Source organism: Panthera leo, chromosome A3, assembly GCF_018350215.1.
Source record: "Panthera leo isolate Ple1 chromosome A3, P.leo_Ple1_pat1.1, whole genome shotgun sequence".
NCBI lineage: Eukaryota > Metazoa > Chordata > Mammalia > Carnivora > Felidae > Panthera > Panthera leo.
The window spans coordinates 28,245,148-28,376,846 of record NC_056681.1 but is presented as its reverse complement, the minus strand read 5'-3'; the positions used below and the strand labels follow the sequence as shown (position 1 = coordinate 28,376,846).

At 51.6% G+C, this 131,699-nt stretch overlaps 3 protein-coding genes, 1 long non-coding RNA gene and 1 other non-coding gene across 15 annotated transcripts; 3 read left to right on the top strand and 2 right to left on the bottom strand.

Moving 5' to 3' along the window:
* The first annotated feature begins 15,979 nt into the window (after positions 1 to 15,979).
* FKBP1A (FKBP prolyl isomerase 1A) lies at positions 15,980 to 41,591 on the top strand. The gene is made up of 5 exons (XM_042931397.1): positions 15,980 to 16,148; positions 16,236 to 16,283; positions 35,499 to 35,611; positions 38,816 to 38,985; positions 40,894 to 41,591. The coding sequence occupies exons 1-4, from the start codon at positions 16,112 to 16,114 to the stop codon at positions 38,942 to 38,944; spliced, it is 327 nt and encodes a 108-aa protein (XP_042787331.1). The 5' UTR covers positions 15,980 to 16,111; the 3' UTR covers positions 38,945 to 38,985; positions 40,894 to 41,591.
* Positions 41,592 to 45,775: 4,184 nt separating this feature from the next.
* Positions 45,776 to 59,782, bottom strand: LOC122215716. Its single transcript, XR_006200507.1, has 3 exons — positions 59,544 to 59,782; positions 59,193 to 59,343; positions 45,776 to 47,100 (listed from the first exon to the last, which is right to left on the bottom strand). It is a non-coding gene; the product is annotated as an uncharacterized LOC122215716 (long non-coding RNA).
* Positions 51,636 to 51,708, top strand: TRNAK-CUU. The gene has a single exon. It is a non-coding gene; the product is annotated as a tRNA-Lys (tRNA).
* An 8,791-nt stretch (positions 59,783 to 68,573) lies between the features above and the next one.
* Positions 68,574 to 87,518, top strand: SDCBP2 (syndecan binding protein 2). Of its 10 annotated transcripts, XM_042931393.1 has the most exons (10): positions 73,852 to 75,343; positions 76,224 to 76,411; positions 76,624 to 76,696; positions 77,354 to 77,408; positions 78,098 to 78,198; positions 82,793 to 82,951; positions 83,539 to 83,714; positions 83,792 to 83,963; positions 86,463 to 86,554; positions 86,794 to 87,518. In XM_042931393.1, the coding sequence occupies exons 3-10, from the start codon at positions 76,643 to 76,645 to the stop codon at positions 86,846 to 86,848; spliced, it is 864 nt and encodes a 287-aa protein (XP_042787327.1). In that variant the 5' UTR covers positions 73,852 to 75,343; positions 76,224 to 76,411; positions 76,624 to 76,642; the 3' UTR covers positions 86,849 to 87,518. The 10 variants fall into 10 exon arrangements, with proteins under 10 accessions (XP_042787323.1, XP_042787322.1, XP_042787321.1 ...); XM_042931389.1 differs by lacking the exons at positions 73,852 to 75,343; positions 76,224 to 76,411 and adding an exon at positions 68,574 to 69,019; XM_042931388.1 differs by lacking the exons at positions 73,852 to 75,343; positions 76,224 to 76,411 and adding an exon at positions 72,982 to 73,299 and having other exon boundaries at positions 83,792 to 83,933.
* An 889-nt stretch (positions 87,519 to 88,407) lies between these two features.
* On the bottom strand, positions 88,408 to 124,219 carry SNPH (syntaphilin). Of its 2 annotated transcripts, XM_042931385.1 has the most exons (6): positions 124,144 to 124,219; positions 123,791 to 123,898; positions 99,602 to 99,698; positions 98,800 to 98,907; positions 95,237 to 95,386; positions 88,408 to 92,232 (listed from the first exon to the last, which is right to left on the bottom strand). In XM_042931385.1, the coding sequence occupies exons 3-6, from the start codon at positions 99,649 to 99,651 to the stop codon at positions 91,062 to 91,064; spliced, it is 1,479 nt and encodes a 492-aa protein (XP_042787319.1). In that variant the 5' UTR covers positions 99,652 to 99,698; positions 123,791 to 123,898; positions 124,144 to 124,219; the 3' UTR covers positions 88,408 to 91,061. The 2 variants fall into 2 exon arrangements, with proteins under 2 accessions (XP_042787319.1, XP_042787318.1); XM_042931384.1 differs by lacking the exons at positions 123,791 to 123,898; positions 124,144 to 124,219 and having other exon boundaries at positions 99,602 to 99,889.
* Positions 124,220 to 131,699: the final 7,480 nt, after the last annotated feature.

Genomic DNA, 131,699 nt, shown 5'->3' with positions numbered 1-131,699 from the left:
TAAGGGCGGGTCTGGAAAAACTGTAAATTGTCGTCCCCCTGCCCATTAAAGACCAGAATGAGGATAGTGGAGTTTGGTAGCTTCTAATGGGTCGCTCTGAAAAAGTGTAGTCCCAGTAGTGTAATAACTACTGCAGAATCTCAAGCCCAAGTCACATAGCTGGCAAGTGGTAAGGTGCCGTCTGCTTCTAAGGCTCGTGCTCTTAACCACCCTGCCCTCAACATACACTCCCTCCCCCCGTCCCAGACCCTGCACGCATACACTCTGCTTACGTTAATTCTGCTTGCATGAGTGAGCACACACCCAAAGAGATCATCAAAACACCACTTAGAACCTGCATCATCTAGAAGAGTTTACAAAGGACTCTTGGGATTCCCAACCAGCCCTGGGAAGTGGGTGAGGAAGCTGACGTAGTTGTAATTGTCGCAGCCACCCCAGTTCAGACAGACTGGGCCACCGTCTGGCTCAAGGTCAGACCTCTGGCCCAAGGTCAGAGGGACTATGGCCACTGAGCCAGGGATCACCCTGGTCCAGATCCAGGCTGGGCAAAGATGTTTTTAGCTCTAGTTCTCTGTTTTGGGTGGCTCAGGTGGAAAGGTCCAGTCACCCAGATAGGCTTTCACAGGTTTAAAGACAAATAACCACTGGTTCTGGGGGGTCTGAATGCAGGGCAGTCGTTCTCAACTAGACATTCCGTTCATCTATGGGAGTATTTTGAGTCCTCGCCAAAATTGGTTGGTTGGTAAGGGAACCTCCTGTCATTACACGGGCCAAGGACCTATCGCAAAGCATGGGACGTGTCCTGATGGAACGATGTTTAAAACTCAGCACCGAGTGATGGGGCACCTGGGTGGCTCATTCGGTTAAGCGTCTGACTTTGGTTTTGGCTCAGGTCATGAGCTCACGGTTCGTGAGTTCAAGCCCACATCGGGCTCCATGCTGACCATACGGAGCCTGAAGGGGATTCTCTCTCTCCCTCTCTCTCTCTCTCTGCCCCTCCCCCCTCAAAAATAAATAAAACTTAAAAACTACCTAAAATAAATAAAATTCAACACCAAATGAAAAACATGAGTTAACTGGGCTGATGATGCATCCTCACCGAGTTCAGCTTAAAAGCAAGCACGTGGGCCGGAGGCCGGGCGCAGCTCTACGCCTTTGGGTGGCATTGACAAAGTGCCCTCCAGGGACTCCTTAAGGTTGACCTGGAGCTCACCGAGGGAAGCAGCTGGTGCAGAAAGGTGGGTTCGCTGCTCCTCGCCCTCTGCCCTAGCCAGCAGCATGTTCAGAGGGGACTGTTCCAGGACTGCCTCCCAGGGCCAAAGACAAGGTCTTCCTTCTTTAAATGGGTTCTGCTCCTGTTCACGGGTGGTGGCTGTGCCCTGCCCCCCCTTTCCGGGTCCAGTCTTCTCAGGCTAGGACAGGGAAGCAGAGCAGAAACCTTACGCTGTGGACTTCAAGTGTCCCACCTGGTCTCCGTCTGAGCAGCTCGTGCGCCTGTGACTTCTCTCTCTGAGGCCCCGAGCCTCACCCCACGTCCCGTTCATCAGCAAGTCCTCTGGACTCAGCCGCACACGCGTCCCAGATCAGGCCGCTTGTCCTCCCCTTGCGGTGTCCCAGCCCGGGCGCTGTCATCTCTGCCGGTGACAACTGCCCTTACCCCACTGATCCCCTGCTGCTGCCGTTGCCCGGCAGTCTGCTCACATACAGGCACCACACCTGTCACTTCTTTCCTTTAAAACCCTCAGGTGCTCTCCACCCTCCCCCCCACCCCGCTCCCCCCCTCCCCCCCGCTGCCGCCCCAATCTCTGGAAACTGCTCACTGAGGCCTGAAGAGTTCTGCAGGGCTGGCACCTCGCGATCCCCTTGTCCTGCCTTATTTTCCTTCTTATCCTGCCTGTGGTGCGTTGTATGTTCTATGTGTCTGTTCACTCTTGTCCCCTGAGCACCTGCCATGGTGCCTGATGCATAGCAGGTCCCCCACAAATAACTGGTTGGATGAACCTGCGAAACAAAGATAAGACCTCCCGGTCTAAAGGATGACAGGATGACGACCAACTGTGCTGCTCGTCAAGGCCCCATGGGGTAGGTGCTCCAGTAACTGCGGTCCCTCCCTTCCCCCCAAAGCAGGTGCTCGTTCAGCCACAGGGGGGCATCGTTGCAAAGGGCACCTGTTGCTTCCAGCAAAGCCACTTAAAAAGGTGGAGCTGAAGACAGCCGAGTGTGTAGGTGGGGGGTGGGGGGTGGGGGCGGGGGCAGGGTGTGAAGGGAATGCCCTCTAGCACTTTCTCTGCCCTGCCTGAGCTGGACTAGGGAGTTTGGTAAGGGCCAGTTACCCTCTATATTGAGCGCCTCAGGCCTTCAACGTCAAGGCCAGGTCTTTAGTTACGACTGATGATAATAGCTGCGTCCATCATTTGAGCAATATCTTTGTGCCAGGCCCTGTATGTACCTTACCTCATGTAGTCTGACAGCGACCCAAAGGTACTATGGTTAGCTCATTTTATGCGAGTCTCAGCATGGTAAAAGAACTAACCTCAAGTCCCACTGCCCACACTGATGAAAAGGCAGAACCAAGATTTGAATCCCCAACTGTCTGACCACCAAACTACTGTGGAGAAGGCAGGCCCAAGGGCACAGCCAGGGGGGAATGACTAGGGCAGAGGGGAAATCAGGGAGGGCTTCTTAGAAGAGGGCACCCTTGGGGCACCTGGGTGGCTCAGTCAGTTAAGCGGCCGACTTCGGCTCAGGTCACGATCTCACGGTCCATGGGTTCGAGCCCTGCGTCGGGCTCTGTGCTGACAGCTCAGAGCCTGGAGCCTGTTTCAGATTCTGTGTCTCCTTCTCCCTGACCCTCCCCCGTTCATACTTTGTCTCTCTGTGTCTCAAAAATAAATGTTAACAAAAAAAAAAAAAAATTAAAAAAAAAAAAAAGAAGAGGGCACCCTTGAGCTGGGTTGTGAAAGGTGATCAAGGGTTGGTTCTTTGACAAAGAAGAACGAAGGCTTTCCTTCCTTAAGAGACAACCCCGGGCAGGCAGATGGGGCTGACTCTGAGAGGGAGCCAGTACCAGGGACAGCATCTGGTCCCCTACTGAGGAGTGAGAGTAAGTCCCTCCCCCCCCCCCCAGCAGACTTGTGAGATGGGAACAAACTGATGAAACCAAGAACGGACCGCAGTGGCGAGGGTCCAAGCCCTTCCTCCTCGACTGGTCTCTCTCTCTGCTCCATGAGTAAAGTGTGTTCTCCGCAGAGTTCAAGGAATCAACACACCTAATGCTCTCAGCCCAGTGACCTGAATTGTCAGGACCAGTCTCCCAAACCTCTGAGTTCCTGTGTCCCCAGATCAGCCAGTACCGTTGGTTTTGACCACCAAGCTTGCACTTCCAGGGCAGATGGGGACATCCAAACTCCCCACCAGTGATAGGGTTTGTCAGATTTCAGACTGACAAAGTGGTGAGTCAGCTCCAGTGACCCTTGTACCGTCTCTCTCTGGGCCCAGGGTATGTCCTTTTCAGCCAAGAACCTGAAAGTCGAGGTCCCAATCGGCTGAGCCCCAGAAGGCTCTTACCAGGTGAGCGATCACTGATCCCTCCATCCCAAGATGAGACAGCTTTCCCTCCAGACAGGCCAGACAGGTCCCCAAATCCCAAGTGCTGGCCAGAATTTGAGAGAGACTTTGAAGTCTGAACACTCTCAGCTCACCAGCCAGATGACAGAGATCTGAAGTGGAGGGGGGAGGGGGGGAGCCCCTGGGGACAAGAGTTATCACAAAGGCCCAACAATTATCTAAACCAAGTTCTTGAAGCCCCAAGGGCTCAGGTAGAAGTAAGCAAGAGACAATTTTCCCACGGCCCTGAGCTAGACCTGGATTTGAATTTCACCCCACCCTTTCCTGGCTGTGTGTCCTTGGACCAGCTTCTCCCCTCTCTGACCCTTAATGCCCTCATTTCTTTTTTTTAATCTTTATTTATTTTTGAGAGAGAGACAGAGTGCGAGCAGGGGAGGAACAGAGAGAAAGGGAGACACAGAATCTGAAACACGCTCCAGGCTCTGAGCTGTCAGCACAGAGCCCGACGCGAGGCTCGAACTCACGAACTTCGAGATCATGACCTGAGCCAAAGTTGGCCGCTTAACCCACTGAGCCACCCAGGCACCCTTAATGCCCTCGTTTCTAAAGGAAGAGAGTCATTATAACTTCTTCAGATGGTTACTGTGAGAATTAAGTGAAACAGTCCACAGAGGTGTGAGCACCCAGTGTTACTTGGTCAGGGGCAGGAAGTAGAGACTGTGAACTGAGACCAGAGAGCTTGCTAACAGCCCTCTGTTTTCACCAGGGGCAGCTGGGATCTTGAGCACAAGAAAATGCGTTTTCTAAAATCCAGATCTCTTGAAGATTTAAAATATTAAAACAGGTGAGAGATGTGTAGACCACGGTGTCCATTGGCCAGCAAGGGTTGGTGAGCACCTGCTTGGTGCCGGGGCCAAGGGTTCACGGTCGGCCACCAGGTTCCTCCAGGGTCCCATCCCATGTACAGTCTGCAGAGAAGGACAGCAAGGATGGTGGGGGGTGGGGGGGGAGAGAGACCCAGGGAGCCTTCTCCAAGGAGGAGACTTTGGGGCTGAGAACTGGTCGTTGCACAGGAAATCAACCAGGTGGTCAGAGAGTAGGTGAAGAACGTTCCGGGAGGAGGGACGGAAGACGCAAAGGCCAGTTAGCTCAAGAGAGTGTGGTGCACACATGAATGAGTGGACGGCCTTGAATTGGTCTTTGTGAGACCTTTCCAAATGAATTTAAATGCCCATCAACCCAGATGGTTACGTCAGTTATGGATACATTCACATAGCGGACACAGTACAGCCATTTGTAACCATTGAGTTCTCCGGACATGGAAAAGGATGTTCTCTAAGGTACCTGGTAAGTCATTTCGAGGAATAGCATTTACCACGGGGCAGACACTGTTCTCAGCATTTGATGGGTATTAACTCGTGATCCTTACACCAACCCCATTCGAGAAAAGGAAAAGAGAAACATGCAACATAGGTTACTTGTGCAAAGTCACTCAGCCAGTAGGTGGAGGAAGCAGGATTTGAACTTGGGACTGGATCCAATGTCTGTGCTGGACCATTTCCCCTCCCTCCCTCGGAATGTGCAGTTTGCTTCTGTAGGGGAGGCAAAACTTTACCTCTACCCATCTTAGTTTTCAGCAGGGACTTGAACAAAACTTAGACTAACAAGAGAAAAAACTTTTATTAAGTCACGCAGCACACATTACACGGGGAAACCTAATGAAAAGTAACCCAAAATGGCAGCTTAGAATTCCAGCTTAGATAGCATCTTCAATAAGGAACAATAAATTTGCCAAGAAATGACAAGGCAAAGGGAAATGGCTTAAGGCTTCTGAGGGCAGAAGGCTGTGGAAAGGTAAATATATGAGAGGGAATGGAGGAAGGTTTGCAAATTCCTCTGGTGTCATCTCTAGATTTATGTCTGTCTCCAATAAAAGAAGAATTTATACCCTGCCTTTAGGCAGAAAAGAGGGAGCTTTTTTTCCTGGGCTTGCTGCTTCTTAACTGCCTTCAGCTCAAAATACTTTTTAAGTCAAAGAGGCATATTTTGGGCTGACATATTCTGGTTTCCTTCACTTCCACCCATGTAAAATAAAATGGTTAGAAATATGTATTTGATTATATCTACATAGACACCCCCCCTCCCCAATTCCGGAAAAACGCACCAGACAGCAATTGTGGGTATGGGGAGATAGGACACCTGGGTGGCTGAGGGATGGTGTAGGAGGGGGACTTATCTATATTGCCTTTTCTTTGCTTTTTGCTTTAGAATTTTGTACCATGCACTTTTTTGGGGGTCGGGGGGCAAGTGACAAGGGGCGGGGAGATTGAGAGAGAGAAGCAGGGCTCACCCAGAGCTCGCATTTTACCCGAAGCGCGGGGCTTGTGTGACTCAAAATCACAAACTGTGGGGGGTGCCCGGCTGCCTCTGTCAGTTAAGCGTCCGACTTCGGCTCAGGTCACGATCTCGCGGTCCGTGAGTTCGAGCCCCGCGTCGGGCTCTGTGCTGACAGTTCAGAGCCTGGAGCCTGTTTCAGATTCTGCGTCTCCCTCTTTCCCTCTCCTCCCCCGCTCATGCTCTGCCTGTCTCCTCTCAAAAATAAATAAACGTTAAAAAAAAATTTAAAAAGGAAAGATATTAACAGTAATTTTTCCGGATTATGCCCGATCATCTGAAACATCTGAACTCACAAGACTTACTGTCCTCCATGATCCACCGTCACCGCCCAAGATAATGACGTCATTTAATGCGGCTCCTTCCTGACTTCTTCTCTGTGATGACAGTTGAGAGCCATCAGTGAGCGCTTACTTACTGCCAAACAATTCCGAGCCCTTCAGACGAAAACTTTCCACAACGGAATTATAACTGTGGCGCTCAAAACAGCCTTGTGAAGTGTGTGCCATTTGTTCTCCGTTTTACAGGTGAAGAAACTGAGGCACAGAGGGTAAGATGAGTTGTCCTGCCCCCTTATCCCCCCCCCCCTCCTCCCCACACCGGGCTCCTTGCTGTTCCTCAGGCATCGCTGGCATGCTCCCACCTCCCAGCTTTTGCACGTGCTTTTCCCTCTGCCTGGAACACGCTTCCAGATCTTTACACAGCCCACCCCACCCCCACCGCCACGCGCACGCACACACACACGCACACTGTATGTAGGTCTCTGACCAAATGCCACCTCCTGGAAGGCCTCCCCTGACCCCCACCCCCTTCAACCAGCTTTGTTTTGCTTCATAACCATGTTTACCACCGGCCATGTTCATTCATTCATCCCTTCAGCACTTACGTAGCAAGGCCCTCCAGTGCGCCAGGTACTGTTCTGAGTACTGGGGCTGCGGTGAGGAAAAGACAGACGCAGGTCCCACCCTCACGGAACGGAAGCCCTCGGGGAAACAGACATTATTCCACTGACTCCTAACAGCAGGCCTGTATCCCGGCTCCATTTATGAGCCGTGTGGCTTAGTCCTTAACCTTTCTGAGCCTCCGATCTCCCGTCTGTAAAACTGGGCTAATCACAGAGCCCCCACCACGAGGGCTGTTGCAAAAACGAAATGAGGCAGTGGTGCCTGGCTGGCCCAGTGGGTAGCACGTCCGACTCCTGATCCCAGTGTCGTGAGTTTGAGCCCCATGTTGGGGGTAGAGATTAAATTTTAAAAAATGAAATCTGAGGGGCACCTGCGTGGCTCAGTCGGTTAAGTGACCGACTCTTGGAGTTCAGTACAGGTCATGATTTCACGGTTTGTGAGTTCAAGCCCTGCATCGGACTCCACACTGACAGTGCGGAGCCTGCTTAGGATTCTCTCTCCCTCTCTCTGCACCTCCCCAGGGCATGTGTGCACGCGTGCTCTCTCTCAAAATAAATAAGACTTTTTTTTTAATATAATTCTTTTAATGTTTATTTATTTTTGAGAGAGAGAGAGACAGACTGCGAGCGGGGAAGGGGCAGAGAGAGAGGGAGACACAGAATCCGAAGCAGGCTCCAGGCTCTGAGCCGTCAGCACAGAGCCCGATGCAGGGCTTGAACTCACGAACCGCGAGATCATCACCTGAGCCGAAGTCGGAGGTTCAACCGACTGAGCCACCCAGGCGCCCCTCAAAATAAATAGACTTTTTGAAAAAAGTTTTAAAAAATGCCATGAGCTAATAAAAAAGCAACTGTTTAGTAATTATTAACACTTACTATTAGGGTTGCGATTGTCATCCTTAGGCGCCACAGGGAGATAGAAGTAGTCATTATTTCCACCATCAAGGAGGTGGTAGATGGGTCAGGAAGACACATATGGATGACAGCAAGACACCAACGTTTCCCAGAGCAGGCAGAGAGATCAACGGGGGCAGAGAACGCATGAAAGAGAAAGTGTGTGTTGAGCCAGGGCTCAAGGGGGGTGGGATTTGGAGAGATGGGGGCTGGGGAGGGAAGGGTCTCCACAAAGGCCTCTCTGCACAGAGGTACGGAGGCAGGACGGAGCACACGGGCCTAAGTGTGCTTCTCCCTTCTTGTCCCCCCTTGGAGAGAGTGCACACGATGGCTGGGCACCTTCAGCTGCCTCTCCTGCCTGGTGCTGGTTCTGGGGCTGAAGGAACAGCCCCGCAAGGGAGCTGGTATGGCAGCTAATAGGTTTAAGAGGGTGGGAGTGGCCTCGTGCCCCGGGGGACTGTAGGAGACTGGGGACACCCAGACAAAGAAGAGATGCACCAGAACTCTCAAGTGAGGCTCAGTCCTACCCTGAACTTGGCCGAACCCCGGAAGGGTGGCAGAGCGGAGGCCAGCCTGGCCAAAGTCACTTTGCCCTGGTGTGGATGGAGCAGCCCAGGTGTGACAACTGTTTTTTCTCTCCTGCCTGTCTGCCCTGTCAAGGTCACCAACCCCTCCCCACCGCCAACGTCCACTGGCCACTGCTTTGGCCCCTTGTCCTCCCGGCAGCCTCCATATAGCCTCCACCTCAGGGCTTCCAGAGGCCCTGCTCTCACCCACCTGCCTTTCCCAGCCTCCTTTGCGGGATCGTCGGTCGATTGGTTGGTTGGTTGGTCGGTTGGTTTTGAGCACTTTCTTACTTCCTATCACTACAAGATGCTCCAGGCTCATGTGGTATATTTCCTCCCCCCAGTCCTAGAATCGGGTATTTCTTCAAGGAGCCCAGGTTCCTTTCATTGGAGTATGGTATTAGAAACCAAGGTCTGGGTGCTAAGTGTGTTCTTGCTCTTTGCGTGTCTTTCTTTTAGGCCCTGGCAGCCAACAGAGCAAAGAAATATATGTGTGTATACTAATCTGTAATATACACATAGCCATAAATATTTCTGCACGTAACCATCTGTATCTATATTAAATTTAACATAGTTCTTACTAACAGCTCTTTTTACTGCTTTTCTATAATGTCTATTTCATTGCTGAGATTATCATCTATTTTTTCCCTTCATTTCAAGGCAATTTCTAATTGATTGTTGAAGCATTTTTAGGATGGCTGCTTTCAGGAGCGCCTGAGTGGCTTAGGTGGTTGAACGTCCAACTTCAGCTCAGGTCATGATCTCAGGGCTTATGAGTTGGAGCCCCGCGTCGGGCTCTATGCTAACAGCTCAGAGCCTGGAGCCTGCTTTGGATTCTGTGTCTCCCTCTCTTTCTGCCCCTCCCCTGCTCGTGCTCTCTCTCTTTCTCAAAAGTAAATAAACATTAAAAAAAATTGTTTTAAATGATGGCTGCTTTCAGACCTTCTCGGATAATTCCAACATCGGATTCATCTCAGTACTAGAGTCAATCGATTTGTTTTTCTCACTCAAGTTGCGGTTTTCTGGGTTCCTATTAGGGTGGGTGATTTTAGGCATATCCTTGTCATCTTGTCTATTATGTTTGGGAACCCTGGGTCCTATTCAAACCCTTTATTTTAGCAGGCAGGCACCCTGTTCAGGTTTACCGTGCAGGTGCTGGACTATTTTGGGGAGCTGTGGTTCCAATGACAGCTTAGTGTTCAGAGCCTTCTCTGTATTATTTTGCTCATTGTGGTTTATCTGGTATCACTGGGTCTTCGGGGGCTAGAAGGGGTTTCCCCAGGCCTCGCTGCCCCGTGTCTCGTGGTAGGGAGGGAAGTGTCAGCCCTGCTGTGGTTGCTTATTCTGCCAAGGCCCTTCCTGGCTGTTCCACCTGCTCACCCCCATGTCTCCCTGGGGGGAAGGGGAGTGCTTCTCCTGAGTGCTTACTGTAAGCAGTGCTGGGCTCACCTGACATTGGCAGGGAGGCTCCCTCCAATCCCGGGCTGCCTACCTGAGCCAGACAGACGGGGGCACGTGGCTGGTTCTACATGGTAGACTGGTTTCCTAAAGCTCTTGTGGCAAATTACCACAGACTTGGTGGCTTAAAACAAACAGAAATTTATTCTCTCAGTTCTGGGGGCCCGGAGTCCAAAATCAGTATCACTGGGGCAAAGTAAGGTGTTGACAGGGCTGTACTCCTTCTGGGGGCTCCAGGGGAGACACTGTTCCCTGACTCTTCCAGCTTCTGGTGTCGGCTGTTTCTCCTTGGTTTGTGGCTGCATCGCTCTGGTTTTTAATGCCAGCATCTTGAAATGTGTCAGCTCTGTGGTCACATCACTTTTGTTTCTGTGGGGGGTGGGGATGGGAAAGGGAGGGATGGAGGGAGGGAGGGAGGGAGGGAGGGAGGGAGAGAGAGAGAGAGAGAGAGAGAGAGAGAGAGAGAGAGAGATCTCCCTCTGCTTCCCTCTCCTATACATGTAATTGCATTTAGGGCCACCCTGATAATCCAGGATAATCTCCCCATCTCAAGATCTTAACTTAATATATCTGTAAAGGCCTTGTATCCATGTAAGGTAGATTTACAGGTCCCAGGGATCTGGCTTCTTTGGGACATCAATTTTTAGGTTACCACCCACAACTGGAGGCAACTTACCCCAAAACTACACCTCAGTTTTCTCTTCTGTAAAAGGGGGTTAATAACAGTGATGTTGAGATGAAGGTTATATAAACCAGTGTATACGGAACACCTATCACTGCATTTCTTATACTCAGGTCCGCTATCTATTGCCTTGCTAGATGGGAAAAAAGATTCCACCATGGGAGAAGGATGGGGTCACAAAGGATGGGAGGCAGGTGGGTAGAAGGCTTCCCACTGAGGGCACAAATCCCACAAAAGGCAGTTAGCTAGAAATAAGGGGAAAGCTGAGAGCCCCGGAGAAGGTCACATCACGAGGTAAAGCCCCACATCTTAGGTGAGGCATACAAGGTTTGCTGATGCTCCCCATACATCTAGATCAGACTGGGTTCGAGCCCCGCATGAGGCTCTGTGCCGACAGCTCGGAGCCTGGAGCCTGCTTCGGATTCTGTGTCTCCCTCCCTCTCTCTCCCTCTCTCTCTCTCTGCCCCTCCCCCACTGGCTCTCTCTCTCTCTCGAAAATAAACAAACATTAAAAAAGAAAAAAAAAGAAACCTGGACAAAACACACAGAGTAGCTATTTAAGAACTCTGAAAACTTAGTAGCAGATAGGTGGAGGAACAAGACCAGCATCAGACGGACAGCCACAGCCACGCTAGCAATGAGTTTACCATCCCCCTCCCCTCACCCCCCCCCCCCCCCCCCCAGTATTTCCCAGCCTGGACTCAATGCGCCTTTCAGCCTGGAAGTGCACACCAGGGCAGACAGAGAAAGCTCTAGGGTCCCACTCATTCTGATTAAATTAGGAAAACATCTCCTAATACTCAGAGCAGGGGAACAATAAACTTCTGCACCCATCCCCGTTTCGTGTACGTGAATTAAACACGAAACAGTTCACGCAGACTTTGAGAATTTACTATCGGATGGCCTGGGAAAGGCTCTGAAAATACAAATGACCTTGAAGTCATAAGCCACGGGAGGCTGGTTGGAACTCACAGCCTGAGCCCAATCTGGTCCACGGCCTGCTAGAACAATATGGCAATAGTCTCCGCAGGATTTTTAGAAAGGTCTAATGGTACCCGGAATGTCCAGGTATATTCCAGAGTGACTTGACATATGAGGAAACATGAAAATCCCAACTCGCATGGGAGAAGACGGCCAACAGCTGCCAGTGCTGAAATGACACGGCCGTGGGGATTATCTGACAGTCATTAAAGCAGATATTACAAAAACCCTCCAGCAAATAAGGGCAAACCACCTAGAAGCAAACGGATAGAGGGATATTTTAAGCAAACAGGGCTACCTGGGTTAAACATCTGACTCTTGACCTCAGCTCAGGTCTTGATCTCAGGGTCATGAGTTCAAGCCTTGCATTGGGCTCCGTGTTGGATGTGGAGCCTACAAAGAAGGAAGGAAGGAAGGAAGGAAGGAAGGAAGGAAGGAAGGAAGGAAGGAAGGGAGGGAGGAAGGGAGGAAGGAAAGAAGGAAGGAAGGGAGGGAGGGAGGGGAGGGGAGGGGAGGGGAGGAAGGCAGGAATTTTAAGCCAACAAATAGAACATAAAAAGGACAAAATGAAAATCTTATAACTGAAAAATCAAATAAGCAAAAACTTAAAAACCCTTTGTATGGGTGCCTAGCAGAACGGAGATGGCAGAGAAACAAGTCAGTGATCTTGAAGTCAGAAAGTATCCAATCTGACAACAGAGAGAAAGATGGGGAAGAAATGAACAGAACTCCAGGAATGGTGGAACAATTCCAGAAGAGTGAATGTCTGGGTCATCAGAATCTGGGAAGAACAGGAGAAACCGTGGTGCAGGAAAAATATTTGAAAAAACAATGGCTGAAAACCTCCCATGTGGGTGAAAGATATAAACATACATGTTCGGGAAGCTGAATGAAACAGAAACAGGATAAACCCAAATAAACCCCCATTTTTCAGATTTTGGAGCTGCAAGGAAGGAATCACTTTCCCCATCACCCGGGATGCTTATAACTTGAGACTCAAATGACATCCTGTGTCCTTTAGAAACCATGAAAATAATACACAGAGTAAAAATAAATTCCATCAGTTCAGAATGATATTAAATGAAAAGTCTAATCTGTCTTTCTCCCAGTCCCACCTCTTAGGGTCACTCCCTATTTCTCTTTTAAGTTCTTCTGGTTGCTAAAGTTTGATTTAAAAAGATTTGAACGCTTATCATTTTTATTAATGAATAACCAGGCTTAAGCTAACCAATTAAGTCTTATAAGAAAATAAATCATGGGGTGCCTGGGTTCGCACAGTCGATTGAACATCCGACTTCAGCTCAGGTCATGATCTCATGGTTTGTGGGTTCAAGCCCCGCATCAGGCTCTGTGTTGACAGCTCGCAGCTCGGAGCCGGAGCCTGCTTCATATTCTGTTTCTGCCTCTCTGCTCCTACCCCGCTCACGCTCTGTCTCTCTCTCTCTCTCTCAAATATAAACACTTTTTTAAAAGTTAAAAAAATAATAAATCATAATTTTGTAAAAAAAAAAAAAAAATCAGTAATTGGCTAGGTACGAACATAGAATCAAAACCAACTTGGAACTCAACACCAAAAAAAAAAAAAACAAAAAAAACAAATCCAGTTAAAAATGGGCAGAGGACATGAATACACATTTTTTCAAGGAAGACATATAGATGGCCAAATGACACATGAAAAGGTGCTCAACATCACTCATCATAGAAACGCAAATCAAAACCACAATGAGATGATCACCTCACACCTGTCAGAATGACTAGAGTGAAAGAGACAAGAAATGACAAGTATTGACGAAAATGTGGAGAAAAAGGAACCCTTGTGCACTTTTGGTAGGAGTGCAAACTGGTACAGCTACTGTGGGAAACCGTACGGATGTTCCTCCAAAAATTAAAAACAGAAGTACCATGCCATCCCCTAATTCCACTACTGGGCATTTTTTACCCAAAGAAATATATATAGACATATCTGCAGTGGAATATTACTCAGCCATAAAAAAGGGTGAGATCTTGCCATTTGCGACAACATGGATGGGGCTGATGTATCACACTGAGTGAAGGAAGTCACTGGGAAAGACAAAAGGTCTTTTACGGGCTCATCATCATGCCAGCAGCAGTGACATATTTAAAATTAGCTGCCGAGGTGCGCCTGGGCGGCTCAGTCGGTCGAGCGTCCGACTTCGGCTCGGGTCATGATCTCACCGTCCGTGAGTTCGAGCCCCGCCTCGGGCTCTGTGCTGACGGCTCAGAGCCTGGAGCCTGCTTCGGATTCTCTGTCTCCCTCGCTCTCTGCCCCTCCCCCGCCTGCTTGCGCACGCGGTCTCTCTCTCAAAAATAAATAAACATTAAAAAAAAAAATCCTTACAAATGTTTAATAAGCGTCCCTCGTGTTACATAGCGCATACCAGTCTTGGGTTCATCTCGGGTCTGTATCACATGCCCCCACTGATAGCCGAAATGGCAGTCACGGGTTTCCATTCCCCAAAGCGGTGAAGAAGAGGGAGTGCAAACCTGAGGCTCTTGGAGAATCCCCCCTAGGAAAAGGTGACATCTTCTATCTGTGGATTGACACAGATGGATAGGATGTGCACTGTCTCAAAGACAGATCTGTGTTTTGAACTGAGGCCCCGTCCAGAACCATGAGAGAACCACCAGATCACAGAGTGAAAGTGAGGGAAGCCGCAGGCTGGGGGCTTCCAGGAAGGCTGGACCAGGAACCCTGCAGTCTGACTTCCTCTAGGTGGTGGGAGAGGTGTCGGGGTGGGTTGGGAGGCAGTCCTGGCCCCTCTTGAGCTCTCCCTTTTTAGTTTTATTTCTCAATATGCATTCTTCCCTTCTTCTATAGGCACAGAACCCCTATTTTTACTTGGGCACAGGGACACCCAGAATGAAGACTGTATTTCTCAGCTTCCTGTGCGGCTCAACTTGACCGCACAGCTAGGTAGCAGCCAATGAGGTGTGAGGAGAAGCGATACCTGCGACTTTTAGGTCATGCACTTAAAGGGAGGGGGACATGCCCTCACGTTCCACCTTCTCCCCTTTCCACTGGTTGGGATGCAAACCCGCTCTGGTCGAGCATAACAGAAGAGGAGCATAGGGATGGAGAGGCACAAACAGAAGGATCACGGGTCCCTGATCAGCCTGGGAAGCTGAGCCGCCCTACCTGCCTCTGCATTGTGATGAGAGAGAGGCGGCCACTTTTGTCTCATTTCAGCCACTGTTAATTTGGTTTCTGTTAGAGCCCGCACCCTAAATAACACAAAAATTGCCAAAGCAGTCACGAGCTCCCTGAGATTCTAGGGAAGGGGACACAGACGACAGGAAGAGTGTCAAAGGACTTTGACATTTAAAGAATCTCGGGGGCGGGGCACTGGGGTGGCTCAGTCAGTTAAGCATCTGACTCTTGATTTCGGCTCAGGTCATGATCTCACGGTTTGGGGGTTCAAGCCCTGCACTGGGCTCCGCGCTCAGAGCATGGAACCTGCTTGGGATTCTCTCTCTCTCTCCCTCTCTCTACCGCTCCTGTGCTCTCTTTCTCTCTCAAAAATAAATAAAATAAACTTATAAAAAATTAAAAAAAAAAATCTCAGGAGCACCCGCAGAAGACCTAAAGGATTATCCATCCACATCTACCTCCCTCAGGTCCTGCACTGTGTCACAATGTTCCCTGGGGCCACAGTGCTTCTGCCTATTTCTTCTACCCCAACATACACCCAGCTGGCCAACTCCTTCAGACCTTGGCTAAACCTGGCAATCTCAGGGAAGCATTCCACACACCCCAGACTGAGTAAGGCATCTCTGTTATACATGCGTCAGAGCATAAGCCATGTATCACTCTACTGACATGTAGAGTGCATGCATAAGCCATGCACTTATGCATGCATAAGCCATGCATCACAGTACTGACAGCTTTGAAACTTTGTATTTATCTCAGTGGTAATTTGATGGTCTCGCCTTCACCAGACTGTAAGCTCGGCGACGTCAGGGACTGAATCTATCTCCTTCACTGTTGTTTCCCCAGCACCTAGCACAGTGATTGGCATATAGTAGACGCTCAATTAGAACATAAGTAGATAAAGCATGAATGAACGAATGGATGGATCCCGACCTGACAGGACAGGCTTCATGCAGGACGGTGTGAATACCGACTCCTCTTCCAACGAAGAAAAGCAGAGCTCAGAATCCTGAATCGTTTGTTGATCGCTAACGTGAACGCACACATGCGCTGACCTCCCACAACCATCGTTTTTCACCCAAGTGTGCACTTCGAAGTGTGAACCTGCCCAAAGTCACCCAGCCGGGAACGGGCCGACCCCCCGGCCATTACCCCCATTTCCCACACGCGGAAACTTGGGGAAAGAGGAGGCCGCCGGCCGGGAGCACGAGAAAGGAAGGGCGGGGCAGCAGGACGGCGCTCCAGACGGCTGCATCCGGAGGCCGCGGGGCGGCCGGGCTTCCGGTCCCCCAGCCCCGCGGCCCGGGCTTCGGGGACGTGCGCGCCGTGTGGGGCGCGCACGCAGGGCGGGGCGTGCGGGGGCGCGCGCGTGCGCAGGCCAGGCGCCCAGGGCCAAGGCAGAGCCGGGGAGCTGCCGCCAGGTCCGCTGTGGGTCCACGCCGCCCGCCGCGCCGCCCGCCAGCCCAGCGTCCCCAGCCGCCGCCGCCGCCGCCACCATGGGAGTGCAGGTGGAGACCATCTCCCCCGGAGACGGTGAGTAGGCGCGCTCGGCGCTCCCAGAGTGCCCCCTCCGCCGCGCGCATCCGCTCACCGCTCCCGTTTGTCTGTCTGTCTCCTTAGGGCGCACCTTCCCGAAGCGCGGCCAGACCTGCGTGGTGCACTACACGGGTGAGTCGGCGGGTCCGCGGGGTGGGGGGGCCCGGCCCCGGGTGGCCTGTAGCCGCCGCCTGGGGGCAGAGGCCCGGGGCGTGGCGGCGGCGGCGGGGCCCGCGTGGCCCGAGGCGGAGGCCTGGGCGGTGGCAGCGCCCCCGAGGGGGCGGCCTCGCGCCTGCCGAACCCGGGACGGTGTGAGCCGGCGGTTTCGCGCTTCCCGAACAGCCCTGTGCCCACTGCACAGATGGGGAAACTGAGGTTTGGGGAGGCGAAGTCGCCGGCGCAAGGTCACATGCTCCGGAACGGGCAGAGCCCTGGCCCCGGACCATCAAAGGATTTGTACCATTTCTGTGTCCCGGGTGACACCCAGCCTCCCCTTCCGGCCCTCCCTTGGATGGAGATAAGAAGGGCGAGGTAATTTCCAGTCTGCGGAGGGACCTCTTCCAAAGTCGGGATTCATCCTGGTTCCCAAGGCACGGCTTTGACTTCAGCCTGGCCTCGGATGAGCTAGATCCGCTCATCTTACTTTTGAGCCACTTTGAAATCCAAGCCTCGGTAGCCACGACGGCCTGGGCTGCCTGAACGTGTAATTTCGCCCCTCAGCCCCTGCCCCCCAACCCTTCTAGGAGTAGAGGTTTTCTCATCCCCATTTGAAAGTTAAGGAAACTGAGGCCCAGTTAGGGTAACGAACAGTAATGAAAACCAAAGGAGATTGTAGACCTTCAGCCAGAATTCAGACTTCAGAGTCTGGTGCCTTGAGACCATCTTTTAACTCCATGCCCTTACAAGGTCCTCCTGGGTTGTATTGGGGAGGGGGGTGGAGGCTAAGCAGGCGGAGACTCTGTGGCTGTGGGCTGGAGGGGGGGTGGTGATTGGTGTAGCTGCACTGTAGATTCGAATAACCTTCCCTCCCCGTCCTTCTTCCCCTTTCTCCTCCTTCCCACCCTTTCCTCTGTTCCTCCTCCCCCTTCCTCTGTTTCTTCTCCTTCCCTCCCTTCTCTTTTTTCTCCTCCTCCTCCTGGGTAGTAGGCTGTAGGCAGTTGTGACCAAGCTGCTCAGGCATAAGCTTTACCCTTCCCTCCCAGATTATGGGGGGAGCCCTGTGTTAAGGGAAGTGACTTTCACTGGGAAGGAGAAGGAGGCACCCAACATCCCCTTTCCCAGGCGTTTTGACTTATTTGGCTGTTTTGTTTCTCTGGCCCTTCTCCGTGGGCAGAAATGGGGGCAGGGGGTGGAGGGAGTCAAGAACTAGAACCTTTTAAAAGGCTACCAAAGGAGGAGGTACTGCAACCCATCTTCATAGGGAACTTTCTCGTGCCTGTGAAATGAAGCTGGAAAGTGGTTCTGACGTTTTTAAATGGCCATTTTTGTAGGCCATGGTCAGCACCCGAGCCTGGGAGGTCTAATGGAGGAAAGCTTGTCAGTTTGGTTGCTTGTGATCGGTGGGATGAGAAGAGTAAGCGTTGCCTTTTGCAGTGCTGGGGTGAGTGGGCAGTTAATGCGGTTCCCACCGCCAACTTGGTGCGGACCCTGGGACTCGGAGAGGTAATGAGGTGACTGTCCCACCCCCATTTTATAAGTTAGCCATACTAGGATAACTGGCTCTATCTGTCTCACTCCTGAGTCTGTGCCCCTCAGCCTTGGCTTACCCGTCTTTTAGTGCTCATGGCGGGATTGGATCCACAGCATGTCGACAGAACCATGCCTCACTGTGCCTTTTGGTGAAATGTCCCCACACAGCACGTCTGGAGCCTTTCCTAAGAGAACAGATGGTCGTGGGACCCAGAACACCATCAGGGCTCCCAGTGCCTCTTCTCCAAGTCTGTGTTTTCCTTGAGGGTGGCACCCACCCACACATTCCCCGAACAGCCGCAGGACCCTGGCATGCATCAGGACAAAAGCTTTCTTTTTTATGTCATTTTTGATAAGCTCTACAAAGACGCCTCAGTGAGGAGCCAGCTCTGCCCCTTGCTCACAGAATAGGCTGTTCTTGGGCAGGCGGCTTTGTTCCTGTGGGTCTTTGCCACCAGCCTCCCAGGAAGAACCTGTTTGAGGCCTGTGGGGGCGTGAGAGGAATGGGTAGGCGCTTTGAGATTTCATCTGTAGCAGTGAAGGCTTTCAAGCCAGTGGGAGCAGAATTCATCTTGATGGAACATAATGGGGGTGGGGAGAGTTACCATAAGGACCTGAGGGTCTTCCCAGGCAAGGAGCCCACTGGGGCTCAAGAAGGGAGAAGAAATTCTCATAGCACTCCTAGTTTTTCTCCCTGGTTTTCTCTACCTGGTTGCCCCAGTATTCCCTTGTCGGATTCGTTTTTCTTTGCTTCTCCCAAGTGGAGATGTTGGATGTTGGAAGGCCCCTGTGTGCCCTGCCCCTCCCACCCCATGCCCAGTGTCTCCGTCTCCTTTTGAATATCCAGCTTACGTTGTTTGGCCGTGGGACTCCAATGATGATAGTTCCTAGGAGGGAAAAATCTAACTGGCCCAGGTTCAGGTCAGGCAAACACTCTTGATCCAGCCTGCTCTGGCCTGGTATCCCCTGCTGCTGACTGGGGGCAGGTCCAAAGAAAGAGCAGTGGAAATAAGGTCTCAGCCAGCAGAGACATGCATAGCCCAGGCTGACTTTGACCACATGGACATTTTAAGTGCCGCTGGTGGCTGCCAGTCGTAGCCCTGATGCCACTCTCAGGGCTCCCTCTGGTGCCTTCTGTGGCCCCTAGCAGAGCACAGCCTGCACGCGGCTTCAAAGAAAGGCCTGCGTCACCTCTTTGTGGTGCCAGAAGGGAAAACGAAAACTTTGCTGCCACCAGCCCAGCGCCTCCCAGTAGCATGACAGGCACTGAGGTGGGAGGAAGGAGGTGGAAGGGTAACTTGCCAAGTATGTGCCTTGAGGACCAAGTGGCTTCTCACAGCTCCCTCCTTGCCTCCAGTAGTTCGTCATCTGTATTGTTGAGCCTGTCCTGACACACAGCCAGGCTTGTGTCCCTTTTACTCATGTCAGCAGGCCACATGCCTGCCTTTGTCAGAGCAACCTTAGGTGGATTGAAGGAATTCTGGTTTTATCCTCTTGAAAAGTAACTGACATCATGTCCTTGGGGTTGGGTTTAAGCTGTCAGCAGCCTGGCTTCTAAACGAGGAGGACCAAGGGTCCTTCAGCCCTGTCTCCTCAGAAGGTCCACTTAGAGGGCAGCCGAGGTGACCACTGTCCTGCAGCCCTCTCCCCAGCCCCTTGCTTCTCTTTAACCTCTGTCTCCCCTCCCCTCTCCTCTCTACTTTATTCTGTCCCCCCCCCACCAGCCGAGTGTTTCTCGGCTGATCGGATGTCTGGAGGAAGGCTCACCCCAGCAGAGGCTCCTCCGACGGGCCCCCACTCGGTGCTGACTTCAGTCAGAGAGGCTGTGACTGGAACAGGACCCTGTTTCCTTCCTACGGCAGGTGTTCACTGAGCAGCAGCGACAAGCCAGGCACTAGGGACATGGCCAGTGGACGACATAGGCAGAGACCTGATGTGGTGGGGCTTCCTTGCGTGGCAAGGCCCAGGCAGGTGCGAATGTCAGGTGGGGAGAAGCACTGTGGAGAGGTGAAAGCAGAGTGCAGGCGTGGGCAGGGGGTCGCTGCTTTTGGGGAGAGTGGTTGCCAAAGGCCTCTGACAAAATGACACGCTAATATTTACCCACGGGAAGTTGAGTGAGCGGTGTGGGTGTCGGGGCAAGAGTGTTGCAGGCAGAGGGCCCGAGGCTGGGGTGTGCTTGGTGTGGTGGGAGAATGGCAAGGAGACCCGTGTGGCTGGACCGGAGGGCGTGAGGGGAAAGCGGTGGGAGGAGGGGTGATGGGGGGGCCTTGCAGGTTGGTGACTCTCTCTCTGAGTGAGATGGCAGCCCTAAGAGGGTTGTGAGCTGACCTGGATTTTAACAGGCCCGCTCCCTTCTGGCTCCTGTGTGGACGTTGAACTTTTTGAGGGCAGGGACAGAAACAGGGTTCCGGTTGTATCCTGGGTGTGTGGCGTGCCAGCCTGGGCAGGTGGGGAGAGGTGGTGCCAGGTGGACGGTGATCCCCGAAGAGGAAGTGGGCCCTTGGCTAGGTTTCGGCTCTTGTCCCTGCCGGATAACATGTTATGAGAGCTCAGCCGAATTGTCCCACTTTTCTCAGCCTCCGTGGCCATCCGTAAAATGGGAATAAGAACACCTGCCAGGAGCAGTGACAGTGCTGCTGTTATTATACGACTGTATGAAGGCTGCTCGTGTCCCAGGCACTGGGTGATGCGTTCCCCGCCCTCCTCCCCACCCCCCCCACCCCCGCCCTTCCTCCCACCAGCACTGCCCGTGATGTCTCAAGTGGGAGAAAGGCAGAGCCCCGGTGTCAGCCCTCAGTTCCTGGAGTGGCCCAAACTCCCACGCAGGGCGGGGTTGGCCCTGAGACCTCAGCCTCTGTTCCTCTACAGATAGGGAAATGGGCACTTATAAGAGAGATGGGTCTGAGTGAGGATTCAGGTTAAAAAAGGCTAACCTTGGGGCCCCTGGGTGGCGTAGTTGTTAAACGTCCGACTCTTGATCTCGGCTCAGGTCATGGTCTCATGGTTCCTGAGTTCAAGCCCCACATCAGGCTCTGCAGTGATATTGCAGAGCCTGCTTGGGATTCTGTCTCTACTTCTCTCTGACCCTCCTTCACTTGTGCTCAGTCGTGCGCTCTCTCTCTCTCTCTCTCTCTGTCTCAAAATAAATAAACTTATAAAAAAAAATTTTTTTTTTAGATAAAATAGGTCTAACCTTGCCTACAGAATAGAATAAATTGGCTAAGAAAGTTGTAGCTGAGTTGCTAAACGTGGGTACCGAGGGGGGTTGTTGGTGTTTGTTTTCCTTTCTTGTGTCTTGAGGGGCACGAGCCGAGCAAAGTTGGGCCGTGGCAGCTTGGCTGTGTAAGCCGAGGTGTTGGTCCTTTTTTTTCCATGGAAGCATAGCTGACACACGACGCTTCGTTGGTTTCAGGTGTACGACACGGGGATGTGACAAGTCCGTGCGTTGTGCTGTGCTCACCACCAGCACAGCCGCCATCTGGGGGTGTCCGTTCCTCTTCTCCTCGAGCTTCCTTAACATAATGGGGTTTTAACATTTTGGAAATAGACCTTGCTACAGAAGCATCATTTTCTTTCCTCTGGGATCGTGGTTACCAGAGTACAGAATCCTGCAGGTGCCCTTTTCTCCTTCCACCGGTAAGAGTAGGAGGCTCGCCGGTCTTAAGTGAACCAAAGGCCCCATAGCATGCTTGTGTGTGTGTATGTGTGACTCTTACTTGCGAAGTTTTCACACATAGAGAAAAATCTAAACAAATAGCCACGTGCCCACCACCGAGATTCTGTGATGGTTGACATTTTGTTGAGTTTGCCATTTCTGTCTCCTTACAGAATATGCGTGTGTGTGTGTGTGTGTGTGTGTGTGTGTGTGTACACATGTGATCTGTGGGTTTTTCACGGAGTCATTTCAGCCACAGACATCATGACACTTTAAATACTCGAGCATGCTGTAAGAATACGGATATTCTCCTTATCCTCCTACTGGTCACACCTAAGTAAATTTGAAATGACTAAAGTGACCTAAAACCAGATGCATTATTGTAACCCCCCCCCCCCCAGTGGTCCTGAAAGTGTTTTTTTCTTTCTTTAAACCAGAATTCTTTTAAGTTTTACTCATTGCAGTTGGATGTTGTGTCTACTGCCAATCTAGGAGAGGCCTCGTGCTGGTTTTTTCTTAATGGCCCTGGTTTTTCAAAGAGAACCGTCTTGTGATCTTACCGAATGAATGCCCTGCGTCCGTCCACTCGTTTTCTCCCGGTGTCATCTGGCCGCTTCCGCCTCGTGTCGTCTGCCGTCCCGTCATGCCTGGTGCTGTGTGCTCGATACTCAGCACACCGTGGGGAACAGCATTATTGGTGGTGCCGAATTTGATCTTTTCTGTAAGGGTACGTTTCCCCCTTCGCAGTTAGCAGCAGTTAGTGGGGCCCTGGGCATCCTGCCCGTGCCTGGTCTCCTCCACCTTCCCCCTCTGGTGTGGACATCATTGCTGATTCTTGCCAGAAGTCTCCATTTCATTGGCATTTGCAAAGAGGCGGTTTTAAAAATTCCTTCATACCTTCCACATTTATCAGCTGCCATTCCATAAGATAGGGTAGAGCTTAATTCTTTCCCTTTAATTTAAATCTTCATTTTAAAGAATTTGTTTTGTCATCTTTCCCAGGGGTGGCAAGAGACTTTCCCCCCCTTTATCCACTTGTTTGTTTGTTTGTTTTTAGTATATGGACTCATAGTAAATTTTCCTGAGGGCTTAAAATCATTGATACTCATTATCCTTCTTGATCCTCACGTTGTCCCAGATTCGGCCAGCAGGAGCCCCTTTGGGCTGGCTCCAGTACCCTTTTGATATGCTCGCCCTACTCCCTAGTCACTTCCTTGGTGTCCCTACTCTGGTCCTGGCATCAGTTGTTCTCTCCAGAGAGCTCTGGTTCCTTTCAGTAGGTCTCATGGGCTTTTTTTTTTTTTTTTTTTTTTTCATTAACAGCTTTATTGGATATAATTTATGTACTATAAAAATTTAACATAGGCTTTTTAACTTGAATGTTTTTGGTGGTTAGAAACTGATTTTATGGGGCACCTGGCAGTAGAGCATGTGACTCTCGATCTCAGGGTCATGAGTTCAAGCCTCATATTGGGCATGGAGCCTACTTAAAAACAGATTTGGGGGGCCTCTGGGTGACTCAGTCGGTTAGGCGTCTGACTCTGGCTTTTTTGGCTCAGGTCGTGATCTCACGGTCTGTGAGTTTGATCCCCATGTCAGGCTCCGAGCTGACAGTGTGGAGCCTGCTTGGCATTTTCTCTCTCTCTCTCTCTCTCTCTCTCTGCCCCTCCCCAACTCTCAAAATAAATAAAACATTTTTAAATAACTGATTTTATGAGGTGCTAATGGGTTCATTGTATCTGTAAACTAGGAATTGCTTGTCTGCTTTGGGATTTTCTCTAAAAATAGTATTGTCACCTTTTATTTCTCCTGGAAAAGGCTGGGGGTACTTTGGATAACTTAGGCATGTACTATTCAGTTCTCCCTTTTGGTGCTTATGATGATGTTTGTTTATTTTCATTATTTTTTTTTTACCGTTTATTAATTTTTGAGAGAGAGAAAGAACACAAGCGGGGGAGGGACGGAGAGAGAGAGAGAGACATAGAATCTGAAGCAGGCTCCAGGCTCTGAGCTGTCAGCACCGAGCCTGACTTGGGGCTCAAACCCATGGACTGCGAGATCATGACCTGACTCTCGCATGACTGCGAGATCACTGACTGAGCCACGCAGGTGCCCTTGTTTATTTTTATTTCTATTTTTCCTCTCCTGTTCTTGTACCTACTTGAAGAACTCAACTGAGTCCTTGTGTGCCTTCCCCTAGCTCACTTTAACTTCGGCCAGATAAATACTAGCTGTGGAAAGAGGAGGAGGAAAGGGAGTGGGGAGAAACAACCCTCTCCTGGGTGCTGTCTTCTGTTCTCAGTGCCTTTTCTCTCCCCTCCCAGGAGCTCAGACCACCCTGGCCCACCTCCAGTTCCTGGGACACACCAAGGGCCCCCCCCCCCCCCAGAGAACTCTCTGGCCCTGTGCTTAGGTGCCACCACTCCCCACCTCAGGCAGACTCCTATCTATCACACTTACATGGCACCCCCTCAGTGGGTCTTCCCCGATTGACCCTTGGCTAAAGTGGTTCTTCACAAATGCATCACACACGTACCTTGGATTCTCCGGCAAGGCATCTGTCCATTTCCTTCATGGCCTTCCTCGTGGTCAGGTTGTATACAGTTACACCCACCCTTTCCCCAGTAGACTGCAGGCTTCAGGAGGCCAGAGGCCTAGTGGTGGTGTTCTCCAGGGCCTCTCCCCATCAGTGCCTGGCATGGAGTCTCTCAGGGACAGTTTGAATAGTGGTCACTTAGGACTCTAGCTGGAGTGGAGAAAGGCCACATTCCTGTTACATTTGGTATAACGTTTCTGTTTCCTTTAAGCTAGAATAAGAGCAAGAATCTACCTTCTGCACTTTGCCCAATCCCCGTGGATTAGTAAAATTGTGACTGTTTTCTCTCACACCTACTACACACAGGGCAGCACACCAAGCCCTTCCCTCAGTCATTCAGCAAACATGTTAGGAGCTGGGGAAGGCTTCACCCTTGCCCTTGAGGTGCTTACCTTGAGGGAGTGCCTTCCCCTGCACCTACCTTTTCGAGAGAAGGGCCTTGAGCAGCCCCCACCTGGAGTGGAAGGGCCACGTGGTCTTGGATGTGTATGGCTCGGGCCGGCAGGAGGGGAGAGCTTGCCAAGTGTGTGCAATGGCCTGGAGGGGGAAAGGGTGCCTTTGGTTTCTCTACAAGCACTCACTGACTATCGATTATGTGCAAGGCACTGTTCCGAGCACCAAGAACATAGGACTGAAGAAGACACAGTGCCCGTCCTCGTAGATCTTACACTGTAGTGGGAAAGTGGTTAACAAGCGAAGATATATTGTATGTTAACCAGTAAGTGTGAAGGAAGGGACAGGAGAAGGTTTAGTTTTAGATAGACCAGGGAAGACTTTAATGAGAGAGTAACATTTGAACCAAGACCTGAAGGGTGTGAGGGAGTAATCCATGTGACCATCTGGTAAGAGCATTTTAGGCAGAGGGAACAACAGGGACAAAGGCCCTGGGGTGGGCGTATCCCTGGTGTGTCTACAGAACAGAAGGAAACAATGTTCTTGCAGCGGAGAAGTATGAGAGTCACCAGGGATGAAGTCAGAGGGATGGCAGTGTGGGGTGGCAGCTCTTACAGGGCCTCCTAGGCCATTTTCAGGACTTGAGATTCTGTTCTGAATAAGATGGGGGGCCGTGGGAGGGTCTTGAGCAGAGGAGTAGTAGGGTCTGGCTTGTATTTTAAAAGAATGTCCCTCTAGCTGCCGTGTCAAGTTTAAACTGTAGGAGAAAAAGGGCAGACGCAGGGATACCAGGGAGGGGATTACTATGGTCATCTGGGCCCAAGCCCCAGAACTCACGCCATTATACCCTACAGCCTCCCGCCTCCGTGTTTTCTGGAAAAGAAGAAAAGCTAAAGATCATGCATATTTCTCCCATTACCAAATAGCCACTGTTAAGTATTGTTTTCCTTCTGTGGGCTCTCCCCCACCCCGCCCCATGAGATACAATGTGGCGGTATTTTTACTCATATTATGATAAAGTGGAAGATGGAGAGGCATGCCCACAAGGATTTTATTCTGGTTTGTGTACTTCCCATCATGGGATCTCCTTTGAAAATACACTTTTGGTCATAGAATCTAAAGAGATTTAGCAAAAGTTTAGGAGCATTTCCAGATAACAGAGGGGATGTGTTCTTGTGCTCAGTTGGTGCAATGGTGGGGAGGAAGCCGGCTCTCTCTTTGGGTAGGCACTTGGCCTTCGAATACCACGTTTGTCGGGCTGTCAGAGCTCCCAGTTCAGGAAGGTTGCCCTGGGAGTGCAAACCCAGAGGCCTGGAAATGGACATGAGACATAAACTTTGAATTCATATGTCTTAGCTATCTCAGGTGTAGAGTCTCTTTTCATTCATCATGATGGGGACTAGTGGGTAGTTGATCATAAAAATGACATGACTTCTCTAAACATTTTATTTCAAATCCAAACATAAATCGTTTACTCAAGGCCCATGTCTTTCTGTTAGGATGGCTCTTCTGGTAGAGTTTCCCGTCAAGGTTCTTGTAAAAACTAATTTGGATTCTTTTAAAGCCAAAACAGCAAGGACTGTTGGGAGGTCATCTCAACGCCCAACCTTTCTATATGCTTAAGATTTCTTTCTTCAGACATACATCCGTCTCATCCACACAGTTACTCACGAGCAGTATTTTTCAGTGACTTGCCTTTATTGAGTCTTTCCAAACAGCTAGGACCACTCTTTTTTTGTTGTTCACACTCCTGTTTCATTTTTTTGCATACTGTTTGATTATGTTTTCTCTACTCGGTAAGTATAACTGACATAAGTGAGTCTGGGAGTCAGCATAGCTGACCAGCCCTTGGTAAGCATAAAGCTCACATGGGAAAAAAGAAATGAGCATCACTAGAGACTAGGAGATACAGGCTCTTTCTCCACTCTGGGGCTGTGCATGCTGCGGTTTGTAGGAGTCTTTGGTGAGGCAGTTAAGTTAAAGGCTGTTGAGGAAATTTCTGTACATAAGGAGGAGAAGGAAACAGCTAAGCCTGGGTCGGTACATCCATTTGTATCTAGGTCAGTACAGCCATTTGAGAATGTTCCAGGTGGCTTTGAATACACGTCTGCAGAAAAATTGGTGACTTTCGGTTCAGTTTCCCCACCTCCATTCAACCATTGTACTTTTGTACTTAAGAAAACACGTGTTGAGGGGCGCCTGGGTGGCTCAGTTGGTTAAGCCTCCCACTTCGGCTCAGGTCATGATCTCGTGGTTCGTGAGTTTGAGCCCCGCGTCGGGCTCTGTGCTAACAGCTCAGAGCCTGGAGCCTGCTTCGGATTCTGTGTCTCCCTGTCTTTCTGCCCCTCCCATGCTCATGCTCTCTATCTCTCAATAATAAATAGACATTAAGGAAAAAAATTAAGAAAATACGTGTTGAGGGGCACCTGGGTGGCTCAGTTAAGCGGCCGATGTCAGCTGAGGTCATGATCTCTTGGTTCGTGGGTTCGAGCCCCGCATCAGGCTCTGTGCTGACAGCTTGGAGCTTGGAGCCTAGAGACTGCTTTGGATTCTGTGTCTCCTCTCTCTCTGCCCCTCCCCAGCTCGTGCTCTGTCTCTCAAAAATAAACATTTAAAAAAATTAATAAAAGAAAATATGTGTCGAATTGAACATAGAAATCCTTTCTCCCTCTTCCAACTGTGAATGGCAAGAGCTTTGTTTTGTTTGGAGGTTGGGATGTTCTTTGTTGTTGTCATTGTTTGATTTAGCTTTGGGTTTTTTGTTTTTAATTTAAAAACTTTCTAAATTCTGCACCCTGCAAAATGCCTATGAAAACCACCTGCAAAGATTCCATCCGCAACCGAAAACCACACTGTGAGTCACAAGCTTGAGCTGCAACAGGTGCCGGAGCCCTCGCTACCAGTGCCTTGTGCAGCCACTTCCCTTACCCTGTAGTGGGGATATGGGGGTGCTGCCCCCCTGAAGCCCTGGAGGTAGCTCCATTTCTGTTGGATTATTAGTGAAATAATAACCCAGTGGTCCTCTCGAGTCTCCACATCCTGGCCTTGGGTCTTAATCACTGCTTCTTGGGCAGTGACTCGGGCCAAGTACCAGGAGCAGAGTCCCGAGGGCACGTGCTCCTCAGCAGCTGCTGGCCAGGTCTGCCTTTGCTGGTTCCTTCTGAGCGAGCACACCCTGAAACAGAAGAGCAGCAGGAAAGAGCAGGCTGCTGTGGGGGAGGTGAACTTGAGATTGTTCCCCACATTTTTTTTTTTTTTTTTTTAAGCCCTCCTGCTCCCTCCCCAGGGATTGGAGTCTGATTCTTCCCCAAAGGAACAGCTAAATCGTTCGGGAGGAAACTCAGACAAAGGTGACATAAAACTGTCTTGCAGCCAGAGGCTGCTTTAACACTCCCTCCTGCAACCCTTTCACACAGGCTTGTGCTTTTAACTGGAGACCCCCAGATTTTCACATTTTTTCTCACTGATTAGTAATTCAAAGGTGCTAGAAGTAAAAGCTGCCATTCTGGGATTACCCCTCAGATCCTTCCTACCGTACAGGGAAGAGGTCTAAATATGGAAGCCTCATGCTTGTCCTGCTGATTCTTAAAAATCGTGCAGGCAGAGCCAATCTTAAAGTAGTCGCGAGTGCCGCCAGCACTGCGGGTGCCAGGGGTGGAGCTGAGTACATAGCACATACAGGGACACAGCACTTTGCGTCCAGGTCTGTGACCTTAAGCTGCGTTCAGTCAGGAGAGACAAAAATTCATTCTCGAAAGGGAGACTATGGAGCCATCCCAGGCGGTCTGTGGACCATGAGGCGTAGCTTTGTGTGTAGTCAGAAGGGACATCGGTCGGTTCCGCAAATGGAGGGCCATGCCGTTGCTGGTTTCTGCTGGGAGTGCCCTTTGGAGCTTAGAGTGTCAGCTGTCAGGTCTGAACTGTAACCTCAGTTGCCTTCTCTCATCAGAGCGTGCTTTCTCTAGGAAATTACGGCACTGGCTTGGCAGGTGGTTTCACCGTTCAAGGGCTCCCGGTCCTGGCACACAGATGTCCAGAGTTGGGAGCAACTGCTGAGACTTGACGGGCCGCCTGCTTTCCTTGCCCCCTCCCTAAGCAGAGAAAGTCCCTCGCCATCCGCCGCCAGCTTGGGTGTAGGAGGTAAACGCACGTAGGATTTCAGCGAAGCACACTTTCTTCACTTTTTTTTTCCTTTCGGAAAAACCCCCCAGTTTTGTAGAGGCCTAACTGACGTTCGATAAACTGCAATTAATGTGTACAATTTCCTAAGTTTTGGTATGTCCCTTCGTTATCCTCTGAAACCTCCTCTTTCCATCCCCAACAACCACTGGTGCGCTTTTCTGTCAGCAGAGTTTGTATTTTCTAAAGTTTTGTATATACGGAATTGTACAGCGAATACACCCTTGTCTGGTTTCTTTTGCTCAGCATAATTATTTTGAGATTATGTTGTTCCGTGTATCAGTAGCTCATTCTTCTTTATTGCTGAATAGTTTCCTACTGTGTGGATGTGGTTTGTTCATTCACCGGTTGGCAGATGTTTGGGTTGTTCCGGTTTTTGGCTATTCAAGGGAGGCTGCTGTGCATATATGTATATAAGTCTTTTTGTGTGGACATAGGCTGATATTTATCCAAGATGACCGGAATGGCTGGGTCGTATGGGAGGTGTATGTTTCACTTAAACGGGCCGGCCTGTTGTCCAGAGTGGTCGGTCCACTTGATATTCCCAGCAGCAGCAGCGTGTGGGAATTCCAGTTCCTCCATATCCTCACCAGTGCGTGATTATGATCAGTCTTTTTAGTTGTACTCTTTCTAATTCAGTAGTCGTCATATCGCCTGGTGGTTTTAATTTGCCTTTTTTCAGGGAAGTATCTGTTCCAATCTTTTGTCCCTTTTTAATTGAGCTCTTTCTTTTCCTATTGTGGAGTTTTGAGAGCTCTTTATATATTCTGGACACAAGTTCTTTATGAGGTACATGCTTTCCAAAGGTTTTCTCCCAGTCTGTGGCTTGACTTTTCATTCTCTTAAAAGTACGTTTTAAAGTGCAGAAGTTTTTAGTTTTGATGACGTTCAGTGTATCCTTTTACGGATGGTGCTTTCTGGCCTCATGTCTAAGAAATCTCTGCCTAACCCACAGTCACAAAGATTATTTCCCTGTGTTTTCTTCTAGAAGTTTTATAGGTTTCATGTTTACAGTTTTTGGGTTGATACTTGATGATGTGAAGTATAGGTCCATGTTTTTACTTTTTTGCCTATGGGTGTCCAGTTGTTCCGTCCCAGTGTCATTGTCGTCTTTGGACCTTTGGTTTGAATCTTACTGCCCTTCTCTACTGATTCTAACACTGTCAGCTCTGGGTGAGTTTCAGTTGATTGGTTAGTCTCTTTCATTGTGGGTCGTGTCGTCCCGCTTCTTTGCATGTGTGCTAATCTGGATGCTAGACATTGTGAATTTTACCTTTTGAGGTGCTGGCTATTTTTGTTCCTATAAATCTTCTTGAGCTTTGTACTGAGAAGCACTTAAGTTACTTGGAAACAGTTTGATCCTTTTGGATCTTGTTTTTATGATTTGTTAGGTGGGTCTGGAGCAGTGCTCAATTTGGGGCTGATTATCCCCCACTCCTGAGATGAGATCTTCTGGATATCCTCCTACTCAGTGCCTCATAAACCATGATTTTCTCCAGTCTGGCTAGCGGAACAGTCACTGATCCCAGCTCTGTGTAAGCACTGGGCACTGTTCCTTCTAATCCATCCTTTAGATCGTTCTTTTCCTGGCCTTAAGTAGTTTCCTTAAACGTGTGCTGATTAGTTTTCTGCTGAATACTCAAGAGGGACCCTCTGTAAATCTCCGGGGATTTCACTCTACACTTGTCTCCTTCCTGGTTTGTGTCCTTTGGACTCCCAGCTGCTTTGAGCTCCATCCAGGTCCCTCTCCCCGGAAATGCCCAAGGCTGTAAGCTGGAAATTCATAGGGCTCGGCTCGCCTTGCTAGTTCCCCATCTCTCAGGAATCACTGTCCTTTGTTGCAGTGTCCAGAGTCTTGTCTTAAAAACCATGTTTAGCTGTTATCTGGGTTATTTCTCTGTCTCTTGCTCTCTTTTCTTTTCTTTTTTTTTTTAATTTAATTTTTTATTTTTTTAAATTTACATCCAAATTAGGTGGCATATAGTGCAACAATGATTTCAGGAATAGATTCCTTAGTGCCCTTTACCCATTTAGCCCATCCCTCCTCCCACAACCCCTCCAGTAACCCTCCATATTTATATGAGTCTCTTCTGTTTTGTCCCCCTCCCGGTTTTTATATTATTTTTGTTTCCCTTCCCTTATGTTCATCTGTTTTGTCTCTTAAAGTCCTCATATGAGTGAAGTCATGATTTTTGTCTTTCTCTGACTGACTCATTTCACTTAGCATAATACCCTCCAGTTCCATCCACATAGTTGCAAATGGCAAGATTTCATTCTTTTTGATTGCCGAGTAATACTCCATTGTAGATATATACCACATCTTCTTTATCCATTCATCCATCGATGGACATTTGGGCTCTTTCCATACTTTGGCTATTGTGGATAGTGCTGCTATAAACATGGGGGTGCATGTGTCCCTTGGAAACAGCACACTGTATTCTTTGGATAAATACCTAGTAGTGCGATTGCTGGGTCGTAGGGTGGTTCTGTTTTTAGTTTTTTGAGGAACCTCCATACTGTGTTCCAGAGCGGCTGCACCAGCTTGCATTCCCATCTCTCTCTCTTTTCATGACGGAGGTTTTGTTTTGTGTTTTATTTCATGTGTTTATTTCATGCATTTCATTTTGTTTTTGTTTCTGTGTGGGTTTTGTTTGTTTGTTTGTTTGTTTCGTGGGAGGGTAAATCTGATCCCTAATACTCCACCTTTGCCAAAGCTATTTTGATGTAACAGCTTCTGTCATATTCTGCATTCGGCACTGACCAACCTAATTCACACTCTAAAAAACACTGTACACATATCCATTTCTCCTTCTTAATGGACACTGCTTCCTCTCCTACATCACCTCCTCACCTGGCCTGACAACTTACAGGCATATATAAGGTGGTCTTTTCCTCCCCATTGGGGAAGCCCTCCTTCTAGCCCCTCCTTGCCCGTATAGCCTGTGCCAGTTGCGTGGCATCTTGCGCAGCTCTAGAGGTGATGTTTACCCTTCAGACTTAGATTATAAGATAACCCCTCCTCGGGCATAAGGCACTCCACCATTACCAACACCACCACCCACCCTTCCTTAAGAAGATTTCTCCTCCAAGGAAGTGGGAGTAGGTGAGATTGACAGGTGGGAACAGTAGTCTGAAGTTGTGGAGCAAGGCTCATGTCCTTGTCCCAGGAGAAACAGCTCATCTGAAATAGGGGAGGAGAATAAGGATCCTCAGCAAAGCTCCTGCTTACAGCCCCTTTACTTAGAAATCCTTCTTGGTTTTTCTGGTTTCTTAAAATAGTAGGGAAAGGCTTTGTCCTTCAGTGTCCCAGAAAACCTGAAGAGATCTGGGGCTAGACAGACATGCTCCCAGACCCACAGTCTCTGCACTGAAGAGCATCCATTTCTCCAGGTTGGCTCAACAGCAGGTAGCACCTTTTGTGTTTGGCCTGGAACTGGTCAGACAGTAAGCATCTGGAGATAGCTTGGCAATGCATTTAATCAGGTATGAAAGGGAAGTGTAGGGAGTCTGTCCCCATACCCTGTGGTTTCTCATTGCAGTCAGAACATGATCTTGCCCTGGTTGGGGTCATGTTCCTATTTGGCTGAAAGAGGCTAATTCTTTTGTAGATACACTGTATTTTTAAAATTTTTTTTTAAATGTTTGTTTATTTATTTATTTAGAGAGCACAAGCAAGGGAGAGGCAGAGAGGGAGAGAGGGATATAATCCCAAGCAGGCTCCGTACTGCCAGCATAGATCCCCATGTGGGGCTTGATCCACGAACCACAAGGTCATGACCTGAGCCAAGATCAAGAGTCAGACGCTCAACAGACTGAGCCACCCAGGCACCCAGGTATACGATATCTTTTAAACTGTGAGTTGCAAGCCAGTAGTGTATTATGACGTAAATTTAGGGGGTCACAATCAGCTTTCTTTTTAAAAATGAGAAGTGCGTCCCATGTCGTAACTATTACGTGTAAGTCTTGTTTTGTTGATAAACATTTATGTGTCCTGGGTCCTGGCAGGGCACGCTGGTCTGCTGTCAGAACGGTGACGGCTCTTTGTGGTGTGAGTTGTTGAGCTCCAGTTTTACCCCCTCATGGCAGCACTGCAGTGGGGTGTGTGTTGTGTACATATCCAGTAAAGGGTCACCTCATACCTGTTCGGTTATTTTCAGTAATATTTCAGCTGACTTAAGGCAAAGCATATTTTTAACCACCTCAGAACCTAAAGCTTGAGGGAGGCAGTGTGGGGCTGGTTCATAATAATGGGACAACTACTCTGTGGTACTCCTGACCTTCTCATGGTTACAAAGTGGCTGCCAAGGCTCCAGACATCACATCCTCACATGATGGTGTTCAACAAGAAGGGAGGGCAGGAGTTTTCTTCCTGAATGGGTTTCTTTTTTTTTTTTACCCGTGAGGCAGGTCTTTCCAGCAGGGCTCCAATAGACTTCGCAGTTGATCCTAGTGCCCAAACTGGCCCATGTGCCCACTCCACACCAACCCTGGTGAAAGGCTTAGATTGATTCCAGTTCATCTCCTGGGCCATGTTGTTGCTGCTCCTGGAAAGTTGTTCAGTTGGAAAGAGGGATGGGAGTACTTGGTCTGGATTTTCCAAGGGTGTGGAATGTGCAACAGCCTGGGTTCCAGATGGCCCTCTAAGCAGGTTTTTCTGTGTGTGTGTGTGTGTGTGTGTGTGTGGTGTTGTTGTTGTTTTTAATTTTTCTTTTTAATGTTTTTTTTTGAGAGAGACAGAGACAGAATGTGAGTGGGTTGAGACAGAGAGAGAGGCAGACACAGAATCCGAAGCAGGCTCCAGGCTCTGAGCTGTCAGCACAGAGCCCGACGCAGGGCTCGAACTCATGCACTGCGAGATCATGACCTGAGATGAAGTCGGACGCTCAACCGACTGAGCCACTCAGGCGCCCCTTTCTCTGTGTGTTTTGTCCAGCCAGCCTTCACAGGCAGGGCTCAGAGGTCAGGGACCACCCTGTCTTCTAGGCTCTTTCCCAGGGGGCTTCCTCACCTAGTGATTTACATATCAAGGCTGCTTAGGAAGCCCTGGGGCTCTATTCAAGGTCTCCTTAAAAGAACACAGACCAGGAAGAGGCTGTTTCTGGTCTTTGGTCTCCTTCATAGCTCTCAGTCCCCATTGGGCTAAATGAAAGCCTTTTGCTAGAGCCAGGCCCCACTACCCACTGACTCTGACCTTGGGTGAGTTAACTAAGCCTTGGAGTTGATTTCCTTATTTTTGTTGCAAGCAGTCTCGGTGGGTGCATGGAAAGGCTGTCTGGCTGGTCAAAGAGCGGATTCTGAGAATCCAGCTCATTGTCTGCTCTCACCCTTGATGCGGGGTTCAGTTAGGCTGGGTTCCGTGTATGCAGTAGAGCCTCCAGGGGAATGTCTACAGTGAAGGTGGACGCCTATTCTCCCAGCTACTCATTTATAGGAAACTGTTCAAGTCCTGTCATTTGTCACTTCTTTCATCTGGTGGTAGTTGTGTTCTGGTGGAGAGATGAGCTCCGTGTACGCCCCAGCTTGCTGGTCGTGGGGCCTCAGTTGCTGGCTGTGCACTGACCTGGCAGGGGTGGGGCCCCGTCCTCCCGTCTGCCTCATGGTCCTCAGCTCCCAGCTCTAGGCTTCCGGCGGGGTCAGCACCCGCTCTGCTTGGGACATCTGTCTGCCTTCCTGCTCCGTGAGGACAGCAGTTCCCGTTCCCGCCACTGCCCATTTCCTATTCGTCAAAGTACAGCTAGTCTGGTGGCTCTGATAAAGCTCTCAACTGCTCTCTGCTTCCCTATCCCGCTTACAAGTCTTGACATTGTTTTTTAAGTTGGGATTTTGTTAGGGTTTCCCTCCTCCTCTAGAAGTGGCCAAACTCAACAGAATTTTGTGTTTCACGGGGTCTCCTGAGCGATGCTTAGAACCGTGGAGGCCCCCCACCCCCACCCCACGGCCCCCAGTGAAACCTGCTCTGTTAGCTGTATGTCAACAACTGGCTTGCCCTTCCAGTCTGGGATGGACGGCTCTCCCGTCGGTCCCTCTGGCTTCCCAAGAACCCACTGCAGACGGTTGTCTTTGAAGGAGGGGCTGCAGGTGTATGTCCCTGTTGTGGCATTCACCCTCTGGCGTCTCCACCTCTGCAAGTCCCCCTTTGAATAGTGGCTGCCATTGTGGCTCGTCTGGCTCCCCGGACACGGGGGTAGTCCAATGAACGTGGCGTTTGGACTGCTAGTCTAGCTTGGGCAGGCGGCTTCCCTTCCCTCTGCCTCAGTTCCTTCCTCTGTGAAATGGGGACAGTGCTGGTGGAGGATCAGGTGCGTGCAACGTCGCTGACTCCGGGTGGAAGCCCTGCCCGCAGTTCGGCTGGAGCTGCCTGGGGGCCACCAGGAGAGGTTTGTGGTGGCTCTTGCATGGCCGCCTCTCCGGCCGTCCGACGCCCACTGGTGTCCTCCAGTTCGGTTCGGCTGTGCCGCCGCCCGCCATCAAGGAAGGCCTGTTGCTCCTGGGCTGTGTGTGACTTTTAGCTGTTGCGTGTGCCTCCGGGGCCCACGGCGACTCTTAGTCCGGGGGCAGGGGTGCCGGGAAGCCCCATCAGGAGCGCGCAGTTCCCCGTTCTCACACCAGGTAGACAGCCGCCTGCCTCTGGGGCCCGGCCCGCTGCTCGGAGGCGGGAAGAACATGCGCAGACCCGGGTGGAGGGCCCGTCCCAGCTGCGGAGGCCCCCGGAGGACACGGGACGCCCTGCCGGGCCCTTCAGCGCTGGCGTCTGGGACGGCCACTCTGCTGCCGGCGTCTGACCGGTCGCGCCGTCACTCCTTGTCGCTCATGTTACAACTGCCCTTTTTCACAGGGATGCTTGAAGATGGAAAGAAATTTGATTCCTCCCGGGACAGGAACAAGCCCTTTAAGTTTATGCTAGGCAAGCAGGAGGTGATCCGAGGCTGGGAAGAAGGGGTTGCCCAGGTATGCTCTCGTTTGTTTTGTTTTGTTTCCTAGTGTTTACCTTTTAAATGATGCTTGTGGCTAGGACATTCACGTGGTTCAGAAATCAATGAAGGTGTAAGTGGAAAATTTCACTTCCGTCCCACCCCGTCTTGCCAGTCCCCTCACCCCCAGGAAGTCATGTTACTAACGTTTTCTGTAGAGTTTCTTCAAGCACGTACTTTTTTTCCCCCCGCTGTGGACCCACACAGTGTTCTGCCCTTTGCTTTTTCACTGAATCTCTCTTTCACGCTTTATATATCTGCACATAAAGAGGGGAGGAGGCTCTCTTACCACATTCCCTTAGGTGGGTGAACAGTAATTGACGTGATCGGTGCCCTATTGATGGTCATCTCCAGTGCTTTGCTGTCATAAACAGTGCCGCAGTGACCAGTCTTGTGTGGACTTAATTTTACATTTGTGTGAGCGTTGCCGTAGGCAGACTCTCAGAAGTCGGGGTGAGGGCTTCACTGGCTGTGCACGCTGTATTTTGACACTTTGCCAAGTTGCCGTCCGTAGGGATTATACCGAGCTGCCACCAGCAGGCTGTGAGGGGGCCTGTCTCCTCCCAGCCCCTCCAGCACAGTGTGTCGTTAAACTTTTGGATTCAGGACAATACAGCGAGTGAAAAAAAATGTGGTCTTGGTGTGGTTTTAATTTGCATTTGTCTTATTATTGGCCCTGTTGTGTCAGACCGCTTCCGAGAGGTCATACTCCTGGAGAGAGTCATTTTGTTTGTCTTGAGTCCGTTTCCTCGGCCCTTCCTCCCCGTTAGTGTAAACAGCTTTTGTTCTGCCAACATGACAGAATTCCCAGTGGACAACAGGGGACCCAGGGTTGCCAGATTTCAGTTGGGCTCTAGCCTTCCATCGAGCCCAGCAGGTTTTTTCTCGGCGCTGACCAGGTTCCAGCGTCCTGAGACTCGGGGCTTTATGTCAGCCCTGTGTCATAGGTAATTAGTCTCTTTCCTTCCACCAAAGAGAACTGAAATGTAACCAAAGTGGAGAGAAAGATTTCTGTCTTTCTCTTTTCCAGAATACACACTGATTTATCTCCAGATGAACTGTTTAACCTGCAGAAACTTTAAGCCACCCCACCCCCCAAGCGTCTAGATTTCTGTTCCTGCAGGGCAGAGGGTTGGCAGTGCGAGGAGGAGAGAGGATCTTCATGGTTTACTTCCCTTTGGAAATCTCTGTCCCCACTGCCCTCGTCTGGCTGGCTCTTGGTCTGTAGCCCATCCCCCAGCGACCATGCCACCCATTGTCCACACCACAGCCATCTTCTGTGGCTGTTCCGGCACTGGAACAATAACTGCGTTGTGTTCCAAGAGCCGTAGCTGCCCCCGAGATAATGTTATCAGCCTATTTTACATCCCAGGCTTGGTGAGGCCTCGCGGGTGTTGGGGAGATGCCCAGCCAACCCCCGGACCCACAGCTCTGTCACTTGTGAGAAGTCTGAGTGGTCTGAGACCTGCGTAGAGCATCTTTGAAACTCCACGGGGTATTTGTTTGAGTGAGTTAAAAGCACAGGAAGAAGGGGGGTTATCTTGTGCCCCTTTTCCTTTTCTTCTGAGATCGTTGTTTTGCTTTTACATGTTTACAGGTACGCAGTCCTGCCACAGGTACTGTTTTGGCAGCTTGCTTTTTTTCCTCTGACTGTGTCTGGGCCATCTTTCCGTGTTAGTGCATTTAAGGCCACTGTGTTCTTTCTGGTGGCTGACCCATGTTGCAGATGTGCCAATGAAACCACTCCCCTTATAATGAGCATTTCGGGTTGTTAGAAGATTCTGGAAGTAGAATTGCTGAGTAAAAGGACATGATCTTTTTTAAATTTTTTTATTTTATTTTAGAGAAAGAGCGTGAGCTGGGGAGAGGGGCAGAGGAAGAGAGAGAGAATCTCAAGCAGGCTCCATGCTCAGGGCGGTCTGAGGCAGGGCTCGATCCCACAGCGCTGGGATCATGACCTGAGCTGAAATCAGAAGTCAGATGCTCAACTGGCTGAGCCTCCCAGGCGCCCCAGGACACGAACGTTTTGAAGTTCGTTAGATTAAGCCATAATGCTTTTAACTACTCTTATCACCGTAGTTCAGCGTGTCCTCGTTTCCCAAAGGAGAGGGGAACACGGTTTCTGAGTTGTGTTATAGAGGAGCGCAGCCTGCAGCTCTGTCCTTAGTTGCTGTCTCCTGGGCTGGGTCAGGGAGCCAGGAGTGCACAACGGAGGGCTTAGCGGAGAGTGCTGGAAAGGTGGGCAGAGCAGAGAGCCTGCTCACCGTTCAGAAAATATATATTGAAACTCACTTAGTGTAAGTTTTGATTTGGAAATGAAAAAGGACAAATGTATTTTTTTTTTTAATGTTTATTTATTTTTGAGAAAGAGTCAGAGTAGGGGAGGGGCAGAGAGAGAGGGAGACACAGAATCCGAAGCAGGCTCCAGGCTCTGAGCCATCAACACAGAGCCTGATGCGGGGCTTGAACTCACAGACTGTGAGATCATGACCTGAGCCGAAGTCGGACGCTCAACCGACTGAGCCACCCAGGTGCCCCCAAATGTATTTTTTAAAGTGAAAAATTTCCCTCCACCCTGGCCACTGTACTCTCTCCTCCCCATGAAAAACCTGGTATTATTTGTGTCCTTCCAAAGGTGTTTTCTGTTTATCTAGGCAAGGTACAAGTATATAAATATTTCCCTCTTTTTACACTATTGGTAACGTACCATACATGCTTCTTTGTAAAATTATATTTTTTAAAAAGTTTTCTATATGTCTGACTAGAAGTATAAATAAAGTACAGAAAAAGTAGACTACCCCATATATTACCTTCTGTGTGTGTGTGTGTTTTCTTTTAAAGCGGAGTTTTGATCAGAATACTTTTTTAAGAGTGTAGGTGCCACACACATATGCTTTGGGTGACAGGCCACCAAAGGACTGAGTGGTGACACTTCTGTGGCGCTGGCTGCCCAGAGCCGGGTCAGTAAGCCCTGGGCAGAAAGGTGGTTTTTATCTGCCATTGGGCCCCTGAGAGCCAGATGCAGGGATCGTGCAGCCTGACTGTTAGCCTCCACGTTCCGCACGGTCGCTGTCCTCGCCCCACTATGCCGCACCAGCACACCCCGGTAAACGGCCCTGCTTCTTACAGGGACAGCTGGGGAGGGCGTCCAACTGAGTCTCTCTCTTTGTTCTTTTCACAGATGAGTGTGGGTCAGAGAGCCAAACTGACCATCTCCCCAGACTACGCCTACGGTGCCACCGGCCACCCAGGCATCATCCCACCGAATGCCACCCTCGTCTTTGACGTGGAGCTTCTGAAACTGGAATGACAGGGACAGCCCCCCTCGAGCCCCCTGCGCCCCGTTCTTGGGTGAGGAGCTGAGTGCCCAAGGGCCTCCTACCGCCTTGGCACCCCCCCGTTTACCGGCTGTTTTCTGGGTAGCAGAACCAAAAAGGCCTTGGGTTCCCCCTGCGTTCTTGCGCTATTGGGTAGTGTTTCGATTTTAGTTACTGGTATACACCTCAGATGCCACAGTTGGTCATCCTGGGGAAAGGAAAGGCACGTGCTGTTGAGCAGACTCATTGGGACGGGGCCGCTGATAGTAGCTGTTGAAATAAAGTATGTTTTTGTATATAATTTGCAAACTAAAACCGAGCTGGGAACCGGAAATACGGCCAAATTTATAACGCTAGCATTTTGGTTCTGTAGAAGTAAGACTGTTGAGGACTACACCCTAGTGTGTGCAGCCCCCTCGCCATGTAGAGTGTGGTCACTGCCTGTCAGGGGGTGTGAGAGAGGCACTGTCACCCGAGCCAACTGCCTCGGGGGCAAGTCCGGGACCCTGGAGCGCTCAGGCCAGCTCATTTTCCGTGCATGGGAAGCTGAGGCCAGGGCGTGCTTTTGAAATGTAGAGGACACTCCCAGACACTCCTAGGAAAGGACCTTAGGGACCATCAGCCTTCCTGCATAACAGGTGAGGAAACCGAGGCCTGGAGAGAAAGACCTTACTCGAGGTCACTTCCAGACCGTGGCAGACTAGCACCAGAACCCCTTCCTGGGCTTGTTTTCCTTCCTTTACCCTCATTTCTAGGAAGCCAAACTCCATGTCGTAATGACTCATAACTTTTCATGTGGGTTTTAGGATCATAAAACACACGAATGGTGTCATCTTTCCAGCTGGCCCTAGACCTCTACTTTTGCCCCCTTCCTGGCCCTTGGAGCCAGAGGACCACAACTGGGGCCTGAGGGAGAATGCCTTTGTTCGAAAGTGGTCACAGGTGGCTGCCAGCCTGTCTGTTATGGTCTAACCTTGTCCTGCTCTGGACTCCATTAAGCACAAGGGCTTTTGAAATTCTTAGCTCTTTTCCTCTCCCTGTGCTTTGAGCCCTACATACCTGGGTCATACAGACCTGGGCCAGTTTGCTGACCTTGGCTTCTGTACTTGTCATTCTTACTAGGAAGGAACTCCTTACAGAGCCTCTGTCTGCCCAAAGGTCTATACCTAATCTAAACCCTCTTTCCTGTTCTCTGAGAGTTAAGCCCTTTGGACGTAAAAGTATTTGAGGAGAGCCTTGGGATTGTCTTGATTTGGGTACCAGCGTTCTATAAATCTGGTCGGATGGAGGGAGGGGAAGGAAGGGAGAGAGGGCTGTGAGTCACCCTGGCCTACACCTCCCCACACACGGCCAAAGAACATCTCAGACCCTCTTGCAGAGCTCTTGATGGAAAGCCCAAGGGCAGATCTGGAAAGTTGTAGGTTGGAGTAGATGAATAAAGACTGCAGACATTGTCTAAATCCCTTCAACATGAAGGATATACCAACGTGGGGTTGTGCACACGGAAGTCACCTGGGAAGCCTCCTGATGCCCAGGCCACACCTTCGGCCACTTAACCACAATTACTGGCAGTGGGATCCAAGCATTGCAGTTTTTTAAAGCCCCCCAGGTGATTCTTGTGTGCATCCGGCTTGGAGACCCAGTGACCTTGGGGAACTGTACCGTCACTGCTCTCCTCAGCAGGTAAACGTAAGCTTAGGTTCAAAACAAAACAAAAAAACTGCCAATTGAGGCAGGAAGGAGCCTGCTCACCTGGGAATCCAGCCCAAGCCCGGCCAAGCCCGGCCAGAGCGGAAGGCCAGAGCGGAAGTGGCTCGTTCAAAGGGAGACCTGGGAACTCTTGGGGGAAGGGACCTGCCGTGGCAGACAGCCTCGAGTCCGCCCCCGCCGCGCACGCAGGGCACTGTGCTGCCGGAACTGACAGGTTTTCTGTCCCCAACAGATGTGCCGTGGAGGGATGTGGCGCCTCCAGATGCGCACACGCGAATCCGTATGGAGCTTTTCCTGATGTTCCACTACACTCTTTGTATAAACATCGACCCCGACTGAATGTGTTGTCACCCGGCTTCGCTCTTTCCCTTTCTCCTCGTATGTGTGTTGACCTAAACTATCTGCCGTAAACCTCAAGTTACTCATTTTATTTCGTTTTCGTTTTGGGGTGAAGGTTCAGTTTCAGTCTTTTGGATCTAGGTTTCCACTTAAGTATTAGTCAAGTATTAACAGCACAAGTAATGGGTTAATTTTAGAATAGGAATTGGTGGGGGTGGGGGGGGGGTTGCAAGAATCTTTATTTTATTTTATTTTTTTTTTGGATGAAATTTTTATCTATTATATATTAAACATTCTTGCTGCTGCGCTGCAAAGCCATAGCAGATTTGAGGCGCTGTCGAGGGCCGAATTATCTCCAAGTTGAGAGATGTCCTTGGGTTGAATTAAAAGCCCTACCCAAAACTGAAATGGGGAGGGGGAGGAGAGCCTTTGCCTCCACTGCCCTGCCCCACCCTCCCCTTAAACCCTCTGCCTTTTGGAAGCAGATGGTTCTCACTGCGATGTTGGACACTACAGGTATCTGTCCCCAGGCCAGCAGGGACCTCTGAAGCCTTCTTCGTGGCCTGGCTTCCCCCCACCCCCCACCACCCCCCCCCCCCCCCCCCCCCCCGCCCCTCCATCCTGTGGTTTTTCTAACGGATATTCAGGACTTTTGTAATCTCATAGCTATCCAAGCTCCACTTCCTAAATTTTAAGAAACTTTAATCGAAAGTTTAAATTGAAGGTGCTGTTTGTAGACACTTAACACCCAGTGAAAGCCCAGCCATCATGACAAACCCTTGAGTGTTGTCTTGAGAAAAATGATGCTGGTCATCACAGCTTCAGCATCTCCTAGTTTTTGATGTGCAGCATTGATGTTCAGCTCCCCCTGCTGATCTCAGAGTTTCCTGCCTTTTCCTCCCCCCTCTCACCCCTTTGCTGTCCTGTGTAGTGATTTGGTGAGAGAAATTATTGCTGCCTATCCCCCACCCCCACCTCCCTGCACTATGTATAAGTTCCAAGTTTTATTATTGCAATAAAAGTGCTTTATGCTGGCTTTTCTCAGCGCTGTGTGATGGCGGTTACTTTCAGGTGCCTCCTCGGGCCGTTTGGTCCAGGGGGTGGGCTAGGGGCTGTGACAGCGGGGATGTCGTGTCGGAGGTTGCGTTTTGGCAGAAGGACTGCCGCAGGGATGTCCTTCCCTGTTGGCCCCTCTGGGGGTGGGGGCAGTGGTACGTTTGTAACTCCACTGGTGGAGAGAACTATCAGGGAGCGCCCTCCTCCCCCTGCCGCACACCCTCAAATGTCTTACCCAATATGTGTTCTGAGTAAAGCGCTCAGCCGGGTTCTCTGGAGTTACCAAGAAGTTGGAGGCAGCGACCAGCTGTTAGGAGATGAGCCACCACCCAGTTGATGTGCTGCAGCAAAGTGATGGAGGGTGACGAAGGGAAGACCGGGGCTTTGAATTGGTGTTCCTTGGTGACATTGGGGTGGAGGTTGTTTGTCATGTGGGGAGGCTGGCTGCTAGCTTCCCCAGCCCCTACCCTGTGTGTGTGAGCAATACCCCCCTCCTCCCTTGTGACGGAGACCATTGGTAATACTCCCACACCTTCCGCAGGTGCCCTGGTTGAGAGATTTTTCTGGAGAGAGCTTGTTCAACGAGTTGCCTGACGATTTTCCAAATCCATCTCTTTGTTTGAAGTCACTGGAGCAATATTTCGGGGTCACAGCTCGTTTTTTTCCAAAATTCCCTTATAAAAATCATCGAACGACAATGAGAGATTTTTATAGCAAACCTTTGTATACCCCCCCCGCCGAGATTCTACCATGAACACTTTACTGTACCTACTCCTCACACATCCCCCCGTCCCTCTCCCGGTCTATCCTTTCGTATCACCTTTCAGAATAAATGCCAGACATCACTACAGTTCCCCCTAAATACATATTAGAATTTAGCGTTTGTTTATACTCACTAAGGTTACAAGCTGAAAGGGACTTTGCAGATGTGCTTATGCTCCGGACCCGAGGTGGGAGGTTATCATGGATTACGTAGGTGGGTCAGTAGAATCACAGAGTCTTGAGGAGTCAGGGGAAAGACATCTGAAGATGCCTTGCCTGCTGGCTTTGAGGATGGAAGAAGGGACTAGAAGCCAAGCACTGTGGTGGTCTCTGGAAGCTGGAAAACACAAGGAGACCTTTCTCCCCTGGGGTCTCTGGAAGGAACCAGCCTGGCTAATAGCACTTTGGTGTTAGCCCGATGAGACCCATTTGGGACTTACGACCTCCAGAACTATTGATAAATGTGTGTCGTATTTTTTTTTTTTAACATTTATTCATCTTTGAGAGACAGAGACAGAGCATGAGCGGGGAAGGGGACAGAGAGAGGGAGACACAGAATCTGAAGCAGGCTCCAGGCTCTGAGCTGTCAGCACAGAGCCTGATGTAGGGCTTGAACCCATGAATGCAAGATCATGACCTGAGCTGAAGTCAAATGCTTAACCGACTGAGCCACCCAGGCACCCCCAAATGTGTGTCGTTTTAAGTCACCAACTTTGTGGTAATCTGTTACAGCAACAATACGAAATTCAAATGGGCCCTTTCTTAGTTTAATTTTATTTTTAATTTTTTTTTTAAAGATTTTTAATTTAGAAAAATTTTTTAAATGTTTACTTATTTTTGAGAGAGAGAGACAGAGAGAGAGACAGAATGTGCATGGGGGAGGGGCAGAAAGAGAGGGAGACACAGAATCAAAGCAGGCTCCAGGCTCCGAGCTGTCAGCACAGAGCCCGATGTGGGGCTCCACCTCACAGACCACAGGATCATGACCTGAGCCGAAATTGGATGCTTAACCGACTGAGCCACCCAGGCACCCCTTAAAGATTTTTATTTTTAAGTAATCTTTACATCCATCATGGGACTTGAACTCACAGCCCCAAGGTCAAGAGTCACATGTGCTACCAACTGAGCCAGCCAGGTGCCCTTCTCTTAGTTTTAATGTATAACAGAACAGAATAATAAAAAGTCAGGATTCAAAAAACAAATCTCTAGGGTCCTACCACCCTAACAAATCACGCTTTAATTTTTTTCTCCTTCCCTTTTAGTATTTAGAATTTTTAGTTCTAATCACAGCCTAGTACAAATTTTGCATTCTGGTTTTTTTCCCCTCCACGTAATGTTTTATTAAGAGGATTTGTCCATGTTGCCATACGGTCTTTATAACTATTTTGAAGAGGGGCTGTAAGTAAGATCAAACGAATGTACTAAATTTAACTACCTTGCTAAAGGATATTTATTTTTTAGAAAGTCAAGTCATGGGGCGCCTGGGTGGCGCAGTCGGTTAAGCGTCCGACTTCAGCCAGGTCACGATCTCGCGGTCCGTGAGTTCGAGCCCCGCGTCAGGCTCTGGGCTGATGGCTCGGAGCCTGGAGCCTGTTTCCGATTCTGTGTCTCCCTCTCTCTCTGACCCTCCCCCGTTCATGCTCTGTCTCTCTCTGTCCCAAAAATAAATAAAAAACGTTGAAAAAAAAAAAAAAAGAAAGTCAAGTCATGACTCAAGTACAAAACAAACACATTAAAGATTTTATTTAAGTTGTTCATTAATGAGAGAACTAGTAAGATGTTTTAATTGGTTCAAAGGAGAATCCAAAGAGGAAATAAAAATATAATAAGCCCAGTAGGACTGCTGAAATGAATTTGCTTAGTAGACACAAAACTGGCAAAATCGGCCAATATCCACACAGTAATAATCGGTTACATTTAGGACTTTAGAGTGTACAATTTGTATCTGTATGGACAAGAGTCATCTACATTATCTGTTTCCCTCAATTTACATCATTATAAAGTTGCTTAAAGAGCGTGTGGACTATGTTGAACACCCCATTAAGTGCAGACGGGTTAGGGGGGACCTGTTTCAAAGTCTTGCCACAGTGTTTCCTGACACCCTGTTCTTGGATACTTGGGGTAGTTCCAATTTTTTGCTGTTATTAAAACAAAAAGCCAGTATGTCTTTGAACGTGTTCATTTTTTTTCTTTCCTAAATAACCTTGATTCTATAGGATAACATACTAGAAGGGAGATCAGAGGGTCAAAAGAGATTTTGATTCTCAGTTCCCGTTGCCAAGTTGTATAAGCCTTTTTCCCACACATGGAAAACAAACCCCACCCGTGTCCCACAGCAGAAAATATCACTTCCATCAGCTCCTAAAAAAAACCTCAAACTTTCTTTTCCAGATGCCCTCCCAGCCACCCACTTTTCCCTCATGTTCACTGGTGAGAATGAAATCTGGAGAATTGGCTGATTTGGACCAGTTGAGGACTCTCATCCCTTTGCTGGGGAAGGGCTCAGCCGCCCCCCCCCCCCACCGCCCCCGCCCAAGCCCAGAGCCCCTGAGGTCAGCACTCTGTTAGTAAGGAAGCAGGGGGTATCCTTTGGGCCCAGCCAGAGCTTGTTTAGGCTGCTACTGGCCGTATTTTCATTGTTTTCCTTCTTGTTTTATTTTTGAGAAGCGTGGCGTTTCTATCCACGGCGCTAGGAATCAGGAAGACTTTCTAGTTCTGCTTCTGCCGATTGCTAAGGCTTAGACACCGGATCGCCCTGTTTCTGAGGTTTTCCATTCACTGAATGCACTTGGGGTGAAGACCACGGGGTGATGGGTCAAAACGAGCAGATGCATTTTAAGATCACTTTCAACTCTACAATTGTAACGATTTTAAGTTTGCTGATCATGTAAGGAACTTTCTGCAGGAAAGCAGCCACCCCCCCCCCACCCTCCCAATAACCATGATGACAGCTTGATTACAAAAAACCATTCTGTCGACCCCCACTTGTTCTAGGAAGTTGCTAGCCACAGAAAATCCTCCGCCCTTTCCTCTTTTGAAATGTCCCCCAACTGCTCGCGGGCCCGCCTTGCAGCCAACCGAGGATGGCCAAATGTACTGGAAGACCAGCGAGTCTCCCTTCACCCCACTAATCCTACCCTTGCAGATCAGTTTTCAAGGAGACAGTATTTCCTTCTTAGTAAAACGTACTCCCTGACACCGTTGAGCCCCCGCCGAAACAAGGGTGGGGGCAGAAGGGTCCTCTCCACAAGTTTATGTGTAAACCAGCTTTGTTAATACTGTCTTGGACCCAGATTTATCTTTGACACGTGTGGGATGTGTGTCTGTAAGAATAATTCCCTTACCGCGTGCCTACTCCCTGGATATATGTGGGTTCACTTTGATTACGGTGTTGGACTACCGTGGCTTCTTAGAAATCACCAAGAAGCCATGGTTTCGGGGTTTTCACTCAACTCTCTAATTAAATTTGGTGACTTAGTGAGGGACAGCTGACACCAAAATGGATTAAAATAAAAATGCCAAGGGCAGCGCTCTCCTGGCTTCCGCCCAGAGTGTGTCTGATGAGTTCCATGCATGCGTAGGGCAGACTGACGACGGACCCATCAGAGGCTGGGCTTGCAGCAGCTGTCCGGCAGGGCACACAGGGAAAAACAGCTGTCCGCTTTATTAGGAAGGTAGAAATGTTTGCCAGTGGGTTTGTGGAACGGGTACACTATTGGGTCTGTGTGATAATTACCACTGTAGTTTTGCCTATTCTAAAATTAATTCATCCATTTCTCAAGGCAGCACATGCCCAAGATTTAGGGATATAAATTCAGCTAACCACAGAATAGATTTATGGTATGCCAGCCCTGTGATTAATGTTTTTCTAGGTGTCCGGAGTAAACACAGGCTAGGACAGAGAAGGGCACTGCTGGTGAGGACCTTACATGCTAGTGGAGAGCCCAAAACGTGAATAAATAAATAATGTCAGATATCCAAAGTGTGAAGTACCTCACTGAGGCTTGGAGTGATGAGTTAGGGGTGCTGGGAAGGTAGGAAGGACCAGTAAGTGTAAGGGGCGGAGTTGGGCAGGAACCAGGTCAGGCAGGGCATTAAATGTGACAGGTATCATGAGTATGATGGGTGTCGTGGGAGGAGTGATGCCTCTGTTTTTAAAAGATGTCTCTGGAAAGTGGAAGAAAGACTGAAGGCTGTTGTCATGGTAGGTAGTCTCCAAAGATGGCCCCCAGTGATTCCTCCATTCGCCTGGAGTCTGGGCTGGCCTCGTGGCTGCTTTGACCTATAGAAGACAGTAGAAGAGATGTTCTGAGACTTCGAAGCCCAGGCGTTAAGAGAACTGCCAGCTTCCACTCCCTTCCTCTTGGAACACTAGCTCTTGGGCCCAGTCTACACAGAGAGGCCACATGGTAGAGAATTGAGGCCTACAGCCCAGAGTCCAGATGAGAACCCAGCCAACCGCCAGCACCAACCACCAGCCAGGCTCAGTGAGCCACTTGGACCTTCTGCCCACAGATGCCCATGGCCCCAGCAACATCGCATGACTAGAAGAACCACCTCCCTCAGCTCAGGAAAACCTAAGAATTGCAAGATTTAATAAATTGGTCTTGAAGTAGCTTATTTCCTAGCAGCGGATAACTGAAATGGGGGCAAGGGTGGAAACAGCACACCAGTGAGCCAGCTGTTGGAGTCGTTTAGGCCAGAGATGATGGAGACTGCTAGAATGAAGACAGTAAGTAGTTAGATTCAGGACACATTTTATCAGTGTAACTTTCAGGCTGGACTGTGAGAGAAGTCAGTAGAAAAGCAGTGTGGCTCCTTGCCTGGCTCTCCTAACTCCGGACGGCTCCCTAGAGACAACTATTTAAAACTCTTAGCTCTCTCTTTGACAATGAGGGCCATATTGCACCAACTGCTTATATTGGTTCGGGGAAGGTTGTTTTGTTTTGTGTTAATTTTTTTATTTATTTTTGAGACAGAGACAGAGTGTGAGCAGGGGAGGGGCAGAGAGAGAGGGAGACACAGAATCCGAAGCAGGCTCCAGGCTCTGAGCTGCCAGCACAGAGCCCGACGCTGGGCTCGAACCCACGGACTGTGAGATCATGACCTGAGCTGAAGTCGGATGCCCAACTGGCTGAGCCACCCAAGCGCCCCTGTTTTGTTTTGTTTTTGAGAAAGAAAATAAGATCAAGTCTTTGAATTGAAAGAATCTTCTTTTAAAAAAAAAGACATCAACACAAAGGAAATTGAAAAAAGATTTTTTAAACGTTTATTTTTGAGAGAGACAAAGCAGAAGCGGGAGAGGGGCAGAGAGAGAGGGGGAGACACAGAATTCAAAGCAGGCTCCAGGCTGTCAGCACAGAGCCCAATGCAAGGCTCGAACCCATGAACTGCGAGATCATGACCTGAGCCAAAGTCGGATGCTTAACTGACTGAACCACCCAGGGACCCCGAAGGAAATTATTAACAGATGTGACCACCTCGAAATGCAATAAAAACCAAAATTTCTCTACCCTGAAACACACCATAAACAAAAGATAAGCCATAATGAAGAGAAAATATTTGCAAAATATAAAAAAATCTCCTGCCCTAAATACATAATAATATGCAAACAAGTATAATAAGACACATAAAGTAAATATATAAAATAAAGAATATATAAACAATTCTAAAGAAAAAGGCAATAGAAACACCATGAACTTGCTCCAAGAATTTCACATCACACTGCTGTGTCTTGATGCCTCACTCTGAGATATTTTCTCATGTGGCCTCATCCTCCAGTAGATGTGCCCAGCTTTCGCAGCATGGTGGTCTCAGTTCCATTGTGGTCTCTAATCCAGAAGATGAGAGGAGGTCATTTCAAGGCCACTCGAAGAAGATCACTTTAACCTGGAAATGTGTCCTTTAGTCTGGAAGTTTTTCTTGCGTTCTTTCTTGGAGAGCTAAATTTTCCACAAATGTATTTTCTCCCAAAACATATTAAAAGGGTGGCATTTCTCTGTCTCTCTCAAAAATAAAATAAACATTAAAAAATTAAAAATATTGCCAACCTTGCACTGGTAGAAAACAAAACTTGGTTCTGTATTCCTGTATGAAAACCACTTAGCCCTTCATTTGTGAGAATATAGAGTATGTGAAGATAGCAGTCAGAGAAATCATGAATCCACTTTGTGCATGTAACTAGCCAGGAGAGAATCTGTAAGGTCAGGTCACCCCCCCCCCCCACACACACACACACACCATAGCCAGCGTGTCACTTGCCATCACAAAGTGAATCAGCCACCTGGAGTACCAAATGTCTTCTACCGAGGATATGAGTGCATGGATTGGACAGAAGACATGAGGGTGTGGATAAGAGCATTGGTGAGGTACCCAACTCATCACAAGCCACCAGGAATTCAACACGGAGGGATGGCATTAGTTAGGCATCCCTGTGATCTGGTAGTTATTCTTGCATAAAATGGAGAGCACATTCATACTCCTATTACTAATTCAGAGGACACAGACAGCAATGTAAGATCGAAGTTAGAACCCCCTAAACTCTGCCAAGCGAATGACTGTTTTCATGTACTTTGGTCTGAGCACGTGATTAGTAAGTACACGACAGATCGATGCAGGCAGATCCAGAAGAGACCATCCTTTTATTCTGAAATCATATCCTACCCATGCCTTGAAGTAAGTACTAAGTGACGGATCTCGTCTTCCCTTGGATCAAAGAGAAGGAGCTCTGAGAGCAGAAAACACGGCAGGAGCTACTGGGGTCCATTGGCTCTTGGGATTTGCCAGGTAAGGGCAGAACATGGCGACAGCCCAAACAAAAGCATACAAACATATAATGGACTTCTACTTAGCAATGAAAAAGAATGAACTGCTGTTACACCTGGTGATAAGGATGAATCTCACAGACACACTGAACTAAAGAAGGCACCCTCTGCCCCCTCTCTCTCTCTCTCAAAACTAAATAAACATTAAAAAAAATGTAGGGGCTCCTGGGTGGCTAAGTTGGTTAAGCATTCGACTCTTGGTTTCGGCTCAGGTCATGATCTCAAGGCTTTGTGGGTTTGAGCCCTGCGTCAGGCTCTCCGTGGGCAGTGTGGAGACTGCTTGGGATTCTCTCTCCCTCTCTCTCTCTGCCCCGTCCCCACTCGTGCTGCCTCTGTCTCTCTCAAATAAATAAATAAACTTAAATAAATACATAAGGGGGGGGCACCTGGGTGGCTCAGTCGGTGAAGCATCCAGCTTCAGCTCAGGTCATAGTCTCGTGGTTCGTGGGTTCCAGCCCTGCGTCGGGCTCTGTGCTGACAGCTCAAAGCCTGGAGCCTGCTTCAGATTCTGTGTCTTCCTCTCTCTCTGCCCCTCACCCTCTTGCGCTCTGTCTCACTCTCTCTCAAAAATAAACACTAAAAAAAAATTTGTTTAAGGCAGACTTTTATCAAAGAATACGTTCTTTGATAGTTCGATTTTATCTGAAGCCCTGGAAAAGATAAGTGTAATCCATAGTGACATAGATCAGTAGTTGTCTGAGGCCTGGGATGGGGGAATTGATCGGGAAGGGGCACAAGGGAACCTTTTGGGGAGATGGGAATGTTCTATATTTTGACTGTGGTTACATGGGCACACACCTTTGTTAAAACTCATGGAAATGCACACTTCAAATGGAGACATTTTATTGCATGTAAATTATACTTCAAAAAGTTGACTTAAAAGAAATATACAGGGCTTCCATTTCCAGACAAGATGAGTCAGTCGATTCCACCCTGTTGCTTCCACTTAAAACCCAAAACTTGACAATATATAGAAAGCAACTACCAGACTCCTTTGACGGTGGAAAAAAGGTGAACTGGCGAGACAACTTGGGTCTCAAGGGATGACTTAGCTGGGAGTCCTCACGGGCTTTACTGCTTCCTAGATCCCAGCCTGAGCACCAGAGAAGGTGAAACCGAAGACCCTTACCAAGCACAAAGTCCCAACGAAAGCCCGCCTTCCGGAGTCAAAGGGCTGGGAGGGACAGCAATGAGAGACATTCCTTTTGACAATGTTTGCCTTTCTCCAGGTGAACACCATGAAATAAGCCACAGCCCTCCCTCTCCCAGCAGGCTTTGGGGAGACAGACTGGTGTGGGGCTTGTCCACCACCCCTGCTGTGCACTACCGGGTAGGTGGTCCTCTCTCTCCTTACCGGTGACGACTGTGATGTGGAGGTCCATCAGTCAGCCCCATTCTGCACAAATGTGATCAGCGAGGATCCCCTGCCCTCCTTCCCCGTCCCCAAAGGAGTGTTGTGACTGAAGGGTGGAACCCTGTTGCTATCCTTGCTTAGCACTAAGCAAAGCCAACAAAGAGGCAGTATCCACCCCCACACAGCTAGATTGTGTGGGGCGGGTTTCAGAGAAGAGGGAGCTGTAGGAAGAGATTCTGTGAATTTGCGTCTGAGGTCCAGGGCATACCCACAAGTGAAACCCCCCCCAGAATTAGCAGCAAAAAGCTTTGAGAACTGAATTACGATGTGGAATACTGTACAGTTCCAGATCGGCCTCTGGGTAGCACACAGCAGGACAGACCAAAATAGTGCAGATTCGAAACTACATTGGTATTACATTGACATTCAAGCTCACAGACCACAAGAGTGAGCCGTGGTGTTCATTCTGAACTTGAACAAGTTGAATGCGTACTAAAATAGATTCAAAAGGGAACCAGTGGGAACATAATACCCAAAAAGTCCAGGATAAAATAAAATATTATGCATCATACCAAAAGCCAGAAAAAGGCTGAACTGGAATGAGAAAGGGCAGTCAACAGATGCTAACATCAGGGGCCTGCCTGGCTGGCTCAGTCGGTAGAGCATGTGACTCTTGATCTCAGGGTCGTGAGTTCGAGCCCCATGTTGGGCGTAGAGCCTGTTTAATGAGAGCAAAACCAAAAACCAGATGCTGACATCAAGATGACAGAAGTTGGGGTTATCTGACGAGGATTTTAAAGTAGCTATCCCCAAAAAAGGAGAAGAAGAAAGGGAGAAAAAGAAAAGCTTCAGCAAGCAACCATGAGCATTCCAGAAACAGGAAAATAGAAAATTTCAGCAAAGAAAAAGAAGATATAAAGAAAAACCAGATGAAAATTGTAAAACTAAAAAATACAGTAACAGGACCAACAAACTTACTGATGGACACTGTGAGCCATCGGAGATGACAGAGGAAAGAAGCAGTGACCTTGAAGATAGATCACTAAAACTTTTACAACTTGAGCAAAGAAACCACAAATGAACAAAATGAACAGAACTTCAGGGGCCTGTGGGAAAATACCAACATCCGTGTATGTCGCTGGAATCCCACAAGGAGAAGAGAAGGAGTGCGGTGTAGAAAATAGACTAAAATAATAGCTGAAAGCTTCCCACTTTGGGCAAAAGACATAAACCTACGGGTTTATGAAGCTGCGTGAATCCCAAACCAGGAAGTCATAAAAATCCTAAAATAGTGTGCACTAACAGCCAAATAGAGTCATAGAGACAGAGTTTCCAAGGTTGGGGGACGAAGGAAAACAGAGATATTTGGTCAAATGTTACAAACTTCCAGTTACAAGATGAGTAAGTTTGGGGGATCTAACCTACAGCATAGTGACTATCGTTAACAATATACTGTATTGTGTACTTGAAAGCTGCTAAGAGAGTAGATCTTAAATGTTCTTCGCTAGCCAGAAAAAAAAAAAAGTAATTATGCAAAACGATGGAGATGTTTACTAACCCTATTGTTGGTAATCATTTTGCAACATATAAGTATGTCAAATCATCACGCTGTACACCTTAAGGTTACACATTGTTACATGTCAATTATATCTCAGCAAAGCTGGACAAAAGAATGAGGTGAAAAGTAAAAAGGTAAAAAAACCTAGAACAGAGTATCTAGGAACTGTGGGACATTTACAGAAGGTGTAACGTACACAAAACAGGAAAACTAGAAGAGAAAGCAGAAGACTGTAATGGCTTACGTTTTCCAAAATTAGTGATAGATACCAGATCACAAATGCCGAAAGCTCAGAAAGTACCGAGCAGGGGCACCTGGGTGGCTCGTCGGTTAAGCGTCAGACTTCGGCTTGGGTCATGATCTCCCAGTTCGTGGGTTCGAGCCCCACGTTGGGCTCTGTACTGACAGCTCAGAGCCTGGAGCCTGCTTCGAATTCTGTGTCACCCCCTCTCTCTGCCCCTCCCCCACTCACACTCTGTCTCTTGCTCTCAAAAAATAAATAAAACATTTAAAAAATTTAAAAAAAAAAAGAAAGTACCAAAAATCTACACCTAAGCATAGCATATTCAAATTTCAGGAAAAGAAGGGTGTGTGGCTGGCTCAGTCAGAAAAGCATGCAATTCTTGGGGTGCCTGGGTGGCTCAGTCGGTTAAGCGTCTGACTTCAGCTCAGGTCACGATCTCGCGGTATGTGAGTTCGAGCCCCGCGTCGGGCTCTGGGCTGACTGCTCAGAGCCTGGAGCCTGTTTCAGATTCAGTGTGTCTCCCTCTCTCTGACCCTCCCCCATTCATGCTCTGTCTCTCTCTGTCTCAAAAATAAATAAAAACGTTAAAAAAAAAATTAAAAAAAAAAAAAAAGAAAAGCATGCAATTCTTGATCTCAAGGTCATGAGTTTGAGCCCCACATTGGGTGTGGAGACTCAGAAAAGTAAACGTTAAACAAAGTAAAGAAAAGTCAAATTGCAGGAAAACAAAGAGAATATCTTGAAAGAAGCCAAAGTGGGGGGGGGGGGGGGGGGAAACGCACCTTACCTATTGAGGAACAAGGATGAGAATTACATTAGACTTCTCATCAGAAACCATGCAAGCAAGAAGAGAGTGGAATGAAATATTTAAAGTGTTGAAAGAAAAACACCAGTCTAGGAGCACCTGGGTGGCTCAGTGGGTTAAGCGTCCAAACCTTGACTTTGGCTCAGGTCATGATCTCAGTTTGAGAGATGGAGCCCTGAGTCGGGCTCTGCGCTGACAGCCCGGAGCCTGCTTGGGATTCTTTCTCGCCCTGTCTTTCTATTCCTGCCCTGCTCGTAGAGGATCTCTCTCTCTCTCTCTCTCAAAAAATAAACTTAAAAAAAAAAAGTAAAAACTTCAACTTTGTGAAAGAATGAATGTTCTTCATTCTTTCTTCATTCTGGTTCTTCATTCACCAGAAACAGCCAAAATGTTCCTCGATTGGTGAGTGGGTCAACAAACTTTGTTACAGGCAGACAATGGAGTATTATTCCCCAATAAAAAGAAACGAGCTATCCAGCCGCACAAAGACCTGGAGAACCCTTCAGTGCCTCGTGAGCTTGGGGAAACAGAGATCTAGGTCATTGGAGGGCTGGAAACAGAGGTCCTGAAGCCTCAGGAACCAGGGGATTCAACTTCAGTAAACATTCCTTTTGAGGAACTGCCTACATGGTGATGTCCATTCTCCTGGAACAAATCCTGAGTACAAAAGACTCTCCGGCACAGCAAGAACTCGGCCTTTTTCCTCTGCTCTGGAAGGATCCTACCTACTCAGAGACAGTAGCAACTGGGAGGCCCCACCGAGAACCCTAAGGAAAGGGCGAAGGGGGGCCAACACCTGCTGTGCCTGCTCTTCCCCTGGGGCCACCTTGCTTCCCCGAGATCTACCCTTAGCTGAATCTGTAGGAAATTAGGGTGTACGTTTGAGTCAGTGTGCTGTTCCGGGGGATCCGGTGTTCCCACAGCCCTGCGGCGGCGGGTTGGAGAGCCATCAGCGTGAAACTGGGAAGGAAGCAGAGGTTCCGGACAGCGAGTGACGCTGCTCTCCAACCAAGCTCTGCTGTAGCACAGCCCATCAGAAAGGAGACGTCTGAGTGACAGGCTTGAAAGATGTCACTTGGGGCCCCAGCCGGGGCTGTGGGGCCTCTGCAGCAGCTGGACATTAGGAAGGCATTTCTTAGAGGCTGGACACGGGGTGGCCACAGTGGCAAACACGAGGTAAGTCCAATGGCGGGGGTCACTGGGAGTTGGGGGCGTCCAGAGTGCTGGAGTTGCGCCCCTTCATGCGAGGGGCCCCTATGGAGCATTCAAGGCCTAAGGAAAGCTAGGCAGCCGTAGCAGCAGGCGAGGGGGGTTTGACTTCTAAACAGGGGCCCAGGGTTGGGGCCAGCCATGCGTTTGTCACGTGCTTCTGCCCCTGGGCCTGACATCTCTATCCTCCGGGCTGAGTAAGGCTGGGCGAAGGATGTCCCATCGCATCTGAAGCCCAGAGAAGGTACAACTTCCCTAAGATACACAGCATGTTATAACTGAGTTAGGCCTAGGACTCAGAAGGCATGGCTCCCTGTTCCAGGCTGCCTCCCTCCTTCCCTCCCTCATTCAACCCTTCCTGGGGATGCCCACTGGCTAAATCATTATACGACAGCTTGTCCTATGATACACACTGGGTTCCACACGGAAGTTAGTCCAGAAACCTCGTTCTACGCCTGGCTCCCAACACAGCCAGACTCCACGCCAGGCATTTGCTTCCTTTTTACCAAAAAAAAAAAAAAAAAAAAAATTAATGTGACTTAGAAGTATTAATTCATTACTGTTTTCCTTTTCCTATTTACAAAAGTATAATTTTGTGGCATTTAGTTTATTTATTTTTTTAAATTTTTTCATGTTCATTTATTTTTGAGAGAGAGACAGAAACAGAGCATGAGCAGGGGAGGGGCAGAGAGAGAGGGAGACAACAGAGTTTGAAGCAGGCTCCAGGCTGCGAGCTGTCAGCACAGAGACCGACGCGGAGCTCGAACTCAACAAACTGTGAGATCATGACCTGAGCCCAAATAGGTCGCTCAACCGACTGAGCCACCCAGGTGCCCCGCATTTAGTTTATTTTTGACTGCCACCATTATATATGTGTGAAGTCCAATAAAAAAATGTCACAATCTGCTTTTTTTTTCTGCCCATTTTCCTTATTATTCATTTTATTTCGTGATTATTAAGGTCAATAATTATGTCGCATAGGGGCAAGGGAGGGAGGAAATGGCTGTTGCACAAAGGCTCTATGCCAGGTTGTGATCAGCCCTGACCTTTCCAGAAACTTCACGCTGACCCCATGAGATGGGCTTTTGTAGCCCGTTTTACAAGGGAGGACGCTAAGTGGCAGAAGGGGGATTCAAACCCAAGGTCGGCCTGACTCCAAAGTGCACGTCCGAAATGCCAGCAAACGTTGAGATCCTGCCGGAGCAAGGTGTGGGGAGGTGGGTGGTCAGGGACGGCTTCTCGGAGGATGCGGCGGCGGGAGAGATGCCCACAGGGGCGGGCAGTGAAGCATGAGGACATGTGAAGAGTCAGGGAACGGGCACTTCCAGCCTGAGCTCTGTCACTCCCTGGCTACATGGCCTTGGACAAGTCCTATCTCTTCCGAGGCCTTGGTGTTTTCTCTCTGGAGTTTTCAAAGACCCAGGGTTCCACAAATCAGACCAAGACACTGAGTGTCTGGGCAGTGAGCTTGGCTGGTGAGTGAGCTTGACATTACCCTGCCCCATGTCTAAGAACTGGGCCCCCAAGTCCCCCTGGCCCAGCCCAGCCTACACCCTTGGAGGTGACCTAGGACATGCCCCCTTCTTGCCTCTGATGTCAGGGTCCTAAACCACCAAGTAGGATTATCCTGTTGACCTCCAAGGGTAGTTGTGAGAATTAAAATATCAATAGCTGATACGTATCGGACAATCCTTATATGCCAACGCTGTGCTAAGAGTTTTACACTGATGTTTCTCAATAAATCTTCCCAGCACCTCTGTGAAGTTGTTATTCTCACTGACAGATGTGGCAACAACAGAATCAGAGTGGTGATATTACTTGCCCAAGGTCATATCTCTCTCCTGCTTAGCTTGGTGCCTGTCCCGCAGGAAATGGTAACTCCATCGGAACTAGTTCTGACACATGGGCCCCACACTGGCATCTTAACATTTCTGGAATGAGGATGTTGCCCCACAACTGATGTCCGAGGAACATGTGAGTCAGCGGGCGGAGGGTGACCAGGGGACTTCGCTGTCTGCTGTCCGGTTGTTCAGGGAGCTGCAGTCAAGCCTGATGGAGTTTTACCAGATTGGGTCCTTAGATGTCACTTGACGTGACTTCTAAATTGATGCCGCGTGGAAATACAAGGCTATGAAGTATACAGAAGGCTATGGCCAGACAGGCAGTACAATTGGAAGTACAACGTGCCGAATGGACCCAAAGAAAGTTTAGACTCTGGATGTGAAGAACTTTGATCCGATCACCAAAGGAGACGATTTCATAAATAAAAACATACTACTGTCAGTCTTTGAAGGGCTTTGATACGCTTTTGTCATCAAAAAAGCTCTTATTTAAATGGGTATCATATTTGCCTTGAAAAAATGACCTTCCTATTGATGGCGCCATAGAGTCAAGAAAAATCCAACAAAGCAGTCGTGATGCTTCCGGTTGTGAGCAACAGAAAACCCACTTCAAACTGGCTGGAAGTGACAAAGGCGTATTGGCTCCCGGTCATGAAAAGCCCAGGGCAGTTGGCTTCAGGCACAGCTGGACTGGCGGGAGGAAGCGAACGGCAGCAGGTAGATCTCTCGGCCCCCAAGCTCTGCCTTCTCTGCCGCGGCTCCAGTCCCCGTGGAGGCAGAACGGATGCCAGCGACGCCAGCCGCCAACCCTCCCAGGTTTTACGCTTCCAGACTCCTCAGCATTTGGAACCAAACCTGAACCTGACGCCGTTGGCTGGCATTGGGTCACATGACTACCCTGGACAGCTCAGGGAACGGAAGGTAGGCATTGCCCCGTCTGGTCACCTTCCTCCCAATGGACTCAGGCATGGAGTCCACTCCACTCACTGTACCTGGCCAAGGTGGAGGAGGGAGGCTCCTCCCAAGGAAACTTGGGGGCTGCTACCCTAAAGACGGGAAAGTGGATGCTGGGTGACCCCCAAGTAGCAGCCGTCCTTGGAAGGCAGTAATTACCGGTGAAAGGAAATTTCGGAGAGGTGACTTCTACCAGATCATCCCCCTGACAGCTCAGGTGACCCCAGAAAGAAAAAGCACCACTGCCAGAGCCCCCATCAGAGCGGGAAGAGCCCTTGGAGGTCCCTGCCGAGGTAGGATTGGGAAGCTAGAGGAGGGAAGGACTGGTCCAAGGCCATAAGACGGCCCATAGTTGGGAATGAAACCAGAACACAAATCTCAGGTTTCCTGGTTCCACACCCAGTGCTCCCAGCTGGCCTGTGAGGGCCAAAGGGGGCTCTGGAAGGGGACCTCAGCTGGTTCATCACTCTTGGATGAGAAACCCCTCCACCTCTCCCAAGAGTTTCTCCCAGCATCCTTAGTGGAGTGTCTTTAACAAGTCTCCTGGGGCACCTGGATGGCCAAGTCAGTTGAGCATCAGACTCTTAATCCCAGGGTCGTGAGATCGAGCCCTGAGTTGGGCTCTGTGCTGAGTGTGGAGCCTGCTTAAGATTCTCTCTCTCTCTCTCTCTCTCTCTCTCTCTCTCTTTCTCTCTATCTCTCTATCTCTCACTCTCTCTCTCCCTCTGCCCTTCTTCCCCAACTCGTGCACTCTCTCTCTAAAATAAAAATAACAGGGATGCCTGGGTGGCTCAGTTAAGCATCCGACTTCGGCTCAGGTCATGATCTCGCGGTTGGTGGGTTCAGGCCCCACATCAGGCTCTGTGCTGACAGCTCAGAGCCTGGAGCCTGCTTCAGATTCCCTCTCTGCACCTCCCCTGTTTGTGCTCTGTCTCTCAACAATAAATAAGTGTTAAAAAAATTAATAAAATAAAAATAACAATAATAAAAGTAAATGAAAAATAAATAAAAAGCCTCCTGCTCTCCCCCCGCCCCCACGGCACTGGGGTCTCCCAGTCTGCCTCAGATGGAAGGGTGAGAAGTGCCCTAGATTTGCTCAGGCATTCTCTGTCATCGATGGCGCTGATCTAAGCCCTTGATCTTACGTAAAATGCAGGAAGCACAGCCCCTCTTCCAGCTCCAGCTGTCCCATCCTTTCTGGAGCTTCTGGACCCCCCCCGCCACCCAGCCAGGCTGGGCCTTTACGGGTCTTCCGTGGCCCTGGGCCGGACCCGATTCTAAGAAACCTTCAGTGTGTCCACATATTGTGTTCAAAGCAGGACACCTGGTGAGCATGAACCCACCAGCCAGGCTGTCTCCAGAACTCCTCTGGGGGAGGGGCTTGGACGCAGCAATCTCATGTGGGTGAGGGAGGGGGCCTGCCTTTAAGCCTCCTTTGCATAGTAAGCAACTTCTATCCAGAAGATGCATCTGTTTGGCTGGCAGAAGGGCTTTTCTGATGGACATGAGGAGGGGGTTAAGCACCCATCCGTCCACCCCTTGGCGCCACCATGGTCATCATCAATTTAGATTAGAGGAAGCCTACCTTAACTCGATGACAGGGTGCCAGTGGTGGGAATCCAAGTCCCTTAGCGGGTGGGGAAGATGGGGTGGGGCGGGGTACAGGACGAGATCTTCCCTAGCACGTCAGGACTTTGAACAAGGATCGCTGAGGGCTGTATTTATGACACAGAAAGCTGTCAATGATGTAAGTGAAAAGGAAAAATATGAGAAAGTACATATATATATATATATATATATATATATATATACCATGAGTGTGTGTGTGGGTGGGTGTGTGTGGGTGTGGGTGCGTGCACGCGCCTGCAATAACTAAGAGCTCAGGATCTGGAGCCAGATTGTCTAGGTTCAGATCTCACTTTCACCTCTTCCTTACCTTGGGCATTTTACTTAAAACTCTGTGCCTGCATTGCTTCATCTGTAAACTGGGGCTAAATCATAGGGGTAAGAGGAGGATCCCATGAGATAAACCAGGTACGGTGGAGGCAGGTCCCGGAAGACAGTAAGGGCTCAGACGGTGACATCCGATAATCTCGTTCGTCCCCTGAGCAGGGACCCCGTTCTCAGAGTGCCGGTGGCGGGGCGGGCCGCACCCTGGCTCCGGAACCGGGGCTCCCCGCCGCTGTCGGCCCCCCATTGTTGCGCCTTCCTGCTCTGCGAATCCGCCGCCGGGGGCAGCTCGGGGCCGGGGCAGGGGAGCATCCGGCCCGGGCGCCCTCCCCGCGCCGTTCTGGGCGCTCCGCCAAGCCCCTCCCGCCGCCAGCGCCCGGGGACAGAGCACTGGACTGCGAGTCCTGGGGCCTCAGTCCTACTCGGCCCAGCGTCTCTGGCCACCCGGAAAACAGCGGAAAAGCCTACCCTCCAGGGCCGCCCGCGGGTTAAGTGAGATCGCCCGTGCACCGGGGCGGGCACCTGCCCTGGCTCCCCACCTTGAGCACGTCTGTCCTCAGATACTGTCTTGCTCGCGTGGACTTTGAGAATGCTGCTCGCCCGCCCCCCGGGGTGCAAGGGGGACCGATGCAGCTCCTGGTGTCTGGGCCTGAGTGAATTTCTCAGAATATCCTGCCTCTGCTAACCCCGCTCAACCTCTCCCCGGCACAAGGCAAAAAGTGGGTGAAAGGGCTGGGCAGCTTTCCCAGGCTGGCAGCCGGCAGAGACCAGGATCTGGAGTCCTTGCATCCTGGCTCTGCTGCTGAATTGCTGTGTGACCTTGAGCAAGGCCTTCCCTCTCTGAGTCCCAGCCTCCCTCCTCTAATGGCACGGGAGGACAGGTGTGGCCCCTCACCCTGGCTGCCCCGCTGGCTGCCTGGGGCACCACGGGAAAGTAGTTTGATCCCCTGGGCTCAGTTTATCTTTTCTGCAAAATTGTTATGCCCACACAGATTCAGCAGATAACACCTGATCTTGAGATGCCTCTTTCTGCTGCCCTCTGCCCCGTTTCTCTGCTCAGAAAGCGATTTGAGTCTTCCAAAGGGGAACCCCAGCCTCAGGATTGTCCCTCTGCACTGGGCAGGACCACGTCTGGCTTTTGATATGGGTTCTCCCCACCCCCCAGCCCCAGGAGGCAGAGGGGCTTCTGTGGCCACAGGTTGGCTTTCAGTGCTGATGGTGCAGGAGTGAGCCACCCGTCAACAGAGGAAGTTTACTCGGGATTTAAGGAATGAGAAGGAATCGGGGCTTACAAAACCTGTTCCTAGAGTACCCTCTTGCTGCCTTCCTTCCCCCTGCTCCCTTTTCTATCTGCCCCCTGGTCTTGTGGACTGCCACAGAAACCCCCAAACCCTCTCTGTTATGCCGAACGGTTGATCTGTTCCCAGTTTCTATGGGGGCAGCGGGGGTTGCTTGGATACCCCCATAATCGCCATCAACCCTTTCAAAGCCGTCCCAAATAAAGTCACTCCCAAAGAAATCTTAGGAATATATTGTGATTTTGTAACTGCCCCCCATAACGCCTCCCCCCAAGCCACTCTCAGCCGAGCTTCTGTTCTCACATTTACCCTAATTCATCAAAGGGCTTAGTACGGCAAAAAGTTCTTCCACCAAAAAAGTATCACCTTCCAGGGACAGCCACTGGGAGTATAAAGGCACATTTCCCCATGTGATCTTCACTAAAATTCCACCTTTTGGGAAATGCTGTTCCGATTTTTACGGAAGTGGCTGGAACTGGAAGGTAGGACTGTCAGGCACCACAGCCCCGGGCTCTGGAACGTCGTGTCTTTCCTTCTCTCCAGTTCCCCCTCGCCCTAGGTAGGTTCAGCTGGGCTGTGTGCCGCACCCCAGGGCACAGCTGCTCCCCCTGCCCGAGCTCTGGTGGTCACAGCTGCCTGGCAGACACCCCAGACGGAGGCCTGAGGTCCTTGTTAATGTCATTCTCCATATTCCTTCCCATGCTCTGCCCTTCATGCATGTGGTGGGACTACGCCTTTCTGTCCCCTGAGATTAGGTGGGGTCATGTGACTAGCCATGGCCAAGGAAGTGTGAGAAGTGACATCTGTCACCTCAGGGTGGGACATTATTGCCAGGTGGAGACCCCGTGACTACTGACAGCTTTTGAGATGGTGGCTGCTCCATTGCCCTGGGCCCCGGAATGGGAAGCGGTTGAGAGCCCTCCAGCCCTATGTGGACATGCCATGTACATGAGAAATAGTGTTAGGAGCCACTAGGATGTGGGGCTGTTTGTTAGTGCAGTGTGACCCAGCCTACCGAGACTGGCAGAAATCTCCAGAAAGCAAAACCAAAGTGGAAGGGAGAAACAGTGTGGGGGACATTCTGTCCCTAAAGACCTGTTTTGTGTTCTTTCACGAGATGGTCAGTCTGGTGAGAACACAGAGGAGACTTGTTATTTATTATTATTATTTTTTAAGTAATCTCTACACCGTGTGGGGCTCGAACTCACAACCCCAAGATCAAGAGTCGCACGCTTTCCCAACTGAGCCAGCCAGGCGCCCCAGAGGAGTTTCTAACACTCACAGGTCCTAGAGACAGGAGGCAGGAGGCACACAGGCCATGCAGGACCTCGTGGAAATACACCAGGGTAGGCGGGAGGCAGAAGACAGGAGGGGGTGTGGCTTGGACCATGGCATTTATTGGGGTTTCCGTGGGAAAGGCAAGACAGGGCAAGGCGGACAGTTTAGGATTGGCTAGTTTGAATGATTTCGGGGGGCTCTGAGCTGTATGGGTGGTCTCTGTTTGCCTGATAGCTGGCTCTGGGGTGATCGAGGAGACGAATACTGCCTCCTGGGGCTCACAGGCCTGAGAGAGGAGGTCTGGCACGGGTCTAGAATACCAAATGCCCAAACCGACTCTACATGGTACCCCAGGACCGGCAGGGACCGGGGTGACACTGGGCTGGCCCTTTGTTGGATCTTAGCACGTTGGGCATGAGCGGCTGAGACGGATCGCTGCCCACCCAATATCCATGTTCCCCCTTTTCCTTCATAACAGAACCCCAGTGTTACCCTGGCAGCGTGCCCAGCCCGCGGACTCCATTCCCAGATCCGCATGCAGCTGTGTAGCTGTGTATCTAGATTCTTGCCTAAGTAAGTTGAGGTCTGCTTCCAGGTGGGCTTCCTGTAGGAGGCTGACCCAGCGGGAGGTGTCGTTCTTGTCCCACCCCCTCCCTCCTGCCGTCTGGACTGTAGCTGTCGTGTCCGCAGCACTGGCCGCCGTCCTGGACAGTGTAGGTCCTACGCAGTGAGCGTGACAATTGTGAAGGGCAGGGAGACGTGGCATAGGATGAATGCTTCACAAAACATCCTATAAAAACGGACTCCCCGGGAAGGTGTGCCACATGTCTCACGTGGTTTGGGGCCCAGCTAGAGAAGGCCCGCGGTATCAGGTACATCACAGAAGGGCCTTGACAAGAGGGATCTCTGGGCAGGTTGAGGGGACTGGGATCATTTTCTCCAGGAGCAACTGGACAGCCCGGGGAGTGGGGCTCTGAACATGCCTTCTAGAACTTTCTTCACCTTCATTTCTGCCCCAGTCCCCCAGACCTCCACCCCACAGCCATCCCCAGGACTACTGCTCTGCCAGGCAAACATTCGTTGTAGGGGGTGGTTTTCCCACCTGGGTTTCCATGCAGGTTGCAGAAGGGCGGCTAGGATGTGAGGCAGAGAGAGCTGCCCAGTGGGGAGAGACCCCAGCTCTGCACTGACTCCACCGTGAGCCAGATAAGCACCCCAACTGTACTCAGGTTTCCCGTCTATAAAATGGGGCAATAATACCAGCCCCACGCCCCTCCCAGAGTGCTGGGGGATCATCCTCCTCTGTGCGAGGAGGCAGGCTGGAGGCAAGGGTCAGGCAAGCGTGCAGTCGGGCTTTGTGGGCTAGTCTCAGTCCCAGGAGGCACAAGGCAATGACACATGCGTGGGTGGTCAGGAGCCCTGGCCACGTGTCTGATGGACTTGGGGTCAATAGTGTGACCCGCCACTCGCACGAGCCTGAGCTTTCTCACGTGTAAACGGGGCATTATTCCTGTAGACAGTATTAAAGTAACGGATGTGAACCACTTAATGCAGTGGCTGGTGCACAGAAGCCCTCAGTGACTGGTGGGTCAGCCCCACCCCTGGTCTTAGTGGACACCTGTCATTTTTATTGGCTGCCCTATTTTCAAAGCCCCTTCCCGTATCAGATGAGTCCCCCACCTAATGATGCTTCCAATAGAGGAGCCCCAGTGTACCAGCATGCTTTGCAGTGAGGGCCTGGGCACATGACCCAGGTGCGACCAGCCACAGTCCCCTGCACAGACCTTTGGAGGAATCCGTGACCCAAGGAGGCAGGGGCACATAGGCCCATTCTGGTGGTGCCTCCGTCCAGTTTCTGGAGTCATCAGGGACAGAGGTCTGCAGGGACTGACCACGGCTGGGTGTCAGCGGGATGGGCTGCCCGCTCAGTGCCCCACGCAGGGGGCCGAAGCCATGAGAACTCCAAGCTGGCCCTCTGACTCTTCTAGCCCGTTGGCTCCCCAGTGGTGTTCGGTAAGTTCCTTTCCTGCTTAAGTAACCCGCGGCCGGTCTCTGCTGACCGCAGCCACAAACCCCCGCTGGCTCTGCTCCCCGCGCCCAAGTACTGACCCTCCCTTTTGAGGCTCTTCCCTGAATTGCTGGCCTTCCCTTACCCCAAGCTCCCTGTGTGTTTGGTTGCTCTCTCTGTGCCTCCAGCCAGAGCCTGGCTGGAGCAAAACCAGCTTTTGCTGGGAAATCCCAAGAGGAGACCCAGGCCCAGATCTGGGGTTGGCACCAGCACCTTTAAGGATACACATTCGCAAGGGGAAAGCATGAAGGTTCTGGGTTCCAATCCCCGTTCTGTGACTTCCCGACGGCGTGACCCTGGCTCCACGGCCTACCCCTGAGCCTTGGTTTCCTTTCCTGTTACAACACTCCGGAGGTCGCTTTTTGACAGATTTGGGGGGTCAGAGGAGGTCGGGGAAGGGAAGCCCCGCACCCAGCGTGTTGTTGGCATGGGACTGAGAAGAAACTGGGTCAGGAAGACGTGGCAGAGGGTAGCGTTCGTGTAATTCATGTCAGAATCACCTGAGAGGGGAGTCAAAGGCAGATTCGTGGACCCCACTCCCAGAGTTGGATGTGGCGAGGCTGAAGGGGCCCCCGGGATCTGTATTGTTAACACATGTCCCCCCCCCCCCCCCAGAGGTCTGTGCTGCCAGTGGCGGGGGCCACTGCTCTTGGGAAGCAAAATGGAGGGTGGTGAGGGCCCATGTGGCTGAGCCAGCACAGTAGTGGGGCCCCTGACATTGGTTTCACTCTCACCAGAAGCTTCTACAGTAACCTTCTCAGGCAGAGTCCAACTTGGACTTATGTTCCAGAAAGGATGCAGGGAGTTTCTGCAGGGTTCATCTTTGATCACATTTACAGCAGTAATGGATCCTTTTCTCACTTCAGCAAGGCAGTAATCCGATAACATAGATACTAGAATGGTCCAAGTTTAGTTAGCCCTTCCCATGAGCCAGGCATTATGCAAGTACTCTATCTGTGCTAATAAATACAAGGTGAAATTTTTCTCCTCATCTCTCAGGTGGGGAAACCGAGGCCCAGAGAGGTAAAGTCACTTGTGTAAGGTCGCGTGGCCCGAGTAGGGATTTAAATCCAGGCAGAGTGGGATTCCGCATCCATACAATAAGATACCACCTTGGGGTAGTGTGAGGGCGTTAGAGGTTGGGGTCTCCGGCAGGTGCCTGTGTTTCCAGGAAAGGGGCTGAGGTGGTGGGTGGGACCAAGCGGGGTACAAGTGCGAGGGAGTGTGGGACATCAGCCTCCTGGACCTCTGACTCCCTAGGGCCGCCAGCTACCACCTCAAACTTCTATGGCCAGTTGCTCAGGAATGGGAGACTCTGAGACCAGGAAGCTTTGTTCAGTTTACAGCCAAGGTCTGGCCTTACCACTCAGGCTGTGTGGCCCTGGGCAAGGTACTTCGCTCTCTAAATCTGGGGGCCGCTGGGAAGAATCGGAGATGCCCAACATGCAGAGGAGCTCCACAGACAGCTCTGCCAGCCAGCATTCAGTGGCGTGGGTGCAGCGGCGGGGCCCCGCCATCCGGAGTCCACGCAGAGGGTAGGGGCCCACAGCTGGTGCTTCTGTCTGCTCAGCAGCCATTCCTCCTTCTTCCAGGAAGAGAGAGCACCTGCCTTTTCACTTGAGCCAGATGACTTGTGTTCCGGTAACTTACAGCCAGACCGATTCCACGAGGAAGTCAGAAACTGAACGTGTGCTGATCGAGCTGGGTCTTAGGCTGGCAACATCTAACCCTCAGGATGAGCCTGTAAAGCAGGTACCGCTACTTCTATCTGTAGATGTGGAAACAGAAGCTGAGACAAGTGTACTACGTGCTCAATGTCACAGATCTGGGCCTCGGATCAGATGCCCCAAGGCAGCCCATCTGTTAAATAAGGGTGAGCCACTGCGTTTGTAACTGATAGAGGGGCATTCGTTTGTTCGTTCAGCAAACACTTCAAAGAGCCTACTGTGTGCCAGGCACAGTGCTGGGCCCTAGGGACAAGAGCCCCACAGGCCGGGCCCCTGCCCTCCCAGAGCGCCCATTCCAGACGGCACAGAGGTTTCACCCCACAGGCTAAATCCAGGTGGCAGTGGCTGTCTGCGACGTCTAGGCTCCGCGGGAACGGCCAGCAGGGCGCTGTTAGGGGGTTTCTGAGCGTACAGCTGCATATTGGGATACCCGTGTCTTAGACTTTTGAAGATTGTTCACACGCATGTGTAACAGCAGAACTATATCCTGGTCGGAGCACAAGTTCCCATTTTTATCCTGAAAACAGCCGCTATAGATCTAGTAACTAGGCCGTGTCCTCAGGGAGCTTTGGGTTCAACTGGCAGCCTAACGTACACAGGAAGAGTCTGACCCGGAGCTCAGAGGCTGGGAAGGCCCCACGGATGCGGGTGACCAGGGTGCCCTCCTGGAAGAGGAGTGGTCTGGTGGGGCAGGGGAGGCGTTCCAGAAGTAGCAGGCAGGCACAGGTACGGACGTGTGAAGTGTACGTGAGACCGGGGCGGGGGGGGGGGGGCGGGGGGGGGGGGAGATTCCGCCTGAAAAGGCAGTAACGGGACAGGCTGTGGAGGCCCCATGTCCGGTCTGGGAGTTCAGTCCTGACCCTTTGGTAGGGAGCCACTGAAGACTGTGGGCAGGGGCATGACCCCGAGAGATCCTCCCGGGTAGCTGGATGCGGGGAGACGTGGGAAAGGGAGGTGGCCAGAACACCGTGGAGTGGAACGAAGCCCCTGCATGCAGGTGGGGGTGAGGGGACCCGAGTTCTTGCCCCAGCTCTGTGCTGACGTGCTGTGTGACCACAGGCAAGTCCCTTACCCTCTGGGTTGGCTTCCTCTCAAAGACCCTTTCAGACTGTGACCGAGTGAACTGAGGGGGTGTGTGTGTGTGTGTGTGTGTGTGTGTGTGTGTTGGGGGGGCGGTCACGTGGTTCATTTAGACTCGCTATTTCCTACTTTTCTTTGGCCTTGAAGACCTGGCCTGGTCCATCCCCCATGGCTTATTGCTTCAGACCCATATGGCTCAGCCTTCAGGTATGTCCACACCTCAGCTTCAAGTGGCATTTGTCTCACTGAAGAGAAAACATGACCTTGGAGCCATTTTCCAGCTGTGTAACTTGAGAGGCACTTTGCCTGTCACACCTACTTAGCAGGGAGGATATAAGCCATTGAGACGATGCCTTTAAAACACAGGGGGCAGTAAGTGCTCGATTAGTGGCAACTGCCTTTCTTGCTCCGGTTCCTGTTCCGTTTCCTGCGTAGGACTCTTGGCTGTAAGCCCCCCAGAGGCTGGCAGTGTCTCCTCCGTGGGGCTGAACACCAGCTGGGTCCCCAGTCAGGATGTGACGGACGCCCAAGGCTAGTGCAGCTCTGCCCAGGCCCGTCATGGGGACTATGACGTGAGCCTGCCTGTCCTGTGAGCGGTCTCGATACTCACCCCACCCTGGGTGGGTGCCCTGCGTCATTCCTCACGGGACTGCCCAGCACGCAGGTCCCCAGGCCCTCTCCAGGCACCAAATGTGACAGGCACCTGTGTCCAACCAAACCCAATAGGACCTGAATTATTTTCCTCCCACTTTGCTATGTGATTTTATTTGACTGTTTGGGGGGATAGGTAATACAGTCGGATCTTTCCAAATTTAAGAGGCACCAAAGAGGGTACTAGAAAAAATCCCCTCCCACCCCAGCACACGGCTTTTGTTGCTCTTTCTGCAGACAACCTATCTAAATTCCTTTTTATTTTTATTATTTTGAAAAGTTTATTTATTGTTAAAATTTTTTTTTCTATGTTTATTCAGTTTTGACAGAGACAGAGCGCGAGCGAGAGAGGGGCAGAGAGAGAGGGAGACACAGAATCCGAAGCAGGTTCCAGGCTCTGAGCTGCCAGCACAGAGCCCGACGCGGGGCTCGAACCTGTGAACCATGAGATCATGACCTGAGCTGAAGCTGGAGGCTTAACTGACTGAGCCACCAAGGCGTCCTTAAATACTTTTTTAAAAACAAACTTAATTTGCTCCCCGCCTTACAAAAATCATGAGCATTCAAAGCAAAAACTAACTTTAAAAGCAAACCCACCCCACCCTCAGCACCTTGGAACACATACCCCGCCATCCAGACTTTCCAGCATTTTAGTACATGTCCTCCCAGACTGTTGGCAATGCATATCCGCTTTTCAAAAAAAAAAAAAACAAACCCGAAAACCAAACACAAGATCAGAATCACAACATTGATTTTTCAATATCTTGCCAGTGTCTCAGGAACATTTCCTTGCTGTCTTCCCTTAAATGACATTAACAGCTTTGTGACCTTCTGAAAGCATGGATGTGTTTAACCAGACCCCAGGGATGGGCATTGGGATTTCCGGATTTCCCTGTGATAAGCAGTGTGGTGATGGGACCTCAATGCCTAGTTTATTATAACACATTCCTAGAGGGGAAACGCTGGGTCACAACTTACGGCCGTTTTTTAAGACCCCGGATACCCATCAAACCATCCTCATGTTCAGCAGGACGGGACGTTCAATCCGATTCCGATTTCCTCAAGGCCCAGAAGTCTTGGTTCCTACCCCTCCCAACAGCAGCTGTGTGCCCCTGACCCCGCCTCCACATCTGCACTAAGGCCCAAGCCGTGCTCTGGGCCTTGTGACCTGCCTGGTTCACAGGCTCACGGGGCTCTTACCTGGGTCCACCCGGCTGAGTCAGCTGACAGGGGGCGGGGCGGGCACCACCCTTCCCAGAGCCAGAACCTGGCTGGAACAAGGGCCACCACCCTCCAGGGAGGGGAACAGACTCTCTTGGCAGTAGCCGGAAAAGGACGTTCGGCAGCATCTGGCCGGCAGGTAAGAGCGGGGGCCTGTACTGACTGGGACCGAGTCAGGCTTGCTTTCTCGCTATCCTGACCCTCCTGGGTTCCCAGGCAGCTTCCTTTCAAGGTGCCTCCCTCTGGGAGCACAATGTGAACTGGCGTCTCCTTCTCTGACCCCAGCCCTGGGTCAGTTCGAGGGCCCAGTGATCTTTATCCAGACACCGTGAGGGCTGCGGGCTCCTTCTGATGGCCTGTGCCAGTGTTCGAGAGATGGGACCCCCCCCCCCCCACTCTGTTCCTTGAAGTGTGCTTTTGGAAGGCCAGGCAAAGAGTGGGTTTCCACAAGGCACTGGGAGTGCAGGCCTCGGTCTGTTACTTGTTTTCTCTGTCTGAAGCGGTTTCTAGCAACTTCCCTACCACGGCAAGGAAAAAGCTGCTGGGGAGCTGGGCCAGTGGCCTGACCTTCTCAGAACTGGTTTCTTCCTGTGGAGACTGGAAACCTCTCCCCCCACTCCCCACACACACCGTCGGGAGAACTGAATGAGCTCATGGCCGTGAGGGGAGAGTCTGTGCCCTCCGCACAGCACAGTCTCAGAAAATGGTGCTTCAGACGAGGCTGCCACACTGGCTCGTTACCTGGGGCGGCCCAAACTAAAACAATTCTTTTTTGTTTTTACCTAGTTTTTCTTTGTCTAAAAATGTTGATTTCCAAACCAGTAACGATTCTGACAGCACCATCGCTGCTTACCGGGGCTCCCTGCGTCCACCCCTGCCCCTCTGGTCTGTTCTCCAAACGTCGACAAGAGGGGGGGACTGTTAAAATTTAAGTTGGACCATGTCGCTCTGCTGCTCAACGTTCTCCAGTGGCTCCCATCTCAGCAGAGTAAATGCCAAATCCTGGGGAACTGGCCTGCTCACTCCTCCTGTGACCTCTTCATCACTGCTCCCCCTCCGAACGATGGACTCCAGTCTCACCAGCCAGATGACCTCGAAACAACAGGCGTGCCCACCTCAGGGCTGCCGCCGCAGTGGCCACGCCCTCCACCTCGTCACTCTTCCTGCTCTTCCCTACCCCTTTAGGCTTTTACACAAGTCACTTGCCACCCCCACCTGGCAGTGAGGCCCTTCTGGACACTCCACCCTCCATCCTGCGTTATCTTTCTCCCCATCACTTCCTACCACAGCAAACACACTTATCCAGCTAGAAAGAAACCCTCCTCAAGGACAGATTTTCCTTTTGCTCCCTGCCTCAGTACGTAGAACAGCCCAAGGACGTAGCTACTCAGTAAAGGTCCTGAATGAATAGCTAATGATGACTGCATGCCCTTTACGTGCCAAGTTGCACTCTATACAGATCTCTCTTTTTAAGGATCTTTAATTTTTTTTCTTTTAACATTTATTTATTTTTGAGAGACAGAGCGCAAGCAGGGGAGGGGCAGAGAGAGGGAGACACTGAACCCGAAGCAGGTTCCAGGCTTGGAGCTTGTCAGCACAGAGCCCGACGCGGGGCTCGAACTCACACACCGCGAGATCATGACCCGAGCCGAAGTTGGACGCTTAACCGACCGAGCCACCCAGGCGCCCCTCTTTTTAAGGATCTTTACGTCCCCACAACAACTCTGTGATGCAAGTACTGTCACCCTGTTACCTGTATCACAAAAGGACACTCACAAGGGACTTGTCCGTGCTTATTTGCACCAGCGAGAGGCAGCAGTCCGAATCCAGTCCTGCCTGCCTCCCAGGATTTGCTCCTGCTCTGCCTCTCCAGGGCCTGCATTTGGGAGCACCTGCATTCCCTGTAGACGTTCACAGCTTTTCTCCAGCATGCGGTACAGCCCTGAGGGGGAGGAGGGTACCTGCTGGTGGCCTAGCAACAGCCTCTTCCTTTCTAACTCCCCACTTCCCTGGGCTAATCTGGCCTTCTAGGAGCTATTCCTCTGACACTAACCCACGCTTCCCTCCCGCACACACTGTCTTCTGAAGGGTGGATGAGCTGTCCACAGGAACAAGTAGGAGTCCTGTAGTTTCAGCCGGTTGGAACAAGGTGTGCCAAAGGAGTGTTCTCATCCCAAAGTCCAAAGATGGAAGCTGACGCCCTTGTCAGCCCTCTTGATCTCCAAGGACCTGACTGCTGGACTGTTGTGGGTGGTGGTATTGCTTATATCCAAAAAAAGCACAGAAACTCAGGGATGGAAATTCTGTGAAGTGCAGGGGGAAGGAAAATTCCTTTGAGAGAGATGGGTTATTTTCCTTTCAGAGGAGCCAATTAATTGCAGGAAGCCGGTACTGAACTGAGCACTGTCAGATCGTAGGAGGCAGCCTTTCAATCTACCTCATCAGGGCACTGGTTTGTTGGTTTTTTTTTTTTTTTCCCTCCCTTTCTAGGCCCAGGGTTTCTCTTCAAAGGACTTTTTTTGGCTTTCTCTTCCCCCTCTGTCTTTTCCATTCCTTTAAGAAACAGTAGCTGGATGCCTGCTGTGTGCCAGGCACTGGGGAGGGAGATAGGCAAATACAGCACAGCACAAATCCAATCCAGGAGGGAGGGAGGAAAGAGGGAAGGGAGGGAGGTAGGAAGTTGGTTCAAGAGGGTGGAAGTGGAGTGTGCTACTCCAGGGATAGGGAGGCCCAGACCTAAGGGTCCAGCTGCCTTCCAGATCTTTATTACCTCATTTTTTCCTAGCTTTGCTGCCCTCTACAGCTGGCTACCAAATCCATTTCGTGGCCTGAGCCAGAAATCTGGTGTGAGTTCACCTCAGCTTCTGTGCTTGGGAGCCATACCCAACTCCTGCCCTCAGGATAAATCTCTAAATTTCAACGTGGAATTCACATCTCCATGACCTGACTCTTGTTACCTTCTGCCGTCACACCTCCTCACTTTCCACACTCACCCTGCATTTCATTCATTCCAGACTGCCTTCTGATACTAAAACTCACTCTGCTAGTTCATGCCTCCATGCCTTCTCAGGTGCTGTTCCCTGTCTTGAATGCCATTCATGCCTTCTCCCTCCCCCTTGTTCCTCTGGTGAACTTCAATTCTAAACTTTCTGATCCCTCAATTCTAAGCTTTCCCCCAAATCCCCCCACACGCACAGAATTAGGCAAACCTCTCTTCTCTAGACCAAAGAATCTCATAGTCACCTATTCATCATTCATCCCAAACCATCGGGCTTTCCTGGTTGCCTTAGCCTTTTGTCCTGCATCCCATAAGCCAAACTGCCCGAATCCCTTATAAGAAGCAGTGGGTCCAATTCGGCTGTGGGAAGTGATCTGCCCGGCCAAGCACAAACCCCTATCCTGGGTAGCGGGGCTCACTCAGCCACTATCGGGTGGGATCCCAGGGTGAATCTGCGTAGGGGTGGGGGGACACCTGCAGCTAAGCACCTGGTCAGAAGTCAGCGCCAGGCAAGGAAAAAACAAAACAAAACAAACGGCGAGAGAAAGAGTGGGAGGGCCGACGATGTCACAACAGGTAGGAAATACTCGAGAACTGCTTCGGCAGCCTTGGCGAACAAGAGGGACCTTCTTCTCCAGCAACAGGCAGCGAGGAGCGGGGAGCGCGGAGCGCAGGAGTGTCTTTACCCTTCTCCCCTCCCACAGCTGCCTTAGAACAGAATCTTCTCAGCAGGAAACGGATCAACCGCCTCCTCCCTCCTCTGGAGGCCGTGAATGGCCCTCTGGAGTCAGCGGCATGGGGTACGCGCGCTCCTTTTAAAGCTCGATTTGAGCCGCGCAGCCTCCAGTCAAGAGGGGTCAAGGGGCCCGATCGAGCCTTCCCATCCCTTCCTCTGCAGCTTTACCTGATTTCTTTTTGTGGGTGCTGGCGCCAGCCACGAGCACCTGGATAAGGCGAGAGGCCGGCAGGATTCTAGCAACCCAGCCAGCTTACCACCCGCGCAGAGAGAGAGAAGACCGCCATTTTCCACCCCGCTACCGCGGGGCAATCTGGGAGCCATCGCGGGCGCCGCGCGGGCCTGGGTGGGTGAGGCGCATGCGTTCTAGATGCGGCAGCGAGCCCTCGCGGCCTGGCGGGGTCTCTGCGCAGGCGCGGTAGCCCACAGCGGCCGCGAGACGTCGTTTCCGGTCCGGTTTGAAGCGAGTGGTGGAGCCGCCTGGGAGTAGTTTGGAGATGTTGAGCGGTGTGACAGATTGGGAAACTGAGGCTGGGGTGAAGAACAGTCCCTCGCGACCAGCGGGGCCTCCACCGGTCCCCAGTGCGTGGAGTTTGTGCCTACCTGCGGAAGTCGGGGAAATTGAGTCTGAGAGAGGAGGCGGATTCGTCCGGAACGGTGGTTCCCCGGGGGTGAAAAAAAATCAGTATGATGCCCTGTATTTGTTATAAAGGCGACACACGGGCAATGAAAATAATTTATAGTAAAAGACTGTGTACCTCACTTTGTAAAGGCTGGAACTGGATTACACCAGGTGATGTTTGTGCCTAACGTAAAATGAGTAAGTTTGGACTTAAGACAGTGTTCACCTGAATTTTGCCGACAGTTTGTATTTGACTTCTCGAGTCAAAGGCTAGATATTTGTATACAAATGTGTAATTCGGATGACAGCCACAATGCAGACACACATGGGCGTGTTCTGGTGACTCACCGGTGGTGAGAAGGACTGACACTGATTTTCCAAAATGGTGAACAAAACAGAGTACGACCTCCCTTGATTAGCCTGGTATATGCATTTCTGGATAACATATTGCATATTAAAACCAGGAAAAACTCACTGTATTTTTTTTTAAGTTTTTATTTTTGAGACAGCAAGTGGGGGAGGGGCAGGGAGAGAGAGAGAATCCCAAGCAGGCTCTGCACTGTCAGCGTAAAGCCTGATGTGGGGCTTGAACTCACAAACCCCTGAGATCATGACCTGAGCCGAAATCAAGAGTCGGTCACCTAACCAACTGAGCCACTCGGGCACACCAAAACTCATCGTATCTGTATATAGGATAGGTTGCAAGCAGGCTTTTTTGCCCACATGAAGGTTTGGAAGGACGCTGGGAAAATTGCACAGGATGGAGGACAGTTTTTTATGGTGAACCATTCTGTGCCTTACAAGAGGTCCAGGTGTCTGCTCGCTGTGTCTTAAATGTTATTAGTGTCCCCTCAGTCTTGTGACACCCCAAGTCCCCACACAAATTTCCAATCTGTTCTTGGAAAACCACTGAGTTATTCAAATAACAGTTTTTGCCACCATGCATGTGTGGTGGGGAGGCACAGTGTAGTGAACAGACACAGCCCCTGCCCTCGTGAGGCGGGGTCTAGTATGAGAAAATACCCAGATGTTAATTGTGTAATATGATAAATAGCTTGATGATAGAGGCAGCACAGGTCAGGGTTAGGAACACGTGGAGACCCAGCCAAGTAGCAGGGGGTCCGATGGCCTGAAAAAGACAACCTAAGAAACAGCATTGGAGCTAAGCCTTTAAAGACCACCACATAGCAAAGGGTGGTGTGCCAAGCAGAGGGACCAGGACGACTAAAACAGGCCCAGGGTCCCCGGCACGCCGTAGATACCCAAATGCTGTCAGTGGATAGAGGGATGATTGAATGAGACCCAGCCTATTTGCTGGCTAGGAGCCATTCCCCGCTGTATCATAAACTGTTCAAAGTTGGGGGAATAGCTGCTTCTCGGTTCTGCCCAGAGCCCAAAACTGAGGTGGGGCTCGCAGAAGGTGGCAGTGGCGAAGGTCCCAGACGCAGAGAAGGTGTTGTGTGGTCCTGGCCTGGGGGTGACTTCCAGGAAGTGGATCTCCAATTCTGCTCTCCCAGAGGGCAGCCGCTAAAAATATAACTGCTGTGCTGCTTCAGTGTTAGAAAAAGCAGGGCAGGGTTGGCCTCTTACTTTCATATCTGCTCTTCATGCATGATCCTGGAAACAGTGACTTGTTTTTGACAGATGGTACCTGCTGAGGACTGTCCCAAGATAAAAATCTCCCCGAGTGTGTGCAGGGGAAGGCCACAGACAAAGGGGTCTGTTCCCCCAGTGGGTCTAAAGGGGTTCAGAGCCAGTCTCCCTCTTCCCCTGGGACAATCTCTGTTCCTTTTGAGGGTATCATTTCTGCTCCAAAGACTAGACTAGGGCAAGGGTCTGGAGCAGCCTGCCTTCAGGAGCCAAGCAGGAAGTGTAAATTGCCAGCTGGAAACTTTGGGAACCAAGAATACACAGGCAGCCCCGTCTAAGAGGCAGAGATTGCAACGCGGCCTGGACTGGGTGTTGCCATGCACGATCTCTGCTCTCGCGTTGCCAGCTGTTTTTGTTTTTTTTTCAATACAAATTAGAAGTGAAGAATCTTATTTTCCCAGACTTTAAAAGGTCGGCACTAGCTCAAACTTGAAAAAACAAAAAACGAGACTGAGAGGTGAGTGAAACATATTTGGGACCCCTGGTCTTCATGTCCATCCTAGGAAGGTGGCGTCATCAGGACATCAGAACAGCTGTACACAGTAAAGGGGTGGCGGGGGTGGTCACAGGAACTGAGTGGGCTGTGTGCCAGGGGTGATGGGACACCAGTCCCGCCTGCCCAGGTGCAAATCCTCTGGGCATCTTCCCTGAGTGACCCACAGGGGCCAAGGTCGTCCTCATCCATCACTGCTCCTTCTCCTTCTGCACCTACTGCCTTGACCCTTCACGCACACCATTCCTTCTAATTTGCCATCAAATCCCTTCTCTCCCGCATCCCACCCCTAAGCCCCAGGCTGTTGTGCAGACCTCCCCACCTTCCCGCCTCTCCCCAGGGGCTACGACATCTGCCAGTGGGCCTTGCCTCCTCTCTAGTTGTTCTCCACATGTAGCCAATAGGCCTTCCGCATGAGCCTGGGATGTCTTACCCTTGCTTCAAGCCCCCTGGTGGCTCCCCACTGCTCTCAGTGTCTAGTCCACATTCCCTGAAGTGGCCCACATGGACTTCTGATTCCTCCAGAGGTTGGAACTGGTAGCTCACAGGCCAGATGCAAACAGATTTTATTTGACCTTGCAGAGTACTTCGTACATTCAAATTGGGCTACTGCCTAAATGCAAAACTCAAGACACTGCATTTCATGAGATCAGAGGTTTACAAGGAGAAGAGTGGAAGCCCAGGCTAAGATTAAGGCTGGAAATGGGTGGTATACAGTAGGAGCTCAAATACCCAGAGATGAAGAGGGGTGTGGAGGGTGGGGGAGGGATTCTCAAGTACCCTGTTGCCTTTCTGTTGTAACTAAGACCCCACCTACTTTAACACTGGACTGAATTCTGTGTAGCTGTGGGATGGTGTTGTGCACACCCCTAACAAAGGCCAGGTATGCAGACGGTACTCGCTATGAACCTGCCAGATTGAACTTGGATCCTGAGTGATCAGACCTCATAAGCCCGCCTGACCTTTGAGACATGACTGGGAAGGACTTGGCCCCTAGTCCTCCTCTTCCTGGCCAATATAGCCCAGAATCAGGTGAACATGGTGGGATGGAATTTTGCAAGGGTGGCGATCACGGGCTTGGGAACAAAACAGACTTGGGTTCAAACTCAGCTCCCCCATCTCTAAAACGGGGACAATGCCTTCCCGATAATCTTTCTCATCCTGAGAGTCCTGAGTGGTACACATGGATGGGAGGTAGATGCCCATGCTTCCTGTCACCCCTCCTCACTTTCTGTGCCCTGTAGAGTGTTCCAAGGAGCAGACATGTCCACGCTGTACCCATCTCTGGAGGACCTAAAGATGGACCAAGCCATTCAGGTAAGCCACCGGGCGCGTGTTAGCCTAGGCCCCCTGATGGGGCCTTTGTGACTGCCCCAAGGTAAGTAAGGGAGGCTTGCTTGTCTTGGAAGGCGTTGTGTGTTGAGGGCCCCTGGGCATGCAGGTCGCCACTGTAGGGCCTGCTGGTGGACAGGTGTCCAGAGGTTAAGGGAATGGAGTTACAGCAGGAATGGAAAAGTCCAAGCAGCTGCAGCAGACAGGCCTCTCTTGTGCCCACTCTGTCCCAGTGCTTCCTCCAATTGGGTACAGGTAGACTCCATACTGTAGACAGGCTTCCAGAGTAAACCCCAGGGGTCTGGTGTTTTGCCAGCTCATCCACAGAAGCTCCTCTTCTTTCTATCCACCTGTGGTTCCAGTGGGTTTTGGGAATTTGGGACTTCTTGACTGAGAATTCGGTTGGGAGGGGCCTCAGTTGTTCTGGCTGTCCCAGGTAGTACGTGGGACCTGACAGTTGGCGGGTCACAGGCTGTGAGGAGAACCTCCCCCAGAAACAGGAACACCTAGAGAGACCGCATCTACATACCTCCCAGGTTCATGGACACCCCACCTTAGGCCCACCAGCATAACCAATGCCCTGACCCTCAGCCTCAGGGAGCCCCAGGCCACAGCTGACCAGTGCTCCCCACCTGTCCCCAGGCCCAGGCCAGAGCTGCGCCCAGGATGCCCGCCCTGCCAGTCTCCCAGCCTTCAGGTGAGTGAGCAGGGCAGGGGTGTTCCTGACTGACAGTGACCTCTTGTGGCCACTTCCAGGCACTTGCCTCTTGTCTGTCGCTGTGCTGTGGGCTTCCTGCACATTTACTCCCAGCAGAACCCTTTGAGGGGGACCCGAAGGCCACTAACTCCCCTGATTTGGGGCTACCTTCTGTGGCCGAGTGAGGAGACCAAGATGTTTGTGGTGGTCCTTTGAGTTGTTGGTGGAAGTCGTGATTTAGGTCCTGTAGCAGCTCAGTTGACTTCAGGCCACTCTCTCCCTCCTGGCCACCATGCGGTTTCCCTGGAGCTGCCCTGGGGTCCCACACCGGCCTCCCACAGCCCCCACAGCCCGTGGATTTCCTAGAAGCTGGGGTGTCACAGCCCCAGCACCACCCCTGCGTCGGATGTCCAGCTAGTGCCAAAGGAAGTCCATTGAGTTGAACAGCAAAGTGATCTATGAGGGATTCTGTGTCCCAGGCTGCTCCTGGGGAGACCCCTGCCCCTCAGCCCTTCTGAGGGGAGAACCCACATCACCAGCAAGTGTTCTGTGCATTCTTGGAAGTAAAAAGCATCCCCAGGCCCTGTTTCTTAATACAAACGAGTGACCACATGGGAGCCAGGCAGGTGTGGCCAAGCTCACACTCTTGAGTAACACCTTTCCTCTTCCTTCCCTTCCTTTCCCGTCAGTTTTGTACCCAAGCCTGGCGGAATTGGAAAATTATATGGGTCTTTCCCTCTCCAGCCAAGAAGTCCAGCAGAACCTGCTTCAGATTCCAGAAGGTGCTAGTGTAGGTATTTGTCTCTTGCCTAATGTCGGCACAGAATCTCCCAACTCTTCCTCCTTGTTGGTCTGGCATTCAAACCGACTGGAATCTCCTCTTCCCCAGCATGCCTGTGGCTCTGTTTCTTGATAGCACTTTTCATTTTGAACCATTATTAAAAGTGCTGTGGGGTTTCCTGCAGACCTGGGTGCTAGAGGGCCACTGCCTGCCCTTTGACCTGTGGCTTCAGGCTGCTGGCCTGAGCCCGCTGGATGAGAAGGGAGGGCAGGGCATTAAACCCAGCCCAAGCCTGCAGGCTTCGAATGAAGGAGCTGCCTGTGCCTTGAGAGCAGGTGCATGGACGGCAGAGCCGAGGGGCAAGTAGCTGGTCACCCAGCTCCGGTCCCCAAATAAACCATAATGCTTGCTTGATTCCTTCTCTCCATGGTTTTAGGGAGCAAGAGAAAGCTTGACACAGAAATGTTCACTCCTGAAAATAGGTTCACTTAGAGACTCAGTCCTCACTGAAACCCCCTCCCAAGGAGCTCCAGCATCTCCTTGGGCCTTTGTCAGTGTGCTTGTCTGCCGTCCATCCCTGAACTGGTGAAAGTCAGTGGCAGAACCATGATGGGAACCGCTGCGGCCACACACACAGCCACTGGCGAATGAGGGCCTCATGGGAGAAAACCCATAAGGATGAGGGCGTGTGGGGCCCTGAGCAAAACTGGTGACACCTGGGTGTTTCTGCCCAGTGACCCTTGACAGTCATGCTGTAAAGTACAGACATGAAGCAAGGAAAGTCATGTTCTATAAACTTCAGTTTGAAGCCTTTGATTTGATTCCTCTCTGTTACCAGTAATTAGGACACGAGTGTGTTTCACCTAAATATTGATAAAAATATGACAAATGAATTCATTTTTCTAATTTTTTAAAACTTTTAATCTTTATTATTATTTTTATTTAAAAAAGGTTTTTTTAAATGTCTTTATTTATTTTTGAGACAGAGAGAGACGGAGCATGAGCAGGGGAGGGGCAGAGAGAGGGGGAGACACAGAATCCAAAGCAGGCTCCAGGCTCCGAGCTGTCGGCACAGAGCTCCAAGCGGGGCTCGAACTCACAGACTGTGAGATCATGACCTGAGCTGAAGTCAGACGCCCAACCGACTGAGCCACCCAGGCTCCCCTAAAACTTTGTATCTTTAAATAATCATAGATTCATGGGAAGTCACAAAGATAGCACAGAGAAGGGTACAGAAGATTGTACCCTCCCTCCAGTTTTCCCAGTGGTTATGTGGGAAGTGGCTGCATAACTACAGGGTAAAGAAAGGGGGTCTTTTGTGTTGCTACAGTGAGTGTCTGCAGTGGGATGTCACTGTTATCACCTGCATAGATAGACTCACGTAAGTACCAGTGCAGCTGAGGCACAGACTATTTCATCATCACAAAGGTCTCCCTTGGGCTGACCCTTCATAATCAGGCCCACCTTCTCCCCCTCACCATCCCTCATCCCTGGCTGCCACTAGTCTGTCTTCTGCCTCGATAATTTTGTTTCAGAATGTTATATAAATGGAATCCTTTCCAGATTGGTTTTTTCCACTCAGTATAATGCCCTTGAAATGTTTCCAGGTTATTGACTGTATTAATAGCTCATCCCATTTTACTTATTTGTTTTTATTTCTTTATTTCTTTTAATTTTCTTAATGTTTATTTATTTTTGAGAGACAAAGACAGAGCACAAACAGGGGAGGGGCAGAAGGAGAGAGGGAGATACAGAGTCTGAAGCAGGCTCCAGGCTCCAAGCTGTCAGCACAGATCCCAATGCCGAGCTCGAACCCATTGAACTATGAGATCATGACCTGAGCCGAAGTCGGATACTTAACCGACTGACCCACCCAGGCGCCCCTGGTTTTATTTTTTAAAATGTTTGTTTATTTTGAGAGAGAGAGAGCATGTATGTGTGTATGAGCAGAGGAGGGGCAGAGAGAGAGGGAAAGAGAGAATCCTAAGCAGGCTCTGAGTTGTCAGCATGGAGCCCCACATGGGGCTTGATCTGATAAACCTGTGAGATCATGACCTGAGCCGAAGTCAAGAGTCAGATGCGTAACTGACTGAGCCACCCAGGCTCCCCTGTTTGCTTTTATTTCATTTCATTTCATTTTAATTCCAGTGTAGTTAACTTACAGCGTGATATTAGTTCCAGGTATACACTACAGTGATTCAGCAGGCAGTTCCATATACATCACCCTGTGCTCATCACGACAAGTGTACTCCTTCGTCCCCATCACCTATACCCCTGCCCCCCACCCACCTCCCCTAGTTCACCCTATTTTGTTGCTGAGTAGTATTCCACGGTATGGAGGTACTGAGGTTTGTTTAACCCACTGAGGGTCGTTTTAGTGGTTTCCAGTGTGGGGCTATTACAGACTAAGTTATCGTGGGTATTTGTGTACAGTTTTTTGTGCAGACATACGTTTTCATTTCTCTGGGATAAATGTCCGGCAGTGCAGTTGCTAGGGTATATGATAAGTGCATGTTTACATTAAAAAAAATTTTTTTTTACTGTTTATTCATTTTTGAAAGACAGAGAGAGACAGAGCACAAGCAGGGGTGGGGTGGAGAGAGAGGGGGACACAGAATCCAAAGCAGGTTCCAGGCTCTGAGCTGTCAGCACAGAGCCCGACACGGGGCTTAGAACTCACGAGCCGTGAGATCATGACCTGAGCCGAAGCCGGATGCTCAACCGACTGAGCCACCCAGGCGCCCCTATAAGTGCATGTTTACATTTTTATTTATTTATTTATTTTTATTTTTTTAACGTTTATTTATTTTTGAGACAGAGACAGAGCATGAACGGGGGAGGGTCAGAGAGAGGGAGACACAGAATCTGAAACAGGCTCCAAGCTCTGAGCTGTCAGCACAGAGCCCGATGCGGGGCTTGAACTCACGGACCACGAGATCATGACCTGAGCCAAAGTCGGACGCTTAACCGACTGAGCCACCCAGGCGCCCCATGTTTACATTTTTAAAAGAAACTTCTAAACTATCTTGAGAGTGACCGTAGTGGCTGTACCATTTTATTTTCCTGCCAGCAACACGTGTCACTCCGGCTCTTCCTCACCAGCATCATCACTAATTTTAGCTGTTATGACAGGTGTGCAGTGATGTCTCATCGCGGTCTTAGTTTGCATTTCCTTGATGGCTCATGATGCTCAACATCTTTTCCTGTGCTGTTTACAAGCCGTAAATTCTTTTCAGTAAAATGCTGTTCGTAGGTTTTGTTCATTTTCCTCAATGGATTGTTCGTTTTTTTAAGTCCAGTTTGGAGAGCGCTTTATTCTAGAGTCCTTCGTCAGACATGTCGTTTGTAAAAATTTTCTCTCAAATGTAGCTTCTCTTTTCAAGCTATTAAAAGGATCTCTAGCAGAACAAAAGTTTTTTAATTTTGATGATGTTCAATTTATGGATTTTTTTTTTCTTTCGTTGATCAGGCCTTTCTGGTCTATCTAAATTTTAGTTAATTTTTGTGTAAGGTGTGAGGCTTAGGTCAGGGTTCATATTTTTGTTCTTCTGATCCATGAATAGAAAATACCTTTCCATTTACTTAGATCTGCTTTGATATGTTTTATCAGTCATTTCTTGGTTTTTGTTTTCAGTATACAGTTCTTACATATGTTTTGTTGGATCTGCTCCTGTTTTTTATTTTTGAGTGATTATAGTTGGTATTGTACTTTTTAAAAAGTTTTTATTTATTTTGAGAGAGAGACAGCATGAGTGGGGGAGGGGCAGGGAGAGAGGGAGATAGAGAGAAACCCAAGCCCTGATATGGGGCTCGAACTCATGAAACTGTGAGATCATGACCTGAGCCAAAACCAAGAGTTAGCCGTTCAACCGACTGAACCACCTAGGCGCTCCTAGGCGCATGAGTTTCCATGCGTTCACTGTTAGTATATAAAAAATACAGTTGATTTTTGTGTGTTGATCTCGTATCCTGTGACTTTTCTGAACTCAGTGATGAGTTCTAGGAGTTTATTTGTAGATTCCTGGGAATTTCCTAGTAGACCAACATAGCATTTGCAAATAGGGACCATTTTATTTCTTTTCCAATCTGTATGCCTTCATTTCCTTTTCTTGCCTTATTCTTCTGGCCAGTTGTTCGAGTACCGTATTTAACAGTAGTGGTGAGAGTGGGCATCCGGCCTGGTTCTTGGCCTAGGGGGAAAGCGTTCATTTTTATACTTTTTGCTTAAATTTTTTTCAAGACAAAAACCAAATTGAGCCTCCCCCCCCCCCCCCACCCCCAGTTGCTCACTATTTGCTGTGAAATTTTCTTTTATTTTTAGGTGGATTTTAAAGGGGTCCTCTCCTGATGCCAATGTACCTTGCAAAATGAGGGTCCCCTTTCTGTATACTCATCCTCTCTCTGTCTCTCGTCATTTCCCTGGCTGTTTTTCAGCGGTGTAGACTTTGACGCCCCCTAGTGGCTTCATGGAGCCATGTCCCCTAGCGGCCCCCACAGAGGAGTGTGGTCTGGGGATAGGATAGGGCCCAGGGACCACTACATCTTCCTTTCCCCATCCTTACGAGGCCCCAGGGGCCGGCTGACCCCACCCTGGTGTGTGCAGATGGTGGGCTCTAGCCCCTTGCTGGGCCAGCTGGTGGCACCGGTGTCTGGGAACAGCCAAGGTGCGCGGCGTGCAGAGATCAAGCCTGGAATGCGCGAGATCCACCTGTGCAAGGACGAGCGTGGCAAGACGGGCCTGCGGCTAAAGGCCATCGACCAGGTAGGGCTGGGGGCTGGGCAGGAGAGAAGGGGGCATCCCCGAATGTATCAGCCACCGGCCCAAGATGGGGCAGCGCGGGGCCCTGTCTGCGGTAAGGAAGGTACAGAGCAGGCAGGGGAGCCGAGGCGCACCCAACCCCAAGCCCAGGCTCTTCCTCTCAGTCTCCATCCTGCAAGGCCCTAGGGCTGACACTGGGCTCCAGCAGCAGGGACCCTCCACCTGCCCCTCCTGGGCTCCTGCTACTCAGAGCCTCCCGCCCGCCCTCCCCTCCATCACAGGGATCTGGCTTCCAGGCAGCTGTCTGTAGACAGTGGAAGCCAGGGGTGCCGATGCCATCACAAGAAGCCATGCAGTCCGGGGGTTGGGGGTAGAGCCTCCAGCCAGGGTTGAAAGCTGCTCCCTGGCTACGCGGCCTGGAGCGTTTCTTCCCCAGGAAAGTGTTTCCCCAGGAAAATTGCTGCCCTGCCCACGCAGAGCTGTGGTCCCCGTGCCCCATAGCTCCTAGGCGGTCAGGAGGAGAACAGCAGCACAGGGACCTGGGCACAGACTGGGCCGGGGAGCTGACTGTGGAGCCCCGCCTCCCCCAGGGGCTCTTTGTGCAGCTGGTGAAGGCCAACAGCCCTGCGTCTCTCGTGGGGCTGCGCTTTGGAGATCAGATCCTGCAGATTGATGGGTGTGATTGTGCCGGCTGGAGCACAGACAGAGCCCACCGGGTGTTGAAGAGGGCATCGGCCGAGAAGATCGTCATGGTCGTTCGGGACAGGTGAGTGGCCTGGCCCCCGGAGCCTCTCTGTCTGCCCCCAGCCGCGTCCCAGGCAGCTCATTGTCTCTGCCCGCCAGGCCGTTCCAGCGGACCGTCACCATGCACAAGGACAGCACGGGCCACGTTGGCTTCGTCATCAAGAAGGGAAAGGTCGTCTCTGTGGCCAGAGGGAGCTCCGCAGCCCGCAACGGGCTCCTCACCAACCACTCCGTGTGCGAGGTGAACGGGCAGAACGTCATCGGGCTGAAGGTGGGCCACACGGGACCGGAGGGGCTGGGAGGTTGCCGGGTGGAGGGGAGGCTTGTGTCTGTGGGCAGGCTGCTGCCCCGTCTGAGCCTCCATTTCCTCATCCTGAGGTTGCTGCGAGGGTTCAGTGAGACAAGGAAGGTAGAGCTCTGAGCACAGTGCCAGGCGCGGGCTAAGTGCTCAGTAAATATTCCTGTTGTCACTACCACGTGGAGGCCAGAGGAGAGGCAGAAGGAGGGGCGAGAGGCGAGAGGGCACGTGCAGGACAGGACGCCGGGCTGGGCAGCTGCTTGCAGGGCACCTCCCCCCTCGGCACATCTACTTGCACACTGGCTCACGGTCAGTAATAGGGATGCTTTAGAAAATGACTGTTCGGAAATACACTCTGACCTCTGTTCATCTTTTGAGGGTGTGTGTGTGGTGAGTTTCATCTTTAAAAAGCAAGAAGGAGGGGTGCCTGGCTGCCTCTGTCGGTTAAGTGTCTGACTCTTGATTTCGGTTGAGGTCATGATCTCACAGTTTGCGGGATTGAACCCCGGGTTGGGCTCTGCACTGGCAGGATGGAGCCTGCTTGGGATGCGTTCTCTCTCTCTCTCTCTCTCTCTCTGTCTCTCTCTCCCCCCCCCCCCCACTTCCCCCACTTGTGCTCTCTTTCTCTCTCTAAAAAAAATCACTTTAAAAAGCAAGAAGGAGCAGGGGTCTAGGGTCTAGTGGACACGGACTGAGGGGTGGGCACCTTCAGGGAACAGACCACAGAGATGGCGAGTCATGTGGCTTGAACAGGTCACCCTGAATAGTGGTTTGATCCTGACTCACTGCACCTCGACCGAGAGCAGTTCTGTCGCAGGTGTGATTTAGAGTGAGGGTCCCTTCCTCACCCGAGGCCAGAGCTCCAACCTCCCCAAGCCCCCGCCCCCGGCAGAAGTGGCCTGAGCAGCGGCTTCTCACTCCACAGCAGGCACAAGCTTTTCAGCCCGTTCTCGGCCCCTGTCAAGGGCCGGCGTCAGGCCATCCCGTCCCTTATGTGCTTTCCACGCTTGACAGTCTCCCCCTTTCTTTGGAGGCTTGCGCTCTTGGCTCATAAGCATTGTGGCCAGGAAGTTCTTCCTGATGTGGGTCTAAGATGCCCCCCACTGTGTATTCTCCCCTCCCTTGGGGGTCAGGCCTTATGCCCCCAAAATTGGCTACACCAGTAAGGATTGCGAGTGGCCGTTGCTCTCGGGTCCTAGAGAATCCACTCCTTTCCAGGCCTTCCAGTTCTTTGATCTTCACTATTCTGGAGAACAGTCAGTCTAAAATGTGCGGCAAATTCTTCCCCGCCAGAGGCTCAAGGCATCGTCATGAACTTGTTAGTTATCCTGGCAGACCATGGTGCTGGTTGCTCTGAGGACTGGGTCTGTTTCCTGAAGGGCCCCAGGTCGCTATGCTTTTTGAGATGGTTTGCTTCTCTTAAATTTTTTTTCAACGTTTTTTTATTTATTTTTGGGACAGAGAGAGACAGAGCATGAACGGGGGAGGGGCAGAGAGAGAGGGAGACACAGAATCGGAAACAGGCTCCAGGCTCCGAGCCGTCAGCCCAGAGCCTGACGCGGGGCTCGAACTCACGGACCGCGAGATCGTGACCTGGCTGAAGTCGGACGCTTAACCGACTGCGCCACCCAGGCGCCCCTTTTTTTTTTTTTTTCTTAAATTTTTTTTCAACGTTTTTTTATTTATTTTTGGGACAGAGAGAGACAGAGCATGAACGGGGGAGGGGCAGAGAGAGAGGGAGACACAGAATCGGAAACAGGCTCCAGGCTCCGAGCCGGAGATGGTTTGCTTCTCAAAGCTGATCTAGTTCCACCCTGTCACTGTCACCAGTCCGATCTCACACGTCTTCTCCACTTGTCCCGCGACAACTAAGCGCACAGCCAGGTTCGATGTATGTGAAAGGTCAGCGGTCTCAGAGTAAGAGCCGAAGCTCTTCTGTGGCCGTAGCTTTAGAGTTTGATCTATCTGGCCCGCTTTGCATGGAGGCTTGTCCTTTCTTGTTCTCCATGGTCTGAATGGTATCTGTAGGCCTTTCTCTTTTTACTGGTCAACCGGATGTAAGAGGAAGAGGTCCCACGAGGGCTCGGCTCAGCTGGCTGGCTGCCAGGAGCCCACTGGGTGGACAGGTGCACCTAATGGTTCCTGCGCATGGTAATTTTCCTTGTGCTTTGGGGCCAGAACCTGAGTGTGACTGCGTCAGGGAGATGGGATAGAAAATGTGGGCTCTGGGAGCTCTCTGGTGGGAGGGGCGAGCAGTGCTGACACCCTGGTATGTTCGGGCCCACAGGACTGGCCTTCAGGGTGAGGGTGGGCAGGGGTCCTCAGGTCAGCGGGCCTGCGTTCTTGCTCAGGCCCGGGCCTGTCCTGGGTGTCTGCCTGGGAGTCTCACCTAGAGGCAGCAGGTCCTCCGGCTGGGGCCGCGCTGACCCCTCCTCTGCCCCCGGGGTGACTGCTCACTCACCTCCTCCCCAGGACAAAGAGGTCACAGAGATTCTGGCCATGGCCGGGAGCGTTGTCACCTTGACCATCATCCCCACCGTGATCTACGAGCACATGGTCAAAAAGTAAGGCTGCCCCCCTCCTGCCTGCCCCCTCACCCCCCTGCCCACAGCCATACCAACCTCCTCAGCCTCCTCAAGGCTCCCGGCCTGCCCTCCCCTGCCCTCCCTTCCAGGGAGCTGGTGGCTTCTGGCGATTTGAAAGTCTCAGAAATGGAAATAAAGGACCCCGTGGGGGATGTATGGGCTAGTGGGGAGGAGAAGGTGCTGCCGGTTTGGGCGACTGTCATTGTTGCTGTATCTAGGTTGTCCCCGACCCTGCTCCACCACACCATGGACCACTCGATCCCAGATGCCTGACGCCAGGGGAGGGCAGCGCAGCCCTCCCACCCTCCTGCAGGGGAGAGCAGCGTCCTGCGTCCTCCGGGTTCCAGGGGCCTGCTGCCGGGGGCGGGGTCGTCTGGAGGGGGCGTGTCCCACGCAGGGTCACGTGGGGCGGCCACCGATACCGGGCCTCCGCTGAGCCTCCGACTCTGAGCTGGACTGAGGCCCACAGGCGGGGATTCTCTGTGCGGGTTTAGATGCCGGACACGTAGGCAGGTCGGCGCAACACTTCTTAAAGTTGCAGCTGGGGCTCTTGCAAGATTTTCGCCTCCACCAGAGACACAGTTCCACGTTTTGAGAGAACAGAACTACATTCTTTGAGAGGATTTTTTCTTTTTCCTGTACTTGCCGTGTGTCACAAACTGGCCAGAGTCCTAATCCTTCACTTCTTTTGAATAAAGATTTGATTTTGAACAGAAGCCCTTCTTCAAAAGTAATTGAAAATTCCAGAATCCTTGGTCCCGTGACCCACCAGGCCTGGTTTTCTTCTAAGCAGTGGTGAGACCGCCGCTTTTCCAAGACACACAGGTCTCTGAGAGCCTGCCACCGTCACGTGCTGCCTGCAGGTCCGAGGCAGGGGTGACTAGAGCCAGGGAGCGGTGCGGGGCTCTGGAGGAGGGGCACCGGCTTCGGAGCACCCCTGCTCAGCCTGTGTCTGCATCTGCCGAGCAGGTATGAGATCCACTTTGGGAGGGGACGGGGTGCATTTACAGGCCCTGCCAAGTCTGACCCTGAGGCAGGCTGGGGGACGCCCGTCTGGATCCTTCACATGACCCGGGAGGGGAGTGATCCCAGCTGCTGAGACAGATGCGTGGCTGCACGGAACCTGCACGCGGCTCTCTGCTTCCCTCCAGCTCAGAAAGGATCTCTTTCTGCTCAGCTTTTCCCAGCATGCACCCTGGGACTCCCAGGTTGGCAGGGACAGTTTGAGTCCCCTTCACCCCTCCTCAGAAAACAGACACGACATAAAGAAAACAGGCCGAGGGTCTTGCTGCGTTTTCATGCTTTAATTCAGAGCTGTCTGCTGCAGGTACAACTCTGTCTGAACAGGACAAAGGAGACAAAGTGAAGACCCTCCCCACCTCCCCCCTTCCCGTGTCCCCTAAATTCTCTGTCGAGGGGATGGCCGAATGGAAGAGTACACCGTGACATGTTTGCACTGTCCCCCTAGGTCAGAGTGGGGGTCATGAGTTCCCTGGGCTCCGGCCCTCAGTGGGCCCTGGTCCCAGAACTTTGTCGATGCCTGCCCCTCCCCAGGGCGCTGTCAGTTCCCCGGTGCTAGTGACGACTGGGAAGGGTGTTCAGTGAAAAGCTTAAGTTATCCCCTTGGGAGATGCTCGGAATAAACTCCGCTGGAGGCCAGCTCTCTGTGCAGAGTCCCAGCCCCAGCTCTGATTCCTGCCTGAGCCTGGACCAGAAGAGCAGCAGGGAGGCCCAGGCCCGGGCCCTCCAACTAAGTGGAAGCCACTTCCGGCTACTGGGCTCTAAGGGACCAGCAGTTCCAGGAGGTGGTTCCTGGGAAAATGTCCCTTAGGATCCAATCGGCTCCAGCTGGAGGCTGGGGAGAGGAGAGGCCCCGACGATTTCTGCTCCAGAAGCCGAGGGCAGGAGGGGAAGGCCACAGCCCAGCAGGAGGAGGTATTAAGCAAGAAGGAAAAGGGGAGCTTTGGAGGAGGAGCACTGTGCGGGCGGCCCGGGCCCCTGGCCTTGCCCTCCGGCCCCACGCTCTGTGCCCTGCGTCACCAGGGCTGGGAGCCCGAGCCGGCAGGCCGCTGTGCCTCCGGCGCCCGGAGCCGCACACGCAGCGCTGCCCCTCTTGCATAGATGCGGACACTGAGCACACACACGCACACACGGAGGGCCGGGCCCGGGCCGCCAGCCAGGGGCCCCCCAGGGTCCGTCCCAGGGCCGCCGCCTCTGCTGACACGGAGAAGTAAAGCCCCTCAGAGGCCCCAAAAGAGAAGACCCTCAATGCTGTGGGCGGGGGCCCGGCAACCCGGAGCAGCAACAGATGGGGGCAGCGGCCCCACTCACCTCATGCGCCGCCCTTGGCGAGGGCCTTCTCCAGCAGCCCGGACCACGTCCACCAAAACACAAGACACGACAGGAAGGCCACAGATAGCAAGACACAGACGAGAGCAGAGGGGCTACGCGGCTCGACTAGATTCCAGTGGTGAAAAATATATAGATTTTATGTTGTCAAATATAGCCATACATTTATTTTCTCGGCAAAGCGTTGACTGTTTCTAAGGAGACGCTACGCAGCTTCGTGAGTACACGGCACAGGAGGCTGGGTCCACGGCCAGTCCCGGCTTGGCTTTGGATTGGGTTTGTCCACTGCCCCTCCATGTCACGACCCCAGTGTCTGTGGGGTAGCCCCAGCCGGGCCCCAGGAGTTCAGGTGTGGCTTGGCTGGGGTAAGGGTGCTCCACAAAGGATGGCTGGTCTGAGGCCCCCAACCGGTGGGGGGAGCTTTGGAGGCACAAAGCATGTGGCAGAGGGGGCTGTCGCCCCCATGGCTGGGCTAGCTGCCCACGTCCAGTGCATGCAGGTGCCCCCCCCACCCCGCCCCCGAGTGGAGGGCGCAGAGAGGAAAGGCGGAGCCCATAAGTCAGGCAACGGCTGTCGGAGCAGCTGGGGTGGGCAAGCAGCCTTGGCAGAGAACCGGAGGGGCCCCTGGGCCGGAGGGACGAGTAAGACACGGGGGTCCCACCAACCCCTCCCAAATGCGGGGCCCAACCTCTGAAGGAGGGGCGACCAGATGGGTGTAAGCCCCACCAGGGAGAAGGAGCGGTTTACTTTGTAAAATAACAGTGGTGGTAAAAGGTCAGCAGCTTTGCCGGGGGACCAGATGTCCCAGGGAAGGAGGGGGGCAGGCCAGGGAAGCTCCCAGGCCAACTGGCCTCAGGCTGTGAGTGGGGAGGCTCAGGGCACCCCCGCTTGCCCCGCCCCATCCCTGCCTGGGAGACATCCCAGGGCACCCTGCTTTGGCCTGGACGAACATCATGGCTTCAGTATCCCATCTTGCCATCCATCCTGCTGGAATTCCTTCCAGAGGCAGATAGGTCAAAGTTTAGGAACCCTCGCCCTCGAAGGCAAACAAACCCTCAGTGGAGACGCTGGGGTGCGTGAGAACCGAGCCCCAAAGTGAACATAGTGCAAAGCAGAAGTTGGGCCTGAAGCCCCCAGAGCAAGTCGGGGTGAGCTCCAGGGGCGGTCGTGGCCTGTGGCTTCTCAAACCAGCTGAGGACTGTCCTCACGGTGGCGGGGCCTCATCTCGGAAGGCTGGAGGAGCCCCCTGGAGCCGCCGGCCCCTGCCTCCTCCTCGGGTGCTGGCAGAGGCTCGGGACAGGACGGGAGCTGGGCTCAGGTGTGCACTCCGGCCCCCGGCGCTGGCCTGTCTGGCTCGGCTGTCGTGGGAGGAATGATCTGCGCCGAGAGGGGACCGGATCCCGGGGAAGGTCTAGGACGAACAAACACAGAGAACCCACGCTGCGCTCTGCCACCTCCTGCCCCTCGCGGTCTTTCCTCTGGCCCGTGCCCACGGCCTGGACGACGCTTCTGAATCCCAGCGCCGGGAGCGGCCTGAAGACGCCAGACCCGGTGGCTGCAGACACGGCTCCGAGTCCCGGGCCAGCTGCCTGTACTCTGGGAGGTGGCTGCCTCCGGGTGAGGAGATGATGCTGGCCCAGGAGGCTGGACCCAGGGCAAGGGGCGGCCTGAGAGAGAAGGCGTGGGTGGGAGGCCACCAGACAGGACGTGGGGGTGGGGGACAGGGAGGCTCCAGGCGTCTCAGGCCCAGCCTCCCCAGATCAACACACCAGAGACACTGTGGGCCAGGGCCGCCCCGCGGGAAGGTCCAGGAGGACAGGGCTGGGCCGGGGGGACCTCGCTACCTCCTCTGTCTGCAGTTCGTACAATCGGCGTGCCTCCCTGCCTTCGGTCTCTCTTCCCTTGTCTCCCGTCAAAGTTTTGGGACGCCTTCCCCCCACCCCGACTCTCAGCCCCCTGACACGGTTCACATCCTGAAAAAAAAAAAAAAACAGAAAAAACAGAAAAAAACAAAACCACTTCCAAACCCGAGACCAAACAAGTAAGATGCTGCCCTCCGGGAACGAGCGAGGGGGAGAGCGGCACCCCTACAATCAGTGGTCGGGCCGCCGGAGCCGCTGGCGGGGACGCGGACCCCTCACAGCTGGGAGCCGCCGCCCGGCCCGCCCGGGCCCTGCTGGCTCAGCGAGCGGCAGCTGATCCTGCGGATGGAGTGCAAGGCCACCGTGCAGCAGCCCCGCAGCAGGGAGCTGATGTTGTAAATGGGCTGGCCCTGGCGTCGCTGCGAGCGGCACAGCCAGGCCACCGTGGGCACGGCCGGCACCACCACGGCCAGCAGATCCACGATGTAGTGGCGGCTCCAGTAGCTCTTGGGCTCCTTCTCGGCCGCGGCCACCTCCTCCTCGTCTTCCACGGGGCACGCCACGCTCACCGACGGGCTGGGGTCGGCGCCGGGCCGGTGCGGGCTCGGCCCTCGGGTGACGGGCTCGGGGGCCTCGAGCTCGTCACCCACCGTCACCACCACGGCCGAGTCGGGGTCTTTGGGCCCCGGGGGGCGGGGCTCCGGCTCCGGGCACCCGTGCCCCGATTCGGGGACCGCCCCGCAGACCTGGGCCCTGGTCACTTTCTCCAGGATGGTGTCCAGGTCCGGCTGGTACTGCACGAAGTCTGTCTGGATGGCACGCTCCTGCACGCAGCTGGCCTGCACGCCGGCCTCCGTGCCACACAGCAGCTTCTCGTAGGTGTTGCTGGCAGGGAAGCGGGGGCCCAGGCTGAAGCCGCCGTGCAGCGAGCCCTCCTCGGGGCCGCAGTCCACGCCCGACGACAGCAGGCTGCTGGCCTCCAGCGCGTCCGTCCGGCTCAGCGTGTCGTCGGTCACCGCGAAGCCGCTGTCAGCCCCGTCCTCGCCCGAAGCCCCGGGCTGCTCGCCGGGGGGCCGGTCCCCGCACACGGCCGGGTCACTCAGCTTGGTGTAGGTGGAGCTGCGGGTGAGGGAGCGGGCGGGGGACCCGCCGGCCGACTCCCCGGCGCCGTCCTCCTTGGCCATGCCGTCCTGGGCCACCTCCATGCTGTGCAGCAGCGTCTCCAGCTTCTTGTTCTGGATGTTGATGTCCACGAAGTACTTCTGCAGCCCCTTGTCCTTGTCAATGAGGTTGTTCTTGACCGTGTCAATGACCTGCTTGAGCTGCTTGATCTCCTTGCGGGCCTCCTTCAAGGCCAGCTGGGCCTCCACGCGGTGGCACTCCTCCTCGATCCAGTCCTCCTGCATGCGCGACAGCTGTGTCTTCAGGTCATCGATCTCCGTGTCCCTGCGAGCAGATGACACACACACGCTCACTGCCTGGCCCGTCACCACCACCAAGGGCAAGCAAGGAAGGGGCTGTCACTAAGGACAGAGGGCCGGAACACACAAGGCCTGACTCAGTGCCTCCTCCTTGCTCCACGGGGGATAAGGGGGCGGCCAAGGGGGCCTCCTCTTGGGGGGGAGAAGACACATTCGGGCCCCTCTGCATCCCCAGCCCTGGAGGCCGTAATGCAGACGACTGTCCCCATTTAAATCCATCACCTACAGAAGAGATTAGACAAGAAAAACGCTCAGTGTATACATATATGCTGCTGCTATAAAAACCAAACACATCCACTTTAAAATCTTAACGCGTGACAATAAAAACTAAACCTAAAATCTCCGCTCTAGGGGAAGGAACACGGCCCCCTATGAAATCCGGTGCTGAAAACTGTCCGCGGAGGGACACCGGGCCGGGGACGCGGGGGCAGGCCGTGGGCCGCTTTGCTTTGCTGAGGGATGTTCCAGTCGCCATGTGGGGGGAGGCTGCCGATTTCACACCTTCCCTCAAGTGGGGGGATGAAGAGTGGAGGGTGGAACAGAGGAAAGTGATGACAACAGATGGCCCTCTTTTAGTCACACTCAATGTCTCTGCTGTGTTTCTACTATGAAGAGGGTGGGCCCAAAAGATGGACAAAAACGCACGGGCCACTCCCAAGAGGCGACGCACGTGCCAGGCACACCAGACACAGGCGTCTGAAACCCCCGAGTCACAGATGAATCCGGGGTGCGGGGGACGGAGGCGAGTTAGGCAAACATCCTATCAAGTCTGGAGGTAAAGGCAGCGCGAGATCGGACAGGACGCAGTGAAAGCAGTGAGGACGGAGGAAAGCCATTCCTGAGACGGGAAGTCCTGTCAGGGGGGTGCCCACCGCAGCATCCCTCCCAGCCATGCGGCCCACGTGCCCCGAATTCACGGAAATGCAATCCACGCGTGGCTAGACCATCACTCTGAGGGTCAGGAGTCCACCAGGGACATCATTCCAGATCAAGCGCCGCGCGCTTTTCAGAGTCAGATGGAATGTGCAGTTCAGGAAACGAGGCCAGGACTCATGGTCACAGGGACCGGGATGAGGGGCTGTGGTGGCCGTGAAGGTCGGCGATGGCATTATCTGGAAAGCAGCGGACTGGACCACCCAAAAGGACACAACTCCGTGATGGAGCTGCTCAGAGTGGCAATACTAGATGTACCAGCAGGCACGGGGGACCCTAACTGGGACTCACTCTACGGATACCCTCTGCACTGGCGTGGAGTCCTGGGAGGGAGAGGGAGCTTGGAGGAAGGGACTGGGCATGCTCAGTGTGGCCGGGCCCTTCCCCTCTCTCCTTGGAGCCAGTAGGACCCCAGGCCAGGGAGCTGTGGCTTCCCCACCCCGTCTAGGACGTTACATTTGAACCGAGCCTCGAAGGAGGAGTTCGCCAAGGAAGCAGGACGGGGGCAAGGCCATCTCGGGATGTGGGGACACGGCAAACAAAAGCACAGAGTCTAGAAGCTTAAGGAGAAGGTAGGTGACTGCAGGAGGCAGGTATCAAAGCGAACACACGGAGAGCCGGCCGTGTGGCAGGGGGGCAAGCAAAGAGCCGCCGCAGGTTCCCGCAAGCGTGGCCAGGGGTTTGAGGTGTCGGCACGTCCATGCCAGGGCGTCGTGCCCAAACCACACAGGGCAGACGTCTGCTCCAGCCGCTGGACCAGCCCCAGAAAGGAAGCGACGTGATGGGCCGTCTGCTTCCTGAGGACATTAGTGCAAATGGCCAGGCAGAGCCAGGGCATCACTGAGAAGATGATGGGAGCTAAAAATAGAAATCCCAACTCTACAGACGAGGAGGCCCACAGAATGCCACCTGTAACTTCCTGTGGTTCAAAACCACAACAAACCCAAACCGGATTGGCTACTTGGCAGAGCACTGGTCACGGAAGGGGTGCTCACGCATGGCGTATGCTTCTCTTTATATGCCGTGTCCAGGATAGACAAATCCAGAAAGAAAAGATTAGAGGTAACCAGGAGCCTGGGCCGTGGCTGCGGTTGTGAATGGCGTTTGTTTCTGGGGTGATGGGAATAGTCTGGAATTAGATACCAGTGATGGGGGCACGATCCTGTGACTATACTAACCATCACTGAATTGTACACTTTGGATAGGGAAATTGTAGGGTTTTTTAAAAAGAGGAAAGAAACCATGCTCGCGGTGGCCTGCCCCGGCCCTCAGTGCCCGGCACAGCGTGGGATCCAGCTCCCAGCGGCTGGGAATTTGAACTGACACAGCGCAGAGGAAATGATTAAGGTGATGAAGAGATCAGAGGGCAGTCCTGAAGCTTCAGTCATAAAGATTGAAGCCGCTGGCCCAGAAAGGTAGCAGCTGAGAGGGTCACGGTCTGCCCTCAGGTCTGGAGAATGAGCTCAGATGGGACCGGGGGGCTGGGGTCCCCTGGGCTGGGTAGGAGCTCAGGAAAGGTTTCTCAGGATCTCACATCGTCTGTAAGTAGATGAGCAGAAAGGCTTATGGGGCCTGAACTGGTGGGCCCAGAGCCCCCACCCCCCCACTGGTGACTCCTTGGGTGGAAACAAACAGGGGCTGAGGGGGTGTCCCCTCCCCCCCAACAGGGAAGGTGAGCCAGGAAGGATGCCCTGTGGCCCTGCTCCCCAGGTGGAAGGGAGCCAGGGGGTAAGAAGTGGCCAAATGGGGCTGCCAGGCCCAAAGTGGGAGAGCACCACCTTGGGGTGTGGGGAGGACTGGCCGGCTGTCAGGGGAAGCTGCCTGCAGTCAGGGAGAGCAGCTGAGGGGAGCATAGGGGTGGCTGAGGGCTCTGGAAAGGGGCTCCCCCAGGGCTTTGCCGGAAGGAAAGGGCAGGCCAGGTGCCGGGAAGCCCTCAGCGGCTCCTTCCTCCTGGAAGTGCCCCAGGGCCCTGGGTCTCCAGGGCAGCATGTCTCCAGGGCTGCCCACCCACCCCCAGCCCTCCGCCAGCGGCTCACCGGTCCTGGAGCCGGTCCTGCGTGTCCTTCAGCCGCGCCTTCAGGTGCCGGATGCACACCTCCTTCTGCTGCAGTGGGGTCAGGTACTGCTCTGGGGTGGGGGGCTTGACGCCGTGGTTGTCGCTGCACAGTGTGTACTTCATGGAGCGCCTGCGTGGGGACACATGTCAGCACGGAGGGAGGAAGAGGTCCCCAACCATCACCAGACAGCTCCGGGCCAGGCTTTCCTCCAGGAGCCCGGGTGGGCATGATAACACCCAGACCTTCCGGAAGGTAGGTTCTGTTAAAGCTCTTCTGGGGGCACCTGGGTGGCTCAGCCGGTGAAGCATCTGACTTCCGCTTAGGTTGTGATCTTGCGGTCGGCAAGTTTGAGCCCCGTGTCGGGCTCTGGGCTGACAGCTCGGAGCCTGGAGCCTGCTTCGGATTCTGTGTCTCCCTCTCTCTCTCTCTGCCCCTCCCGTGCCCACGCTTTGTCTTTCTCAGTCTCTCAAAAATGAATAAACGTTAAAAAAATAAAACCTCTTCTGCGTGAAGACCACAGTGGGGAGCTCGGGGGTCCTCTAGTTGGGGTGGGGACACACAACAGCACACGCACAGCCTGGCACCGTGTTCTGTGCCCTCCTGACGCTATTGGTCAGCTCAGTCCCAGTGGCGATCCCAGAACTCATGTGTCCAGGCTCCTAACCCAGAGAATGAGTTTGGGGGCCAGAGGCCGGCGTGGTCCCCCTCCCTGTGTCATTCCCCCAGGGTCTGCGTGGCGGCAAGGACTTCCCCCCGCCCCCCCCGCCGTGCAGGAGCAAACACCCCCCAGAGCCGAGAGCCGTCACCGCCTGGCCTGCAGGACCGTGGGGGAAACAGCAGGTGCAGACACGTGTGCACGCATAGCAGTCTCCAAACACACTCTGACACCCTGCTTGCCATCCTCACGGACACACGAGTTTGCACGGCCATGCACACGTATTTCCTTGGAGTACACATCTGAGTACGATTACCCCAGTCCGTCTGTGTCTGCGGGCCCACCTGCGTGTGCGCACACCCGTGCCCGTGCGTCCTGCCACCCCACAGCCACCCTCAGGGGCCACTCACGCATACTAGGACGCTGGCCCACACGCGGGTGCACGCAGATGCACGCAGACCCTTGCCACCCGCATACGCGCTCGTGCTCTGAGGGCACACACAAACGCACGTGTGATCGCTCACCAGCTCGGGGCTTCTCCTCATTAACGGCTGAACCCCGAGCTGGCAGCAAGCCAGGTGCCACATGCAACCTGGCCCCGGGTAGCACAGGTGTGTGTGTGTGTGTGTGTGTGTGTGGTGAGCACGCCCTGGACCCAGCTCAGCAAAGGTGGAGGGATTCCCACCCAGTGGAGGGCGGAGGGCCAAGGCTTGCACCCAGCGGAGAGCACCCGATTTCACCAACACACGCGGCCCAGCCACCTCAACTCACAGCTTCCTGCCTGCGGGTTGTTCTGTTCACGAGGAAACCTCCTTGGGTCTTGTCTTAAAAGCCTGGGCACGTTCTCACACAGCCTGGCAGAGGCCTTGTGGCCATCTGACTCCTGCTCCTTTAGGGGCCGGCCACCCCTGCATCTAGGGAGGGGCAATGACATCGCCAGGTCTGACCCTGGTTCGCAGAAGCAGCCACCCTGGAGGGAGTGTGAACGGCTCTGTGGGAGCCGGATAATGTTTGTGGAGGAAAGAAGTCTTTCTAAACCGTCAGCCATCGAAGAGAATGTGTAGACAGAGGCAGAGAGAAAGAGAAATGATTCTCCTCTACTTCCTCGCCTCGTGGTCCCTAGGTTTAACTGAGGTCACATCACACGCTGGCCTGTTTTTCCGCGTGACAAGGGGCAGAGGGGTGGCGTGGGTCGCGAGCCGGGGACTCCCCCTCTGCGGACTCTAAGAATCTCCTTCCGAGAGAGAAGGCAGCCAGCGGGGGCCAGGGCCCCATGCTGCGGACATCCCGGCGGCTGCCACGCAGGGACTCCAGCTAGAGGGGCGCCGGTCTGTGCCGAGTGACAAGGGGCTTCTCGCGGGGCCCCGGGCTCCAGGATCAGTTAAGCCAGCGCAGTTGAGAATTACAGAACAAGTAGCCATTCTCACGCTTCCCATGCGCTTTCATGGGTTTCTCTCTAATGTGCTTTTTTGCTCTAATGTAACACTTAACACTCATACGTTCTTAGTCACTAGCTCTATCCTTGAAGGGGAAAAAATATGTTTATATATAACCGAGAAGAAGAATACACCGTGATTCATGGCTCTCCACTATTCACGCCCCGGAACACCTGGCTGTTTGCACCGAGGCCACAGCCAAGGCCCCGCTGCTCACCCGCAGCTGACACTGTCCACATGGGCAAGGAGACCCTCTCACGGGATTTCTTAGCCTCGGGGCTGGGGCCGCCCCCGTGGACTGCCGTGATGACACGCGTTGCAAAAATCTGCTGTGAAGAAGTATTAAAGTTGCCCGTCATATACTTTTCGAAGGGAACGCATCCGTCAGTGCCACTCACACCTGCTGCGCGCCACCCCGAGCTGGGGTTGCAGCCAGGAGGCTGAGGCGTGGGTCCTGCACACGTGTGTCACCCGTCACGCACGTCGTGGCGGAAAACTCTGAGAACAGCCGTCTCGGCCTGATCTGAGCATCACTTCACACCAATGACACCGTCTCTGCGGGAAGGCCAAGGCCAGCCTTCGCCAGCCTGGCGGCCCAGGACCCCCAGGTGGGACCAAAGTCCTCACGAGGGCAGCGGCCAGTACGGGCCACCTGCAGACATCAACCCACAGAGACCTGTGGGATGTTGGCCCCTCTTTACAGATAAGGGAATGGAGACTCAGAGACGGGAAGTACGAACGCCAAGGCCGCGCTCCCCCGGCTCCACTGGGGAACGAGGATGGGCCGCCATTACGGCTGTCCCTCCCTGGTTTTCAAGGATGCACAGCTTCCCTTCACCTGTCTCCCCAGCCGATCCTGCTTTTCCCGTTACGTTCCGCCATTCCCTGAGGGCACAGCCTGGCAGGTGCCACGCTGTGACACACTCCGCTCTCCTGACCAGCTCCACCTCGGTCTCTCTCACAGGGGCCCCTCAGGAGAGCGGGATGGCAGATGCCGCGAGTGGCTTGTCCCTACCTATCTTGCCTGGCACCACCTGCCCTGCAGCCACGGCCAGTGCCAGCTGGCAAGGCGGAGACAGAAGTCCCGGGAAAGGTGTCCCTCCTCAGGAGGCAGGAGCGCCTTGCACTGGGCCCTTGTTCCTTCTGGACCCGATGCTGGCCTGATGCCTGGAGGGGTAGGAGCCTCTTGGAACGGCAAGGACAAAACCGTACCCCAAGGACGGCGGGGCAAGAAGACGGGACGGGGTCCCAGACACTTCCGGGCCCTCGCTCTGAGAGCATCACAGGGTGGTGTGCGGCTGGCTGTGTCACATCCCTCCCTCAAACAGGAGGAGCTGAGGCTCTGGGACAGTGACCCGCACAGCCAGTGACGCTGGAGTCCTACAGCCCCGGCCCGCCCAGGGCGCCCAAGTGTGCAGCCAGCAGGAGACCAGGCACAGGGGAGGCCTTACCTGGGCGTGGGGCTGCTGTCGCTGCCCTTGCAGGAGCCCGAGTTGCTGCTGCTGCTGAGAGAAGAGGTGCCGTAGGCGTCCCGCACGCTCACTGGCGGAGAGGTGCGCCTGGAGGCAGGGAGAAGAGGCAGGTGCTCGTTCTGGCTGGCGGGCAGCTGCGGACACTGGGCGAACACCGCCAGGCCGCTGCGGCCCAAAGGGCCCCCGCTGAGGGGTCGGCACCGGGGAGAGAAGCAGAGGGGAGAGGGGGACGCACAGACAGGGGTGACAGAACAGACAGCGCAAATCAAGATGGAAAACCAGGAGCAGACCGGTCCTCCTGGCTCCCCAGGACAGGAATGGAGGCTGGGCAGGGCCAAGGGCAGCAGGGGGGGGGGGTCCCATCTGTCTCGCCAGGGGTCCTCAACTTTCAGGGTCCCCCAACCCCAGAGGAGGGCCCTGAGTGGGCTGAGACAGGTGGGGCAGAGCAGGGCAGGCAGGGGTAGGGACAAAGGTCAAAGTCAAGGGGGCAGGGGGGCCTGAGTGAGCCAGAGTGGATGATGGCGTGAGTCCCCTCCGGTAACTGTGAAGCGTAACAACAGCACTGGTGATGGTAGGAATCCAGTGGTTTGATTCTTCAGAGAACTTTTATATCCACTGCGTCATTTGAGCCCTTAAATAGTTCCAGGAGGAGGTGAGTGTTGGCCAGCCCAGTTTTAAAGCTGGGGAAATGACTTGCTCACGGACACACTGCATGTTGGTGGCAGAGTGGGGACGGAGACCCTCCCTCCTCCCGCCCTCTGAGGCCAAGGGGGAGACTCACCTGCGGGATCCAGCAGAGGCCCGTCTACTGCCCGGCAGGGACATGGCCATGAGGCTGCGGGTCCGGGTGAGGGGCGGGATGGGCGGTGTCCCCGGGGCTGAGGAGAGAGGGCGCGTTGGGGGGGCCGCGGGGAGGGCCGGACCAGGCCACGTCATCCTCTCGCTGGGGCCGCTGCCTGGCATGGCTCTCCTCTCGCCCTTCAGCAGGACACCCCAGGACCGAGCGAGGGCCCGGCCGGCAGGCTCTGGCCACAGCTCCCTCCACCAACGAAGTTAGCACACTCCTGCCACCTGACTTAAAATCTCGAACGTCAGGGCCTCGGGGGCAGCCGGAAATCAGAGATCCGACCCTGTGTTCTCCAGACGATCGAATGTGGAGGGCGAGCTCGAAGGCCTGGCCCAAGGTCACACGGGCTTCGGGGCAGGGCTCCTGACTCAGCACAGCACTGAGTTCTCTACACTACAAGCCGGGACCCCCGATCCCTGACTCGGACCCCACCCCACGGTAGACAGTCCCTCCTCGGCGGGGGCTGCAGGCTGGAGGACTCCTGGAGCAGGACCAGGAACCCCAAATTAGGCTGGGCTAGTCGTGACGTCACCTTCCCAGGGCGCCCGCTGGCGTGTGGCTCAGGGCTTCCTGTCTATAGGGGAGACAAGACAGACCAACATACCAGCACACGTGTAGAAAGACCTACGGATACACACGAATGTGAGAAGGTACTATGTCCCTGCCCTTCTAAGGCAGGCCACACACATCTCAGTGAACATGCTCAGGGCCCGCCCACAATGCAGCATGTGCAGCCAGGCCATCCCCCCCACCCCCCACCCCCCCCAGCACGCATGCTACACACAGGCAAGCCTGCACCCATTCATGCAAACACGCATGCTGATTTGGGCATGCGTCAGGACCTCAGAGCACAGGCTCAAAGCAGATGAGGAAGGGGGGTGAATGGGTACAGAAGCCCTCCTCTGGGGCGGGGGTGGGGGGTGCTTGGCGGGCTGGACCTAGTAGGAAGTGACCAGGCCTGTAGGGACCCTTCCTTGGCACTCTTGACAAGTGGGTAGGGGCTTAGGCTCCAAGGGCAGCCCTAGAAGGGTCTAAGGAGGGGAGAAGCCCCATGGCAGGCTGAGCGTTGGCTGTTGTCGGGAGGCCTCCGGCACTGGGCGTCACCCCAGACCCCTGGAGTCTGAGGCGGGTGGGCCTGGGCTCTTTGCGCCAACCTGCTAGTCCTAGGCCAGCTCCAGAGACCCCAGTTCCCTCCTTCTTCCGTGCTCAGAGCAGGGACTGAGGCCAGCAGCCTGGGTTCCTGGAGACCTGGCCAAGGACACCATGCCCCAACCTTCCCCCATGCTGGAGAGCAGCTTTCACCGAGCCCCGCTGCGCGCAGACCCCGTGCCAAGCACTTTACGTACAGTGTGCCATTGACTCCTCCCAAAAACCCTATGAGGAAGTGCTGTGATTAGTCCCCTCACAGATGAGGAATCCGAGCCTCCCAGAGGAGGGACTTGCCCCAGTCACGCCCCCAGAGTGTGGGCAGGGCCAACATCGGAACCAGGCCAACACCAGACGCCCGCCCGAGGGCCTGGGTCTCAGACTCCGGAGTCCCCTGGCTGGCCCCACCCCTGGTCACACGGGCCTCCCACGTCCACGTCCTCCCGGGAGCCTGGTCAACCTGCACGGTGGCGGGGCTGCCTCCTGAGAGGACAAAGGCGCTGCTCAGGTGACCTGTTTCCTGGCCGTGACACAGAACGTGGCCTGTCCCCCCGGAGGGCCTGGACACAGCCAGCATTGTCTGCCCGGAGGTGTCGGGTGCCGGGTGCAGGAGCTGCCGACACCATGCCCGTCACCTGAGCTGCTCGCCCCAGCTCCCACCCATCATGCCCCAATCAGGCAGGGCCTCCGGGCAATGTAGGGCCGACCCCTGAAGGAGGAGCCAGGGGACCGAAGACAGTGCTCCCCACACTTGTCAGGAAGGCTACCAAGGGCTCCGGGCCTCCTGGGCACAGCTTGGGGCCGACAGGGGGGTGACGCGTTATCACATGTGGGCCCCAGCTCGCAGAGCCACAGGGCCCGACAGGCCCTGGCTTCTCGTCCCAGGCAGCCCGGCTGCCCCAGCCACCCTCCCGGCCTCACCCCCTTCCCTTGTCGCTTTTGGGGGGATGCCCTGAAGAGGCTGTGCCTTCAGGAGGACTTTTCAGCAGAGGCAGGACTCAGCAGGACTCAGATCCGAGGACAGGCCTCGCTCTCCCAGGCCAGCTTGGGTAAAGGTTGCTAAGGAGCGAGGAAAGTCCAGGCGGAGTCCCGGGCCTCTGTCCTGGGAGGCAGGCAAGTTGCCTGGTTTGCCTTGGAGCTGAGTGTGGCCTCAGTACAATGACAGCTTTGTCTCCTCTGTCCCTGCTCCTACCTGCTCGGCAACCCCACACCTCCCTCCTCCTGTGCTCCCTCTTCCTTCCTCTCTGGCCCAGGGGGCGGGAAGGAGACAGTGTTTGTACCTGGATGGACCTCCCGGTCTCCTGGGAGGCCAGAGCCAGCCATTCATTCAGGACAGGGGTGGAAGAAGCATTTCCCCTGCTGGGACAGCACCTTGCAGGCGGGGGGGATGGGGGATCCCTCAGGGGAGGGCAGAAGCCACCCAGGCCCAAAGGGAGCCACCTCTCCAGGATCCTACTCAGAAGCCTCGGCGCGCCCCGTGTGCTCTCTCGGGTCCTTCCTCCCCCTCCAGGCCCCAGAGAGGAGGCGGGTTGCCATGGCGTCTGTCTCCGTGCCGCCTGCCAGCTCCCCGGAGTCCCACAGCCCTGTCCCCTGGCAGCCAGAGGCTGCCACTTGGAATGAAAGGTGGAAAGGAAACCCTTCACCGTGGGGCGCCGGACTGAGAGTCTCTTCTCGCCTCAACACCAGAGTAAACCCAGGCCCTCACTCCGGCCTCCCTCCATGTCCCCATCCTGCCCACATCATGACCACGCTGCTGCGCCCCCGCTTTGATCCGTCCCTCACACACCCAACGGTCTCCCAAAGGCCTACAATGGGGGTCCAGGGGATACAGCAGGATCCAGGAAACAGGAGACAGAAGGACGTAAAAACAGAGACAGATCTGGGCTCAAATTCCAGCTCTGCCAGTCTCCACACGCATGCCTTGGGTGAGCCACACCACCTCTCTGAGCCTTTGCTTCCTCATCTGTGAGTGGGGCCGTCGTGGGGTGCACCTCACGTGGTTACTGTGGCAGGATAACGCATGCCCAGGGCTCAGCCCAGTGCCCGCCACACAACACACGCTCGAAAGTGGGAACTGCCAGTATAGATAAGTGCAACGCAGTGCGAGCTTCAAAACAGAGACCCATTCGAGGCATCACGTGGCCTCACGAGGGTCAGAGACAGCTCCTCCAAGAGGAAATTTACGCTGGGTCTTGAAGGATGAATAGGAGTTCGGCAGCAGGAGAAAGCGGGTGGGAAGGAAGGAGAAGGCTGGGCAAAGGCAGTGAGTTGTTCAACTGCATGGCATGGCTGGAGAGCTGCTGAGGAAACTAGGGGGTCTGGTGAGGTCAGAGGCCCAGTTTAGACTTGCAGTTTAGAAAGCCCCCCGGGGTAGGGGGCCTTTGTGGAGCGTGGCTGGGAAGGGACAGGAATACAGGCAGACGACCAGTCAGGAGGTTATCACGAACTTCCAAGTGGGAAATCAGAAGAGCCTGGGTCAGGGCTGCAGGAGCAATGGAGAAGAGCATCTGGAACCTTGAGAGGCATCAGGGGCCCCCGATTAAGTAAAAATTGGGCACGGCTCTTGATTCTGGCATTCAAGGCCCGCTTATCTATACCCTTGCCAACATTCAAGGCCCGCTCACCCATACCCTTGCCAACGTGCTGTCAGCGGCCTGCTGACCCCCAGGAAAGCCCCATCAGTCACTCTGGCACCTCCACGCAGGCTGTTGGCCCAGCCTGCAGCACCCTCCCTGCCCTGTTCTCATGCACGCATCACACGCCTCCTGCAAGGCTCTGACCTGCACGGCTTTCCCCCTGGACTTTCCCATCACTTACTGTCATGACCACTTAGCATGCCATGCCTTGGGTTGAAACTCAGGGACCACCACCCTCTGGGGGACTTCATAAAAAACAACACAACCAATGCACAATGGTCTGAGCATGTCTGGTAGGCCAAGGGGTTGGCTTAGATGGTCTCTAAGACACTTCTGGATCCAACCTTCCGTGATCCTGAGCTGTTAAGGAAATGACGGACTTAACAATGAAAGCCTCATTCTCCCTCAATGACTAGGGCTCCTGGGTTTCAGTTTCCACCTCGGTAACACGAGGAAGCTGCATTTCTCTGAAGAGACACCATGGCAGTTTACTCAATCAGTGAGTCGTGGGGGGAGAGACCAGGCACTTGGGTTAATCCAATATTCTGGCTAAGTGAAAGTCCCTGTATGTACTATCAATGAGTTTTTGCAACGACTCGGCCATCAGTAAAAGAAGAAAGCCATCCTAAAACCCCAGGGAACAGAACAATCTGTCTCTGATGACTCAGGCCTCCGACAGCTACGGAAAGCAGAGGACGCAACCGACAGAACAGAGCTTGGGAGGGGTCCTCTCTCTGCCAAGGCAACACGAGAATGCCGAACAGTGCTCCCAGCAAACAGCAGAGCGTCTGGTGCTCCTCGAATGCCAGTGTGGTGCAAGCCTGGGCTGGGAGCGTGCCAGCAGCCGTACTCCGAGTCCCGGAGGATTAGTGCTCTGGGGGCTATCCGCGGCCGGGGAGCTCGGTAAACCTTCCGCTGGCTTCGTGACCCCGGCTACTGTGGGTGTCCAGCCCCCGAGAAACAGATGGCCTTTCTTCCTGAACCTGGAAAGGCATTTCTCCAGCTCGCTTCCTCCGTCCTGCGCAAGCCGCCCTCAGCGCTGGAGCCACAGGTGGGGGCCATCGGACTCCTTCTTCTCACTGCGACAGCCCCAGCACAGCGGCTGGACGGACCCCCAACCCAGACGCCAGGGGTGGGAGAGGGGTGCTGCCCCAGGCAAGCAGGCCGGGGCTGGGGGCTGCGACGGCCGCCACGCCACAGTCTTCAGCGACTAGACTCAGATTCCGGACCTGAGTGAGCGTGGAGCCCGGCTTGGTCTTCAGACCCCCCAGAGGATTTGCCTCTGGGCCTGCTGAGCGGTGGGCTCAGGCCTCCTCATCACCTGCAGAGGCTCCCCTTGTATCTGTTCCATATACGGAAGGCCCTGCCGTGAGACTGCTTCTCTGAGAAAGGTTTTGCAGGCTTAACCGCGTACTACGTATTTTCCACAATGAGCTACTTCGCGTCTAGTGGGAGGGCTATCATCAGACAGACCAAGACGAGCGTGGGCGAGGCTGTGGAGGAACTGGAGTTCTCACGCACTGCTGGTGGGAAGGTAAAGTGGTGCAGCCGCGGGGGAAAGCAGCACGGCAGCTCCTTGGAACGTTAAGCGTAGGGTTAACGTGTGACCTGTCAATTTCCCTGCTAGGTCGATATCCCCCGGAGCATAGGAAACTGGGGTGCAAACAAGAACTCGTTTCGCAATGTTTGTAGCCACAGCGTTCCGCACGGAGGGAAACAACCCAAATGCCTGCCAGTGTCCAACGAATGCATAAATAACATGAGGGACAGGTAGGTAACGGAATATCACTGAGTCCAAAAAAAAAAAAAGGCAGGAGGTATGGACACCTGCTACAACATGGATGAACCTCGGAAGACGCTAAACGAAAGAAGCCAGATGCAAAAGGCCACACGTTATATGATTTCATTTATATGAAATGTCCTTGGCAGGCAAATCTATAGAGACCGAAAGCAGATGAGGGGTTGCCAAGGGCTGGGGGAAGGAGGAGCAGGCGAGGACCGCTGGCAGGAGTCTCTTTTGGGGATGATGACAATGTTCTGGAATTAGACAGTGGTGATGGATACACACCTCTCTGGGTATACTAACCCTCCCTGGACTGTACATTTTAAAAGGGGGGATTTTATGGTGTGTGAATTATTGTCACAATAAAAAGCACATTTTTAAACTGCCATAATATATATTTTAAGCTATTTTTTTAATGCCTGTTTTTGAGGGAGCGAGCGTGAGCGGGGGAGGGGCAGAGAGAGATGGGGACAGAGGATCCCAAGCTGGCTCTGTGCTGACAGTGCAGAGCCCCGAACTCACGAACCGTGAGGCGGCCTGAGCTGAAGTCAGATGCTCAACCGACTGAGCCACCCTGGCACCGCCACGTAGTATATATTTTACGTGAACAGTTGTAAAAGGACGGGGATGGTCCAAAGAGGGGAAGGTAATCACTGAGATGGGTCAGCCAGTTGCTGTGGGGTGGGAATAGAAGCAGCCCTCCGCCCTCCACCTGACTCAGGCAGCCGGGCCCGGGGGGCCTCCCTGGTGCTCCTGACCCTGGGTCAGCCCAGAGGAGACAGGAGACCGTGGCTGCCCCTTTGGAAGCTTTGCATATCCAACAGCCCATCTGCGCCTCACCGGTCCCCTGCGCAGGGAGATCCGGTGGAGACGGTTCCCACTGACACATGGGAAACCTGAAGCCGCAAAGGTGGCAAGATTGCCCAAGGTCACACCTTGGCCTTCCAGGTTGTAGGCGCCTACATTTCTACCGCATCACGAAGGTCTCATCACACAATAGAACTGGGACACATATCGTTATGCTGCAGAAAACCAGTTTCCCAGGAGACCCTGAGGCCATGGTGTTGATGAGGGGGACACCACCGAAACGGGAGGCAAGCAGAGCAAGGCTGAGCTTTGAAAAAGAAATTCCTCCTGTGCCTCTCCCCAGCCAGCACCTCCAAGACCCCAGGCCATGTGCCCTCCTGTATGGGGAGGGGGCGGCAGGGGAACACTGGGTTCCATCCCCCCTGCCTGCCTGCACACACCCATGGGGAGGCGGGGGAACCGAGGGGCTCTGGTGCTGGCCCCAGCTCGGTGGCTGCCTGGCAAGGGTACTCTGGCAGATGGAGACCCTCAGCGACCTTGGCCGCAGCATATGCTTTCCTGGGCTTCCTGGCTGATAGAGCTGTCAAGCCTGAGCCTGGCTCCTCTCCCTGCCTCCTCCTCCTCCTGAACTTCCAGCACCAGAGGAAGAAAAGATGGTGGGGCCGCCACGTCTAGGGACTCTGCCTTTTGTCCAGGTCCCTGCCTTGCCCCCTCCCCCACTCCCACATCTGTCCCCAGGTACCAACAAGGCCAACCCACTCTCAGAATTCCAGGGTGGAAGGGGTCTTGGCCAGACTTCGTCACAACCCATCATTGTACGGAGAGAAAATGAAACCCAGAGGCTGTGATCTCCAGTGATGAGGCTTCTGCACTGCGGCCCATCGCCCCCCCTTCCCCATCCTCCTTTGAATCTAGGCAGAAGTTCCATAAAATGAGAACAAGAGGGGCAGCTTAAGTAAAACAGTCATGGAAGGAAGCCTAGGGGTGAGACAGAACAAGTCCCACCCCGCCCCTGAGAGCAGCTCACAAATGACCTGTAGTAAAATAGACGCCGAAAGCGAGGCTGGGGAAGAAGGGAACGAACACAGCCTGACCACGAACAGCAAACACCGCGGCAATAACGAGGCTCAGAGTCAACTCTGGGCCTCCTGACTGCCATTGCGATAAAGGAAACCATGCCCAGTGCTCTTGTTCTCATGATTAAGGGAGGGCAAGAGGCAGACCAGGTCTTCCGGGAGAAATAAAGATCTTAAAACAGAGGCTACAAGAGACATTGTTGCATGGGATTTGCTGTGGGGGAGGAAGACTAGGGAACCAACAGGGAGAGTCCTAAGACAGAGGAGAGCCAGTGTCCTCTTACCCAAGGTGTCCTGTGTGTGTTGTGCCTTGGTGATGAGAGACTGAAGGACATGAGGAGCACAAGGACCAGAGGCCTAAAGGGATGTAGACATGTCCTCCGATCTGCCTGGGACCACAGTCCCTTTCTGCGGGGACAGCGCCCTCCTAATCTGAGATCAGCGCGCTTCCTGGGAGGCACATAAACTCATGCTGCCTCTGGCTCCCCCTCCCTCCCTTCCCCTCTCTTCCGACAAGACACGGCATGACAATCTAGTCCAACTGCCACATTGTCCTATAGCCAGAAAACCGCAGACTCGCCAAAGGCCACGGTGTGAGCTGCAGGAGCAGGGGACTGAAGGTGGATCCCACCAGCCACTCTGGACGTGTGGCTCCTGGTTGAAGCCAAGTGCCATCCGTCTCCTTGCGGCTCCTGGCGGCTCCACGTGGGGACACCAGCTCCGCTCACCCCACTGTTCCTGTTTGAGCCCAGGAGCCGTGCCTGCCCCACGTCAGCGTCCTTCATGTCTCCTCCCGGGTCCCCTTTCCTTCCCAGCTGCCAGCTGCCCGGACATCCTTAGCAGCTGGTCCCTGTCCGGCTGATTTCTACGGGCATTTCTTGTGTCAGGCTGAAGTCTCTCACCTTTGCCGAGGTCCGGGGCCTGCGGCAAGACCCAGTATGGCTCACACTCGCTGTAGGAGGGTAGGTGATTACAAACCCTTCTCTCGGGAAGCCTTCCCTCCCTGGAGGAGCTGCCCAACCCCTTCATTTACTGAAAATGAGGCTTTAAAAACACTTTGAAAAGGAACTTCTGCAAACATCTATGTTCTATTTTAAAAGTCCTTCGGAAGAGGTTAAGAGGCTTAATCTAAACGAAAGAAACCATGGCTTTGGGCTCAAATATACCTGGATCTGAATTCCAAACTCCACCATCCGCTATATGACAGTAGGACTTTACTTCTCTGAGCCTAAGTCTATCTGTAAAATGGGGCTACTTACAGTGTGCCTGAGTATGGTTATGGTTAGCAATGACGCAAGCAAAATGCCTAGCAAGAATCCAACATACAGAAAGCATTCCACACACAGTGGAAATTATTTACTAACCGAAATCTATTCTCGCTTTTAATCATATATATTAAACCTTTATCCCAGTCCAGAATCTAATCTGAAGTGTTATATAATAGCTGGTATCTCCGGGGTGCCTGACCACAGAATCATTTACACACACTTAGGTCTACGGGCCAAAATAAAGAAGGAAAAGGAAAAAAAAAAAATCACAAACCAGTCATTGCCTACCAAACGGCAGAATTTCAGGACATCGTCACTTTGATCCGACAGAATGTCTTAAAAATGAATGTGTCCAAAATAGGAGTTCCTGATGGGAATGTGACGCCTCTGAGGGCCTCCCTGCTCCCTCTCTGGCCCCAGCCACCATCTCTTCCGGGGGCTGCAACAGTCTCAGCCCTACAACTTCGGCACAGTGGCCAGAGGATCCTTTTAGAGTGTGAAATCTGGTCATGTCTCTCCTCCGCTCAAAACCTTTCCCGATGGTCCCATCTTGGAATAGAAGCTTTGGCTTCTCTTACTTACTCTGGCTGAGGCTGAGCCCTGCATCCCGCCCCACCCTCCACCTCTCTCTGACCTCACCTCTTGCTCCCCTCACGCATGGCTGTTCTGTCCACACTCGCACTCAGGGCCTTTGCACATGCTGTTCCCTCCCAGCTCTCTCCCTCCTGCAGGTCTTTACTCCAAGGTCACCTTCTCAGTGAACCTGCCTTGACCCCTTTATTTAAAATACAACTGGGGCATCTGGGTGGCGCAGTCGGTTAAGCATCCGACTTTGGCTCAGGTCATGATCTCATAGTTTATGGGTTTGAGCCCTGCGTCGGGCTCTGGGCTGACAGAACCTGGAGCCTGTTTCAGATTCTGTGTCTCCCTCTCTCTCTCTCTCTCTCTCTCAAGAATAAACATTAAATTTCTTTTTAAATACAACCCTCCCTCCCCTCTTTTCTCTTCATGCTCTATTTTCTCCACAGTCCTTATGTGAAGACATTTATGCATTTACTTTGTTATCTTTGGAATAGAAGCTGCAGGGAGGTAAGGATATTTGTGCATTTTATTCTTTATCTAATTTGAAGCACCTAGACCAGTACACCTAAGTACATCATAGGCCCTCAATAAATATTTGCTGAATACGAGTGTCTGCGTGCACTTGGGTTGAGGTCACCACCCAAGTAAGTGCAGGTTTCTGAGCAAATGAAAACAGGGGCAAAAAAAAAAAAAAAAGCTCTATGGCACTTTGTTTGTATCATGACAGTCCTTTCTACACACGGTGTCTTCTTTAGGGGCTGGTCTCTTCTACTAGAATCATCTGAATCTTCAGTAGGTAGCAGGGACTGGAGTGCAACCCACTTAGTAACCGCATCTTCAGGGAAAGGATGAAAGCTGTTATTTAACTGGCATCTTGCCAGGCACCCAGGATTATTCTCTCAATTCATGCTTATGTGTCCCCCACAGGTTGGGGTGCGTTCCCTCCATTTTACCACCAGGGACGCTTAGGTTCCGGGGGCCAACTCACATGTATGAGAAAAGTGTGACAAAGTTAGGACTCAGGACTGGTTGCAGCTGCCCCTCCAAATCACATCTCCACACCACAAAATCCAGTTCGTTGTCCCAACTACTCCTAATCCTGACAGCAGCCCCCCGGAGAAAGATGAAGGAAACAGGACTATAGTTGATCCTCATTATCTGCGGATTCTGTATTTGCAAATTCACCTACTCGCTAAAAATGATTTGTAACACCCACAGTCAACACCCACAGTTCTTTCCCGGGAGGGGTGGAAAATGTCAGTTTCCTTGATGTGTAACTTCCCAGCTGGGGTGGAAGGCAACCTTGTTTCACTTCTTATACTGCAAACAAGTGTCCTCTTTGTGCCACATTTTTCACATTTTGGGGCTTTTTGTTGGTGACTTTGCTGTTTAAAATGAAAACAGTGTAGTGCTGAAAAACCGTCTAGTGTTCCTGGGCACAAGAAGGCTGTGATGTGCCTTTTGGGAAAATACGTGTGTCACATGAGCTTTGATCAGTATGAATTACAGCGCTGTCCGCATGAGTTCGATGTGCATGAAATCAACAGCTGACACTAAAGAAGGTGTCTTTAGACAGAAACACACACAAAACGAGGTTCAGTATTGATCTGTTGATGAAAACGGTGTGACCGGAGGCTCGCAGGAGCCTCGCCCTGTGTTCTCCCTCAGGAACAATGGTTCAGTATTCACTAATTCAGGGTTTGCAGCGGCTTCACAGAACATACTACTGCAAATAACAAGAGTTGACTATACTAAGCCCAGCCATCCAGTGCACAGTTCTGCACACAATAGGTCTAGCTGTGGCTATGCGTAAGCATGTACACGCAGACCCACTCGTGTGTGTGTGCTCCGCTCCATGTACTAAACACTGCCATTAGCACCAGCACTGGCAGGTCCCCTCCGAGGGGTGTAATGACCGCATTCAGGAGCTCGGGAGGTAGAACCAGATGCTCCCAGATCCAAATCCAAGGGCAGCTGGGAGTTGTGTGCCTTCATGCTGGTCACACCCAACTTCCTTGTAGATACGGGAGGTTAATCAGTGTCCTGATGATAAAGAGAGGTTGTGCGGGACAACTGCCAAGCACAGAAGCCACAGCTGGGATACAGTATCCAGCAGGCAGCTGGGCAGAGCCTTTTAAAGCCCATGTATTTGCCTAGGGCAGGTAAGGGGGGCCCAGGAGAGCCACTTAGGGCCACCTCCTCCTGAGCAGACTGGCCTTCCTCCTCTTACAGACCTGGACATCATTCTGCCTAGTATGATCTCCAGGAGCATTTGTAGACTAGGAGTCCAGGAGTCAGAGGGTCAAAGCCAGAAGGTACCCAGGGGCAGGGGACTCCAGAGGTCCCAGACTGGCAGCCCAAAGGCCATATCATGCCTATGGACCACTTTCCCTCAGCCTGCACGTGTATGTGTTTTAATCTGAGTCAACATGAATAAATCGAGACATTTCATATTTTAAAAAAGTCCAGATCTCTGTCTTGTCTTATGCCACCCAAAAGATCTTGCCTCTCTGTGTCTGCATTCCTGCACGGCACTGACCGGCTGAGGCTGGGAGGTGGCTCCTTTTCGCTAGTGTTCTTATCAGTGCCCTTGTACTTACACCTGGACTGTTTTTCGCTTGTTAGCTGCCTAGCACTGGAGTTTGGAACCTCTGGTCTAGTCCAATCTCACTTGACAGGATCTGAACTCAAGGGTGGGTGGTACTTGCCCAAGCCCCCAGGTAAATCAGTGGTGGTGCTGGGACTTGAACCCTAGACCTGCAGCTCTGAATCCAGAGCACTGAGATGCCCAAGGAGGCTGGGGACGCGGAACGGGGAACTGGGGTGAGGGGGACATCCTGTTCAGGAAAAGGCTGCTGGGGCCAGAGGGGTAAGGCAGAGAACACCAGCTCTGGCTTCAATCGGCAGAAAGTTCTCTTCTTCCCACCTGCTGGCAAACACTGACCTTCCCTACCCTGTAAGATAAACTGCTGCACGGGCTCTGTTGACACAGTGTTCTCAGGTGCCCCTCTACCTGTCCTGTTCCACCCCCCAGCTCCCCCACCCCTGCCTCAAAGGCAAAGATTTTCATAATCATGGGGGGGGCGGGGGGGCATGCGGAGCCAGAGGTGGGTGGGGGGAGTGCTTTGTCCTAGGGCAAAGCCTAGTTCTTAGCAAAGGACTGACCGCGAGCTTTAGCTTCCTTATCTGTAAAATGGGGGTTTCAATTATGAAGATTTAATTAGATAATGCACAGGAAGAGTCTGGCGCATACCTCCCAGTGAACATTCGCTTCTTTCCCTTATTTTATAAACCAAGGGCCTGGAGACAAGTGAATGATTCATTCCAAGAAGGTCACAAAATGAAAAGGGATTCCCTTAGCTCCCATGGGGTAATTTTAAAAGGTTAGATATAGTTACATTTGTGAAAATATTTATTATAGCTATAAAAGTAGCACACACTTAAAAAAAAACCCTCCAGTTTTGTTGTTCAAAGACGAGCCCCTGATTAGTTTCACTGCTGCTTCTTCCAGTCTTTTTCTTTTTTTTTTTAATTTTTTTTTAACATTTATTTATTTTTGAGACAGAGAGAGAGCATGAACAGGGGAGGGTCAAAGAAAGAGGGAGACACAGAATCTGAAACAGGCTCCAGGCTCTGAGTTGTCAGCACAGAGCCCGACGCGGGGCTCGAACCCACGGACCGCAAGATCATGACCTGAGCCAGAGTCGGACGCTTAACCGACTGAGCCACCCAGGCACCCCTCTTCCAGTCTTTTTCTAAGCAGAGGGGAAAAAATGTCTTTTAGGGGAGGTGGGGGTTATTTTTATGTGGTTATAACCCTGGTGTGTATGCACCTTTGTATCTTTTAAAAATTTAACATAGCTTAAGAATTGCCTGTGCCATGGCATATTCTTAATAAAAAGTTCTGTTTTTAAAATATTTTCTTTTTTTTAAAGTAATCTCTACACTCAATGTGGGGCTCAAACTCACAACCCTGAGATCAAGAGTCGCACGCTCCCCCCACTGAGCCTGCTGGGCGCCCCTATAAAGAGTATTTTACGGGCTGCATGATTTTCCATTTCATGGGTCATCATGGTTAACTTCTTCCCTTGTTGAATATTTAGTCTTTCTCACTACCAAAAAGAATGCTGCAACGGATACCTTTGTGCATAATTGTTTTTCTGTATTTTGAACTACTTCCTCAGGATAGATCCCCAGTGGTGGGTTTATAGCGTCAACGAATACGCTGCCAAACTGCTTTCCTAATGGGCTGAGTTACCAGATGATTCTCCCACCCATAACACATCCGCATTGGCTGTGCTTCCCGTTTCACAAAACCACTGGCACTGAGCTCTGTCTCCTAAAGGGCAAGGCGTTCAAGCTCAAACACGGGAATTATCCAGGGTGATTCTTCTGAGTCTCTTCGGCTTTGGGGCAAGTAGGGTCACCCCCAGTGGCAAAGGGGTGGGGTTAACTCCCGGAGAGACGTAGCTCAAAAGTAGCCTAGCTCCAAGCAAGACTGAAAGCAAGTCCCCCAGAGCCTCTCCCATGTCCCAAGCACAGCACCCCTTACCCGTGTGGCAGCTCTGGCAGGCCCCTTTAGTCAGTGTCCACCTAGCACCTGCCTGCTGTGTGCTGGGTCCTTGAATGGTCCCAGCACTCAGATCCTGTCGGTGAAGGGCTGGGCTCAGGAGGGAGTAAGTCCCTCTCCAGAACTCAGGAGGAGGTACCTGTGAGCAGGGCTCTGAAGGATGAGCTGCCTGTGCAGGAGCATTCCGGATGCAGTGTGGGGTGGGGGCCAGCATTATGGAGGCGTGGAGGAGGTGGTGGCGAAGGAGGAGATAATGGTAGAGGAGGGGGAAGAGGAGGAGAGAGGAGAGGGGAGAGGAGGAGGGAGATGGGAAGGAGGAAGAGGAGGAGAAGAGCTACAGGGGTAGGGGCCCAGGAGAGTAGAGAGGGAGGCTGGGTGCTGGGGGAGGGCCTTTCACGCCTCTGGGTTCTGAGCAGAGGAATGACAAGGCTGGGATTATCTTATGGAAGCTAATGCTATACCAGCTCTGTGGGGAACGGGCTAGAAAGAGGAGGAGAGGCACCAGGAGACCCTAGATGGAAGCAGGGGAGAGGGAATGAGAGAGGCAAAGATGGCTTCCAGAGAAACTGAGGACAGAGGCTCCTCGAGGCCCAGAACGGAGGGGCTGTGGGGAAGGAGGGCGAGGGGAGAAAAGTGATGGCGCCCAGGCATCTGGGAAGGTCAGGGGCGATAGACACTAATCCTGCCTACCCAGTGTTCAGTCTCCCCCTTAGTCACAGAACCCTGTTGTGGTTCCGGGGTGGTGGTACACCAACTTAACCTGCACAAGCCTGGAGGGTGGCAGGGGCAGTTCTGGGAGTGGCAGCACCCGGCCTGGGCTTGCGAATGTGGCTGTGGTCGCTTAGCCCTCAAGGGCCCAGAGACAAGCGGGCATCATGCCTCCAGTGGCTCGGGTCTTCCCAGATGCCAGGAGCAGAGTGGACTCCGAATCGAGGCCTAGCAGACACGTGCTGAAGGAAGTCAGGCCAGGCCGCCAAATAGATGACCCAGAAATCCTGAGAACCCCATGAGGTCGGTCAGTCTGGGTACAGGAAAAATGGCCCTGAGAGGGCTCCACGGTCCATCTCTCCTGGGACACAGCCTGGCACAGAGTCGGGAGCCAGGACATGCAGCTCTGCCACCAACTGAGTCACAAACCTAAGGGCACGACTCTCTTGACCCCTTGGGACCTCAGTCTCCCCATCCACAAAATGGCGATAATACCCCCTCCCTGATGGAGCTGCTGTGATGTCCCAGGATCTGCCTTCCTTGTCAGCCTGCTTCCCATCACATCTTCTTCCTAACCATCTCCCCTGAGCTCACCCTGTGGGCTCATGCTTTCGCTTATGCGGTGCCCTCTGCCTAGAAAACCCTTCCAAGCTCTCCGCCTACTTGTCTTCCAAGTTCAATTCAAGCATGGATGCCTGTGTGTAACTTCATGGGAGACAGAGTTCATGCTCCCTCCTGGGTGGTCCCTTGCACACGCTCCCTTCAGAGCCCTTCTTCCACCAACAGGACACAGACTATTTGCACACATGGTCACCTGTGGACCACAATCTTCCGTTTTTTGAGGGTTTCTAAGAGCCCCCCCCCCCCCCCCCCCCCCCCGCCACAGGCATCTGGCATAAGCAGCATGTGGGCTGCCGGCGAGTGGTCAGAGGGCTCTGGCACCAGAGGCGACGATGCCCTCAACCAGGCACCACCCAGCCCCGAGCAGAGCAGGAAAGGTCGCCCAGCACAGCTCCAGCCCGCACATGCCCACACCTGGCCCAGTGTGAGGTCAGCAAACCTTCCTCCTCCTCTGCCTCCCAAAGGCCTTTGGATGGCAACAGACGGTGCTAACACTGCTCTGTGTCCTTGGAGTTGGGACGGTCAGCTAGAGAACTCCACTGGCCTCTTGCTCACGAGCTGTGCCCACCTTATAGACAGCTGAGGGATGCTCAGAATTACCTGACTTGCCTAGGGTCAAGGAACAAGAGGCATAAAGTACCGCACCGTGGGCCCTCCTCCTCTTGAGATCAGATGCCACGCCCCATGGGATCTCAGGGACTGAGAAGCTGTTGAGATGTGTGACCTTTAAGAACCTCTAGGAGCCGTCCTTCTGGATTCTCCATACAGTGCAGAAGACAAGAATCCTTCAGAAGTAGGGGACCCACAGGAAGCCAGTCTCCCTGTGAGTCTCTCTCTCTCTCTCTCTCTCTCTCACCCACACGTGCACATGCACACCGAGTCTGAAACCCCCACTGGGCCCTCTAGGGCAAGACACAAATTGGGAGAAAATATTTGCAGAATATGTATTTGACAAAGAACTTGCATCCAGAACGGATGAAGAACTCTCACAGCTCAGTAATAAGACCAACAACCAAATGATTAAATCTTTAACCGTGGGCCAAACGTCTGAAAAGAAACTTCACCAAAGAAGATGCACGGATGGCAGATAAGCACACAAAAAGATGTTCAACATCATTGGTCATTAGGAAAATGCAAATTAAATCCGTAAAGAGAGACCACTGCACACCTGTTAGGATGGTTAAAATTTAAAAGACTGATCATAACCAGGGTGCCTGGCTGGCTCAGTTGGTTAAGTGTCCAACTTCGGCTCAGGTCACAATCTCACAGTTCATGGGTTCGAGCCCTGCGTCGGGCTCTGTGCCGACAGCTCAGAGCCTGGAGCCTGCTTCGGATTCTGTGTCTCCCTCTCTCTCTCTGCCCCTCCCCTGCTCACGCTCTGTCTCTCCCTCTCTCTCAAAAATAAATAAACATTAAAAAAAAATGTTTTTAAAGACTGATCATACCAAGTGCTGGTGAGAATGTGGAACTGGAACTTTCATACACTGATGGTGGGATTGTAAACCCAGAGTGGGGGTATAACCACTCTGGAAACACTTGGGAAGTTTCTTAAAGAGTTATATATTTGCCAAACGATCCAGCCATTCTACTTCACTCCTAGGCATTATCCATACAAAGACTTACATGCAAATGTTCACAGCAGCTTTGTTTGTAATAGCAAAAAACTGGGAAAAAAAAAACCAAACAATTGTCCATCAGCAGATGAAGGGATAAACTAATCGTGTTTTTTCCTTTATCCATATACTTGAATACTACTCAGCAATAAAAAGGAATATATTGATATGCAAAACATCATGAATCCCAAAATAATTATGCTGAGTGAAAAAGTCAGACCCCTCCCCCCCCAAAATCACATACTGTATGATCCCATTTATATAAAATTCTAGAAAATGCAAAGTCATCTATAGTGATAGAAAGCATATCAGGGGTTGTTGGGGGATGGGGGAGGCATGAGAGGGAGGAACATTACAAAGGGGCAGGAGGAACCTTTTCAGGATGATGGGTTTATTCATTATGTTAACTGCGATGATGATTTTAGGGGTTACACGATGTCAAAACCTACCAAATCACAGACTTTAAATACATGCAGTTTGGGGCTCTGTGCTGATAGCTCAGAGCCTGGAGCCTCCTTCAGATTCTGTGTCCCCCCCCTCTCTCTGCCCCTCCCCTGCTCATGCTCATGCTCTGTCTCTCAATAATAAATAAACATTAAAAAAAATTTTTTTAAATATGTGCAGTTCATTGCATGCTGCCTTCAATAAAGTTGGAAGAAGGAGAGAGGGGAAGGGGCCGGGGAAAGAGGAGGAGCACACAGGAGTCTTTCTTAGGATGCCAGGCACACGCACGGATACACACACGCAGACACTGAGTATGAAACTGCTGCTTGGCCTCTAAGAGTCTCTCAACCCAGGATTCCATCTAAAAGGGACACCAAGCTACTTGTCATTTGCTCAATGCTTTTCCAGAGTCCTCTCCATGTGCCTGGCTTGAGCTGGGCACCGGGGGTTCAGAGATGAAGCAAACCCAGTCCTTGCTCTAGGAAGTTCATTCTTTGCTCGAGGAAGTCCATTCTGGAGCAGATTTCCCAGAATTCAACCTACACACTTAGCCACACGCCTCAAGCACACCAGCTGGGTTCCCTTCACACCTCCCCTGAGGTCTTTCTCTGCTCTAGGCTTCCTCCACAAGCAGAGGCCAGCTTTTCCTCTGTGCTGGCCAGGCGGCAGGGCTGTCTGTGGAGACACCGCTCGCTGTTTAGACCTCAGCACAGCCCAAGCAGAAAGCGGCGGACCTGGGCTGCAGGGCTGGCGTGACTTCTGCAGAACGGTACCTGCCCCTCCCTCTGAGGGGCTGCCAGAAGCCTCTCCTGACGCCTGTCTCTCTAGGGTGGCTTCTGTGCCAGGCCTCACAGGCCGTCAGCCAAGTCCCCTCCTTCTGAGGCTGCAGACCAAGCTTCCAGAGACCCTGTGGCTGGGAGGCCCGGCCAGCGCCAGCTTCAAGGGGGCAGTCTGGAGGCCTCAGGCCCTAGAGACGCGATCCTGACAGAGTTGCTGAAAGGGACACAGTTATGGCCTTTGAAGCTGTGGGCCCAGAAGCAGATCACAAACTGCCAAAGTTAAGGACGCCATATGCCCTGACCCAGGCCTGCTGTTCCAGCCTTGTTTCCCTTCTTTGCCCTCACTCTGGAACTTTACATGAAAGGCACAGAGGGACAGCCTGCCGCAGACACATTTTAATATGCGCACTTGAAAATGTTGCCTGGTTGGCCACATTTTAAAAACAAGGGAGATCACAAACATCCCATTTCTAGCTTATAAATCAGAAGGCCTGCAAACACCAGACCCACTCTCTTGCCTGGGAAAGGTGGCAGGAGCAGGCCAGCAGCCACCCTCTTCCAAACAAGCACTTTCCAGTTTGCTGCAGTCCCTGAACAGCCCAACGGACCTGTTTTGCCTCTGTCAATAACTGCCTTCGAGGCCCCTTGCCTCACACATTTGATTCTGGCATAAAGACCTAATGACCTTATGAGGTAGACGGCATCATGTCCCCATTTTACAGAATAGGAAACAGAGCAGTGTGGCTCCAAAGCCAAATACAAGAACACTGGTCAGTGACTAAATGAGTGAACCATGGACCGTACTATTTTTAATAAAGCAAAATGTATTTACTTTGAAGGCATACCTTTTGCCCCCCCCTGATATTATATAGTCTCCTTACTCTGGGGACAGAGGTGTTAAAATGCTCCTTCTTTCACTCTACCGCAGCGATAGTAAACAGAAATCTCTTTAAGTGTCACTTGAACGTCCTTATCGGGCAAAATAAAAAGTTGGCAAACCTAGGATGGATTCCCAAATGTACTGATCTTTGAAATCTAAGTGTGAGAAGCACTGCTCTGCTATATAGCCTGCTTCTGCCATTTCTCCTGGTTAAAAAAGAAGAAGAAGAAGAAGAAGAAGAAGAAGAAGAAGAAGAAGAAGAAGAAGAAGAAGAAAGAAAAAGCAAAAAACCCACCCCTATCGGCATCTCATCCTATCTTTGAAGAGTTGGCTTTTGAACTGAGCATTCCCCAAACCTTCTCTGTCCAGCAAACCCACAGAGCATTTGTTCATGCCTCTTGTTATATTTATCTCATTCTTCCTCAAGTTACGGTTATCTATATCCTACCCACTCTTGCACCCCCTAAAGCGGTGACAGAACAGAAGAAACTGCTGAATTGTTGGCCAGTCAGCGCTTCAAGAGAACCCCACCTCTGCCTGGCATTTTGTAGGTGGGGAAGAGCAAAGGGCCTGGCCTCAGGCCACCCAGGGAGTTGACAGCAGAGCCGAGGTGAGGACGGGAGTCTCCCGATGCCTCGGTGCTGGCTTTCTTTCCACTTCTTTCCACTTCACCAGGCTGCTTCCCAGAAATTCCCTTCTGCTTGGCTCAGCACCTCAATTCAGAGGACAGTGCTGAGCATGTGACAAACACTTCATGAATCTCTGTCCATTAGGAGGTGCAAAGCAGCCAGGAGAACACAGGCCTCCTCCTCTCCAAGGGCCCTCAGCTCTAGCTTCATATCACCTGCATCAAGCCTTCACTCAGCGTGAGCTGCCCATCAAATAAAGAAATGGCCCTCCGGCCCCTGGTGACCTGGATGTAGAAAGACCCCATATGGCTCAGGAATACAATCCCAATTAGGCCAGAGTTATGATCCCAGCCCTGCTGAGTAACCTTGGGGAAATGCCTTCACCTCTCCAGGTGTCAGGTGCTCCAGACAGGTGGAAAGCTGAGAATAGATACGAAGAATTCCCCAAGCCTACTGGCTTGGTTATTCAGCACTAGACAGGCTTTCCAAGAGGAATTTCAGAGTCCTTTCTCTAGAGTGTCTTAAGGACAGGAAAGGTTCTCGTCCACCTGGGACAAATGGATTATTCCATTAGAGCTGTGCCAGAGTGAGCTTGAATGGCTCCCCCCTGCCCCCAGACTCTGTGGCCACTTTTTGTGTTGCTGGGGTCAAAAGCCAACATATCTTTTTCTTTTTTTATGTTTTATTTATTTTTGAGAGCAAGAGAGACAGAGCATGAGCAGGGAGGGGCAGAGAGAGAGACAGAGACAGAATCCCAAGCAGGCTCCAGGCTCCGAGCTGTCAGCACAGAGCCTGATGAGGGGCTCGAACTCACAGACTGCGAGATCATGGCCCGAGCTGCAGTCGGATGCTTAACTGACTGAGTCACCCAGGCGCCCCAAAAGCCAACATATCTTTAAAACAGTTTGGAACTGCCCTAAGCTGGATGGATGAGGATGATGCTGATTCACAAACTCAATTCAGAAAACAAGGACACGATGATGGCATCATCTCTATAAAGCCTTCCTGATCCACTGAACAGGAAAGATCATCTCCCCTCTCCGACACCCCACTATATACCATTATCAGTCCACAACCCAGCTCCTAGACGGTTTGTCATACCTACATGTTTAGATGTTTGTCTCCTACTTAGACATCGGTTTCTTGAAATGAGGGATCACCTCTTACTCTTTCCTGTACCCCATGCACTTAGCCCAGGGCCTGGCTAAGAAACCATAAACGAACGCTGAGCCATGTTTAGCTAGACAAGGAAGCCCTCCCACCTCTATTCTGGGACAAGGTGGCATTTAGTTCTTTTAGAGCCCACGGATGCATCCAGTCCATCTGCAGGACGGGAACGCCAATTTTCAGAGGGACACTGGCTTACCCAAAGTTATTCAGTTAACGAGAGGGCTCAGACTCGAAGCAACCCTTTTGACTCTCAGTACGGTGTGCTTCCAGCTCTTTCTCAGCCTCTCCAACACATTAGCTGTGTAACTCTGGGCAAGGCTCTTTGTCTCTCTGCCCTGGCTTTCTCTTTGTGAAATGGGTAAAAACCATAATGGGATTGTCTCAGGGATAAAACAGAGCACAGCACACAGGGAGCACTCAAAAAGCGTGTCTGTTGTGACTGTCATTCATGACCAGCCCTTCTCCTCAGGGAAAGGGCACCCACCACCCATCAGCAGAGCAGGGCTCAAGGTGAAAGGAAGTCTTCCCAGCCCCGACCTATACACAAGTTCAAGCAGCAAGTTCCCTGCAGTCATCAGTTTGGGGAAGGGCCTGATCTCCGCCCAAGAGCACACACAACTCACAGGGATGGCGGCAAGGTATGTATGCGGAGGCAGCGAAACCTTTGGAAGAGCATGCTCTTCCGGGTCAGACAGACCTGGTGTCAGGTAACAGGCTGCCCTTCCTGGCTGTGCCATCTTGGCAGCCACTCTCTCTAAGCCTTGGGCTCCTCGTCCTTCAAATAGGTATAATTTGTTATGAGGATCACCTGAGGTAGGTAATGGCCTGGTACTCCATAGATGATACTAAGAGTAATAATACTTGTCCCATTTTTATTTAACCAAATGCACGCGATAAAATGTCCAAACCAGAAAGGGCCTTAAGGATCCAGGAGCCCAGTCCTGTCATGTTATAGCCGGGGACCCAGAGGTCGCGGTTGGCCAAGGTCACACAATGGGGTGCTGGTGGAGTGAGAGCCAGGGCTGGGGGTCTCCGGATTTTCTACCGCATGTCCATTCTGGCCCACTCGATTCTCCTCATCTGTTCCTCCCATCCCCACCCCCACCCCCCACCCCCCAGCACAGCGAGGGGAAGAGTCACGTTCTTTCCAACCCTCTTCCTTTCACACTCCTCTGAAACCAGCCAGCGCTATCTGTTTGCCAACGTCACAGTTCTCCCAGGCACACGGGGCCCCTTCCAGCCTTGAGGAGAAGGTAAAACAATTGCTGGCTACTGGCAATAGCAATAATAACAGTATTAGTAATTAACAGTGATAATAATGGCAACCAACAACCTGCACAGTGCCCTGTGCTTAACAGTGTTTTTCCTACAAACGTCAGCACATTCCACAGTTTCTCCCTAACCTCGTTGGCTTAGGGGCATAACTGCCTCAAACTTATTCAACACTTCCTGAGCACCTACTTTGTACCTAGCCACAGGCTAGAGGTTAGAGAGGACAAAGATGAGGCCTCTGTTGGGAGGAGTTCACGATCTAACGGGGATTTAGGGCAGGTGGGGACATAACTTCACTTGGCCCAAATGATGCAGCCACAAAATGCCCTGCCCAGCCTATGGGGAGCCTTCTTTATCACGATGCCAAGGGGCACAGTGTATCTGTGGAATAAATGGGAGCAAGGAAGGGCGAGGCCTAGGCTGGAAAGGGCAGCAGGAGGAAAAACAAAGAATAGAAAGTCCAGACACCAAACACTCGATTGCCTGTCTCAGAGAGGTTCTAGTGGGAGACTCCAGGGAGGGCAAGGGAGCAGCAATAGGACCCGTATGGAATCAGGAGGCCTCGGCCCCTGACCCCCGCCAGCACACAAGATTCTGATGCTTCTTGTCCCTTAGGGACTTTGCCCTCGGATGCCAAGATTTTCCAAACCCAGTGCTGGGGTATATATGCCTCCTTGGGACCATCATTCGCTAGAATGATGACACAGCCCTTGCAGTTGGAAATGTTTGTACCTCCTGGTTGCTTCCTAGGCCCTCAGCCCAACACACTCCAGCATTCATTATCCCCTGGCAGGGACGCCATCCGCAGGGATGTGGAAGAGATTGGCAGGGTGGGGGAGGGGGAGAGAAGAGGCTAAAAGCAGCCACCCCTCCCCTCTTCCTCCAGTCTATCTCTCAAGTCCTGAGTCCCTGAAAACCTACTATGTGCCAGGCACAGGCACTATTTTAGGTGCTTTCATATACATCTCATTTCATCATCCCATCGACCTACTCAGGCATGTATGCCTCTTCCCAGATGTGCAGATGAGGAAACTGAAGCTTGGGGGTGGGAAGTAACTCGAGGAAGGTCACCCCAGTGACAGCGTAGGGATATCAATATAGGACTGTCTGATGCCTCCGGTTCCACGAGGCTCACAAGGTCATGTTTCACTGGAGAAGTCCACAGTTGAAAGAGACCAATTGAGGAAACCCCAATTATTTCATAAACCCAAGTTTAAATTCTGGGTTGCTCTGGTAGAGAGATCCCTGACATGTCAGAGCTACCTGAGTGGCACGTGACAACCACACAGACCATCTAATCCAACTCCTGCATTTAACAGATGAACAGACAGACACCCACGCCTAAAGAATTTTAAGATGGCTACTGGTGGCCTCCTAGCAAGCTAAGGGACTAGAACCCGAATCTCTGGCACTTTCCCTACACCACCCTGCCTGCAGAGATCACCTTTTCCTGATAAGCTCCTGCAGCCCATCCCACACCGCCAGATGGGCAGAGAAGGCAGAGGAAACAGGCAGCTGTGTGACCAGGCCTCTCCTCAGTCTGTCTGCAGGGTTGAGGAAGAGAATCTGGGGCTTACCAGGCTAGTAGGTGTTCTGCTGAGCGGAAGGAGAGAGCATCCTACCCCATGGAGGGTCCAGAGAGACAGACTCAGATCTCCTGCTTCAGGGGTCATGGGCATGTTTTCCAGACCTACTGCAGGGCCCTGACGCTTCTCAGGGGGGAATGTGGTAAAGAAGCAGTCGTTGGCACTTGACCTTGGGTTGGGTGTGGGGTTCCACCCGTCTCCCACCCCTAGGTACCCTTGCTCCTCCTCAAAAAAGGAAAGGGGCTTAAATATTTGCCAAATGCTGAAAGAGGAAGACATTTAGGAACGGGGCGGTCCCTAGACCTCTCCTAATCGCCCACCTTGGGCATCTTCCCCGCTGCAACCAGCATCCTGTAATTAGTGATTTTCACGGGTTTGGGGCGGGGTGGTGGGGGGGAATGAAGGGAGGGTAAGAATGAGTCACAGTTAACCCCTCCTCGGCCGATGCCCTCTGAGGGATTCTACCGCAGCGGGCGGTCGCCAGCGGCCCCCGCCCGCCCGCCCGTCGGGTGCAGCGAAGGGCCCCCTCCGGGCTCGGCCGCGGCCTCCTCACCTGAGTCCGCTGGCGCTCCGCAGCCCCCGCCGGCTCGCACCGCTCCGGCCCCGCTTGGCGCAGCGCCTCTGCAGTCGCGGCTGCAGCTGTCTGGCCCGGATCAGCAACCTGCGGCGGAGGGGGGAAAACGCACAGACAGGGGCGGGTGAACGCGGGCGGGGACACCCGAGCCCCCCGCAGCTGACAGCTGGGCCGCCGCAGCCAGAAAGCCTGGAGGGCAGGCTGCCTGCCGGGCGCTCGGTCCTGTCTGCTCCCCGGCGCGGCCCGCGCCTCCCCTCCCCCCACCCGCACTCGGCACTCTGTGGGAGCAGCTGGGCGGTGGGCCCCGAGGTCCCCGGGGTCGCTGTCATCACCTGCCGAGGCTTCCATGGCTTCGGCTGCCCTGCCCAGGCCGCCGACCTGCTCTCCGGAGCCCCTGCTGGAGGCGGCTCGCCAGGGCTGGGGCTGCCGGGAGGGAGGAAAGGGGAGGGTGAGGTGGATGGAAGGGACCAGCCAGTGGGCGGCTCGCTGGCAGCTGCGTAAGCGGCCCGTCTTCACTTTCCTTCTTAAAGAGATAGTTTGCATCTTGCCTCAGAGGGTGCGGGAGTGCGGGCGCGAGCACGCACGGGGTGGGGTCCTGTCCCACCTACTGTGTACAGCCAGCCTGTGTTTAGAGTTGGGCATTGCGGCCGAGAGGAAAGCACATTGTCTGCCCACTGACAGGCTGTGTGATCCTGGGCAAGTCCCTGCACGTCCCTGGTCCTCAGTTTCCTCACCTGCAACGTGGATTGATGATACCGATCTCACTTCCTGGCACGCTGCCGGCTTATGCTAAATAGTAATGGCATCTGGATTCCATTCGGAACATTTTTCACTCCCTCATTTTTCACATCCGAGTACCAGGTTGCTTATTTAATGCGAACAGCATTTGGGCTATGAAGAAAAATGATGGCAAGAATCTTAAATATCTGAAAAGTCACGTTTGTCTTTGAAGTATTAAGATGGCGAATCTTTGAAAACATGGAAAGATAATCACAACCTAAATTAAACGTTCATTATACACCTTGTCCCTCTGTGTTCCATCTGCTATTGTAAGGGAGACAAGGGGACCACAGGAGACAAAGGGACCTTGAGGACCCTACGTGACATAGTGATTTCCTCCTCTCCTACTCCCTTTGCCCTAGTTTTGCTGGATTTCCAGCTAACATATTGTATACATACCATCTGTCATTGTCACCCCCACTAGAACGTACGTGCCATGATGGAAGGAACCCTGCTATATTCCCAGTGCCTAAAGTAGTGCCTAACACATAATCAGGTGCTCAGTAAATATGGACTAAATGAGAGAGAGAGCAAGCATACATTGTGCCAGGGCCCCGCCTTCCCTAAGAACACTAGGCCTGATGCCATCCTGGTCTCCTAAAACTCTTATATCCTTAAATCTCTGTCTGCTCTTGGTGAGGCTGAACTTGGTACCCTCTACCTAAGCTGATGGAGAAGCATTTGTATAGTGATTTTACCAATTTTATATCTTGACTCTGCAGGACTGGCCTGGTGAGAAATAGTTAATATTTATAAGGTACATGAAAAAAAACAGTTGCTTTGAATTTAGTGTTACTTTTCAAAGTTAAACCTTTTTCTGGAGCTCAAGTTTGGGGGTAAATCCACCACTCTATAACAATGCCTATAATTTTGAAACATATGCCTATAAATTTTTTTGGCTCTATTTCCCCCTCTATTCCATTAAGTTGAATTTTCCTATCAGATGGCCACCATTATGTTATGCTTTGTGGAAAAATATGGCAGAGCAATTGTAGCAGGAATAGGAAATTGTAGTTGAAAAAGCCATGTGAAATAAGGTCTGCTGTCTAAACAAAACAAAAACAAAAACAAAAACAAAAAACAAAAAACTAATGCTTGTATTAGCAAGTTAATGCATAAGTTTTATCTGCCCTAAGGCCCACTTAAATTATGTAAGTGACTTCTTTACATTTAAAGCAAAACCGAAAAAAGCCATGCAATTAGTTTGCTTGTCAAGAGATAATTTCTAAGATCCTTATTAAAAAATTGTCTGTCCCCATGTTTTTTGTTTGTTTTGTGTGGGGTTTTTGGTGGGGGGAGGTGGTGGCTTGGTACTTAGAAGACTACATTTCCCAGAAACCTCCACAAGGAACTTCCCCAATCAAGAAAGCACCTCCACCCACATTACTTCCACATGGGATGGTGTTATCTAGGGAAGAATTCTCTCCTTAGCATCGTCAGACGTGATGGAGAAGAGAGCCAGTAGTTAGTCATAATGTAAATTACAACAAATGAGGGTTTCAAGCATAAACAAATTATTCTAAAGAAATTAGTAGTTTTGTTTGATACTATTTGGGAAATACTTAAATTTGCTGTTTCAAAAGCAATTTTGGTTCCAGTTCTGGGTAAACACACTGCTCCTACGGAATGCAGCGATAAAACCTGAATGAGTAGCAGCTACTTGTGGATTCTGACGAGAAGACACTATCAGGCAAATTGGGGAAGAAGGCCAGAATTTTCTGTACCAGTGAACTAGTAAATTTATCATTTTTGTTTCCTCTGGTATCCCCTGGCCTAATCTCGAGATAGCCCAAATCTGGAATTGGTAAATCAACACAGAGAGAGCTCCCAAAGAATCTCTCTAGTCCTGACCTGAGGATCAGGAGAGGACACCCCTTAAGCTCAACGTGAGTGATGGAAAACAAGTTTTCTTTTCTTTTTTAATCTTTTCTCCATTGTCTCATGATCCATCTCCCAGGCAATCTTGCAGTGGGGACTGGGACAACAGACACCCATATGCCTCAAATTCTGAGGGAGGAGACTTCTCCAATCAGAGTAACTATGGTCTTGAGAGAGGGTGAGGCAAGATGTTTCTTGCCTCCTTCAGTCATCCCATCATTTGGCTCCAGTTGTGGGAGGTGCAATTGTGGGAGGAAGCCAAAAAAACAGAGAAGAGTCCATAAAACTCCAGCTTTCCAGTGAAACCCAAAGAGGAGAAACCAAGGGGCACCTGGGTGTCTCAGTCGGTTAAGCGTCTGGCTTCGGCTCAGGTCATGATCTCGTGGTTTGTGAGTTTGAGCCCCGCGTCTGTGCTGACAGCTCAGAGCCTGGAGCCTGCTTCTGATTCTGTGTCTCCCTCTCTCTCTGCCCCTCCCCTGCTCACTCTCTGTCTCTCAATAACAAATAAACGTTAAAAAAATTTCTGCAAAGAGGAGAAACCAAATAATAACAACAACAATAATAATGAAATAATAATTTTCAGTTACTATTGAAAACTTAAGGAAAAAATCTTGAAAGCAATCAGAGAAAAATGATGTATTAATTATACAGAAAGAATGATTTAAATAACTGGATTTTTCAACCAAAACCATAGATGGCAAGAAAAAAAAATGGAACAAAATGTTTAAATTGTGGAAAGAAAAGATCAGTCAACCAGGATTCTATATCCAGCAAAAGTATCCTTCAGGAATAAAGGTGATATAGACATTCTCAGATAAAGGAAAACTAAAAGAATTCATTGTCAGCAGACCTGCTCTGAAGGAACTGCTGAAGAAAATTCTTTAGACAGAAGGGAAATGATATTAGAAGGAAGTGTGGACTATAAGGAAGGAAAGGACAATAAAAATGGTAAAGATCTGGGTAAATTTAGTAGACTATTTTTCCCCTCTTGAATTATTTGAAATAAGTTTGACAGTTGAAAAAAAATTGTAACATAGTCTGATGGGGGCTTCAATATATGTAGACAAGATAATTACAATATAAAGGAGGGAGTGGAAGGGAACTTCTATGATGGTAAAATACAAATTCTAAGTAGAATGTGGAAAGTTAAGTATATATTTTGTAATCCTTAAGATCCTTAAAAATACCTATAACAAAAGATACAGTAAAAAAAAAAAACAGATAAATTAAAATGGAATTCTAAAAATATGTTCAAATATTCCAAAATAAAACAAGAAGGGGGGACAGAGAAATGAAAAATAGGGGGAACAAATAGTAAACAAATAATAAAATGGTAGATCTGTGTCCAAACATATCAATCTTTACATTAAAAATAAATGTTTTAGGGGCACCTCGGTTTCTCAGGTGGTTAAGCAGCTCACTCTTGATCTCAACTCAGGTCTTGATCTCAGGGTCGTGAGTTTAAGCCCCGTGTTGGGGTCTGTGCTAGGTGTGAAGCTTACTTAAAAAAAAAAAGAAAAGAAAAAAATGGTTTAGGTACATCAATTAAAAGAGATAATCAGAATGGATAAAAAAAAAATGACTTAAATAGATGCTGTCTATAAAAAACTCACTTTAAATATAATGATATAGGTGGGGTGCCTGGGTGGCTCAGTTGGTTAAGCGTCCAACTTCAGCTCAGGTCATGATCTCACAGTCCGTGAGTTTGAGCCCCACGTCGGGCTCTGTGTTGACAGCTCAGAGCCTGGAGCCTGTTTCAGATTCTGTGTCTGTCTTCCTCTCTCTCTGACCCTCCCCTGTTTATGCTCTCTCTCTGTCTCAAAAATAAATAAACGTTAAAAAAAATTTAAATAGAATGATATAGGTAGATTAAAAGTAAAAGACAGAAAAATATATACCATGCAATCACTAATCAAGAGAAAGCTGGAATGAATGATTTAAGATGAGAAAAAGTAGACTTAAGATAAGCAAAGAAAATTACCATAGATAAAGAGAATCATTATACAAAAATAAAAGGGTCACTTACCAGGAAGATATAATAATTGTTAATGTGTATGCACCTAATAAAAGAGCTTTAAAATACATGAAACAAAAACTGTCAGAACTGAAAGGAGAAAAATACAGATTCACAATTACAGCTGCAGAGTTGAATACTCTTTTCTCAGTAATCAGTAGAAGGGGTAGGCAGAAAATAAGCAAGGATAAGGAGAAGTAAACAGCGCTATCAATCAATTAGGCCCAATCAACATTTATAGAACACTTCATCTAACAACTGCAGAATATATTCTTTTCAAGTGCCACGGAACATTGACCAAGACAGACCCTATGCTGGGTCATACAACAAACTTTAACAAATTTAAGACTCAAATTCATTTAAAGTATGTTCTCTGACCAAAATGATGCATACTAGGAATGAATTACAGAAAGATAACAGGAAAATCTCCCTTGGAAATTAAACAATATCCTTTTAAATAATCTACAAGGTCAAAGAGGAAGTCTCAAAAGAAATTAAAAAATATATCAAAATTTGTGCAATGCAGCTAAAGCAGTACTTGGAGGGAAATACATAGCATTAAGGTTTAAATTAGAAAAGAAAAGACCATTTGCAAGTACGTAGATGGAACTAGAGGGTATTATGCTAAGCGAAATTAGTCAGAGAAAGACAAGTATCATACGATTTCACTCATATGAAGACTTTAAGACACAGAACAGATGAACACAAGGGAAGGGAAGCAAAAATAATATAAAAACAAGGAAGGGGACAGAACATAAGAGACTCTTAAATATGGAGAACAAACAGAGGGTTACTGGAAGAGTTGTGGGAGGGGGGATGGGCTAAATGAGTAAAGGGCATTAAGGAATCCATTCCTGAAATCACTGTTGCACTATATGCTAGCTAACTTGGATGTAAATTAAAAAATTAAATTAAAGAGAAAAAAAAAAAAGAGGGGTGCCTGGATGACTCAGTCGCTTAAGCGTCTGACTTCAGCTCAGGTCATGATCTCATGATTCATGAGTTTGAGCCCTGCATCAGGCTCTGTGCTGACAGCTCAGAGCCTGGAGCCTGCTTTGGATTCTGTGTCTCCCTCTCACTCTGCCCCTCTCCCGCTCATGCTCTGTCTCTCTCTGTCTCTCAAAAATAAATAAATGTTAAAAAGAAAAAAAAAAAGAAGAAAAGTCTCAAATCGATTAAGCTTCCACCTTAGCAAAATAAACTCAAAGCAAGCCAAAGGAAGGAAATAATAAATATCAGAGCAGAAATTAATGAAATTGAAAAAATAAAAACAAAGGAGAAAATCAATGAAACCAAAAGCTGGTTCTTTGAAAAGACCAATAAAATTAATAAGTCTCTATTATGACTGAAAAGAAAAAAGAGAAAAGACACAAATTACAGTATCTGGAACAAAAGAGGTGTTATTACCATGGACCCTGCAGACATTAACAGGATAATAAGGGAATACTCCAAACAACTCTCTCTATATAATCACCAATTTAGATGAAATGGAACAAATTCCTTGAAAATTGGAAACTAACAAAAGTCACCCAAAATGAAACAGATAATACCTCACAACTATTTTTAAAATTGAATTCATAAACATTCCTAAATATAAATCTTCAGATCCGTATCACAATTCATTTGGTGAATTCTACTAAACATTTAAAAAAGAAATAACACTAATTCTACATATTCTCTTCCAGAAAAATAGAAAAGAGGAGGAAACACTTTGCAAGTGATTTTATAAAGCCAGTATTACCCTGATACCCAAACGAGAAAAAGACAGTTTAAAACAATTTTTTGAACATTTATTTATTATTGAGAGACAGAGCATGAACAGGGGAGGGGCAGAGAGAGAGGGAGACAGAATGTGAAGCAGGCTCCAGGCTCCGAGCTGTAAGCACAGAGCCCGACACGTGGCTCAAACTCACGAACCACAAGATCATGACCTGAGCCGAAGTCGGACGCTCAACCGACTGAGCCACCCAGGCACCCTGAGAAAAAGACAGTTTAAGAAAAAACAAATACCCTCATGAACCAATATCCCTCATGGACACAAATGCAAAAATCCTAAATAAAACACTAGCAAATCCATATGAAAGCATGCTCAACATCATTAGTTATTAGGGAAATGCAAATCAAAACCATAAGATATCATTTCACATTCACTAAGATAGCTGTAATTAAAACAAAAAAGATAATAACAAGCAAGAACGAGGATTTAAAGAAATTGGAGCTCTCACACATTGCTGATAGAAATGTAAAATGGTGCAACTACTTTGGAAGACAGCTTGACGGTTCCTCAAAAAGTTAAACATAGAGTTATCATATGACCCAGCAATTCCACTCTTAGGTATACATCCAAGAAAGAAGAAAACACAGATACACAAAAAACTTATATGCTAATGTTCACAGCAGCACTATTCATAATAGTCAAAAAGTGGGAACCACATATCTACCAACTAACGAATGGATAAACAAAATGTATATCCATATAATGGATTTGGCCATTAAACAGAATTAGGTACAGATACATCCTACAATGTGGATAAACCTTGAAAACTTTATGCTAAATGAAAAAAGCCAGATGCAAAAGACCATACACTGTCTGAGAGTTAAAAAGTGCATTAGTGGTTTCCAGGAGTTGTGGGGAAAGAAAGAATGGGGAGTGACTGTAATAAGTATGGGGTTTCTTTTTGAGTTTTGAAAATGTTCTAAAATTAGATAATGGTAATAGCTGCATTCTTGAATATACTAAAAATCATGAAATGAACACCTTAAGAGGGATGAATTCTATGGTATGTAAATTATGTCTCAATAAAGCTGTTAAAATAAATTAGCAAATTGAATCCAGAGATATATCATAGCTAAGTAGAGTTAACCTGGAAATGCAAAACTGTTTAAAAATTCAAAAATCAGTTGATGTAATTCACCATATTAACGGTCTAAAGAAAAACCTCATCAACCAATCAATCAATTCAGAAAAAGTGTTTATCAAAATTCAACATCAATTCATACATGCACACACACACACACACACACACACACACAAACCCAACTCTCAGCAAACTAAGAATAGAAAAAATAGAAAGAATAGAAAGGAGTATCCTCAACCCAATAAAAATTATTCCTCTCTCCCAAAACCAGTTATAGCTAACATCATACAGAATGGTGAAAGTGAATGCCTTCTTCCTCACACTGGAAACAGACTGACAAGGAAGAAATGAAACTGTC

Excerpts from the sequence above, each read along its gene's own strand:
- SDCBP2 (XM_042931387.1), top strand. The coding sequence starts at position 73,112 with ATGTTGAGCGGTGTGACAGATTGGGAAACTGAGGCTGGGGTGAAGAAC. Across the intron at positions 82,952-83,538 it reads GGCTAAAGGCCATCGACCAG|GGGCTCTTTGTGCAGCTGGT; the intron begins GTAGGGCTGGGG and ends CGCCTCCCCCAG. Across the intron at positions 86,555-86,793 it reads TACGAGCACATGGTCAAAAA|GTTGTCCCCGACCCTGCTCC; the intron begins GTAAGGCTGCCC and ends TGCTGTATCTAG.
- SNPH (XM_042931384.1), bottom strand. The coding sequence starts at position 99,783 with ATGCCAGGCAGCGGCCCCAGCGAGAGGATGACGTGGCCTGGTCCGGCC. Across the intron at positions 98,908-99,601 it reads GCCTCTGCTGGATCCCGCAG|GCGCACCTCTCCGCCAGTGA; the intron begins GTGAGTCTCCCC and ends CCCTGCCTCCAG. Across the intron at positions 95,387-98,799 it reads GACAGCAGCCCCACGCCCAG|GCGCTCCATGAAGTACACAC; the intron begins GTAAGGCCTCCC and ends GTCCCCACGCAG.
- FKBP1A (XM_042931397.1), top strand. The coding sequence starts at position 16,112 with ATGGGAGTGCAGGTGGAGACCATCTCCCCCGGAGACG. Across the intron at positions 16,284-35,498 it reads CTGCGTGGTGCACTACACGG|GGATGCTTGAAGATGGAAAG; the intron begins GTGAGTCGGCGG and ends CCTTTTTCACAG. Across the intron at positions 35,612-38,815 it reads GGGAAGAAGGGGTTGCCCAG|ATGAGTGTGGGTCAGAGAGC; the intron begins GTATGCTCTCGT and ends TTCTTTTCACAG.